The sequence below is a fragment of the Cornus florida genome, unplaced genomic scaffold (assembly GCF_030987335.1).
Source record: "Cornus florida cultivar Cherokee Brave unplaced genomic scaffold, ASM3098733v1 CherokeeBrave_3.0.0_Hap2_Chr11, whole genome shotgun sequence".
Lineage (NCBI taxonomy): Eukaryota > Viridiplantae > Streptophyta > Magnoliopsida > Cornales > Cornaceae > Cornus > Cornus florida.
The window spans coordinates 52012932-52157110 of record NW_026775581.1 but is presented as its reverse complement, the minus strand read 5'-3'; the positions used below and the strand labels follow the sequence as shown (position 1 = coordinate 52157110).

Genomic DNA, 144179 nt, shown 5'->3' with positions numbered 1-144179 from the left:
AGCGTTTACAGGGCTAGGCTTGACGTCCTAAAGGAGAAAGTGCTGAACAACATCCCTTCAGCTACGGACTTGCTTACTTCTGACAATCTTTCTGACATATCCCTCCTAGGATCTACAATGGAGAGTATTCAGATTTCATCCTTCAGCAGGAGGAGGCGCTCTGCTCCCACTCCTTTTGTTGCACCTATCACCACAACAGCTTCCTCAACTGTCCCAGCTCCGGAACAAGTTACGACTATCCTAGTTATAACTCAAGTTGCAGATTATTCTATTGCTAGGCCCTTTGCATTCATCCCTATGAGGTTCAAGTTGCAGATCACTCAACTGAGGCTCAACCCACTGCACCGATCAATGAGTACTTTAACATTCTGACTGACATTTCTTCAGATGACACTCAGGATGTTGGGGGTTCTTCCCAGAACAATGGAGAACCTCTTCCAGTCCAAGTTGGTATGTCACAGAAGAGCCTGGGCAAAAGGCTAATGCCTAAGGGTGGTCGTGATCAGAGTGACGTCCCACCAGCGCAGAGGGCTAAGGTGACCTCTTTCAGGATCACTGATCGTTTACCCCCTCCTCAACTATTCATACCAGAGGGTGAATCTGCCAGAACCTCTGGTTCCACACCCTCCGTTCTCCCATGGCACCCCTTGCTCAGCCGTGAGGATGGCTCGACCATTGGCCCCACACATTCCTTATTCAAGGACCTTCTTACTTCATTTGCTTTTTATAAGGGTTTCTGGACTCCCAAGGATCATGAGATCTAGAACAAGATGATCTTTAGTGAAATGTATCAGTGGTTCCTAGTAGGTGCTGTTGAGGTAACTCTTCCACCCCTTGTAATATATTTCTTTTTCATTTTAATTATTTAATGGTTGAACTGATCAGAACATCATTTCCCTTGTGCAGACTCTATTTGGGATGTTTATCTTCCAGAAGAGCATTAAGGTTCTAAATAAGAAGCTCAAGTCTCTTTCTGCTAGCCTTAAGAGATCTGTTGAATCAGAAAACTTACTCGAGGCCAAAAATACTAAGCTCTTGGTAAAGCTGAACGAGTCAGAGAAAGAAACAACCGCTCTGAAAGCTGAGAGGGATGCTCTGAAGGCCAAACGGGACGCCTTTAAAGTCGAACGGGACTCTCTTCAGGATGAAGTTGATGTCCTGAAGATTGAGAAAAATGTTGCCTTGACTGAAAGGAATGCTCTGAGGGCCGAGAAGGGTGACCTTCAGTGTACAATTATTACTGAACGGTTGACCATGCAAACTCAGAAGAGAAGTTCTCAAACGAACGCTCTTCTTTGTTGAACGTCATTGGCAAAGTTGAGGGTGGCACGAAAGCTTTCCATGCCTGTTTCACCAGAATAAGTGCCCTCAAGTATGCTGAAGGGTACAGAGATGGCTTTATTGACCGTTCTCCACCTGAGGGAGAGTTAAGCTCCTGGCCTGGTCCTGTTGAGCTGGACGCTTCTCTGGATATCAATCCAGCAAGCAACTACCAGGATCCACCCTCTGAACCTACTGAAAACATCTTCATTGAATGCAGAGAGATTGCAGCTTCAGGGATTGCTCCACCCTTTCACCCTCTGAACGTCCCTCCTATTACCACTATCATCCCTTCCACATCAGTTGCCTCTGACAGACTTATACTGACTAAGGGGGTCATCCATCTTGACTCTCCCCCCAGAGATAATGAAGTAACTGACGGTGGAGAGGTCAACAACGAGCCAAAGGGTAATGGTGGGGGGAGACAATGAGTCTGGGCTAGGAGAGGAACCTGCCAACTAAAGTTCTGTGGACCTCTGTAATAGTTTTTTTTTTTTTTTTTTACAAGTGTTCAAGATTTCATGTACCTCCAGAAACATTAACTCATGTACCTCAAGAACTTATTTTTGTGATAAATGAAAAGGGAATGATATACCTATTTTTTGCAAAACTTCCATTTTTTAACCCTGAATGACATGATAACTTGATTTTTCTTTTTAATTTTCATTTCACAAGTGTTCAGCGTTTGGCTATTAATGCCATCTACCACTTGACTTTTACTGTGTGCAAGTGTTTGGCGTTTGGCTAATAGTGTCACTTGCCACTTACTTTGTTAAATGTTTGGCGTTCGGCTAATAGTGCCACTTGCCACTTACTTTGCTAAGTGTTTGGCACTCGGCTAGAATGCCACTTGCCACTTTTCACCTTTCTTTTTTTTTTTTTTTTGTGCAAGTGTTTGGCGTTCGACTAATAGTGTCACTTGCCATTTATTTTGCTAAGTGTTTAGCGCTTGGCTAGAATGCCACTTGCCACTCGACATATATTTATTTTTTTGTGCAAAAGTCTGGCGTTTGGCTCGTAGTGCCAGTTGCCACTCATTTTGCTGAGTGCCTGAAGCTCGGTTAGAATGCCACTTGCCAGTCGACGAATATTTATTTTTTGTGCAGGAGTCTGGCGTTCAGCTCGTAGTGCCAGTTGCCACTCGCTCTGCTAAGTGTCTGGCGCTCGGCTAGAATGCCACTTGTGTGATACCCCTGGATATCCGGATGCGGGTTGGCCAAGCCCACACCCGATTACCCAAGGATATCAAACCAATTAGTAATAATCAAACACAGAAAACAATTAAAACCAAAAGAGATAAATAAAATTTACTGAAATGAAAACTAAAATGACAATCCAATAATTGAAACCTTGGAATAAATATTTCTATTGATAAATAAAACTATTCTGTTACAACTGATCCTCCACGAATACAAATCGTTCTCCAAATTATACAACTCGGGAATCCATTTAGTGGACCCCTAAAATATCTCACTGAACTCAAATGACTGGAAATAAAACCAAAGCCTAAAACATGAAACAAAATCCTACGGCATCGGTGAAGTGAATGACTGTATCTGCTCAGCACGATCCAGCTCTAAGACTAGAACTAACGAACAACCGTAAAAATAAGAGTAGGTCAGGCCCACATGCAAATTCTTCTCCAACTGCAATCCAAACAGTGACCCGATACGCAGATACACCCTAGATATCTCAACAATAGCTATCTAGTCCATACTTATATATATATCCACACTAAAGAACATTCACTGGACTACCATAGGGGTTTCAACCTGAATAGAAGGCAACATGCGAAAACACACCCAAAGGTGGGCATGAGTACCTAGACCAAACAGGGTACACCTCAACCTACTATAGCCAGCTACGCATCCACTGTATATACGCACCTTAACCAACGAGTCTGAGACTCAAGCTCATCTCGTGGTACCATAAAAATATATTTAAAATCCATTCATATCCATCCATAGGAAATCCAATAAATCGTTCAGCTTATTCAACCACACAGACTTATATAAGAGATCTAATAAGTCGTTCAGCTTATTCAACCGCACAGACTTAAATATAAGGAGAATTATATTTTTATAATTCGTACCCTTATTCCAAAATAGGTAGGACTGAGCATTTTGAATCAGTTTGTCCCTAGTATGCCACCATCCCATACCGGTGTATACAATCCACAAAATCCATATAATTGATAGAACAAGTAAAGCTGTTCACCAATTGAAATCCATAAGGTAGGAATTAGCGTTTTGAGCTAAACCATACCTAGTATGTCACTGTCCCATACCGGTGCATACAATCCTCCATATCCATGTAAATTACTACATATAAATAATAAGTAAGTAATTTACAGTCCAAAACCAAATATCCATATCATTGCAGAAAAATGTTTAAAGTTTCAGCAATTTAAACCCAAGCATTTAACCATATAGTTGTAGGAAACGATTTAATAATTCAACAACTAACATCCAGAGCATGCATAGATCAAATCTAATATATCAATGACTCTATCATGCATGTAAAATAAATTCTATAATCATATTATAGTTTTAAGCAATTTAGTTATTTCCATCCGGTAACAGCGTACTAAGTTCTATACTTATGTTATGTTCTATCTTTTAGCACAGAGCCATACACTATGCCACAAGTCTAATTTGTTAATTAAAAGACTCCACTGTGTATCTAAAACTTAATTTAGAATCATGTTATAGCATTTTAAATTGTCAAATTAAAACTAGACAATTAATTTCCTTCCAGTCGTTAACCGTACGCATAGTTGTTAAATAGCGCACTGTTAATTCCATTAACTCAAAGGAGATATTTTATGCAATTCAAGACCTTGATTACATGTTAAAATAATTAATGAAAACCCCATTAAAGTTTTAAAATTGTTCAAGAACCCCAAGTGCCCAAACAGTAGCTAAAAAGGTTACAGTACGCATTAAATTGCATCAAATTGGGAAGAGCCTGCTCTTGGCAAAGTAGAGCAGGCTCAAATCAGCCTAGAGCCACCTCTTTTAGAGGTAGAGCCTGCTCTACTTCCTCTAGAGCAGGCTCTACTCATGGGGGAGCCGGCTCCTCCCTTCATGGAGCCGGCTCTCTCCCCCTATGAGAGCTTCAGTCCGTTCCTGCTGAGCTTCAGCCCGTCTACTCCGTCTCCGGACCATTCCTACCACTCTGTTGGTTTTTAAAACTGACCTTAGGAGTTTAATTAACACCCAATAGCATCCCATTGGTTCATTTACAACAATAGAAATCAATTACAGGAATTAAATTTGTTACTAAACTTAACATGCTTTAAGAACCAAACTGAAACTAATTTGTAACAAAAGTTCCATTCCAACCCCTCTGTTCCTCTTCACCACTAAGGATCTTATATCACCCCAGTAACATCCCCATGGTTTGTTTTCAGTAGTTGAAAGCAAGTACAGTAACTAAAATTACAACAAAATTTACATGCCTTAAGGAATAAAACTGAAAACAAACTTGCACGAATTGTAACAAATTTGATTTCAACACAAACAGATCATCAATAAAGCATATATTAAACATGTAACTTCTAGTTATTGATTGATTAAACCCTAGAGACTATCTAGGTGCACAGAACACAAGCCAAAGAGAAGGAGAAAGAAAAGAACTTGCCTACAGTTTTGATCTCAAAACTTTGTCACTGTCTTCCTAATTTCCGGCAACCACTGACCACCTTCAAGAATCCTATGGTTTTGGTTTAATCCACCACAACTCTCCCTTGGCCCTCTCTGTTCTCCTCCTAAGTCTTGTTCTATTTTCTCTCGCTTAGTTCTCTCACAAGTCTCTGTTATCTCTGTATCTTTGCTACGTGAGTAGGGTTTTTCTATCCCTTGATACAGATTATAACTATGTATATATAGGCACAAATATAACCGAAGTTCAATGGGAATATAAGACGGAAAACCCTCTATTAAACCCTAGCCGGCCCACAGAACCTAAGTCATATACATATTAAATACCTATATGATGTGTCAAAGAAAACCATTATTGAAAAACATACTTAAATCCTCAGTTAACTTATTTACATAATTAACCTATTCAAATTAAACAATTAACAAATAATTCAATTTAACAAAACAATTAATCAAATAGTTCAATATACTAACAGTAATTAAACAAATAACAAAATTAAATTCACTTAAATCAAATAAGTCACATAATGCCAATAATTCAAGCAACAAAACAATTTAAACACTTAAAATACAACAAACTAATTAATCAAAATTCCAAACTATCCTTTTTAAAATTAGGGGTATTACAACTTGTCACTCGGTATATATTTATTTTTTGTGTAGAAGTTTGGCGTTATGCTCGTAGTGCCAGTTGTCACTAGCTTTGCTAAGTGCCTGGTGCTTGGCTAGAATGCCACTTGCCACTTGGCTTTTTTTTATTTTTGAGCAAGTGTTTGGCGTTTGGCTTGTTGTACCAGCTGTCACTTACTTTGCTAAGTGGGAAGAGTGCTAATCAATTTTTTAAGCAAAATAAACTTCTTTCATAAATCTTAGGAATTTCGTACACTTGCGAGTATGCAAGTCAGAATGAGCATTGTTCGGAATAAAATTCTACTTCTACTGGTAGTACCTTTTCAGAGACGTGGCATTCCATGGTTTATTAACCAACCTTCTTACCATGGTCTCCAGAACGTATGCCCCCTTTCCTATGACTTCTGCAACCCTGTATGGACCTTCCCATGGTGAAAATATCTTTTTGACTATCCCCACCTTCTTTTTTAGAACCAGATCGCCAAGGGCAAAGTCTCTATGCTTCACCCTTTTGTTATGGCTATTTACGAGCGTCTGCTGATAAGATGCAAGCCTTATTACAGCTGTGTCTCTTTTCTCCTCCAGCAGATCAAGATTAAACTTTAACATGCTATCATTCTACTCTTGATTCCACGCTCACCTTTTAATAGTTGGAACTAAGTGCTCGATCGGTATTACTGCCTCGGTGCCGTACGCCATAGCAAATAGGCTCTCCCAGGTCGGCCGTCTCGGGGTTGTTCTGTAAGCCCACAAGACGTTCGGAAGCTCATCTAACCATTTTCCTTTTTCATCTTCGAGCTTCTACTTGATGCAGGCAAAGATTGTTATGTCCGTAATCTCAACTTGACCATTTGCCTGTGGATGGCTAACTGCTGCCAACTTCTGATTAATTCCATACTCTTCCAGCAACTTCCTCATTTGCTTGCTATCGAGATTAATCCCATTGTCCATAACAATTGACCTTAGAACACCAAAACAACAAATAATATTGCTCCAGATAAAGCGTCTTACTTAAGTTTGGGTCACACTTGGATACGGCTCTGCCTCCACCCATTTGGTAAAGCAATCTGTGGCTAGCAGAACGTATTTGTTCTGTGACCTCGCAGTCGGCAGAGGGCCAACCACATCCATCCCCCATTGCGCGAAAGGCCATAGTGTGGCCATTACGTGCAAGTCTTTAGGTGGTTGGTGTATCAATGGTCCGAACATTTGGCATTTATCGCATCTTCTAGAGAATTCTTCAGTATACCGTGACATGTTCGGCCAAAAATACCCCTGCGTTACACTTTATGCACCAGAGATCTTCCCCCTGAGTGATTGCCATACGCACCCTCATGAATGGTTCGCAAGATCTGCCCAACTTCTGTGGGGGTAACATATTTTAAGTATGGACCCAAAAAAAACCATCTGTACAGCTGATTTTGCACAATATCATACTTCGCAGCCTTTAACCTGATCTTCCTTGCCTCATCTTTTCACTCGGGCAGCACACCATCCCGTATGAAAGCCAAGATTGGGTCAATCCAACCCGGCTCGTATGGTATAACATTAACTTGCCGAGGGTCCGAACTGGACGGTTCATTAAAGATGGATGGCTGGTTCAACACATCAACTGGGATAACTCTAGCCAACGTTTCTCCAGAACTAGATGCACTACAAGCCAATTGATCGGTATCTTCATTATATTCTCTTGGCAATTAGATGAATTTGATCTGATCGAAGTCTTTCGCTTTGTGTAGAACAGCAAAACGGTAGGCTTCCATTGTCTCATCTTTGGTTCCATATTCTCTAGTTACCTACCGAATTATTAGCTGTGAATCACTAAAAACAACTAAACTTTTGATCTTCAATTCCTTAGCCAACTTCAGTCCAGCCAGCAATGCTTCGTATTCAGCCTCATTATTGGTTGCGCTGAACTTAAGTCTAATCGTTTGGCTCAGCGTGGTACACTCTGGTGTTTGGAGTTTGATCCCAATTCCTGCTCCCATTTGATTTGACGAGCCATCGACGAAAACTTTCCATGAAGAGCCTTCACGATCCTCTTCCAAGTCTTCGATATCACATTCTAGTAGGAAATCGGCCCATGGCTGTTCTGGGTTCATAAGTTATGTCAAATGAGGTCAGTTCTATGGCCCACTTTGTTATTCTTCTTGACAGATCTGGCTTATGCAGGATCGTCTTTCCAGGGAAGGTGGTCAGAACGACAACAGGGTAGGACTCAAAATAATGCCTGAGTTTCCTTTTGGCATTTACCAATGCTAGGATCACTCGTTCAGCCTTTGAATACTTTCTTTCTAGCTCGGCCATTGTTTTGCTGACATAAAACACTAGGAACTGTTTTCCTTCCTTACAGCGAATCAGAACGGCACTTGTAGCAATGCTGGACACACCGAGGTACATAAAAAACTTTTCACCCGACTCAGGAGTGGATAAGACTAGAGGGTTCCGCATATATTCCTTCAAGTTGGTCAGTGCCTATCTTTGCTCATCCCCCCAGGCCTGCCTTCCATGGCCTCGGGTTGTATCAAAAAATGGCTTACAGCGATCTGACAATTTAAAAATGAACCAACTCAGTGCGGCTATTCTTCCTGTGAGTGCTTGCACCTCTCTGACTATTTTTGGTTCTGTATTGCTGATCAGAGCTTCTGCTTGGGCTGGGCTAGCTTCAATTCCTCTATGATTGACCACGTGTCCCAAGAATTGGCCAGAGCTCACGCCAAATGAGCATTTGGTTGGATAAGCTTCATTCCATACCTTCTTAACACGCTGAACACGTCTTGCAGGTGTTCTAGGTGATCTTCCTTCTTCTTACTCTTTACCACAATGTCATCAATGTATGCCTCCACAGTCTTCCCTATTTGATTTTTGAAAATCTTGTTGATCAGCCTCTGATAAGTAGCTCCAGCATTCTTTAGTCCGAATGGAAAGATCTTCTAGCAGTAGGTTCCTCGCTCAGTGACAAAAGAAGTTTTCTCTTCATCAATGAGGTCCATAGGGATTTGATTGTAGCCTGAGTACGCGTCCAGGAATGTTAACCGTTCGTATCCAATAGTGGCATCCACCATCTGGTCAATCTTTGTCAACGGGAAGGTATCCCTCGAGCAAGCTTTGTTCAGATTGGTGAAGTCAATACATACTCTCCATTTCTCATTCTTTTTCTATACAACAACGACATTTGAGAGCCAAACTGGGTATTGGACCTCTCTAATGAACCCTGCATCGAGCAATCAATTGATTTTTTCAGCTATAATTTGATTGCGCTCTGGAGTGAACCTTCTTTGCTTCTACCTTACAAGCTTTGCGTTTGGATCTACATTGAGAGAATGATAAGAAATAGAAGGACTAATTCCTGGCATGTTTAAATGGCTCTACGCGAACACATCTGCATTCTGAGACAAGAAATCAATCGACCCTTGTTTCTCCCCTTCTACAAGCCTTGTTTCCACTCTTGTGGTTCGGTCTAACTTCTCATGGTCAATTTGCACATCAACAAGAGGTTCTTCGGTCAAGACCGAAGGCTCCTCATCCCCACTGCTGTTGGGTGGGACCCTATAATTGCTATCTTAGGCTAGCAAAATGGATGGGTGCTTTTTCTTTTCCAGCAGACTTCAGAGTTAAATAGTAGCACTCCTTGGCCGCGACCTGATCTCCATGAATGTCAATCACTTTACTCCCATCTGGACCCAAACATCTCATCACTTGATGCAGAGTTGATGGAACACCCTGGACTCTGTGGATCCACTGTGATACCCCCCGGATCCGAGACACGGGTTGATCAGGCCAAAGCCCAAACCCGAGGAAATATCAAACAATTAATATTTAAAACAAACACGGAATACAAAATGAAATAAGAAATAAATAAAAAATGGCGGAAACGAATTCTAATTGAAAATCCTCAAAATATAATTATTAAAATCCAAGCTCCAAAATAACTTCATTAAGTTAACAACTCGGGAATCCCTTAAATGGACCCCTAACATAAAACTCAAACTGGAAAGAAAATAACTGTAATCCAAATCCAAAGCTAAATAAGATAGTAGTCCTACGTAGTCGGAGGAATAGAAATCCGTATCTGCTCTGCACGATCAAGCTCTAACCCTGGAACTGACGCATACCTAAAAAATAAAAGAGTGGGTCAGGCCCACATGCAAGTCCTATTCTACTACGATCCAAACAGGAATCCGATACACAGATGCATCCTAGATAGACTCAACAATATCTAGAGTAGTCCATATATGTATAAGTACACACTATACGACACTCACTAGTCCAATAGGTCTATCTCAGCCTGAGTAGAGATACCATGCAAATCGCACATAATGTGGTCATGTGTACCTAGACCTACCAGGGAACAGCAACTACTGTCCAGCTATCCGTCCTAGGCAATATACGCACCCTAACCATGGTCCTGAGACTCAAGCTCATACCATGGTACCAGATCATATATATATATATATATAAAGTCTGTGTCCTCCCAATACAAAATATCACCCATCTAGTATAGTGGTTTGATATATGTATAACAATCCATCCCAGAAACCAAATTATGTCATTCAGTTATTTACTAACCTAACACTAATAGGAGTTGGACTTAACCTTTATGGTTAATCCACACCTTAATCCACTTTAGGTAGGACTTAGTATTTGAACCAATCCATCCCTAGTATGCCACCCTCCCATACCGATGCATACAGTCCTCCAATCCACATAATTGATAAAAATAACATTAATTAATTTATCAATAGTTCTCTGAAATATGCATCAATATAGTTTAATACATATATAATGACATTAGGTATTCACTACAGAACCTAAAAAAAACATGCTCCAATTATTAAAACTGCTAAAATAAATCATAGCGTCCCAATCCTCCAAAACAGCCGATAAATCGATACAATTATAACAATTTAAGTATCAGTTAAATCCAAACAAAGTATAGTTAGATATAATTAATTCACCATACTTATAACACTGTAAAAAAATATGATTATATATAATTAGATTATATATAAAAACCTTGCCAAGTTCCAGTAAGTAAAACTAACCAGACAGTGTGCAAGCTACCAGTTTTCTCTTAGGTTTTTCTTGCTCTATTCTTCAATCCAATTATGAATTTATATTTTTTCATCATAATACCAATCTTATACAGTCCCATACATCACTTAAAACATTTAAACGAAGTGCATACACCCAGTATAGCCCAAACCGCCCCTAAAAATCAATTCTGTAGCATTTTAGGAGAGAGCAGGCTCTTTCAAAATTTAGAGCCTGCTCAAACTCACTTAGAGCCTGCTCTAATTCACTTAGAGCCAGCTCCAACTCTTTGGGAGCCGGCTCTAAGGGTTTTGGGAGCTTGCTCTCCCTCCCTTAGCAGCCGTTGTCCGTTTTCCCTTTGTCTTCTTCGACTCCGATGATTTCCAGTCTCTGAATTCAGTTTTATTACATGTTTTAAGGTTCCATCCTCATCCCAGATTAATCACAAGATAGAATTATACGACTAAGAATTATATTAAACATCAGTTTTTAAAGCAACGGATAGTAAGATTCAACACTGAACTTTTAAACAACTGAAAACCAGATTAATTCAATGATTCTAAACACTGATTAAACATGTATAAAAGATGTAATTAAGACTTAGTTTAATCCCTGGAGTCTATCTAAGCATGCACAGAACACAGATTAAAGGGATAGAATAGAACAGAACTTGCTTTTGAGTTTCAGTCTGAAACTCTAAACCACCGTTCTCTGAATTTTCTGTCCAACTCCCCACTGCTGTTCCACCTTTGTTGCTCTTGGTTTCACCCACGAACAACCACCCCTTCCTCTTCCTTGGTCCAACCTTGTTCCAAACCAAATCCTAGTTCCCTCCTCTGCCATTCTCTCAAAACTCTCTCTGCCTCTTTATATACTCTGTTTCATAGAATTTTGTTTATTTTTTTCTAAAACCCTAAACCACCGTATTGCTTATACTTATAGGTGAAAACAATAACCCTAGTTCACGTGTATTTAGAGACTAAGCCCTAATTCCAATCCTAGTCGACCCATGAAACTATCTATGTTTCCCTATGGTGGCTTACCTATACGTGAAATGTAATCCAAAGTTAATTGTAACTTAAAAATGTTCAATAATTAAATCAAGTAAATAAGTTAAAATCCAATTAAGTAAAAATAACATAATGAAAAACCAATTAAATAATTAAATACACGTAAACAATTAATTCCAAGTAAATAATTAAAAATAACTCAATTAATCTCAAGTTAATCACCATAATAAAACAATTGAGCAATTAATTAAATAAAAATGCAATTAAATCATAAATTAAATACCAGAAATATCCTTTTAAAATTAGGGGTTTTACATCCACCCTCCTCCCATCAAAAGGTTGTAGGAGGGATGGATCTCAACGACTACAAATGTAACACCCCCACATTTTCCACGCATAAGTTGATCAGGCTTATACACGAAAAACGAGGGATATCAAAAACAATTGGCAATATACAAGCATGGAATACAAAATGATGGAAATAAAAGAATTTAGACAGGAAAGAAACATTAAATAATACAACATCCATCCATCCTTTATTTAATACAGTACTTCATTACAACTTGGAAATCCTACGTCAGGAATCCCTAAATATAACCCTGAGAGTTCAACGTCAAAAGTAAATAAAAACTGAAACTGAAGTATTACATAAAACTTCTACCCTGCACTGGATCGTAAGAGTAGATGAGTTCGGATGGTGGTCCCACACTGCTAACCTCAGCTTTGAAACGGGTACTGACCGTATCCTGAAATAACAACAATGGTGGGTCAACCCCACGAGCAAGTCCTCTCTACTATGACCCAAATCAGAGAATCAAATAAATTAATCATTAGGAATCGGTTGAGTACTATAGCTGTATACATCCTAAGGGAACTATCCCATGTATAACATGACCTCAACCAGAATAGACGGTGATCACTTAGACTCACACTAGGTGGTCAAGTGTCGCCTTTCCCTACCCGGGAAATCAGCTATTATACATGGTGCACGATACTGACATCACAGACTATAACGAACTACACAGTGATAACACCTCTCAAAGTACTGATGAATATACTGAGCATACAAATTAGGCAACACATGCCAATAATATTACTAAATAGACTGAGCATGTCCATTAGGCAACACATGCCAATAATATTAAACCACATACCCCGACAGCCACACATCTGTCTATCGCAACGAATGCATAAGGTATAAATGAGTCTAAACTTATTAGCCAGCTCATATGGTTCTATATGGCAACACATCCATATAATATAAATGCGACATAATTAAACAGTCCATTTATTTCCTGAAATGCACACAGCATAATGATCATGGTTTATATATCAATTAACAGTATAAACATCCCATAAGATATCATGGATAATTTATCTGACTACAACCATGGCCTTATTTAATTTATCAGTAATGGTTGATACCATTTAATAAGATAATAACACTATTTATATTTAACAATGTCGTTAAATAAATCACATTAGTATCTGTACTGTGAACGAGCCAATAAATGCTTAGAAAAGATTAATCGGCCATAAGAATAAGTAACGGGTATTAAAATAATAATTTCGTGGCCCGTTAAACCCGTAAATACCAACTCAGTACCTAAAAATCTAAGTTTAAGGTTCTGAAATTTACAAAACAGGCCCTAGGGGTATTCTGGTCTTTTCTAGTAGCTGTAGAGACCCCACACGCGCCCTCACGCGCCTCCCAGAGCCTCCCCACGCACAGCCCAACCTTCCCCACTCTCCCACGCGCCTCCACGCGCGTCTGGCATTAGCCACGCGCTCCCACGCGCGTCTGAAGAGTCCCACGCGCGCGCACGCGCTGCCACGCGCGCATTAAGGGTACCTTGCTGAAGCGGCGTGTGCTAGTTGCTCGGTTGTACCGTTTCTATGTAGGCGCGCTACACTGGATTGATCCACCTACCTTCCCTCCATCCTACGCTCACGGATCCGGGTGTACCGCGGTAACATGGACCGCGGTGCACCGGATCAATCGCTGCTGACTAATGGTCCAGATGCGCACGTATACCCTCCTATGGTGCGCCGCATCACACCGGATCACTCCGGTCATCTCCCCCATTGCCGGCGACCGGAAAACTCGCCGGAAGGTCGCCGAAAATTGCAGAAAAGCCCCGGAAAAATCTAGAAAATTCTAGAAAAATCCCTAAAGCTTTATTTAATTATTTTCAGCTATATTTTAATTACATAGGCTAAATAAATAAATAACTAACCTCTTTAATAATTAAAACACATTATTTTAATAAACTAAAAATAATTTATTGAAACTCCTAGCATGGTTTCTAGTCTCTAAAAAACCCGAAATAAATTAAATGAATAATTTATGGATTCAAAGGGGAAAAGTAGATAATAACTTGCCTTTTTGGATTTAAAATAAATCCGCCGGTCTGCGCGTAGTCGGGTAAAATCGCCTACACCGGTCCAAGCTTCTTTCTCTCTCTCTTTTCCTTTCACTCTTATAAAATAGCTCACTAGAATTTATACTTTGCTTCTAACTCCCTTTCTTTTCTTCTAAGGTAAGCTAGCTAATTTATATACAAAATATATAATATAAATATTACAAATATCTAATTTTTTTCATCTACTAACCATCTTCCCAACCATAAGGCTTCAATTCCACCTATAAACATTGATGCAATCCTATCCTAATCTCTAATTTCATCATGACATTGGTTTAATACTATTATTATTATTATAACTATTATTATTATTAATAAACTTTTATAATTATTATTATTATATTATTATTATTATTATTATATTATTATTATTATTATTACTATTACATAAGAACACATTATATCATCATCATACTTTATAACATAAATATAATTCTTTAATTAACTAATATTGCTTAATTAAACATAATCAATAAATTAATTATGATAATACATGCACAATTAAATGAATAAATTTACTATTTTAATATACACAATTAATTTACATGCACCATTAAATGAACTTAATATAACAATATAATATGCACAATAATAGGTAAAGAAATCCTCACATAAATGAATTTTTTTAAATAAACTAAACTCTGAAATAAAATACGGGGTATTACAACAAATATTTCTGTCAAAACTCTTTCAGCAGCCTGCACAATCAATCCTACCATGCCAATGGGCTCCACTCGTTTCCCATCAAACCCCAGTAACGGATTTCTTATGGGTTTAAGCCTTTCCAGCTTGATCTCAAGCCGGTCAAATGTTACTCTGGGCATGACATTCGCACTGCTTCCTGGATCAATCAGAACTCTTCATACCAGGCATTCTGCTATAGCCAAATTGACAACCAGTGGATCATCATGAGGGGTCTGAACGCGCAACAGGTCCGTTTTGTCAAACTTTATCTGTGCGGATGCGTTCTGCTGATGCAAAGCAAGCGCACTGCTAATCTTCCTCTTCATTTGTGCTTAGCGTAATCGCGTTTTGAGCAGCTCCTCTAGCTCTGTTGTCTGAGCAGCTCTTCTGATATCCTTCTGAAGATGCACGAAATTTTCCCCCAATTTAGAATGAGAAATTATGCACTTCTAACATTTTCCAACCCTTTGTCCTTCTCATTTTCGTCTATTTATAAACGGTTACAACCACTCCTGAAGCTTTCTAAATGATTTTCTTGTGATGGGCTGGCCTTGTCTACTTTCCTTTTGTTTGGGCCTGTAATACCCCTAATTGTGAAAGGATAGTCTCGGCATTTTATTTATTGATTTATTTTATTTTTGGTGTGATTAATTGCATATTTGCTTAATTATTTATTAGTTGGTTTGCTTTACCTGTTTAATCATGTATTTAACTGTTTTATTTTACTGTTTTATTTTATTTAATTGTTTTATTTTATTTGGTGATTTTACTATTGAATTGTTTAGTTTGTTTGGTGAATTAATAGTTTTAATTAATTAATTAATTTTTGTTCTATTAAATTGGTAGCAGACATAGCGTGTATAAGATAGGTTTTGTTTATGGGCTGATTATGTTTAGGTTTAGGGTTTAGTTGGACTTAGGTATTGTTGTCTATAAATATGTACCACACATCTAGTTAGGGTTTTAGAACCCTATTCACGATTGTGGAGGCAGAGAGAGAACAGAGGAGGAGTTCAGTAGGTGGTTGTCGCCGGAGAACTTAGGAAGACGACTGTGCAAGGCTAAAGGCAAGTTTTATTCCTAACTCTCTCCATTTGGCTCGTGTTCTTTACACGACTAATACAACTCCAGTATTATACAAAGATTAAAATTAATCTCGTTTTGCATGTCTATGATGCTTAAAACTGTTCATGTTCACAAGTTATTTATTGATTGTTTTAAATTCTTTCTTGCGTAACATCTGTTTTAATTCATGTATATTGATGTATAAAAAGTTTAATTAGTCTGTAACATACTGGGAAACACTAAAATTAATTTGGTTTGCATGATTTAGTTGCTTAAAACAGTGGGTGTTAGAAACGGCTAATTAATCGGTTTAAATTTTTTTTACACAATACATGTCTAAGTTGATGTCAATGATTGTATAAAGAACTTAAGTGCCTCTTGAACATGCTGGAACCTAGTTAGGATCATTAAAGACTGTAACAGAGAAGGACGGAATCAATGGAATTCACCAGAGACGAAACAGGTGAGGGAACGAGTGAGAGCCGGCTCTCAATTGAAGAGAGCAAGCTCTCTTTCACAAAGAGGCGGCTCCATGGAAGCATAGAGTCGGGTCTAGGGACCATGGAACAGGCTCCCTCAAAAAGGGAGGCGATTCCATGCACTAGGGAGGCAGCTCCCTCTTTGAGGGAGCAGACTCTCTCAATTTTTTTTATTTTTTATTTTTCCGGCTTTTCAGTGACTGTTTGGGCTACAGGGCTTGGATTTTAGGATTTTCAGATTCTAGTAGAAGCTATATTGGGATGTTTAGAGATGTTCTAGGCTAGATTAAAATCTCTGATAGAAGATTTATGTAGAATAAAACAACCTTGTGTTTAGTCCGACAGTAGACATGGTTGAAAGAAATTAGTTGCTGTCTCGGGATAAAAGGACTTTAAGTTGCCTAAATTTTTGAATGGCAATCTAACGTATTCTTTTCTTAGTTGATTCTACCTATGTGTTATAAAAATAAGCTTGTGAATTTATAGATTCTAATATGCTTATTGGGAAGTAAGTTGGTTACTGTTTCTGGGAGGAAAGGATTTGAAGTCGCTGCATTAAAGGATAGCACTTCTCGTGGATGGTTTCTTTTAAAGAATCAAATATGTTCCAGCATTATAAAACTAAGCCTATGAAGTATATATTCTGTTGTGCTTATTTGGAATAAATTGTTTTACGTGTATGTCCCATTGAATCAATTATTGGACTTTACAATGCGGAATTGATTAAGCCTGTTAACTTATATAATTTTACCATGCTTAATATGGAACCATTGATGTTTATATCTAATATTTTATTATCAATTAATGGATATATGAAATAGTTGATAACTACATTTATTACTTGTTTTATCAACTGTTGGATGTTGGATTACATGCACCGGTATGGGACGGTGGCATGTCTAGGTTTGGATTAGATCAAAATACTAAATCCTACCTACACGGAATAAGGAAATGGATTATAAAATAAATCCTACTTATACTTAAGTCAAAGAAGCTGCACAAGTTGAATGACTAACTGGATTACTTGTTATCTATGTTACATCAAAGAAGCTGCACAAGCTGAATGACTAACTAAATTTCTTATGGATGGATAGGATAAGATTTTAAATATATTTTTATGGTACCGCGATATGAACTTGAGTCTCAGAGTCGTCGGTTAGGGAGCGTATATGCAGTAGGATTCGTAACTGGATATGCTAGGTTAAGGTATACCCTGTTAGGCTTAGGTACTCATGGCCACCCAGGTGCGCTTTGCATATTACCTTCTATTCAGGTTGAGACCCCCTGCATAGTCCAGTGAGAGTCCTGTAATGTGAATATATATATATATATACACGGCTTATATAGATATTATTGAGTTGGTTAGAATGTATATGCGTATCGAGTCTCTGCTTGGATTGTAGTAGGATAGAACTTATTCGTGAGCCTGACCCATTTCTATTTTTCAGGTACTCGGCAGTTCTAGACTTAGACCTGATCATGCTGAGCAGAGATTACTACTCACTCTTCCGACGACGTAGGACTTCTCTCCATGGTTTACTCTGGATGTTCTTTGAGTAGTTTCATTTCAGTTTGGATTATTTTTAGGGATCCACTAGAGATGGATTCCCGAGTTGTTTAAACTATTGAAGATTTTGGATTACCGAATTTAAGTATTAATTTTTAAAGGATTTTATTTTAGTTTCTTCCAGCTGTTAATTATTTCTTATTTCATTTTATGTTCCGTGTTCGTTTTAAATATTAATTGTTTGATATTCCCTCGGATTTGGGCCTGGGTCTGATCAACCCGTATCTCGGATCCGAGGGGTATCACAGGGCCCAACCCCTTTCATCCTATTGCGGGCTTCCCTACTGACCTCCAGGACCTGGGCCCACTCAACGAAGACTTGCTTCATTTTAGCTGCCCTTACCCGACCCGTTCTTAGCAATCTAGATCGTATCAAGCCTAGGTCACTTTTGGTATCCTCACATTTAAATCTAAAGTTCTTTTTAGGATGATAGAAGCAAGTCTACCTCTGATACACCTCTTTATCTGGTTAATGATGGAGGGAGAGGATGATGAAACATTCTTGAAAGCTCTACTGTTCCTCAATGTAAACAATCTGGTTGTGACAGCTGATGCCGGGGTGAGCCTCCGAGCACTAATCGATAGGGTGGAGGAGACGGGGCTAAGCTTAGTGGCTGCACCGCATTGGGAGGGTGTCAGCATGGCCGGACTGATCGACTAACACTGGGGGAAAGGATGAGCCGTTCATGACACTGGGGGAAACAATCTGAAGGGTATGTTAAGATTGTTAGATTGGAGGCTCAAGATCCACTTCTCAATACAGCAAAAACTTCTTCAGGATTGTTGGTTGTCATCTCTCTAAGGTCAGTTTATTCATTTAAAATGGTATAATAGTCAAATTATTAAAATAATTTCCTTTCCTTTTTTTCTCTTTCTTTTCCCAAATATGATTATTATCCTTTCATTTCTTTTCCTTCATTAATCAACCAAACACAATAGGAGATTATAATTATCCTTCCCTTCCCTTTCCTTCAAAACTAATGTTATCATTTCCCTTCAAACCCACCATACCAAGTATAGCCTAAGTGTGCTTTCATTATTCATTCTTTTTTTAACAATTGTTTATTCTTTTCCCTTTCTATTTTTATTATTTAGTGATTATTATTTACACAATATATATATATGTGTGTGTGTGCACGTGTGTTCAATGTTCCACTGTTCATGTTCATCTTTGATAGTTGATATTCCGTATTTGATTTTTGAGATTTCGCATTTGATTTTTGACTCTTGTATAGTAGCTGTTACTATTTCTAATTTTTGTACTTCAATTTGTTATTAACCATCGCTTCAACTTTGGTACAACAATAAGGTTCTTACCACGACACACACGAATTCGAGGTATCTATGATGGACCAACCCACAACGTTTTACAGATGACGAAGAAACACAATTCATCCCAATCCAGAAAATACTGGAATGATAATCTAGCCTTACTTGTACGGACAAGATTAAGGCACTACGAGCATCCTAATATAATAAAATATCTTGGTTTGGAATGAAATGACAAACTCCATATCACGAGGTTGATAGAGAAAATTCACACATCATTACCTTCCAAAAAAGAAAAAAAAAATTCACACATCATTTGAAGATTGGCTAGACAATTAAGTGGACAGAGACCTTTGGATAATTGATGCTAGAGATGGCAAAGACTGGAAAGTTGTGGCTTACTCAAAAACTCTTCTGTGTGTGTTATAGTAAATGACCCTAACCTTTTTTTAGGATTTCACAATTATTAAAATACAATTTTGATATAAAATAAATTTCATGCACGTGCATTGCACGTACATATTTCTAATATATATATAAATATATATATATATATTATGTTTGTTTCTAAGTTCTAGGGCTACAAAAACCATTTTCTCAAACCATTTTCTCAAACCATTTTCCCCTACTTTTAAGATTCATTCATGCCCCCACTCGGGTAGGCGACAGAAGCCTCTTTGATGACCCTTTATTAGTCATCAAAAACTTCTTCTTTTGAGCGATGTGGGACAAGAAGTTAACTCAATGCTTAGTTTCATATTCCGGACCATTTTCGCATGCAAATAATTAGTTCATCTTAAATAATCCAACCCCTATCTCAAACTTGATGCCACATGGAATTCGATTTCTCTCGACACTAAAGATGATACATGAAATACATTTTAGATATCCTTCAGATCTGAAGTTCTTTTTAGGATGATAGAAGCAAGTCTACATTTGATATACCTCTTTATCTGGTTAATGATGGAGGCAGAGGATGATGAAACATTCTTGAAAGCTCTACTGTTCCTCAAAGTAAACAATCTGGTTGTGACAACTGATGCCGGGGTAAGCCTCCGAGCACTGATCGATAGCATGGAGGAGTAGTGGCTGAGCTTAGTGGCTGCGGTGTATTGGGAAGGTGTCAGCATGGCCAGACTGATCGATTAACACTAGGGCACACGAGAGCTCATGGAAGGGGAAAGGAGGGCCGTTCATGATCATGTTGTGGAGCTGAACCTAATTGTTCTTGCAAAACAATCTGAAGGGTATGCTAAAATTGTTAGATTGGAGGCTCATGATCCACTTTTCAATGCAGAAAAGTTTCTTTGGGATTGTTGAGTGTCATATCTCTAAGGTTAGTTTATTCATTTAAAAGGGTACAATAGTCAATATATTAAAATAATTCCCTTTCCTTTCTTTCCCTTTCTTTTCTCAAATATGATTATTATCGTTCCCTTTCTTTTTCTTCATTAATCAACCAAACACAATAGTAAGTTAAAATTATCCTTCCCTTCCCTTTCCTTCATAACTAATGCTATCATTTCCTTTCAAACCCACCGTACCAAACATAGCCTAAGTGTGCTTTCATTATTCATTCTTTTTTTAATAATTGTTTATACTTTTCCCTTTCTGTTTTTGTTATTTAGTGATTGTTATTTACAGAATATATATATATATGTGTGTGTGTGTGTGTGTGTGCACGTATGTTCAATGTTCTACTGTTCTTGTTCATCTTTGATATTTGATATTCCGTATTTGATTTTTGACTCTTGTATAATAATTGTTATTATTTCTAATTTTTGTATTTCAATTTATTATTAACCACTGCTTCAACTTTGGTACAATAATAGGGTTCTTACCACGACATACACGAATTCGAGATGTCTATGATGGACCATCCCACAGCGTTTTATAGATGACGAAGAAACATAATTCATCTCAATCTGAAAAATACAGGAATGATAACCAAGCCCTACAAATAAGGGCTAGATTGAGGCGCTACGAGCATCCTAATATAATAAAATATCTTGGTTTGGAACGAAATGACAAACTCCATATCACAAGGTTGTTGACGGAGAAAATTCACAAATCATTACCCTCCGGGAAAAAAAAAAATCACACATTATTTGAAGATTGGCTAGACAATTAAGTGGGCAGAAACCTTTGGATAATTGATGCTAGAGATGGCAAAGACTGGAAACTTGTGGCTTACTCAAAAACTCCTCTGTGTGTGTTATAGTAAATGACCCTAACCTTTTTTTAGGATTTCATACTCATTACAATACAATTTTGATATAAAATAAATTTCATGCACGGGCATATTTCTAGTATATATATATATATATTACGTTTGCTTCTAAGTTCTAGGGCTACAAAAATCGTCTTCTCAAACCGTTTTTCCCTACTTTTAAGACTCATTCATGCCCCCCACTCGGGTGGACGACAAAAGCCTCTTTGATGACCCTTTATTAGTCAGCAAAAATTTCTTTTGTTGAGCGATGTGGGACAAAAAGTTAACTCAATGCTTAGTTTCATATTCCTGACCATTTTCGCATACAGATAATTAGTTGATCTTAAATAATCCAACACCTATCTCAAACTTGATGCCACATGGAATTTGATTTCTCTCGGCACTAAAGATGATACATGAAATACATTTTAGATATCCTTTAGATCTGAAGTTCTTTTTAGGATGATAGAAACAAGTCTACCTTTGATACACCCCTTTATCTGGTTAATGATGGAGGCAGATGATAATGAAACATTCCTAAAAGCTCTACTGTTCCTTAATGAAAACAATTTGGTTATGACAGCTAATGCCGGGGTGAACCTCAGAGCACTGATCGATAGCATGGAGGATATGGGGCTGAGCTTGGTAGTTGCGCCATATTTGGAGGGTGTCAGCGTAGTCGGACTGATCGATTAACACTGGGGCACACAGGAGCTCGTGGTGGGGGAATTGAGGAGTCGTTTATGATCATGTTGTGGGCTAAGCCTAATTGTTCCTGCAAAAATATCTGAAGGGTATACTAAGATTGTTAGATTGGAGGCTCATGATTTACTTCTCAATGCAGCAAAAGTTTTTTTGGGATTATTGGGTGTCATCTCTAAGGTCAGTTTATTCATTTAAAAGGGTATAATAGTCAATTTATTAAAATAATTCCCTTTTCCTTTCTTTCCTTTTCTTTTTCTAAACATAATTATTATCGTTCCCTTTCTTTTCTTTCATTAATCAACCAAACACAATAGTAGGTTAAAATTATCATTCCCTTCTCTTTCTATCATAACTAATGTTATCATTTCCCTTCAAACACACCGTACCAAACATAGCCTAAGTGTGCTTTTATTATTCATTCTTTTTTTAATAATTGTTTATTCTTTTCCCTTTCTGTTTTTATTATTTAGTGATTGTTATTTACACAATATATATATGTGTGTGTGTGTGTGTGTGTGCACCTGTGTTCAATGTTCCCCTATTCATGTTCATCTTTGATATTTGATATTTCGTATTAGATTTTTGACTCTTGTATAGTAATTGTTTTTATTTCTAATTTTTGTATTTCAATTTATTATTAACCATCGCTTCAACTTTGGTACAACAATAGGGTTCTTACCACGACACACACGAATTTGAGATGTCTATGATGGACCATCCCATAGCGTTTTACTGATGACAAAGAAACACAATTCATCTCAATCCGAAAAATGCAGGAATGATAACCTAGCCCTACAAATAAGGGCTAAATTGAGGCGTTACGAGCATCCTAATATAATAAAATATCTTGATTTGGAACGAAATGACAAACTCCATATCACAAGATTGTTGACGGAGAAAATTCACACATCCTTACCTTCCGGGAAAAAAAAAATTCACACATCATTTGAAGATTAGCTTAACAATTAAGTAGGCAGAAACCTTTGGATAATTGATGTTAGAGATGGCAAAGACTGAAAAGTTGTGGCTTACCCAAAAACTCTTATGTGTGTGTGTTCTAGTAAATGACCCTAACCATTTTTTAGGATTTCACAATTATTATAGTCCAATTTTGATATAAAATATATTTCATGCACGTTCATTGCATGTGCATATTTCTAATATATATATATATATATATATATATATATATATATATATATATATATATTATGTTTGTTTCTAAGTTCTTAGGCTACAAAAACCATTTTCTCAAACTGTTTTTCCCTATTTTTAAGATTCATTCATGCTCCCTACTCGGGTGGGCGATAGAAGCCTTTTTTATTACCCTTTATTATTCAGCAAAAACTTCTTATTTTGAGCGATGTGGGACAAGAAGTTACCTCAATGCTTAGTTTCATATTCCTAACCATTTTCGCATACAGACAATTAGTTGATCTTAAATAATCTAACCCCTATCTAAAACTTGATGCCACATAGAATTTGATTTCTCTCGGCACTAAAGATGATACATGAAATACATTTTAGATATCCTTCAGATCTGAAGTTCTTTTTAGGATGATAGAAGCAAGTCTACCTTTGATACACATCTTTATCTGGTTAATGATGGATGCAGAGGATGATGAAACATTCTTGAAAGCTCTATTATTCCTCAATGTAAACAATCTAGTTGTGACAGCTAATGCCGGGGTGAGCCTCAGAGCACTGATCGATAATGCGGAGGAGGTGGGGCTGAGCTTGGTGGCTGCGCAGTATTGGGAGGGTGTCAGCGGGCCGGACTGATCGATTAACACTGGGGCACACGGGAGCTCGTGGTGGGGGAAAGGAAGAGCCGTTCATGATCATGTTGTGGGGCTGAGCCTAATTGTTCCTGTAAAACAATCTGAAGGGTATGCTAAAATTGTTAGATTGGAGGCTCATGATCCACTTCTCAATGCAGCAAAAGTTTCTTTGGGATTGTTGGATGTCATCTCTAAAGTCAGTTTATTCATTTAAAAGGGTATAATAGTCAATTTATTAAAATAATTCTCTTTCCTTTCTTTCCCTTTCTTTTCCCAAACATGATTATTATCATTCCCTTACTTTTCTTTCATTAATTAACCAAACACAATAGTAGGTTAAAATTATCCTTCCTTTCCTTTTCCATCATAACTAATGTTATCATTTCCCTTCAAACCCACCGCACCAAACATAGACTAAGTGTGCTTTCATTATTCATTCTTTTTTAATAATTGTTTATTCTTTTCCCTTTCTGTTTTTGCTATTTAGTGATTGTTATTTATAGAATATATATATATATATATATATATATATATATGTATGTGTGTGTGTGTGCGTGCATGTATGTTCAATGTTCCACTGTTCTTGTTCATCTTTGATATTTGATATTCCGTATTTGATTTTTGGCTCTTGTATAGTAATTGTTATTATTTCTAATTTTCGTATTTCAATTTATTATTAACCACTGCTTCAACTTTGGTACAACAATAGGGTTCTTACCACGATATACACGAATTCGAGGTGTCTATGGTGGACCATCCCACAGCGTTTTACAAATGACGAAGAAACACAATTCATCTCAATCCGAAAAATACAAGAATGATAACCTAGCCCTACAAATAAGGGCTAGATTGAAGCGCTACGACCATCTTAATATAATAAAATATCTTGGTTTGGAACGAAATGACAAACTCCATATCACAAGGTTGTTGACTGAGAAAATTCACGCATCATTACCTTCCGCGAAAAAAAAATTCACACATCATTTGAAGATTGGTTAGATAATTAAGTGGGCAGAGACCTTTAGATAATTGGTGTTAGAGATGGCAAAGACTGGAAAGTTGTGGCTTACTCAAAAACTCTTCTGTATGTGTTCTAGTAAATGACCCTAACCATTTTTTAGGATTTCATACTCATTACAATACAATTTTGATATAAAATAAATTTCATGCACGTGCATATTTCTAATATATATATATTACGTTTGTTTCTAAGTTCTAGGGCTACAAAAACCGTTTTCTCAAATCGGTTTCCCCTATTTTTAAAACTCATTCATGCCCCCCACTCGGGTGGGCGACAGAAACCTCTTTGATGACCCTTTATTAGTCAGCAAAAACTTCTTCTTTTGAGCGATGTGGGACAAGAAGTTAACTCAATGCTTAGTTTCATATTCCTGACCATTTTCGAATACAGATAATTAGTTGATCTTAAATAATCCAACCCTTATCTCAAACTTGATGCCACATGGAATTCGATTTCTCTCGGCACTAAAGATGATACATTAAATACATTTTAGATATCTTTTAGATCTGAAGTTCTTTTTAGGATGATAGAAGCAAGTCTACCTTTGAGACACCTCTTTATCTGGTTAATGATGGAGGCAGAGGATGATGAAACATTCCTGCAAGCTCTACTGTTCCTCAATGTAAACAATCTGGTTGTGACAGTTGATGCTGGGGTGAGCCTCCAAGCACTGATCAATAGCGTGGAGGAGGTGGGGCTGAGGTTAGTGGCTGCGGCGTATTGGGAGGGTGTCAGCATGGCCAGACTGATCGATTAACACTGGGGCACACAGGAGCTCGTGGTGGGGGAAGGAGGAGCCGTTCATGATCATGTTGTGGGGCTGAGCCTAATTGTTCCTGCAAAACAATCTGAAGGGTATGCTAAGATTGTCAGATTGGAGGCTCATGATCCACTTCTCAATGCAGCAAAAGTTTCTTTAGGATTGTTAGGTGTCATCTCTAAGGTCAGTTTATTCATTTAAAATGGTATAATAGTCAATTTATTAAAATAATTCCCTTTCCTTTCTTTCCCTTTCTTTTCCCAAATATGATTATTATCGTTCTCTTTCTTTTCCTTCATTAATCAACTAAACACAATAGTAATTTAAAATTATTCTTCCCTTCTCTTTCCTTCATAACTAATGTTATCTTTTCCCTTCAAACCCACCGTACCAAACATAGCCTAAGTGTGCTTTAATTATTCATTCTTTTTTTAATAATTATTTATTCTTTTCCTTTTCTGTTTTTATTATTTAGTGATTGTTATTTACACAATATATATATATATATATATATATATATATATATATATGTGCACGTGTGTTCAGTGTTCCACTGTTCATGTTCATCTTTGATATTTGATATTCCGTATTTGATTTTTGAGATTCCGTATTTGATTTTTGACTCTTGTATAGTAGTTGTTATTATTTCTAATTTTTGTATTTCAATCTGTTATTAACCACCACTTCAACTTTGGCACAACAATAGGGTTCTTACCACGACATACATGAATTCGAAGTGTCTATGATGGACCAACCCAGAACGTTTTACAGATGACGAAGAAACACAATTCATCTCTATCCGGAAAATACAGGAATGATAATCTAGCCCTACTGGTAAGGACTAGATTGAGGCGCTACGAGCATCCTAATATAATAAAATATCTTGGTTAGACAATTAAGTGGGCAAAGACCTTTGGATAATTGATGTTAGAGATGGCAAAGACTGGAATGTTGTGACTTACTCAAAAACTCTTCTGTGTGTGTTTTAGTAAATCACCCTAACCTTTTTTTTAGGATTTCACACTTATTATAATACAATTTTGAAATAAAATAAATTTCATACACGTGCAATGCACGTGCATATTTTTAGTATATATATATATTTTATGTTTGTTTCTACGTTCTAGGGTTACAAAAACCGTTTTCTCAAACGATAACAAGCAAAAAATGTTGAAGTTTGCTTCGGATATTGAATGAAAAATAGCTGGACAACAAAAATCGATTCAAGATTTCTGTAGAAAAATGGGACTCAAAGAGATTTCGTTCAAAAAAATGGGTTCGGAATCATAAAAAAAGTTATAAAGGTACCTCATATACATATGGTAGTTTTTATTAGCTTGTCCTAATTCCATTTTTGGTTTTAGAATATTGAAATGTGCATGATCTCACATATTAACAAAATGGTCAAAGCTTCACTTTCTTCCGAAGGTAATTTCTATGGAGCACTATTTTTAATGATGCTTTTTAATTGTTTCCTTATTGGGTGCTATAGTTGTATAATACATGATATCTTCTATGCCTCCATCAAGCCAATTAAGATTTCTTTCAATTCCTTCTCACTTCTTTATACAACCTCCAAGGTTCTGTTTGTTCAATTTTTTATTCTGAGAACCAAATAATTGTGAAAGGCTGCATCCTACCAGAAAAGGCTCTGAGAGGTGTCATACATGTAGCCATGTTGTATCTCTCAATATAAAGTTTAGTTTGTAGATGGACATGCGTTGTGATTCATTTACTTATTTGATCAAAAACAGTCTGTTCTGATTATTTTGTACATATCATATGGCTGACTATGAGGATGCTTAAGGTTTTAGTGACTTTTTGTTATTATACTGATTTAAATGTGAGTTTTTTATTCTTGTAGTTCTTGCCCAAACCACCATTATAAACCTAAATCACATTTCATGAAATTGGCACCTCTCAGCTGGTTTAATTATTATCTATTTAATAATGTATATTGCTATTTATGTTCAACAAGCTATGTACTGTATGCCAACTTTTAGGTAATTGGGGGAACTCCCCTCTTTCTCACTCTCATGAATTATAATGGTTCATCTTGTTGTATGTTAACTTTTCACTTTTCAGTAAGAACATAACATGTTGCCATGTTGGTGCTTTAATGTTAGGGTAGACTCCAAACACACCACAAATATATGCCTCCATGTAGGGTAGTCTATGGAAAACTTTCCAATTTCCCTATCACAGATTTAATCCGTTTTGTTTAACATCACAAAGGAGGACTTTATTATGGTTTCAAAGAGCTTCCACTTATTGTCACCAAAAGGAGTGAGCGGTTGGTGGGTTAGGTAGTTCCTTTAAAGTGAATCCCTTGGAATTAAGGGTCAAGCTCCATAGGGGCTCTGCTGGCTCCAAATAAGATGTATTAGGTATAATAGGGAAATATATGTGTAGTGACCCGGGTTTTATTCAACTCGGTACGTCAATGATTAACGGATCCAGATGCGAAAGTAAAAAATAAGACAATGGTCTCCTAAGGCATAACACACCTCTAAGACCCTAAGATGACCTTCCATGAGGCCACGGAACCCAAAGGAATACAGTGTATAGGCAAGAAATAGGAAAAATAACAATTAAGCCCCCAAGGACAAAACAGTTATTTTTAAAAATATGGATTCGGGTGCCACCAAGCACACTGCTGGAGAGAGAGAGCGAAAAACTAATCAAGATGGACTCAAGAATCACATGATTCGGAGTCCGAACGAAGAAGAAACGACAAGATGAAGAAAAATGAGCAAAACTCGTTAATCAATGGCAAAATGGTCAATTTACAAATGAGAAAGGAGATCTGACTCCAAGCAATTCAAATGATGTCCACACAACCTAAACTAATCATTTCAAAACATTCCAAGAGGTTCTAAGAATCCCACAAGACGCACTTTCCCGATTCGAACCAAATCCTGACACTATTTCACTAAAACTTGAATAACTCCTACTGTAATTTGAATCTAAGAATGGCATTGGTACAATTGGAAAGCTGACTCAAAATTCATAAATTTAGGTTCAAAAATCACCCCATTTGGGTTCGAAATGAAGAAGTTATGACCATTTGAAGTCAGAACAACAATGCTGAAACAAAATATAGAAGGCTCGTGTATGAAAGCTATTTCAGTTGACCGAAATGGCATTTCGGTTGACCGAAATGAATAGAAATTTTTCCCAAAAGCTGAATTTGAGGGAAGGTCACTTCGGTAGGCCGAAATGAAGCATTGGTCGACCGAAATGAGTCATCGGTCGACCGAAATGAACCTGAATAGTGAAAATGGCTCCTAGAAAGTGAGATTTTAATGTTCAAATGAATTCCAAAGACTATTTCGGTCGACCGAAATGACTCGAAATGATGCTGAAGGACCTGTTATGAACAAGAAATGTTAAGGTTTCACCCAAGCCTCACACCCCAACATGAATGTGGTCCAAAAACAAGATTTTAAGCTATACAAGCATGCCAACTAATGTATTTTACATATTAAAGTGTGTTACAATGACCCATGACCTTATTACAATTCATTTACAAAATTTGATATATCAAACCTCCATAGTTGATAAAAATACATTTTTAAACAAAATGTGGCGCCAAATGAATACAAGTACAAATATAAACATATTTAGCCCTTGGCCTCAAGTCATACATATCAAATACATTACAAAAAGTGTACTTATGTACACATTACATATTTGAAACAAAATATACGTTTTGACATATAAGCTACAAAATGACATTTCATGCTAACATTTGCATGAAATAGAAATTTAAAAGATACAAGTCATCCAAAGAATAATGAGCATCACGAACCAAGCCTTCGTACCTAAAACAAATCCCAGTAACTTTGGAGTGAGTAACATAAAGCTACTCGTAGAAAATGAGCATGCATCGACCTAGCATTTTACAAAATTATCACATTAAGGTGAAACATGTTAAAGGGGCTAATGCCACCTAACGTCTATGTCAAAATAAAACTCAGGAAACATCCTAAGCTACCATAGAGCATTTCTAGCATAAATCACATCATTCTTGCAATTTAAATAACATAGGAGCACATAGTGTAATGCAACAAGACATAGGTACTCAAAGTTATCAACTTTTAACCTAGAATGCGATAAATACTGTAACAGTCCATGCCACCTAGAATCTAAATCAAGATGTTTATACAGGATCATTCCTAAATCATATCAACGTGAAATAACACAAATCAAGATATTTATGAAATTGAATAAGGTTGGAATAATCCATACAACACGATAAGGATGATGCTTGGATATAAATCAACATGAATTGCATTATCAACACAATTAAGCAATGTTTAGAATAGTCCATACAACACGACAAGAAAGATGATTGAATCCAAGGATCACATTATCAATGCAATTAACATGATTGGAGCATTCCAATTTACACGACAAAAGGAATACATGAAATCAAGGATAATGCATAATATCTATGCAATGAAACAAGATTGGAGCATTTCACATAACACGACAAGTTTTAAATCTTCAAGGAATAGCAACTTGAAATTGAAAAAGTGAAATCAACCAATGTGGAAACTCGGATATCGCCCGGATTAAAACCATACTCTTGGGATCACTTTAGGGCTACTAACCCACGGGTACCTTCCCCTAGTGAGCACTATGATATAGGGAACTCTCTATCTCCCGTACTAGAACCAAGTCCTAGCCATATCAAATCTTGATTGATATCCCAAGTACCAAAATCAACAAGTTGTGCAACTAAGAGTGTATCAAGATACAAGTGATGCATTAAACCACATTCCATGCACAACCAAGATTTTGGAACACACAAGTCATGCCCTAAATTCATCAACTATCATGGCATGTGAAATGTCAAGAAATCATGGTATGCATCTACATAGACTACATACTAGGATTTAAAACACAAGGAATCTATTGATGCAAATATACCACAAGTATAAGATTAATGATTTAATTATTTACTAAACAATACATGAGTAATTAAACCATTCCAAGACAATTGTGCAAGTTCATTAAGTACATTAATGAAACCTAGATACAATAAAAGATAAAAGTCCATGACATACAAGTCCGATTCTTAAGTGTGACAAGAGTTCAATATCAAGGTATGATTAACTCGATGAAAGCATAAAAGGGAGTTTAATCTACTTAAGGGATTAAATTATCAAGATTATAAGGCAAGTCCAATATTTTACGAACAAAATATGTCAAGGATTATGTCAAGGAAATCTTGAATACCAAGTTAGAAACTTAATCAAGTCCATGGAACCATTGAATGGATTTTAATTAATTCATTTAATTAAAATCTCTAGATTTTAAAACTCATCCAAATGCTTTCAAATTAAAGTATGTCGTTAAACATGTCAAGACTTAATTTAATAGCATGATACAAGTGAATTTTATGCAAGCTACAACCATGATAATTAAACCTTCATGCAAGAAAATTAAACCTTCATGCAAGAAAATTAATAAATGAAAAGTTCAAAACCTAACCAAATATTTTCGATTTAATATATGTGAAAGTATATGGCATGCACATCAATCATATCAAGTCGGAAATCCAATGAAGTGAATAGTACACTTGGAATAAATTAATTAATCAAATTAATCAATTATCTCTAGATTTTAAAACATCTTCAAATACTCTCAAATTCACATATGTTGAAGAGCATGCTAGGGCCTAATATAATATGACATCACACATTAATTTCAAGCTAGATAAGGCTACATGAATTAAATTTTTATTTCAGAAAAATATTAAATAAAAACTTCAATACTTGTCCAAATGCTCTCAATTTAATATATGTCAATGAACACATCAAGGTGTAATATACTATCATGCCACATATTTAAACCGAATAATAACCAACCGAGAAAATCAAATCTCATACAAGAAAAATAAATAATAAAATCTCTAGATTTTTTATCAAATCATGTAAATAGATTGTATAAGCATCCATAGCATGCAATACATCAAGAAAATGAAACTATAACACCCTTACCTCCATTTGAGATGAAATCTCAAATCCCCACCGAAAGAAAAATGCTCCGAATCTGACGATACTCCTAGGTTATGTCGGGGACAACGAGAGGAACATTAAACACCAAGGATGTACCATGAAATCCAAACTTGGCTTCAAACCCGAACTCGAAAAATGGCCAGAAATGGGTTCTAATAAGGGGAAAGGTAAAGCACGTCAAGGCGAACATAAAACACTAAGATACTATAGCATTTTACACGAGGGAAGGGGCTCAAAAGAGGAGAGAGAAGGTGGCAGCCATGGCTGCCATAGATTCCGGCCAAGAGAGGGGAAAGAGAAAAAAAAAATTTGATTTTTCATTCTAAGACCCCCTATTTATAGAAAAACCCTAAAGTGTCCCGAAAGGGCCCCGCTGGATCCGAAAAAGTGAAATTTGAGCAGATGCGCTCAAATGACAAAATACTATGAACAAAAAAGAACTAAAATGAGAAAATATGAACAACGGAAGAAATGGTGTCGAAAACCGAGTCCCGAGCAGAGAGATATGTCCCGAACAAGTTCGGTGACAATCGGTGTCAGAAACCCTGAAACTGGAGAAAAACGAGCAGAAGGAAATTCTAAGAGTTCATGACTTGACGAAATGTGAAAATGAATCCTGTACGAGGATTCAAGTTCAAAACGAGGTATTTTGCAATAACTTTCGTTAATTACATAATGGCCCCTACAAAAAGGGTTAACTGCAAAATTGGCCCAGAATGAAAATATCTTCCAAATGATATTTTCTTAAAAACCCCTAAAATAAAATATCTTCAAAAGATATTTAAGAAAAGAAAATGTTTTCAAACAACTGTGCATCCATACCCCTATAGATACCGGGAGCAACTAGAGTACTTTTCTGCAAAAGTAAATATACGTATTTTGTAAAAACCACTTAGAATGAAGGTACGTGAAGTCATAAATCAATTCCAAGCACGAAAAGTGAGGTTGTGCCAAAAAGTGATAAACGGGGAAAAGACAAAATATGGAAAAGGACGAAAAGTGAATAGTGTCCAAAAGTGAAAATGTGGAAATGACTCGGTCCTTAAATGAAGTTGTTAATCCAAATGAAAGAGTCTCGGAAACCATTTCTAAGTACTCGAGGTGACACTAAGTGACGAGAAACAGAACTCGGAAAAGAAAATTAAACAGAAAAAATTTATCCATAAAATTTGAGAAAAAGGAAATGAAAGAAAATGACCGGGTCATTACATATGGGTCTTAACTGTAATGGAATTTGAGCTCTTGTATTGCCCACAAAAGACATTCAAAGTCATGGTGGGTGTGTGTAATTTGCTTATTATTAGCCTATCTTGTGTGTGTGTGTGTGTGTGTGTGTGTGTGTGTATATAACATTACAAATAATATTTAGGGTCAAGTACAATAACACCCTTGAGGTTTGGCGACAACCATATACAAGTTGGTCAATTTTTGGACGATGATCCCCCCTGTCGAAAATTGGATCCAAACAATCCCTTACAAATTGTAAAAAGTCAAGATTACCCTTTAATATTTTATTAATGTAAATTATAAAATATCAAAATCCTTAAATGACGTTTCTACCCTTATACACTCATTACACCTATATATATTTATATGCCGTATTTATATTTATATGCATATGTATATGTATTACTGTAAACCCCAAACCCCATACAGACCCCAAACTTCCACCTCCACACCTTCCAACTGTTGGGATTTGTATGCCTTGGCATAGCGAATTCCTATTTGGATTAAATTGATATATGTGTCCTAACAAATCTGAAATATTTATACTTTTATACAATTAGTGAATTCAATGTATTATATTTTAATTCATTATAAAATTAATAGTGTCCACTTGATTACATGAGATATTTACATGTATGTTATAATTAATTAAGACTTGAACCAGATCTGCGTTAAGTTGAGATATATTTCGACAGTCATCGTATGCAATTGCTCCCTCTCATTATCATGTCATTTAAAACTTAAGCATGAGAGAAATATTGAGTAAGGTTGATCACAAACTAAATTCGAAGGCATTTATGTATTTAGACAAAATAATTTTCTATGTATTTATTTACTAAATTATTATTTTTGTCAAAACAAATTTTTATTGGGATCAAGTTGAAAATAATTAAAAGTACCAAAAATAAATATATTAATTTAGTAGTTTGCCGAAATCAAAATTAGGGTACTAAAAACCTTAATTTAAAGTCAATTTAGATTCAATTCCACGTAAATTCCACCTTTTGGGTAGATAGGGTGTCTTTGAGAGTCCAGGATTGTACGAATTAAAGATCCATTTGAAGCCCTGCTGAACGAAAAATAGGCCGAATAGGAGGTGGGACCAAATGTGGTGTCTAGTAAACCACATAAAGCGGAAGCGAAAGCGAATTTGAAAGAAAGAGAGTGAAAGCGGCAAAATTAAGTCATAAATAGTGAAAATTTAAGTTATAATACGCACGGAGCGTAAGAATGAAAGCGCACTCGAAGTATGAGAGTGACATCTATTAAAAAAGATTATGTGAATTAGGTCTAGTCTATTGAAAAGAAATGGTAATATATTTTTTTTTTTTGGACAAAAAAAATGCATTCACAAATGTACTTTGTTTGGTAAGAAAGTATTTTTAAAATATTAACAAGTATCCGAAATTTATAAAAATTAAAATTCACTTTTTTTCTGGGTTAACAAACTGGTTAACCAGTTTGCGAGAACAATATTCTGGAGTTAGCAAACTGGTTAACAAGTTTCTCTCGCTTTCTCGCAGCAATCTCTCTCTCATCCGTTATAAATCTCTCGCCTCTCCTCTGCAATGAGATGTTTTGAGAAGACGAAAAGACCAAAGGCCTCTGTTTCAGTGCTTGCCGGACCACTCTAACCACATGAAGATAACGCTCACAGTGGGTTTCTGTCCGCAATCGACGAAGTTCTTGTTGTGATTGCAGGTGTCAATGGCAACAATTATCACGTGTGAGCATTGCTAGGCTTCACTATGGGTAATTCTATCACCACATCAATTTTATATCCTAGTTCTAAAATTGCTAATAATATATTTTAGCTGTTATATTTAACGGTTCATTTATTTGATGAATTTGGGGGTTACAGTACAGAGTGTATGTTAGTTTCTACATTTGATGAAAAGGTTTGTTAGTCCACTATCTATTTGTTAATTTGACCTACATTAAGTTTGTTAAAAAAAAAAAAAAAAATTGACCTACATTATTTAGGGCATGTATTATAAAAAAAAAGCTTAAACTTGGTCAGATACATACACAGTAATGGTGAATAGGCATTTTTTTTTTTTTTTTTTTTTTTCTCTAATGACTCCATTTTGATTTGTCGTTTAGATTGCTCTGTAAGAGACAATGCAGGTGTTCAATATGCTTTGTTAATCATTTAGATTTATTTTATTTTGTTTTTTTTTCCTTTTTGTGATTTAGATGTTTTAATGTAGAAGGTTACTCAATTTCTGCTGTTTGTCATTGGCATAAGTCTTGTGTGAGACAAAATTGTACTTACCCCACACAGGTTCTTGCCTCAAGGATTATGGACATAAAGCTATTAACAATTAACAGACAATTAGTGCCAGGGATTAGGCCTTCCATAGTGTGATAACCTTTTTTCTCTTTTACATATATAAACACGTTTTCCTTATTGTTTTGCGGAGTTCTCTGAAATTGGTTGTGTTAGTAAATGCCTTAACTGAAGACCAATCTAATATAATCTGGGTTAATATTTTCCAATTCAAATCCAACCCAGTTTTCAAAAAGTCTACTATGCAAAATATAAACATTTTTTGCATTCTGTTTTGCACGTGTATGTAACTGGTTGTGTTAGCCAATGCGTTAACTCAAAACCAATCTAATATAATTTGGATTAAGTATTTTCAATTCAAGTCCAACCCAATTTTTAAAAAGTCAATGGTTGCCCACCGGTCAGGTTGGCTTGGGCTCAACTCCCAAGTTGCAGTATCGGAGTTGAGAAAACGAAACAAATGTCGGACATAAGAGTTACTCAGTTATATTCTGCTTCGAAGCAAAATCATTTTGGAAATCTCACATCCTTTGCATTACTCATAATTTTTTGTTGTATAGACAATTGGGGTTTAATGATGGGAGTGGGTTTTGGCCAAGATACTAGGTTTATATATGGTGATTTTATCAAATCTAAATGGGGTTAATTCCAACTTTCTTATTACCATTTTCCTTCGATAATTGAAATATGGTTTGTTTTGAAATTACAAAATGCTTCCTTAGTAGTGTGATCAATTGTGTCTAGAACTTTTCTTTCTTCCTTTTCTTTACTTTGCTGGAATGCGTAAGGTAGAATTTGTTTAAGGTGCAATCAGGTAAACCTTTTGGATCTGTTGAAATGTTTTAAATTTATATTTCCTTTTATACGGAAGGAACAATTGTTGTTGTAGGAATAGAGAGAGAAAAGAGGGTGTTTAAGAGGGGCAACTGCTCCTCTAAAAGCTTTTGAATTTTTGAGATTCGTGGACTTTTTATTAAGAACTCATCTCAGTGATGTCTAATAGAGGGTGTTTAGACATGCCTAGGAGGAGAAGCTCTAGATTTGAGCTCCACAAAGCAAGTATATTAAGCTGCTTTTTATTTCAAAATTGGGAAAGCAAAATATAACACGTAAAACAACTATGGCATCAAAAATTGAAAATTACTTCAAAAAGGATAATCTGACTGACACATTTTAGATACATAAAAAAAAAAAAAAAAAAAGTTTAGCCCAGTGCACTAGGCTCCTGCCATTGCGAGGTCTGGGGACTGGAGAGGGTCATATGTACACAGTCTTGCATGCAGAGATGTTGTTTCCATTTCAAATCCATGATTTACAGATCACAATGGAGCAACCCCACCCCCCCTTAAGACAAGAAGCATGGACACTTCTATGAAAGTGTTGTGTCCGTGTCGGACACCATCACTTCATGGATACTCCCAAGCACGTGTCTTACCCTTCATGGCCATGTCCATAATTTATAAATAATTCTTATTATTTCGAACACTTGGCCGGCACATCTTGGACACTTGGCTGACACTTCTCAGACACATGGTCAACACATTCTGGACACTTAGCCAACACATCCCACGCTTTATCTTATAGAAAAATAATAAAACAAACACACGACAGTCCTGGAAACAACATTACAGACTTATATCAAACTGTCCAACCTTTTTTTTTCCTAAAAATTTGACATTAACACATGTCACATTATTTAATGAACAAAAATATAACTATTATGACAAGATATGATTAGTAATATCATATATAATATAAAATATTCTATTTGATATTCAAATAGCTTCATCTTCTAACTTAGGTAATTTTAGTATAGAAATTATAAATTGATAAAGTTCTGTAATTGTCATTTCTCAATAGATATATAACTGAAATTTTACATTTATGGTAACTGTGTTGGTGTATTTGTGTCAAATAGTGTCCAGCTTTTAGATATAAAATACTTTTGTATCTTTTCAAAAACTTGCGTTAAATAAGAATTGAAATGATCGAAATACAATCATGTTTCTAAAATTTTTTCTTGTTTGGAATTTGAAAAATGAAGAAGAGCTTTCTAAGCTTATGCCAAACGTGCCCTCAATACTTTATTTATAAAAGAAAACTAATATGGTAAAAACTTGCAGTGTCTGTCATATATTTTTTTATAAAATTTCTTGTGAGTGCCCTGTCAATACATTATTTTGTGAATTGACTAGGTTAAAAAATATCACGAGGTAGATAAAAATGAGATTTAAATAGAGTTACTTGCAATGTCAGTACATTTGGAAACACTTACAATGTGAAAGCTCAACCATATATATATATAGAGAGAGAGGACTTGCGACACACACAATGAGGTCTGATTTGTCTGAATGGTTACTTCCACTTCATAGTGATCTAAGTTAGAGGCTTAGAGCTAAGCAAAGACACAAGTGAGACATTAGTGTTATACCCACATAAATACATGTAAATAGATGTATGCATGCGTGTACGTGCAAGAATCAGTCTGCTGGATCTTACTAGCTCTTGGAGCTAATATTTCAATAGATCAGGGAAACAATAGTAAGTGAATATGTTAAATATTAATTCTGTCAACTGAAATCCATCAATTCAATCCTAACTGAAATTTTAATTTATATATCTAGCACTCTTGTTTAAAAAACTGTTTTTGTTTATTATTTGTTCTAGGGATAAAAAAAATCTGGGTATTGATCATTACATATACTTTTATATCCAAGGAACAAAGGGATAATTAGAGGGTGTTTAAGAGGGGCAACTTCTCCCCCAAACTTTTAGATTGAAGAACTCGTCTCAATAATGTTGCATATCAAATACTTATCTCATTTAATATCTTGTATAAAAATCTTGTTTAATTAAATGTAACATATTATTTCTATTTTATTCTAAAATTAATTACTACAATGCCCTTCACTGTCCATTATACTTGCTAGAAAATAATTAGGGTATGATGAAACATTTCTTGAATTGATCTTCTCATTGATTGCCACTATGTTGTGAGTCTCAATCTATTTTTTAAGTTGGCACGATGAAGATTTTGGGGTTGATCAATCACTTATTGTATTGGATTTTGGCTAGCCAGGGCGATGTTTGGCATAGCATTGTCTAGTTGAGAAATGCCTAATACTACCACAAAAGCATGTTTGGGTACATTATGTTGTTTTGTTTTGGATTCCAATACAATCCATAACACAGTATAATTTTTATTTTTTCCCGGAACCTGACACGTCGTACAAATCTGAAAGCAAAGAAATGATGCTTTCACTTGTTTTGGCTAAAATGATAAAAACAAAGAGGGGGTAGTGTGCACCTAACTGAGAAAGTTTTTCTCAAATATACCCAGCCTCTCATCTTAGCACAATCCAGCCTTCCCCCCCCCCCCCCACGCTTTCGAGCTTGCTTCGACGAACTTTCGTAGTTGATCGAACGCTTAAAAGAAACCTCTCTTTGAGATTATCTCTACAAGGTTTCTTTTCGATATCCTTGGATCTACAGTTCTCTCACTACAAATCTACATTTATCTCACTAGAGATCTACATTCCTCTCACTAGAGATCTACGCTTCTCATTCTCAGCCCGCGGTTGCTCTCGGACACTTCCTCTGGTAATTTTTTCCATCCTACCCATCTGTGTGTGTGTGTGTGTGTGTGTGTATTTTTATGTAATACGGATTTATATTTTTTCCTTCTTGGGACCTGGAGATCACGTGTTCAAAAGGGGAAGCTGCCTCTCTGTATTGCGAAGGTAAGGCTATGTACATCTAACCCCTCCCCTGATTCCGCAATAGCAGGAGTCTCATGCATTGGGTCAACCTTTATTCTTCCTTCCGGTCTCATTACAAATCTACGCTTTTTAGAGATATATATACATGTGTGTGTGTGTGTGTGTGTGTGTGTGTGTGTGTGTGTGTTTGTGGGTGTGTATGTAGGTGGGTGATGGATTTCAGAGATGCTATTTTATTTGTTGATTGGTGTTTGAAAATTGATGGTGGAGAGAACAGGAAATTAGACCTCCAAGAGTTAAGATAATTTGTTTGTCTCGTTCCTCTCTCAGTTTGTCTAAGATACCTACAAGATGCCCTTGTGAATTTGAAAATTTATGGTGGAGAATGGGATGCCCTTTTTACTCTCTCTGTGGTTGTCTTTTGGTTATGGAATTTGGAGTCATATGCTTCATGGCTTAAAACGTTTTTTTTTTTTTTTTTTTTTATAATTAATGACTAGGTTAGATTGTGCTTTTGGTTATGGAATTTTGAGTCCTTTGCTTCATAGCTAATTGTTTATAATTGATTACTCTGGGTTAGATTGTGCTTCCCTGTTTTGTACATTTACTGAAGAAACATATTAGTAAATTGTACATTATAGTCGGTTACACCTTATATGGGAATCAGGATTGAAGTGAATATTTGATGTGAATGTTCAGCTTTTATGAATGGATGCATATCTAGGTTCATTAATTAACATACACTGTAGAAAGGAAAAACTAATTGAACTTCCAAGTGACAATTGGGATGGCTATTTCCCTGTCCCGTTTAAACCAGTTTTGGGTGACCGTTTAAGGAATTTGGGCAGGGACAAGCTTAGGGTGGAAACCCCGTGCGAGTGTGGGGCAGAACGGGGAAGGTCAACCTGCCCCGTTTATATAGAAAATTTACATTTTTACCCTTATAGTTTGTATTATATTATGAGAATACCTTACATACCCCTATATATTAGTGCATATACCAAAATAGCCTTGCTATATATAAGACACCTAAAACCCTAATTACCACCAAAAACAGAACATTCTCTCTCTCTCTCTCTCATCCCGCATCCCGACGGCGCCAAGTACTCTCTCTCCAGTGCCTCTTTTGCTCATTGTAGTGGCCATCGATGGCCAACCCCTCTCCATAAGGTAAATCAATCAACCTCCTCCTTTTCTCTTGTTTCTCTCTCTACATTTTAAGTGATTTAATCTATGCTGATCTTCGAATCATCTATGTTAAAGATTTTGTGTTCATTGTTGTTAATTTGTTAAAGATTTTGGTTGATGAAGCTTTAGGTAATAAAATAAAATTTTAAGTAGGAAACTACAGATCTGAATTTTTTAAAAATTTGTGACTCTAAATGGGGCGAGTGGGATCGGAGCGGGGCGGGGCGAGAGTGGGGCTTTTGCTAAATGGTTTTGGGTAGGGACGGGGCTGAGAAACTTAAATGGGGGTGGGGACGGGGAAGGGTACCCCTGCCCAAACCCTCTCCCGTTGCCATCCCAATGAGAAATTTTCATTAAAAAGATAATCTTATATAAATTTTATGTATTGAATATGTACAAACTAATATGTGCTAGGCTGCTAGCACACTGGCTTACTGCCACTATTTAACATTTGTAGTGACTTGGTGTACTGAGATGCTGCTTATGGCATCAAATTATCGATTTAGTGCCTTGATTGTCATGGGCCCAGTTTGGTTGACATGTAATTGAGGAAAAACTCTGCTATTTGTGCCTAGCTGCCTGCTAGTTTGACATTGCAAATAATTCAAAATGATCATATTTATGTTTTGTACAGTTTTTAAGTAGTATTATTTTATCTGCTTGAAATTAATGGTAACAAAGACTGGAAATATAATTTCAAAAATGATAATTGCTGTTTATACTTAAAAGGTCAGAGGCCAGAATGGGTAATGCTAACCAGATGAAGCTTTCCCATTATTCATTGCTTGCTTATAAACTGTTATACTAATAGATTGATTGCTTCATCTTTCGTCTATTTTATTTTTCTGTTCATTGATATGATTTGTATTTTTATACCCTTTTTGGTTGTTTCTTTTACATGCTATGATTTTGTTTTTGGGTTAGATGGATCAACCCGGACAAGAATTGGAAGATGAGGACATTTCTGAGGTAGGGCTAGATGGACGACCTATTTGGGATGATGAAAGTGAAGATATTTTTCCGAACGGTCTTTGGATTTTTATTAATGCTTTAAAGTTTGTGTGGTATGGAACTACGTTTGATGTTATTTATGTATGGGAACATTTCTATGTTTAACTATGGATGGGTGTTATATTTAAATGTTATTATATGACTCTGTCCATTGATGTTACATTTAAATGTCGTTATTTTGACTATTTGCATGATTTTCTCTTAGGTTGACAGAATGGATGTGAAAACTTCTCTCACTCACTCACCCTCAGGTGTTGACATTGTTTACAGTGGCTGTAGCAATTAGTGGTCATGCCTATATATATATATATATATATATTTTAAGGTAAGATTATAAAATTCATTTGATTGAAAATCTACTTAAAATTGGAAAATCTTATAACCAAAAAAATATCGGTTGGAAAACTCGAACTTATCATGTTCAAAAAGAGATGCAATTTTTCAAAAGATACAAATCCCAGTAATACTAATCAAGGTGTTTTAAGGAAAATGATTTAAAAACACATCCTATACGGTTAAGTTACTAAAATCTGATGTAAAAGTTAAAATTTGACGTAGTGTTCAAGGAAAATGATTTAAAAATCGAACTTGTCTCTACTCAATTGATTATTGAGGGTTCCGCTACATGCATTAAATAAACCTTTTCGGATTGGGTGTGTAAGTTAGGCCAGTAGTTCGGTATTGTGCTGATTGGACCATCCACTTTTATTAATTATTAGTATTTTTTTGTTTGTTTTTTTCTTCAATTTATTTTTTTGTTATATATTTATTTGTCATTTTTTTTTTTTTTTATTTACTTTTTCAGCATCTTCTATTATGTCTCTTATCACTTTCTCTTTCTAAGATCTGTATGTCGGTCTCGCTATGTTATTTATCCTTCAAACTTACAAATAAGAAACATAAAACGTGAATTTAACGAAGGTTTAAAACGTGACTTTGGGGGGGGGGGGGGGGGGGGGGTTTAAATTTAAAACATGAATTCGTGAGACTTGTCATGTGACAAGCCCCACAACAAAAAATTTGGCTTGTTACGGAACAATCAGCACAAAGTGATACTTAATGTTATAATCCTTATTTTCAGATTTTCAAATTTCAAAATTATTCTCAATCTAGTTTTTAATGATAAAAAGAGATTATGACTCTTTTTAAGATGACAATCTCTTGATAATATTACGATATTTTTCCAGATTTGGTTAGAAGTTATGTCACTTTTTATTAACTATAAAAAAAGCTTTAAAACTTTTCAAATGTGACTTACTTTCCCAAAACAACGTTTTTTACCAATATATATATTAATTACGGTTTATCTAACACTAAATGTTCATTTTGCTCCATTTCTATTGCTTCTTTAAACGGTCATAATTAGTAAAAGAAAAAAGATAAACAAAATTATTTTTTAGAAATTGTGTTACTCTTTGCTAAAGAAGAACTAAATCATGTAAAAGAGTAGTTTACAATGTTATTTTGGTATATCTATATTTTTTGTGGTAAAGTTCAGCAATTAGATTCTTGTTTTTTTTTTAAAGATACAAGGATGACAATTTGTACGGTCCCGCCGGAGCTCCACCCCGTTCATGTTCCTAATAGCACGAGTATGAGAATTGTTTATGTATTGTAAAGACGGGTATGATTTTAGACTTTAATCTCGTCGTGGGTTTCGGGTGTAGAGAAACATCCGCCCCGGCTAGCTCTTTATACTTTATTTTTTAAATATATATATATATATATACTAGATAAGTATATCTTTATTTATATTGTATAGAATTTTTTAACTTTTATAAATTTTATTAATTTATTTATATAAATATAAAAAATAAAAATAAATGTAAACGGGACGAAATAGGCACAGGTATACTAATTTTTTAACGAGGCAAATATAAATTATGAAATTAAAACTCGTCACAAGTATATAATGAGTATATATTTGTTCATAATTAAATTAAGGGTTAATTACAACGACACCTCTTGAAGTTTGCCGTATTAACAAGCATATATAAATTTGCCTTTTTTTGAACAATAAGACCCCCTGTCAATTTTGTAATCCAAACAAGGTCTTATTGGTTGCGAAAAGACAATATTGCCCCTGAATATTTAAATCACTTTTATCCTAAAATATTATGCATAGCAAAATGTCTAATATACCCCTCAGTTAATATCAGCCCCACAAAATGGCACCATTTGGCGCTAGCTACTACCCACCCACCTACCCCATTTATTTCACCTTTGTCTGTCTTGCTAAACTTCTCAATTTCTCTATCACGATCACAGTCTCTCTCAGTACTGTTTATCTGGAAAAAAAACCAAAGGCTTTACCTTTTTTTCCTTTCATTTCTCTATCACGATCTCTCTCACTGTTTATCTGCTCCAAAAATGTAACATTTATTTCTGGAACGCTAAAGTCAGTTGCTTGGTGTGATCAACAGTTCGGATTCTTGGTGGTTTGTGTCATGTTGTTCATTTTTCTGTTCTTCACATTCGATGTAAGTGATCTAATCTTTCCTCTGCGGCATATATGGTGACTTTGTGCTTCTTTGTTATATAACTTTAGATATTGAGGGATTTCTAATGATTTTTTTTTTATTTTTTATTTTTATATAAATTTCTTATTTCATAAACACTGAAGATGGTTGGTGATGTAATCAACTGTTTGGATTTTGAGGGGTTTGTGTTGTGATTGAGCATTTTTTTTTTATTTTTTATTTTTTTATGAACGCCAAGGTTGGTTGGTTGGTGTAATCAATCGTTCGAATTTTGGGGGGTTTGTATTGTGATTGAGGGTTTTCTGATGGGTTTTTTTATTTATTAATTTGTTGTTATTTCATGAAATTAGTTGCATGTATGGTTTTTTTATAAGCATTTTTTTTTTTTTTATATTATTAATTTATTATTTTTTTTAAAAATTTGTTACATTAGGGTTTCTGATTGAGAGTTTTATGTTCAATTTGTTATTAATTTATGTTTGAAGGTTTTATTATAAAATCGTTGTTATTATTTGGGGGTTATGCTGATATACTTGTACAAATTAATAAGATTATGTGGTATAAGTTTGCATGTTAGTGACTTCTGCAACACTAGTGATTGGTTTGTTTGTGTTAATTGTATGACGGACCATGGGTCCCACTCTGGTTAACATGAACAGATTCAATCCTATCTTATGCATATTGCATTACAATTTCTTTACCTATTTTGTATTAATGTTTTTTCTCAGTTGCAGATGGGTAATGACAAAGTCCATGATCTCCTAATTAATTTTGATGGTCACATACATGTGTTGAATGGGATAAATCCAAATGGATATAGTTTCTTGGACTTGTATTCATCTACTTATGCATTTATGCTTAGAAATGTTAATCAAACTGGTATGACAGTGAATATATTTTACAAATTTCCTGGGAATTGTGGTAGACTGCTATTAAATGGGGATGATGATATGATCATTATGTTTGAAATGAACTTAGATGTTAGAGAGATGGATATAATTGTTGAATTTGTTGACAAGGGTGTTCCAATTGATTTAGACAGTCAATGTCCACTACAAAATTCTGAGGGGGAAGATGAAGACAGTGAGGGGGAAGATGAAGACAGTGATGATTCTCAGAAATCTAATTACAGTTTCTCAAACAGTGATGATGATGAGGACTGGAATGAGGGAAATGAGGGAAATGAGGCACATGATTGGGATAATATTGAATTAGAAAGTGAGAGTTCTGATAATAGTTGTGGAGATTTATCAGATTATAATGATAGTGCTGAATTTAGTGGAGAAAGTGGTGATGAAAGGAAAGGTTCTGTGCATCAACACATCAAGGGGATAGTCTTCAAGTATGGTGCTAATGGAGAGATTAAATTTGTGAAGGATCATTTGTTTGATGACATTAATCACTTCAGGACCGTGTTGAAGGAGTATTCAGTTCAAAAGGGTTTCAAATTGGTGATGAAGAAGAATGAAAAAAGGGTTAATTACAATGACACCCCCTGAAGTTTGCCGTATTGACAGGCATATATAAGTTTGCTCTTTTTTGAACAATGAGACCCCTTAAAATTTGATAAAATTGACAAAACACCCCCTGACACCATCTATCACGCCTGACAGACGAAAAATAGACCAATAAAGGTCCACAAACAAGTCAAAGGGCAAATTGGTCTATTTTTCGTCTGTCAGGCGTGATAGATGGTGTCAGGGGGTATTTTGTCAATTTTATCAAATTTTAAGGGGTCTCATTGTTCAAAAAAGGACAAACTTATATATACTTGTCAATACGACAAACTTCAAGGGGTGTTATTATAATTAATCCTTAAATTAAATAGAACGTATACGAATTTATGCAAACTCGGCCAAGTGGTCATCCCTGAGAGGAGATGTGGTTCCACTTATATGTTTGTGGACAAGTGGGCAACGTCCTCTTTTCTGGACCTTTTGGCCATTGCCTACCACCCAATCATACGCATACCTACCTTATATATATATATAATAGATATTTATACTCTGTCTGGGCCCTTTTCAAAAGGAGTGTTCTGTCTTTATTACCTTCCACTAACATCACACGCGCACACACACCAAACCAGTACAAGTCTGAAAAGATTATGAAAATGCAACCAAATTTATAACTGAAAAAATCTATATCTGTGCTACTTATAAAAGTTTATGCATTTTTTATTTATATACATTTTTACTCACTTTTTACTATGTTCAATTTTTATTTTTTATTATAAATATATAAATGAGTCAATAAGTATGTCATTTTGTATTTATTCTAAGACCACTATCGAGGTTTTACATTCATCTTCTACATCATCGCTTACCAGAAAAAAAAAAAAAAAAAAAAAAAAAAATCTGTATTTTTTTACTTCAATTGATTTTGAACCACAAATTTATTTATTTATTTATATTTATTTTTTTGACTTAATTTTTTGAAGCTCTACATTGGGCCATAATTTAATTTGACTGTGGATTCTAAAAAATTTGTTGCCACAAGAAGTTTTTATGATAGTACGACTTTTTTTAATTTGTATAAAGTGAGATTGAGATTGGAGACCCGCACTTGCAAGGCAGCCTCATGATACGGGTGAGATCTAAGTCGCAAACTTGTGTAGAGGAGGGAATTCAAATCCACACTCGGTACACTGAATACGATTCGTGCAGACACCGAAGATCCATCCTACAGTCCAATTACACTACCCCGCGGCTGTAAGTAAAAATATATATTTGTCCATCTAAAAAATTATTAATGGGCCATTTTGATATTTTCACAGTAGTTTTAAGGTTAAATTAGGTCTTTTAAGTAACTAAATGGGCAAAAAGGTCATTTCACAATGTAATGGGAGGGTGTTGTAGTTATCTTCAAATTCTAACTACGTTTGGTGTGCAGGAATGAAATGGAATGGAATGACCATTCCAATGGAATAAAAATCCATTCCATTAGTAAACCTATGGAATGGCCATTCCATTCCATATATTTTTGTAATATTCCCAATAAGCCCTTAATCACATTCCAATAAGATAAAAATATTTCACATTCACCAAAAATCTTTCACATTCCATTTTTCATGTTTATCGGCTTCTTTATTAGACGTGATAAAGGTCTTTCATCTTCCATCTCTTCTGAATATACCCAGAGTTGCCATTAATAAAAAAGTTACAGGACTTTCAACCAAATTATAAGTATTAATTTCTTTGTTTATTTATTTTTTATAAGTAGGCATTAAATCTCTTTTATCTTCTGAGCATATCACTTTTTTATTTTTATTTATTATTTTTATTTATTTATTTTTTGTATCTTTGTATTGAAACATTTGTATAATCATCTGGATCCAAAAGTGGACTAGTTTGACTTTTGGACCCTTAGTCAAGTTCATCGTTGGATGAATGGAGAACCTTGCTTGATTAGAATTTTATCAAAACTAGAATTTTCAAGAAATCTACAATAAAAAAATTACACAAGTACTTGGAAATATTACTAGGTTTTTTTTGTTGGGTTGATGATTTATTTATTTCCTTAACTTTATTTGAGTTGATTTTATGGTGCACAATTTTTTATATATTATTAAGATTGATATATCATTATATATATATATATATATATTTTCTTTTTTAGCCTTTACATCAATTTCTTAGATTAAATATTCAATCATGGTGAGTCGGTTTAGTTATAATTTTTTTATTTTTCTTTCCTCCAATGAAAAGGGCATTTTTGAGAAAAGGCATTCCCTTCTAGATTTAATGATACTTAACCAAACAATAAAATAGGAATAATTATTCTATTCCATAACGATTCACCGTGTCACATCAAACATTAGAATGGTAATACTCATTCCATTCCATTCTCATTCTCATTCTCATTCCATTCCAAATTTTATTTCATTCCATTTATGCACGCCAAACGTAGCATAAGGGTGTTAGTATAGGTTTTCATAAATAAAAATAAAAATAAAAATAAAATGTAATTAGGCCTTACCTTAGAAGTACTTTATCCTTGTATTTATTGTGCCATGACTTTCACCCCTTTCGTGCTAAGCTGCTAACCTTTGAAGTTGGAGAAATACTTTAATTTTCTATTACTGCTGCATTTAGATGGAGAGTCCAATCAAATGTTTTAAATTTTTATCAAAGAAAGTGTGTCCAGAAAAGAAAGTTTATATTCTCGATATTGTTATTCTTGTATAGTCCATATGATTAACGGACTCTATAAAAAAAGCGGTGAGTAGTGACAATGTCGAGAGTTGATTGTTGTAGAATGATTCTTTAGAAAATGTAGAACGTGGAAAAAAAGGGTCGAGTCCTAGAGCCTCATTAAACTTCAAGTCTCAAGTTCGATTCTTCTTAGGTGCGAACAATTTTTCAGGATTATAACTGCAGACATAATCTGAGTTTTATCCGATTTGTGTCGATTTGTGTGGGGTCACCTTGCACGAATCCCGTGAATTAGTCAGAGCAAAGCTCCGGACACTCCGGATATTAAAAAAAAAAAACAAAAATCAATGATGGTTAGGTGTTTTTTTTCATCCCCTTTCAAAAGCACTAATAAATCCTCTCTCTTTTATCAGATATTTGGTCTTAGAAGATTTATGAACAAAAGTGATTTACTAAAAAGATTGGCAATACATGAACTGGATGGCTTCTCAAGTGACTTGTTTGCCACTATTAAAGTAAAATTTAATGTTATCATAAAGTTGCGTAGCCAGTGACGCTCCATGTGATGAAACAAGATAGATTAAAATAAAATTTTTCCAAGAAGATGATTTATTAAAATTGAGTACTGTTAGACACTAAAAGTAATACATGAACAATGTATACTATAAAGATGATAAGGAGGTACTATGAATGACAGTTGATGTAGTTGAAGGGACAATTTTTCTTGATAACCATTATACTCTATTTGGTAGGATGAAAGAAATTTAGATGGAAAGAAGAAAAGAGAAGATAAACAAAACACTCTTATAGAAGAAATTGTGTTATTTTTTCTTTTTGTTTTGTTGGATAAAATAGAAGAGAAGAGAAGAGAATATGACAATATCTTATTTTGTTTGTTACGAAGAGAAGAAAAAAGAAAGTGCTAATTATAAGGGAAGTTTTTGTAATTTAAAAACACCTATAATAGCCTTGTTTTTCTTCTTTCGAATCTTGCACTCATATTTGGAGGGATAAAAATTTGTTAAAGAGGAAGGATGACTCATCCTTGCATTCTCTTTATCAAACGAATAAATTTTCTTTCTTCTTTCTTATTTTTCATCCACCATTCTTCCTTCCTTCCTACCAAACCGAGCACTGATTCGACCTAAAATATTTTTTTTAAAAAAATATCTTTTTATGTAAATTTATGTATTAATTTTTTATTTTGCGGTATTTGGCAAATGTTTAGATCGAGATTAATGTCAAGTCTATTAAGTTTGGCGGTAAAATAACTTACCGAAAGTTGACGTGTAAGTTATTTTCGTTAAGTTTTAATAAAATATTTTATTTAAATTTGTAATAACCAAAAACAAATATATATATATATATATATATATATATATATATATATTTTTTTTTCAATCAAACAAACGAACGAAGCCTTAATGAATTTAATAATATAATTTATACATGGGACATTTTGTATTTGTGCACTATCTTCTTGTAACTTGAAATATTCCGGTAGGTAATCAAGCTTGACACTTCATCTGCAACTCTGTAACACATGTGACTTTTATGCCACAAGGTATTTGAATTGTACCATCACAGAAATTATTGTCCCCATATTTTATGTGATTTTTTAAAATTTAGTAAGTAGAAATAGCTCATAATCCTAATAGGTTAATTTGGTGGACTTAATTTTCAGTATTAGTTGCTTTCACTTGCAAATATTTGAGAGTTACCATCTTGGCTGACTACTAGTTATTAGTCTAAGAGTCATGACTTGTGAGAGCATGAATACTAATTATAGGAAATCCACTTTATGTGGAGAGTGAGGTATACTCATGAATTGAATTAGTATAATGATTTGGATTTGTATTTGGTGGGTTTACGTGAGTGAAAGCTGATTTAACGTCATGATCACATTAGTTTTTACTTATATAAAATTAGTTGAATTTGTTCGGACTCTCAATCATTATTAATTGAAAAAATAAGATGTGACAACTGAAAGGTGCACTGGATTGGTTTTAGTAAAGTGTTTGCTAAAACGGTTTTTTATTACCACGTACATGATTATTTATTTTTGAAATTTCTTCTTCTAAAATTAATTTTATTGAATCATAAAGTTTAATTTGGGGTGCTCAAGAAATATACCATAAAGACATGTCATGGTGGGATATTATTTAATTTTTCATCGTGTACTTATGGATATTCATTAGTAGAAGGCCCTGTTTGATATCTTGGTTCAGTGCTTAACACAAAACATGGTCAGCAATTTCTAAAACTGATCGCCTGCTTGGTATGCATTTTGTTTTTGTCGGGTACTGTAGCAGTGAACAATGAAAAAAACATATTTGATAAAAACTGTTTTGTTTTGCACAGTGTTAAAACGTTTCGTGAATAGTAACAAAAGTCGAAACACCAATTTGGTGCTTTTATGAACAATATATATATTTAAAAAAAACTCTAAAAATGTTATTTTTAAACTAACCATTATATTTTCAAACTTCTAGTTTAAAACCTAGAATGAAAACCTAATTCAAAACCTAGAATGAAATAAATTAAACTAAAAATAATAATAGTGGTGGTGGCAGTGGTGGAGGTGGCGATGTTGGTGGTCGTGGAAGGCAGTGATGGCGACGGTAGTGGTGGAAGGCGACGACGACAATTGTGATGGTGGTGGAGGTGGTTGTGGTGGAAGGCAGCAACGGTGGTGGTCAAGGTGGGGTGTTGGTGGAAGGTGGCATCGACGGTGGTAATGGTAGTAGTGGAGGTGGGTGTGGTGGAAGGCGGCAGCGGTAATGGTGGAAAATGACCATAGCAGTGGTGGTGGAAAGCGACAATGGTGGTGGAGGAAGACGGCAACGACAATAGTGTTGGTGGTGGTGGTGGAAGGCAGCGTTGTTAATGGCGATTGAAGACGACAGTGGCGGTGGTGGTGGAGTGACAATGTTATTTTTGGTGGTGGTGGTTGAAGGTGCCAATGGCGATGGTGGTGGTGGTAGTAGTGGAAAGCAGTAGTGGTGATGGTCGTGGTGGAAGGTGGCGGTGGTAGTGGTGGAATGCAGTAGTGGCGATGGCGGTGGAACAAGGCAATAGTAATGGTGGCGGTGTGCTAGTGGTGGAAGGAAGTGGAGGAAAACGGCGGCGACAAGACATGGAACATGAATGTTTTTTTTGGTCAATGATTTTTTATTTTTACTAAGAATGGAATCCATAGGCTAAGATGTGGAGTGAAATTTCATTATTTTTCTATTTCAAGGGAATGACTTGGATTTGGTTGTTCTTACTTTAATATTCCTATCAAACAGAAGAAATGATTGGAGTAGTGGTCTAGTGGTATATCTTCTTTCAAAGTGAAAGGTAGATGACTCGAATCTCCCCAAGAGTATTGTGGGAGTTATTTGCAAAACTCAATTGGAGTCATTTCAAAAAATTTATAAAAGAAAAAGGAAAAATTTCTAATCATGAGGGCCTTTAATTTTGTGAATACGGACAGCTTAATGAAAAAACTCTCACCTCATATTTAGAAGTTGGGAGTTTGAATCCTCTTAGGCCTCTCCTAGAGTATTTTTTAGTATTTTTCTCTTACTAGGGATGCAATTTGGACAGATTGAAGCGTTAACTAAGAAGGCTCAATTCATATTGTTGTAGAAGCTCGCCTTGAATTCAAGCATGGGTAAAGGTCCCCCCCCCCCCCAAAAAAAAAAAAAAAAAAAAAACTCACCCAGTCTGAGTTTGGCTTGGGATTGGTTTTTCAATGTCAGGGTTAGGTTTAGGCTCAATTTTTCTCAACCTTAGCCCATTTTGGACTTGCTTGGGTGAAAGGTTTGGAATCCGAAGTTAATATGTGTTGTTATATAATTGTATTTATTATTTTTATTATATTAGATTTTTGTGATAAATCCTAGCAATTCATTTTATTCAAGAGCTTAAAAACCAAACCTAGCCTAATGTCACGTTCCGACTCCTAACGATGCTATGAGTATAGAAGACACGCATGCTGGTTGGCTAAGAACATTCATTGACTGGGAATGGTTCCAGGGAAGGGGCGTGCAGGACCACAGGATGGTACCTCTTCAGAGTTCAAGCAGGTCGACTCGGTTCAGTTCGAGGTGCTTGTCGCTAGTCGTGGACTTGACTATGAAGAAGGGAGTTGGCCATCCCTGCACAAACTGGTCGGGAGTTGGAGCCGTTTTCCTGACGAGGCCAAGGCAAGCCGAAACCAATCAGCATGTATCATTTGGAGGGCAGGTCATGGTGGCTGACTAGGGCGCTTGCGCGAGCTGAAGCAACGCCTTGGTGTCGCACGGGCCGTGCCGTTGCGCCAAATCTCTAGGCCCGTGACAAATGGTATTAGAGCAGGACTTGGGGAAAAGCACAAATGTGTGCCCCCTTGTCGATCCGGGGGTCTTGAGAATGAAGTGGGTGCACTAAAGCGTCGATGGGCAATCAATGCTGTTGGAGGAGAGCCTACATCTCCCCATGAAGAGGCGTCATTTGAAGCCGGAGGGCTGCGCGCATCGGATGGCCGGAGGGCCGCGCGCACCAAAGTTCTTGCAAATTCAAGAAGCGTGCAAACTGTTGTGAAGGGCGGGTATCAAGTCAGCCGAAGGGCCCTTATTTGCTCGGGGTGTCGCGGAGGCGGCATAACGTGGGGTTGCGTCCCGAAGAAGTGGGCGTCCTTTTAGCCTGAAACCCTATCATTGGGCGAGTGCAGCCAGGGGTTGTACAAGGAAGTGATGGTGGGCAGGCGAGCATACCACTCGGAGGAGAGAGACTTTGGAATGTTGGACGCAATGGAGTTAGCGCCGCACTGCGACGACGGCGTCGCAGGATTTGGGTGGGGGAGAATGTCACGTTCCGATTCCTAACGACGCCATGAGCATAGAAGACACGCATGCTGGTTAGCTAAGAACATTCATTAATTGGGAATGGTTCCAGGGAAGGGGCGTGTAGGACCTCAAGATGGTACCTTTTCAGAGTTCAGGCAGGTCGACTCGGTTCAGTTCGAGGTGTTTGTCGCTAGTCGTGGACTTGACTTTGAAGAAGGGAGTTGGCCATCCCTACACAAACTGGTCGGGAGCTGGAGCCGTTCCACTGACGAGGTTAAGGCAGGCCAAAACCAGTCAGCATGTATCATTGGGAGGGTAGGTCATGGTGGCTGGTCAGGGCGCTTGCGCGAGTTGAAGCAACGCCTTGGTGCCGCACGGACCGTGCCGCTGCGCCAAATCTCTAGGCCCGTGACACTAAGCTCGTCGCTAACTTAGTATAGGTTAGGTTTGGATCTGATCGATTGGCACCTTACTTGGGGTAAGTGAGACATGTATTTAAATAATATGTCTCATAGTGGACTATGAGATATTCATTTGTTCATAGGAGTGGCAATGGGTGGGTTTGGGGCAAGAAGCTAGGAACCCCAACCCATCCCCTTCCTCATTTGGCATAACTCCTCATTCCCATCCAAGATTGTTTATTAAACAGAGCGGGGAGACAGGTTAAGTTGTATTCTTATAATTGTATTTTGAATCTAACAAATGTAAATAATGAAGTACATATATTTTTTTTTTTTGTGTGAATAAGAACAACATTCAAATTCTGAATTCGAACTTGAGATTTAATATTAATGTAGAAATATCAGAATAATAAATAGAGGTTCTCAAATAAGAATCATACAAAAAGACATAGGATTTGCTTAATATATATCTAATATTTTTCAATATAAAGTATTTATAAGGGCAAAATTATAATTTATTTGTATAAATGGGGCAGGCGAGGCGACCTTTCCCCATCCTCGCCCGTAACCGTGTGGGTTATTAATCCTAACCCCATACTAGGCCCCAAACCATTTAACCACTTTTATAAATCATTCTAAATGGAATGGAGCGAGATGGTTATTCGGGGTGGAATGTCACGAGCGGGCAAACCTTGAGGCAATTAAGGCAGTTGCCTAAGGCCTCCAATAAGAGAAGAGCCAATAAAAATGATCTCACTATATTATTTATATATTTTTTAATGTATTAATTATGCTCATTTATTGTATTAGTACAAAAAATAAAACACCTATGTTCATCTATTGGTTAATACAAGTTGAAAGGTTTTATCGTATAATTACATTATTTTTTCTTTCTCAACAATTTCACTTTTTTTTTCACTTTTCTATTTTTTAAATTCTCTTCCATACGTTGTATATTCCTTTTGGACTTTGTAATTTATTGATTCCCTTACACATCAATTAAATCACTTAATCTAAAAACATAAATAGTATTTTTATATTTCCTTAACCTTACAACAAGTTAGGAACAGAGAATAATTTTTAAATAGAAATTATTATACTGTATTAATATAGTGATGTGAGAAGAAATTAGGCTTCAATAATTCTTAAATAAAATTATTTCGCTTTAAATGACCATATATATATATATGGGTTTTAGAACTCATCATGATAGCGCATGGACACCATACAATACGAATGACACACACAATTTTAAAAAAATAGAACTCGGTATGGTGTAAACACGGCTATACATAAATATGAATTATTTATTTATATATTTATTAAATAAGAGTATTATAGAATTTTAATTAATTTCTAATTTCTATATTAAAGTTTCACTTGCAAGATATAGAAAATGAAGTTATACCATTATTGAATAAGAGTGCTACAAAGTTCTTCTTCTTCTTCTTCTTCTTTTTTTTTTTTTTTTTTTTAACAAATATCAATTTGTACTTCACTTTTAATCATATATATAATAACAATTTTTATTTTCAAAAAACTTTGAACACTTTAGAATGTATTTTTATTCTTTTTCATGTATTTGGGTATATAAAACTTGTGCTAGACATATTGAAAAGTGTTCTCCAAGTGTCTAGGAAGCCTCGAAAAAGTTTTCAGAAGTATAAATAAAGTGTTCGATATGTATTCTAGGAGTGCTGTTGAGGTCAGTTCGACAGTACTAAAAAAATAAAATAAAATAGATAAGTAGACTATAATTTTTATAAAATTATATTCGCATGGCGGCTTTGGCAGGGATTCGAGAGACAAGTTCTTGAGGTCTCGCTTTTAAATCGTACTCCTAACTTGAACAATGTGTGTATTGTGAGACTGATACACGTGTTCTAAAGAAGAAAAAAAAGAAAAAACTTCCTATAAAATTTCAACATGCCATAATAAAATTTCAACATGCCATATATAATAATTTCAACTCTAATTAATTCATTTATCCGCAGTCAGATACCAGCCAAAAAAATTATTTAATTTTAGGTAATTACATAATAACCAAAGTTCGTGTCAATACATTTTGGTTCATGCGCACTTCAAACGACGCCGTTGTTTTCACATGGTGCGTTCTAGCTCGTAATTTTGCCACCGCATTACTTTCCTCCCACGTTTTATCGCTAAAATACGTGTCCACCTCTTGGTCCACACGGAAAATTAGGTTGAAACGAGGGACAAAATGGTAACGCGACGATTATATATTTGGCCGCAGGATTGTAGGTTCTGTTAGAGTCTCTGAAAAAGGGCGAGCGAAACAGAGGAGTTCCCGTTATCCACTCTCTCTCTCTATAACCTATCTATCGCTTTCTCTCTCTAGATTGTCGAGATCTTTCTCCGATTGAATTAGGGTTTTTTCAAATCTCTGTTCTGTGGAATCAATTCGACTCGAAATGGTTTCTGATTCCGTCGCAAACGCTTCGATTCCTATGTCGGCCTCGAATGCCAAGGATTTCGCCAAGAAAAAAAGGGTGAGTTCTTCAATTCCAGTCTTCAATTTCATTTCACGAGTCTCTCTTTCTCTCTCTACAATTTTGTGTTCTATGGCTATTCAATCGTGGTTGATTCTTTTCAATTACTAGTATTTCTCTCATGAATTTCGTTTCATTTATCTCTTCAATCTGTTAAAAATTTTCTGTTTTTTGATTTCGGTTTCAGGCTAACAGGTCGGCGAAATTGAAGCAGTGCAAGCTTGATGCTCGTCGCGAGCAGTGGCTTTCTCAAGGTATGTAGAAGATCCATATTTTCCCCTCTATAATCGAGTGTAGAAGGGTTTATATATACGTATATATGAATATATGTTTATCTGATTTGAGACGGGACTGGGTGTTTTTTATACACAGTTAAGAACAAGGGAGAGAAAGAGGAATCTGACGGTCGTGGAATTAGTGGTCGGCCGATGCATGCACGCAATGAGAGCGACCGATCAATAGAGAATTTGGAGATAAAGCAGAGAGGTGAAGAGAATGATGGATCGATCCATCATTACAGTGATTCAGAGTCGCCTTCGAACAGTCCCACCAGCCACATCAGTAGTATATTGGGCAGTAACGAGTCCGGTACGAATTTTACCGGAAGCAGCAGCAGTAGCACTAGTAGTAGTGGTGGGTGTTATTCCGGAAGCATAACTGAAGAAGATGAAGGAGGAGATGATGGGTGCACGGATGATTGGGAGACTGTTGCCGATGCTATGGCTGCTACTGATGACAAGCAGCAGGAGAAGCATAACCCTAGTTCGGAACTGCCACCAGCGTGCGAAACAAATGCCCAATTGGATTCTCTTCCTGGGTTGACCCAAAGGTCCACTTCAGGGATTGAGATATCAAAGCCAAAGCCGGAGAGTGCGGAAATGGTGCAGAGAGCTCCCATGAATGGACGGGCTTGGAGGCCTGATGATGCCTTTCGTCCCCAGAGTCTGCCCAATTTATCGAAGCAGCATAGCTTCCCCATGCATTCAGACCGGCATTGTGGTCGTGGAGGCTCTGCATGGGGTAGTAAGAATGTTGTACCTGCACCTTCGTCATGTCCTATATGCTTCGAAGATTTGGACTTCACAGACTCAAGTTTTCTCCCTTGTTCATGCGGGTTCCATCTGTGCCTGTTCTGCCACAAGAGGATTATCGAGGAGGATGGGCGCTGTCCCGGATGCCGGAAGCAATATGACTACAATCCCATTGAGGGGGAGGCAACTTTGGATGGAGGGAGCTTGACATTCCGGTTGGCTCGTTCTTGTAGTATGATCACAAGGTCTTAGGAGTATGTTTTCCCTAATATATATGTTGGGTCTCTCCTTTTTTGGCATGTCTAGCCTTTTTTGTTTTACCGTTAAGACTGTTTTCATAGTGTAGATGTGAGTGTAGGGATGTGGTTCTGGGCACCCGGTAATTAAGCTGGTTCTCTTATCAGTTTGGTAGTATCTGTGTGGTGCATGTGCTGATGTAGATGACTCATGTTGGCGTGTGAATAGACGCGGTGGTATAGAAATTGAATACATCATATTTTGTTTCAGTATTATCTACTTTCTTTGATTGATTGATGTGTGATAGTTATCTTTCAAAGATTTAGAATGAGCTCATGAAGGATATTATATTCCATGCATTTGATTTTCTTGGTATGTCCCTATTTGATAGGTTTGTAAATTCCATTTGTTGACATTTCATGCATTCTATCCAATTTTAATTTGGAATTAGTAAATAAGTGTGAGATGAAGATCAATATTGTGTGAAAAAAAGAAATGAAAATTTGTAAAACTAAGATGGAATTATTTTTTGAATTCTGCACCTATAAAAGTATTATGAGGTACAGAAAATCATGACTTGTAATTGTAATGGGTCTTAATACTGTGTAACAACATTACAAATGTGAATTTTTTTCTCTGCGATTTATCAGTGTAGCGTAAGGGGTAAACCGTTTTGTCGTATCAATGTAATGTAAGGGGTAACCATTTTGTTGTATCAGTGTAACGTAATGGCCGAGCATTTGTAAAGGCTTATGTGTAAAGTTTTGGAAATTTAAAGTGCCAACTGGTCTATTGGGTAAAGTCTTAGATATTCATACTAGTGATTGAATCCCGCCTTCACTGGCTTTTTTATTTTTCATTTTTTAAGGTAAGTGGTTTATGGGCAAGAGGAGCGTTACCCCAATTGTTGGACAAAAATAGACAAATCGGATAGCTCTTCTAGACTGTTGGCGTTATCATCTCCTATTACGGATTCACTCAGACTTATTAAAAAATATATGTATTGACTGGTTCTATTTTTCTAATCAAGTTTCTCCATAAAGTTTTAGGTGTAGTAGTTCCCTTGTGTGATTGTATTAGTCCTAGTATCTATTTGGTTTGCAGAAGTGTATTGTTGACTAGCCCTTTGGGGCTTAAATTCTTTGGCAATTAAGTTGTAGCGGAGATTTCCATAACACGTGTGTTAAATCGCTTTAGTACATAATTGCTAGCTTAATTTTGAGTTTTATTTTTCAAACTCCTTTATCTTTAATAAACTTGATTCTTATTGCTTTTGTAATTCTATTTTAGGGGTGGTGCGGAAATTTTTTATTGCTTTGTCATATGTTCTAGTTGGGATCTCAAGCTACAATGTTGTCTTGATATGTGGGACGTCAGGCTAATTGTTTGGAACCCGCTTTCCTCCATAAGCATTTTTATTGTTTCAATAGATGGTCCGTTTACTTTTTTGAAATTTGTCAGTAAATGACTGCTGGGATCTTAAAAATTAGGTATACTTTGCTTTATTAGACTTGGTGTCCTAAAACTTTTTTCTTTTTCAATCATCCCAACATATGGCTAGTGGAAACATTACTTATATTGTCTCACTATAAGCTGCTCCATACATGGTTCACTTGCTCATTGAATTTTGTTACCTACCTATTTGGTTTGTAGAATGTTTCATGTATAGCCATTTCATATATTTTGTTCATAGCTCTTGATATACAATTATGCACTTGCACCTTACTCCACTGTGTGCTTTGTTTGAAGGTTGCATTGATACACTCACCGTATTTGTTGACATCTGATTTGGTTATAGCATACAATTGAATGGTACTTTGATGGTTAATGTCTAGGCTACAAGTCCTAAGTGAAGTGAGGAACTTACATTTTCATGCTACCTTAAGAATTATGATGATTCTACAAAAAATGGTCTTGTAAGAGCTTGATTTATCATGCAACTTGTTTTAACTCGATATATAGTTCAGAAGCGATGCCTGTATATAATTGGAAATGTGGATAACTTAAAAGAGTACTTCGTTATCGATTTTTATGTGATATAAGTAAGAAGCCTGTACCCTTTTTTGTTATTTTGATAGGTAGAAGCCTATACCTTATGTTGAACAATCCTCCTGTCTTTGAATGTGATATGACATGACCGCATTTGCTTTTGGATATGTCAGTTTCATAATATTTGTTGCTAATTTATATTGATGTATGATTCGGTACATGCATTGCTTGGGATCATGTTTGGCTATTGTTGGTGTTGAGTTTTCCTTGGTGTTTGCGAACGAAATGGGCCTTTTGCTGTCTACATCTTTCCCATACCCTATCCAGTGAAGGGAAATAGTATTGAATTATTCTTGGTAGCCTGATTTTGGACGGCTCGGGCAATGATAGGTTTCACTTACCTGGCGATGGGTACTGTTCAAGGCTCATTTCAGTCTCTCTCTGTCACCGGAAAGGCTGCAGCGTAGTTTGTATCATACTTCTATTATAGAACTTACTCTCTATAGTTGGAATGAACTTTGCTGCTTCATTTGGTTTTAGGTATATTGTTATCTTGGCAAATATGTTTTTTAAGACATTAATCCAGGCGTTGATTGGTTGCTAGTGTTGAGGAAGCATCTATCCTAATTTTTGAACATACTTCAGGTATATGGACTAAATGCTTTTGTAATGTTGATTTAACATATATTTGGACTCTCAATATTAAGCTTCCTTTATTTGTGTTTATAGCTTATTTCTGACTTCCAGTTGTTTCACATCCAGCCTTTTCTCAGTATTGGTCAATTGCAGTATTGGTTGTCTGGAATTACTACGATGGTTAGTTAGTTAGTGAGGCTACAATGATCCTGGATTCATTAGGCGATGGGATGCCCTGTAAATATTAATCATATAATTCTCATTCATTAAGTCGGGTAGTTTTTATTTTTTATATTTTTCCTTTTGTTCTTAACTAATTGTGTAGAGTATTTCTCTGATGATCTAATTGTACTATTGCTATTGATGTTGATTGGCCTTTATAAAACCTGATACTGATTTGTTGCTTGAGTTGCTGAAGGCCATTGATTGTTAACCCTTCTTTTGGCTAAAAGATCTTGGACCTAAGAAGGGTTTGTTAGAGACAAGTTCTTTTTATTAACATTGTGTCGCATGTGCATTAAATGCTCTTGTTAATTGTTAACTTAAAATGTTTCTTTTATTTTTTGAAATTGCTTATTTACTCAGTCTCTGTTGGATTTTTGAACCATTTTGATGTTCTATTTTGTTTTTCACTATTTATCTATTCATATTTTAAAAATAACATTTGCTCTATTATATTAAATATGCAGCAAAATTCAATATATGTTGCCAAACTAAACTTAATTAGTAAAATATTGTTGGAATTTGTCAAAGTGTCTTGATGACATCTCTTGAAGACATGGCAGAATAAAGCCTAACCGTGACTCTTTCATCTCTTTTTGCATTCTAGTCCTGTTAGCTTCTTGCGTGAGCATTGCGGCCAAGAATCTCGACTGTCTGCTGACCTGAACTTGCAAGTTGAGGAGCAGTAGTATGGGCGTTAAGAGCGGAGCTTTTTGTAGTGCTAGCAGGAATGCAATCATAGGGTTCTTATCTTGTTTAGTTAGGTAGGTGCACATCTTCACCACCCTCCCTAAATTTTAAATGTACTAAACGGATAAATGACCTTAATAGGAAGGAGAGCATAAAACTCTCTCTCTCTCTAGAGAAATGACTCTAGGAACTATAAAGTTAATTAATACTTCCCCAATTAATAGTCTAGATACAAATAAAAAACAAATCACTTATAATAAAAAGAAAATTTTTATGATAAAAGAAGAGGTCGAATGCTTAGTAATACGCATGGTGCTTTCAAAAGATACCAAATATTGGTATTTCGATAGTTCTAGGCCCATGAAGAGGTCGTAGGCTATGGAACAGTAAAATTTCCTGGAATTCTAGAGTTAGAAGGCAATTGTTATGTAGATGAGCTAAATGATAATTAATTAGTACTAGTCAACTATGTGATAAACAACAAAAAGTCTATTTCACATACGACGAATGTTTAGTAATAGAAAAGGAAGGAAATAGTACCCAAAAAGGGACAAGGTCAATAGGCAACCGTTATATCATATAGTTAGAACCTACATTAGTGTTTTATGGTGTTCAAACTGGTACTATAATGCTATGGTATAGGTGATTTGGTCATGAGAACTATAAAAATGTTGTGAAAATTTTCAAGCATCATCTAATTAGATAATTGCCTAAATTTAACAAATCACTCGCTGGGGCATGTGGTCCATGTAAAAAGGGGTAATCAAATAAAAGTATCACATGAGAATTAGAAAAAGAATTCAAATAATAGATAAGTCAAAACCACTTGAATTTATATACATGAATCTTGTGGGTCCAATTTTTAAGTGGTAAGAGACAGTTTACGGTAGATGATTTTTCTAGGTACACCCATGTAGCCTTCTTAACAGAAAAGTTAGACTCATATCACAACTTAAAAATATTTAGTCACATGCCTCTATTGGTATTATTATGGGGCCCTACTGCTTCATTATTACTCATCTTGTTAAGTGCAAGATTTATATCTCTAGTATTGATCATATTTATCATTCCTATATTATGCTTATTACTCTTAGTTTCTTCTCTAGAATATTCCTCATTTAATAGTGGTTGAAAATATTCCTTCCATCATCTAGAATGTTCGTGCTCTTCTGGGAATGGTTCTAGATGCTGGGACTGGAACTGTAGGATTTCCTTAATCTTTTCTCCCCTTCTTAATGCTTTATCATTGTATTTTATACTTCCTACTCTTTTTTCTTATTACTTTGGCTATGTATTGGAAATGGTCCTTCTCATTTCCATCTTTTGTAAGTGAGGGTATGCCCTCACCTTTCTTTGTACTTCTCTAAGTTTTCTTTCTATAAAATCACCCCATTCAGGAAAAAATATTTTTTGATACATTTTCTTTATGCATCTTATCTGATCCATATCTCTCTGGTCAACCTCTCTCTACCTTTTGCCAAATTGTAAATATCTTTTACACCTTCCTCTGTACCTAATTTTCATACAAACCATTTAATGCATTTCGTTTAGCTTTAGCTACCACTTTCTTAGCTTCATTTTGTAATATATATATATTTTTATTTCTCTAAGTCTTCTTGTTTTTATTTTTTATATAGACAAAATAATATAGATACACCAGTCTACCTTCGTCCTGGTGGCTTTGGGTCTTAAGTCCCAAGCCACAGGTCAAGGTTTCAGGAATGGCAGAGAACAATTGTATACGCGCGTGTGCGCGTGTATATATATATATATATATATAGAGAGAGAGAGAGAGAGAGAGAGAGAGAGAGAGAGAAACCATATAAACTCTCTTTCTGTTACTTTAAAACTGAGAATGCACCTTGGTATCAAGCCATATCTCATTTTGCATCTCTGTCGTTGGTTTTTAGCCTTTGAAGGCATCCTATTGCAATACTTGATGTCAGTTGCATGACCAGAATTTGCAAGAATATTGGCCAGCGAAATAGCTTTCCCATACACATTATAAAGAATGACAGACCTAAAGGAGGTCACTAGAGTCATAATGTATTGAATGAAAGGTCAAATTTTCCAAAAAAAATTTAATGCTATTGTTAACATCTTGAGTAATGACTAAAGCCCTTACATTACTTTTCTAAGTAGTAGCTTCTGAGGAAATTCTTTCTCTAAGCTATATGTGGGACTGTGGCATCCTATTTCAGTGAAATAATATAGCAGAAATTTTATAGTTTCTTCTGTGTTTTGATGAGATAGCATCAAATTTTAGTGATATTTAACAAAACCCTAAATAAAAAATGTGCTTCTCATGCTATTCCTATTAATATACCTTCAGTATTTATATTTATATACGTATATACATGCTATTTTCTTATTGCTTGTGTTAGCCTATAATTGTTTGGGCTTTACATAGACAAGTTTTCAGTCATCAGGATGGTTTTTCTTTCCTTCGTAACTATATTCCTTAAATGATTTTAAATTATTATCGTTATTGTATAGACTTTTAGTGGCATTGTCCAAAGATGGTTGACAAAAAGATGTTTTGCAGAATGTGCTCAATCTAATGGAACCATTTGGTCAGATTAGCAATGGAATAGAACTGCTAAATACTCCTGTTGATGTAAGTAAACTTACCGATAAATGGGATGCTCTGATTCTTCCATTTTCAGTTAGACTATTTCTTTTGTAAATATAGCATTATTTACTATATTTATTTATTTTTTTTTCTGTGCTTTCTCTTACCATAATCTTTTACTCCTAGATCCTTGTTTATCATTTTTCCTGATTTATTTATAAGTAGTACTTTGGTTGGTTATTTTTTCATTCTTCTTTAGGATATAATCCTGTTAATTTCAAGGAAGAAAGAGGAAAAGTAAGGTTATAAGGCCTATTTGGTTAATTTTCTGAGGACGGTTTTCTCTTTTCAGATTATTTTTTCCCCTTGTCGTTTATGGAGAATCGAAAATCAGAAACTGTATAGAAACTTGTTTAGTTGAGAAGGTATGTTTTCAGCGGACTATAGAATGGACTTTTATAGTTCTGAAAACAGTTATGTTTTTCCAATTATTGAGAACAGGTTTCCAGAAAACTGAAACAAATAGGCCCATAATTTCTACTTTTCTTATTCAAAACCCTTTTGGTCGTTATATAGCATGTTCTGAAGGATAATGATTGGAATCCCGAATCCCTAAATTCAGATTGTTGTAGTGGATGTGAATATCCCAATCTATACCTTTGGGTGGGTGGGTGTTTTGGGTTTTGGGGGGGGGGGGGGGCGGGGGCGCTGAAATAGGTCTTGCTAATCTATTGATGAACTCTTAACAGAAATTCAAAACGTAAACTACAAATTTAAAATATTTTGAAAATCATCATTTTTGCAGATATAAAGCATGTACATAAAAAATTCATTGCACATGATTTTTATGTGAAAACCCCCATATGAAAAAAATAAAAAAATACTATGGGACCTAGTCCCGGTGGATCAATTCATAATTTTACAATATGTTAAACAGACTCTAATCCAATAATTCTCTAGTTACCTCTGATGCTGACTCTTGCTACACTCCTCTCGAGCTCTTGTTGCTGTCAGTGGATGAATCCGCTTCTCACGCAATCTGCTCCTCCGTGACCTGTGACCAGTATCGTCTATTACGTGTAGTGTGAGGATGCTTCCATTGTTGAAAATTCTTTTAGTTGTTTGAAATTCTACACAAAAAAATATACTCACCATCTAGTTTTATGATGATGAATGCAAAAAAGAAGCAAAGTGTGGAAATCTAATTGCTAGGATCATAGGCTGCACTAAGTATGCTTGTGTATGCTTATGTATGCTCTCAATCTTTTTGCTTCTAGTTTTCTGAAACTGTAAGTTGTTTATACAGAGTTCTTAACTCAACTCAACAAACCCTTCTTTCTTACTACTTGGAGTCGGCAACATGAATCCTGTTTTTTCATTTCACTCTATCCGAGGCCATGGCCTCAGTAAACTACATGTTATCCTATTCTTCCTTACTAATTCTACCATGCCAGCTTATTCTTTCCTTTCCTGTAGCATTACTCTCAGGTTGTCTCTTGTAATCTCCTGAGGTTCAAAATAAGGTTCTTTGGTGAGTGATGGTGTTGATTAATTAACACTAGGTGCTGTAGAACCTTGTTGTAGAATATAAGTAGACAGGTGTGTGGATGGATGTAATACCGCATGAATGTGATAGGTGTGCAAACACTAAGATTACGTGCACTCATGTTAGAACTTACATGCACACACATTAGACCCATGCATTCATTTGGGCTAAATAAACTCATGGGGAGGGTTTTGGCATGTGACAATTGGATTCATGTGTGTGTATAATATAATGTAGTACAATTAGGTTAGCAAAGGTTTTTCAAAAGAGGCCTCTGGAACCATTTAACTTGATGTGGTAACTAAGTAGGGATAGAAACATTTGAATGAAAGAGAGAACAAAACAGAACAAGAGTGACTAGTGTTGGTGCATTCGAGTGCATGTATGTACAGGTGTCTCAAGGTCATTATCTTGTATAATATATATATTATACTTATCCAAGACACTAGTTGCACATGCTGACTTAGTCAAAGACACGTGTATAAGTGCATGTGATAGCCAAGACATATGGCATGGTCTACATCAAAAATAAATGGAGCTGGTCTCTAAGATTAGTGAACAGCAGACTATCCGGCCAGAACAGGGGAAAGAGAGAGAGAGAGAGGAGAGGAAGAAGAAGAAGAAATAGAGAGATACCAGAGCTGTTTGGAAGAGAGAGAGAAGAAGAATAAACAAGAAAATTGGAAGACGGAGATTGGGGAAAAGAGCTTCGAAGAAATATAGGTTTCCATACTCTAAATCTTTCTAAAACTATTGCTCTAAATTTCCAAAAAATTGTAATTCTTTGATGGTTGATGCTTTATGAAAACATGAATTTGGCTCTAAAAATAAAATTTCTTTGTCGAGAATATGGAGAATGTTGAAAAGGTTTGCTAAACTCTGAACATAGCCTTGTGAGGGAAAAAAAGGGCTGAACACTATGGTTTAAGATTGATATTTACATAATTTTTAATTGTTATTGGCCTCTGAAATTTTGAGATTGAAATACGCTTATTGAGGATGGCGTGGAATTTTGTTTGGCTTAATTTCGTTAAATTTTGAATGATTTATGAATTTTTGCAGTTGTATAAAACTAGCTGTGGTACTGTTTTTATACAGCAAAAGTTTCTTCTCTTGTTTGGCTGTAAAGAAACAGTTTGTGAAACTTTTTCTGGGATGTTCATTGCTGATATTACACTACAATAAGTTGGGTTTCATTTGGTTTTGATTTCAGTCAATTTGAGTTAGTATTTTATTTTATATGAATTTTTGAATAAGTACTGTTTTTGCTGAAAGTTTTGGGGACAGCAGTACCTTTGCTTAATTTTGGCACATGTTTGTTGTTGGATTTTGAGGATGAAAACTTGTGATATGACATTAGACTTATAAATGTTTCCCTAGAATTTTATTTCACCATTTAACTCAAATTATATGCTCTGTTGTGAGTTTTCAAATTCAAATTGTGGCTGTGAGAAAAAGAGTAATTTAGTTCATGATAATTTAGTACATATTCTACACAGGAATGGTAGTACCTTCTGGAAGTTTTCTTTTATATTTGCAGAATTGTGCTACAGATAGATAACGTTTTGAGTATTTATAATATACTAGTATAGATTTTCTCTATAAGTTTATCATGCTGATTGATTTGAAATATTTTATTTATGGAGCACTTTCTAAATGCGAGCTTGTGACTACGGAAGGAAGACGAAATGTTCGTGAAAATTGTGTATAGCTAGCTGCCCATTGTGGTATTTGATGGTGTTCTCCACTGTTTATGTGCCTGGAATCAAGTAGGTAGGGTGAGAGTTCTCCTTGGGATGAGAGTCCCTAAACATCCCGGGTTTTAATGAGTGGCTAATCATGGTGCGATCCCCTTAAGCGAGAGGACGGGGGCGGTGGTCCCGGGGAAGGTCCCTAAAGATGCATAAGGTACACAGTGCTTGACAGGATATGGTTATTATCGTCTTTCGGAGTTTCCTATACTTGATGAGTTATTTGGCATCTGGTTTTATACAATTCGATAAATGAATTTGATATGAGTTAAACTTGGAAAATGATGATGGATCTTTGGTAGATTAAAATACTATCGTTGAAAGATATAAAAATTGAAGGGAGAAGTTAAACATGAACAACACAAGTGTATGACGCGGTTCGGCCACTACGGCCTACATTCACGACGCGCAAAGCCCACACGGCGACATCACTTTCATTATATTTTCTCTTGATTTTTGTATACACTGATCACCTCTATTTATAGGTGAATGAATACGAACATGTGATAAATATGATATAGGAAAGATTCCTAAAATCACTCCATGATTCACTTGTATCAATATTCTGTCAATGTTGGATAATGATATTATCCAACACCCTCTCAAGTTGGTATACGGAGATTTTAACTCTAGTGTCCAACTTGAAACTAAATACAAAGTTGTCGAGAGTCCGAGACGAGTTACTCTGAAGATCCAAAAACTAGTTGATTTGAAGATCAGAGACGAGTAAAGAATAGAGTAAGGTCTGATAAACCTGCTATGATACCATATTGAAAGATATAAAAATTGAAGAGAGAACTTAAACATGAACAACACAAGTGTATGATGTGGTTCGGCCACTACAACCTACATCCACGACGCACAAAGACCACAGGGCTACATCACTTTCATTATATTCTCTCTTGATTTTTGTATATAATGATCACCTCTACTTATTGGTGAAAGAATACAAACATTTGATAAATATGAGGAAAGATTCCTAAAATCACTCCACGATTCACTCGTATCAATATTCTGTCAATGAGTGATTTTAAGAGCTTTTATCACTCCTATAATGATATTCTCCAACACTATTGTTTATTTGGTTATATATATTTGATAGCCTAGTCCAAGATGTTCAGTTCATTTATCTAAAATCGTTGAAAATATTCTTTTCCTGGTATTGTTCAAAGAATTTATTTTTCAATAAAAAGGTTATCTGTTTTTCAGAAAACACCGGAGTAAGGTTGTCTCTAGGGATAAGGTATGGGAACATGGCATTCAGATGGAAGCTACATATTCTACTAGTCGTTACGGATTGTTTCTAGAATCGGGTTATTTAAGTGTTGGAGTAGCATACTTTGAAGATTAACGTATCTTCTATTTTGAAGACGAGTATATTGGGTTTTTGGTGTTATATATAAATTCAGGACTGTGTAAGCACTTACTAATAAAGTTACTTTTGATTTTGAGTTAGGAGTAGTTGGATATTTGGTTTAGCAATTGGACCAAGCAGATGGTATCAGAGCCTAGGTTTGACTGCCTTAGGACAGTGGGTAGAGGTTTGTATAAGAGGTATGATTTGAAGTTTATTCAAAGGTTTAAAGGGGTGATCTATTTAAGACCAATGAATCTGACAGGTGTTGGACTGTATTTTGAAAGCTGAAACTCATTTTGTAAACTAAGAATGCAATAGAAATTGCATCTTCATCAGAGTGTAGACCCAAACTTTCTGTGAGATTGAGGTTTGTAAGATCATTTGATTTGGGACTAGGTGCTGCTGTATTATAGCATGTCATTCTCAAAAAAATTTCACAATAATAATATATTTAATGACAGTGGTACTAGGGAAGGGATTGAAATATGTGTTTTGGATGAAAGAGGAATTAACAAATATATATATATATCTTTAAAATTACCTGGAGTGGAGTGTTGCTAATACTTCTATTTTCATTATGGAAAACGTAAGTGTGTTTCACAACATAAATACACTTGAAAGGTTATCATAATGCTGCTTGTAGTGTAGCTGACTATTATCTCTGAAATTCTATGTGATTTTCAACATTTGGTTTTCTGAATCCTATTTCTGGCAGTTGCATATTTGGATTAAGAGATCGTTTTTATTTGGGAGACATAAGTTTTCATCAGATTTGTATAGTGTTAAAACTTCTATATAGCAGGTTTCTGTTGCTTATTTGGCTACTTACCTGAAGTCGCTTTTCTGAGTTTTAGCTATTTCATGTAAAATCACAATGTGAGCTGTTATGTCTTTACTACAAATTGTTATAATGAACTATGGTGTAATGGGCACACTGTTAAGGATTTTGATTGATCTCTGAGAGAAAAAAATTCCCCTCTAAGCATGGTTCTTTTATTGGCAGTGAGTGTCTTAGAGGAAGTCGCGAGAAGAATCCTATATACGACTTATGGTCACAATCATGAGGTTTAAGCTATGGACCAGTAATGTAGACCATTAAGATAGATGGAGCATTTTAATAAGGAAAGTAATGCTTGGTTATTTCAAGGTAGACAATATGTTTGAGGAACCGAATTTTGAAGAAGTGATGATGCTATGTTTGTGAGATTGCTGATTGTATTATTTGACTAGAGTAATTGTGGATCTGCTTTGTGCCGCATATTATGGGCTATATGTCAGATGTAGGGTTTTAATTTTGCTGAGGTTGCTCTTTATCATTTTGGTTGGAACTTGAAAATGTTATCCAACATTCACAGTAGTCTTCATTTTTATCATACTCTTCTGTGGTTTTTAGATTTTTATTCTCATATTGATGTCTCCTAGATATATGGTTGAACTTACTAATCCAGTTTGTTATTCTACATGAATTGGAAGGTTTACTACATTTATTGATCTAGATTCAAGTTAAGTATTTTCTCTCTAGTTTGCAACTTGGATCAGTTAATGTGTTGAGCTGAGCAGGAGTAGAAGATTGTGGTATTTTGTTGAGGCCGGCAGTCATGTAGTTTGGATAACAAATTTCTTTCTTGTGTTCGTATCTTCTTTGTATTTTCTCCAATTTTGAGCATAAAAAGGTAAGATCAGTTTTCTCAAGCTTAATCTTTTGTCATGATAGGTAAGGTGTGTTTTGGTGTGTTTCATTTTAACGTGGTGAATAAGAGCCCGAGGCTATACTCGGAACTCCCGATCTTATTGGTCAAGGTACCCAATGACTTTTATTTGGAGTTAAGTATATTTGGGCAGAAGTACAGCGTTGGTGTGTTTGAAAGATTTTGACAAGGCAAATTATATTAATTAGGACTTTTTTGAGAGATTTCTTTAAAATGCCAATTTTGAGGACAGATCACTAGAATAGAAAGGCAGAAGCCATGACAAAGTTTTAAACAAAGAAAATGATGATTATGCTACTGCATCCGGTGCATTTGATGATGTTTCGACAAAGCCTGAGGAGGCATAGTCTCTATGCTTGTATTTCTGATGCTGTATTTTCTGAGGTGCTGTACAACCTTTATTGATTCAGTTAGTTATTTATTACTTTAGTTTCAGATATTGTGAAATGTTCTATCTTGCTGCGCTTATGGCCATAATTATGACCTTGGTAGGTCTTAGTTATCTGTTTTAGTCTTCTATGGACTGCCACTATGATCATATGATGTAACCACTGGATTTGTGGAAGGCAGGCTCATGGTGTAGCTTCAGTATAGGATCTGTAATTTGAATTGGATTTCTGTGGTGGTTATAGCTAGCACTCGAGGAAAGAAATTTCAAAACTATTCTGTCCAAACATGGAATTTAAATGGAAATTGGGACAAATTGATAACTTAAGCGTAATGAAAGTTAATTTTTTTAGGAGATCCTCGACTGATTTGATTCTAATTGTGATTGTATTATGAAGATGGAGTGATTATTTTTATATTTTTTATTTCTTTCAAAGTATTTTTATATCTACTTTTGATAAACCCATTTCTCATCTCTTTAAGGCCTCATAATGTCAAAACCTCATCAAAGTAAAAACCACTTCAAAATAGGCCCACCCTTAATTCATTTTTCTCCATCTTAGGTCATCATAATGTCCAAATTTCCTCTAAATAAAAACATGTTTAAAAAATCCCTGATTTTCTTGTTTTTGTAGGCACGATAATATTAATTTCCAAAAGTTTTAGATATGATTTAGAACATTTTTTAAAGTGTTTTATAACAGGTTTTCATAAATTGTGCTGTTGAGCATTGGTGGTCAAGTTATTTAGCTTTGGGACTCGATACTCCAGTGAAATGAGTAACTGGTTACAAATTGAGTACCGATATTCAATGTCACAAAGGAGTGAGTATCTGGTTACTCAAAAATTGAGCATTGGTTACTCAAATTGGGATTCAAAAGCTTTGGGTTTTTAATTTAAAAAACATCTCCTACTTTGATCAAAACTTTCTTATATCGTTCTAAATCAGTTTCTAAGTGACAAGGATCAGGACGGAGCCACATTGGGAGTGGGGGGCGCTCGGCCAATATGGCTCCTAAATATATATACTTATTTTTATTTTAATGTATGTAATTTTAAAAAAATCAATAAAATGTCATCCCCATAAAAAATTTCACTTCCTAATATGTTCCTTGGGCCCAATGTGGCTCTTCAAAACACACACACACACACACATATATATTATTCACTTTGGTGCATGTAATTTTTTAAAATTTTACTAAATGTCCCTATAAAATTTTCCTTTTTCTATAAATCTCTCTTACTCTTTCTTGCTTTTCTCTTTTACTTTTTTGTCTTATCAAGTTTCTTGGATCCCTTCAAAAAAAAATTGCATTTACTTTCTTCAATCAAACCCTAATTTTCCTCTCCAAAATTCTTCCATTTTTATTTTCTTCTTCGTCTTCTTTTATATATATATATATATATATATTTTCTTCTCTTATTATTATTATTTTTTTCTTCTTATTCTCTCTCTCTCTTTTCCATTTGTTCTTTAAATTTCACTGCAATTTTATGAACTTAATGCTCTAATTTTATATTTTTGAATTTTTTTACTATATATTCTAAAGAATAATGACATAAAATTTGAATTTAGATTACTGAAGTTTTATATTTTGGTTTGTTGTTTTGCTGCACTATTAGTTGGGAAAACATATTTGCCCCATGCCGCCCCCCCCCCCCCCCCAGCCCACACACATCTCTCCTCTTCCCCCCCACTCCTCTCTCCTCTTCCTGAAATAAATTCTTCGCTCCATCCTTAGTCAGGATGAGGAGGAAGATTTTTATAGAGATCTTATTTTCTTGAGTTTCAAAAAGTTCTTCTGCAGCAAGGTTTTTGTTCACCTTGCACCCAAAGCTAATGAGAAAATAGAGTGCCTTAATTGTGTGATAACATTGTGACTTCTTTAGTTTAATAAGACAAAGTTTCAAGCAGTGAAGTTGTGATCATATGTAAATGTTTGGATGACTGAGTTCGGAAAAGCAATCACTGAAGAAGACGAGAATGGATCGCAGGAAAAGTAGTTTGTTAGATGACTACAATGGAGAGTGGGAGGACTTTATGGAGTAAGTCTAGTTCGAAGGTATTAGAAGGCTAACTTGTTAGATGAGCTTTTTTAACTTTTTAAGGATTGTTTGCCTTTGTACTAGGTCCTGTGTTTTTTCTGCTATGTTCAAGATCTTGTATTTCATGGTTGTTTGATTACTTAATTATTTTATTTCACTTTGTTGCTTTGATTGATGGATAAAAATAAGTTAAAACATGGGCATAATTTGAAAGAGACCTATTCAACTCCCTTACAGGCCTAATCACACATTTACATGTGTGCCCCAAGTTTCGTAAATATGCTCCATTGATGTTGCGATAGAAATCTTATATGCTCTGACTTCGAGGGAAAGCTGGGAATGGATTTTCAACTTCCAACAAACCAATCCCCCCCCCCCACCCCACCCCACCACCCAAAAACCCCAATTTGCCTTTATGGGACTTTCTAGATAGAAAATGCCAAGTATGGGACTGCCATATGTCTTTTATTTTTTTTGGGTAGTGTACTGTTGACATAAATATATAGCCAGAGGCCCATACCTCGATACCATGTGAACTAGTGTAAATCGATAAGTGATATATTGACTATATCCTTAAAGGTTGAAGCCTATAAAGGGAAGTCTTTAGACCAACTTGTGGTCGAGAAGCAAGATGATCGAGAGGGTGGTGTGATGGATGATTAGGAATCACAAAAGCTGCTTGATCAACCCATGATCAAGAGAAGCAGTCGAGCCTCTCAAATTACCTCATGGTCGTGAGATACTTGACCATAGAGAGTTAGAAGCATTGATGTGGGTAGTAATCAAATCAAGAGGATTTTGGTGAAAGCTCAAAATAGTTGAGTATTTGGTTTGAGTATTAATGAGAATCAGAGGTATGCCAAAAAAGGAAAAAGGGCACTAGCCACAACCCACAAGTTAGGATAGCTCAGATAGTGACAAGTCACACTTCCGGTCAGCATGGTTGGTGGAGAAAGCTCAAAATGGGCAAACAGTTGAAATCTACAATTAGGAGAAGTTCAAAAGCCCATAGCTAGAATTAGTTATGAGAAACATGAAGTTTGCGTGACACATGTATGAAGGTTCAATGCTGTCAAAGGCTAAGATCAACAAGAATGGTCATGAATAGTCACTTTCACTCTGAATTCAACCGCCACCTAGGGGAATGTGGGCTTAATATAGGCCACACCAAGCGAAGACTTATATAAATAGAGATCTAGTTTCACAAGCAAGAGGACCCTGAGGCCTTTATCTTCCATAGCTTGTAGCTTTATCTCCCATTTAGCTTTAGTTATCAGTCACTTTAGTTTCTTAGCTTCTAGCCAATAGCTTAGCATAACTTAGCTATATGGTTTTTATCTCTTACATTCAATCTTTTAACTTAGTTCCAGTAGGTATTGGTTTTAATCACTTATGCATTATCAATGGCGTTCATCTTTTAGTTATTTTATCTCTCCATGTATTTGCTCAGCTTCTTCTAGTCACTATGATCCCTACAGCACTTACCATTATCCATCTCAATCTCACCATCAACCACCGGGGAACTTCTAAGTCCTTATTATCAAGGTAGTGTTAACCACACTCCTTGGTACCAAGGGAATGACAACCCACAGGAGTGGCTCCCTTGTCTCTTTACAGTGACCATACCATCATTTCTACAGACCATTCTCAGTCATGGTCAACACAAGGAAGTATGGTTCAGATCAAGTTGTCTGAGATGCCCGCACATCACCAGTTCAAGAAGAACCAAAAGATGAGCGAACAATAATTGGAATAGGATGCAACACGAGGTAAGTGTGTTTATTTTATTCATGATACGATACTTCAATCATCATGCACAAGGGAAGAAAGTACGCCTGTCATTTCTTCTTTATACATGTACAGTGTTTTTCACCATTGCACAAAGTATGAACACACAAAGCTAATAACATGAACATGGAATTTCAGTAACCTGAAATTTTCTAGATTCATGTACTTAGGAATGCATCAACCTTGATGTTTGTTGCCCTTGATAAAAACTTCATGCAGATTGGTGGCTTTACCTTAGCTATAGCTAGTATTGAACTAGGCAATGTCCATATTCCATCACCACAAATTAATCCCGAAGCTACTGCGGGGCCAAATGCATCTGCTTGTGCCCTGTTCGTCTTCTCCCAAATAAAAAGTATCAAGCTCCCAACACACATATCAATGGCAAAATAAGATCCAACATAGAATGGTATAGCCATTGCCATTGGAAGAGGGATAAATTTTGCCCATTTCTTTGGTATAGCATCTTTGATCGCGTTGATAATCATTGCTGCAGCGAAGAACACATAGCAAAGGAGGAGGCAATTCTTTGGCAAAGACGAGAACCCTTCCACACCCAATATTGATATGTTCCTGTAAATGACTGCGTAAGGTGCAGGGTATTCTGAGCCCTTGGTCCCAAGATCATGGAAAGCTTGGTGGAAGAGCCAAAAGACACAAGGAGATATTACACAACCCATTGCAGTCCCAATCACTTGACTCGCAAACATTGATCTTGGTGAAGCCAGTGTCATGTACCCGGTCTTAAAATCCTGCATTAGGTCGGAAGCTGTAGATACAATGTTCATCATGACGCCACAAGCAGCAAGACCTGCTAGGACCCCTCCATGAGATTTTCCAGCCCATGCTCCAATGGTGAAAATGGCAAGCTTCCCATAAGTTGAGGCGAGTGACCAGTCAGTCAGTCCAGACCCATATGCATTACAGAAAGCTAGGACTGGTGCAAAGATGTAAATGACCAAGACATGGTACCATTCGAGCTGTGGAAAAATGTGGGGAAGAGATATTATGGATATAGTAGCAATTGAAACATAACCGCCGATTGCTAGCCATGTTGGTATTTGGTCTTTGAGAAAGAGTTGGGTCCTGCACTGGTCATCGAAGGAGGAAGATGGTACTTCAGGACAGGGGTGATCGGCCAGTGGAAGGATGGTGCCCATGTCTTTCTTCTTTAGCTGTTTAGACAAACCAACAATTGTTCGGCTTATCACTTTGAAGAAGTTGTAGAGTCCATCTCCAAGGATCATGGCAATTGCAATGAAAACCTGCAATACAATCACATTATAGCTGCTTCATTAGATTAGATAAGAAGCTTCAAAGATGATGGAACTGCAATAAAAATGAGATCATTGGATGTATGAAAATTTTCATTCTATAGAAAGATGGAACCAAAACCAGACCATGAAAAATTGTGAGTGGACATTAATTACCTGGTAACCTTGGATGCCATGGAGGCTCCTAGGGTTGAGGTCGTGATACCAATCGCCCTTTCTGTTTTCGATGAGAGGCCACATTATACCCCATGACAGTATTGCTCCAATCAATAAAGAGATGTTTATTATGTATGGACAGATCATCCCCACTCCGATGAATGTTGCAGAGAAATCGAAGTAGAACCTGTTTTTTTTTTTTTTTTTGGCCACAACGCTGACTGAATTCAGACATATTAAGTAAAGCTCTGTATATCTTTGAAGCAATTGACTGATACTTGTCTTTTAAGCAATGGATAAGTATACCAATACAAGTAACTGATTCTTGTCTAATCAAAATATCGTTTTCAATTGTGATCAAATAAATTGAAAATTCTGTCCTTCTATATTGCCAGGAATCAAACACGTAAAAATAATCTGTTTATGTGCAGATATTTTAGAGATAATATCCACAATAATAGAGAGTGTTGTTGGGTACCTGTTTTTATAGGCTTCAAGGCCAAATGTTGGGAATTGTGCAAAACCACAGTCAGGTGCTGCAGTGAAGAACCATTGGAAGAAGGCCCACACAAAGCTGAAGGAGAAGAACTTGCCCAGAGTTCTTACTTGTTTGCTAAAATTTCTCAGAAGTAAAATAATTATAATTTAGAACTTTGAATTACTTAATGTGTTCTCATGATACAGACTGCAACATGGTATTTAATTAGTGATAAAGTCATCATACTCAGCCAGTTTGGCTCCTTGAGGAGTGTGGAAGCTGTTGATAAGATGAGCAGTTGCTGTGCCACTTGGATATGTCAGTTTGAAGTCTATGATCATGATCTGAAAATGCATTTACAGATTTGAAATCTTTAAAAGAAAAAAATATGAAGATAAGAACAAAAAACTGTGGGTGGGGGTGAATAAGAGCATTGATGCATCAAGAATTTGATGGAAGGTAATGATGTGTGAAGTGAATCATATACAAAATAAGGCACAAGGTCTTCGTTATGTTTAAAGGCTATTTCAGTTGCATGCTGAATTTAGCAGTACTTTTCCTGAGATGTGTTGACATCTTATGCTAAAAGAGGGGTGGCATATTTGTTTCTTTTTGATCATTCGAGTACCATGTGTTTTGATATTCAACTGTCTTTTTTGTAGGATTTTTCATTAGGGCTAAATAGTTGTGTGTGTAGGAGACAAGTTCGTGGGAAGTACCTTCCGAAGAGGCACCACAGAGAAGAGGCCGAGGAAACTAACAACGAAGAGAAAGGGAATCATCCATCTCAAACTTGGGTTCTTAATATTTTGGGGATTGTTGCCTTCTGTTGACTGATCGGCAGTTACTTGGCTCATTCCAAGGAGATAGCTTCCAAAACCCCCTGTTTGTTCAAAGTGTCATAATATGGTAATACCAACAATCCAAAATGCGAAGTTGGCCTGCTAAAAAATTGAATCTAGATACAGGGGCTAGATATAACTCAGAAATGAATCATATGATAGTAATTTAGCACAAACTACAAGCTCATCTAAATCATATTCAGTTGGAAGTTGGAACATAGAAGCACCATCTACGTTCTCTCGTCCAACACTGCCTAAAAAATCAATTCCCATATACAGAGAGAGGACATACCGCTAAAGGCAATACCACAGGTGGCAACAACGCATGTCTGAATAACAGTATTCTCTTGCCTGGTAAAAGGTCGCTTCAACAAACCAGATTTCTCCAAGAACTTTGTCCAAGTTTTAATGAAGAAAAAACCCAACAACCCAGCTGATACATTCAGAGAGGGAATGATAACACCTGTGAGGCTGAGCTTCATCACTATGAAGCTGAACAGGACACCCAACACAAAGCTCACGACGAAAGCTCTCAAGGTCAGCTGCCTATGCCATGGAGGTACCTTCTTGTCCTTGAATATCATCTCTATGGACTGCACTTCTTCCTCACCAGCTGTGTTGTCCTCTTGCTTCTTTTCTTCAGTTAACTCCCTCTTACGCAATGAATTATCGTGGGTAGGTGTAATGTCTGGCTTCCCAGCCTTCTCATCGTTGCAGTTGCTCTCCATGTGAGGATCTGTGGAGGAAATTTTTTGGCTGTGGAGGCTTTGAGGGAATTAAATGGGTTGTTTATACATTGTTGTGCATGCATATATAGCAAATTTGATATGTGTTTATGATGTGAAAATTTTTGCTATTGTTGTTTTCTGACTTTGTATGCATGAATGGACAAAGTGCATGCCAATGTTTTTATCGCTAAGAAACATTTTGGTGCTGGTGACATGGCAAAGTTGTTTCCATAAGGATTTACACCCTTCAATTGGGAAAGTGTAACTAAGAAAAATTACCATCTGGAGTTGATTTCAAATGCAATTAATTATTCACATGGATCTCCTTCACTGTCTTGTATTTATAAGCTACAAAATATTAGGAGATTATTCAATGTACATAACATACTCAATGTTCAAACAATTTGATCACTTGGACATTTTGAAGTAGGAATTTACATTAAAATTATAACATGTTAGTTTCCTACTACGTAGTTTTGATTTTTTTTTTCCCCCTTCTTGAAAGTGGCTATTTACAAATTTGCTTTGCGTTGTTTTGTGTTAATCACATTATAATTTGTGCTTTTTTTGTTTTTAAAATAAATTTGCTTCAGATTCTTTTTCTATTACTTATTTGTTTATGTATTTTCTTTGTTAGGGGTGCAGTGGGGGGAAGCTGTAAGGGCGGTGAAATGGAATTGAACTAACACCATGTGCTTCCATTACACCCCATCTTCCACTGTAATCGCAGAGAAACAAGTGAGCCAATTTAAATAAGTTTTATTTTTATTTCATTTTCATGATTGTGTTGAACTAAACTTATATTAGTTGCAATATAATAATCTCAATTTACCAGTACGCAATTGCTAAACCAAGACAATTATAGTATAGTTTCATCATATTATAAAAAGAGTTGAACAATTGTAAAGGTAAACTAATGTTTCAGTTAATTTACTCACCAAGTATAACATGTATCTGTTTGTGTCTATTTGTGTGTATTATATGTATATATATATATATATATTTGATAGGTTAGCTATTTTCGGATAGACTTTCAGTATGAACTTTCAAGAAGTGGTTTCTGTATTCTGATATGCCATATTTGGTCGGCTATTAGGAAAATAGTCTCATTCATAATCTTATTATCATCCTATTTTAAAGATTATTGTAATGCCATTGATAATAATTGAAAAAGATCCATGAATTCTTTATTGTTACTTTTATAGATATATTCAGGTGTCATTGCCTAATACAACTGTAATTGTGTGTGTGTGTTTTCTGTCTTTATATATTAGCACCTAGCGTGAGTTAGAGAAATATAACACACAAGCATATATATATATATATATATATATATTCGGTAATTGACATACATATACTGATAGATGCTTGATATAATTTATAAACAAAAACAAAAAGCGATCCTAATATAATATAAGAAAAAGCGATCCTGCAATTATTTGTTCATGATTACATATACTGTTTCTGGTTTGACCTGTTTCCTTAATGTTTGTGTTGGTGAATCTGAGTAACTTTTGGAGTGTTTATTTGTACATGGTATATTGATAAGCGCCGAATATTGCATATTCAAGCGCCCTTATTTGCATTAGTTAAGTCCGTTAGTTGGTTATACTGCATATATTAGTTTTATTTGCATGCTTTTGTCTATTTTCAAGTTAGTTCCCCAAAGGAAGTTAAAAGTGATGCTTTGATAAGTTTTTGAAGATCAAAGTACGTCATTGCCAGGACCGTCATTTTGGCCAGGTCAAGTGATCCATGGAATTCATGATACTCTTCGCACAATGTTTGAGGAGGAAGAGTTTCACCATCAGTCCGCGCAAAGAGGGTTCAAAAGCAAGAATTTCATAGCAGAAGCCCAGGACTCGCAGGCGCCCGCCCAAGACCCGCGGGCACCCGTCCATTCGGGCAGAATCTTCAGGACTCGCGAGCGCCCACCTAGAAGCCGCGGGCACCAGCCAATCAAGCCAGTACCCTCATGCACCCGCGGGTGCCCGCCGTTTTGGGTAGAATTTTCGAACTTCCGCGGGCGCCTGCCGATCTGCAGACAAGTGGGTATAGGTCTGCATTGTTTCCTTCAAGGCTGTCCCCTTGACCCATTGTGTGGTCCTGATTTCTCCTAGGGTTGTTGAGCCACGAAAATGAAGGGAAAATGAGGATGTTTTTGGCTAGATAAGGACTTGGAGGCTTGTATTGTCTAATATCTCACTTTTGGAAGGTTTTTTTAGAGTGAGAAATATTGTGAGCTTGAGTTTTGTGAGTCTTGGAGACCATAGGTGCGAAAATGGAGTTGAAGATGATCTCTTCTCCTTCCTTCCTTGCTCCTATGGGTAACTAACTCCCTATCTAGGGAGGTGATGAAGCCCTCTCTAGTAAGCATGTCTTAGTTTTATTTAATTTGGGGAATGATTCATGTACATGGTAGTTCATGATCTAGAGCACTTTACATTTTTGTAAAGTCCCAGTGGTTCGACTTACTCGTCCAATAGCCCTATTTTACAATGATTTGTGTTATTGCAAATGGTTGATTGTTATTGATAGTTGACGAGATCCCATCATATATACTAGTGTGTGTGTGTGTGTGAATTTGCATGTTTAACAACAAACAGCCACTTGGCATTGTCAAGAATCCAATGGTGGACCTTGAATCTTCATATATTGTTATTGAATAATGGGATTTATACATTCAGTTTCATAATTAACAAATAGAGTCAGAAAAGCGTAGTTTGCGAAAAACGACATCATTTGGTACGTATAAATCAACGAGATACTTTTGACATTTGCATACAAGAAGAATAGTCTTGTGTGTATGCATCCAAATTATGAAATAATATTTTAGGGGGAGGAATATTTTATATATATATATATATATATATATATATATATATATATATATAATAGGAAGGTTGGAGGATGAAATATGGGATGCTTTGATAAGGACTTAGAATATATATTAGGAAGGTTGGAGGATGAATATTCCAAGTCCTTATCAAAGCAACCCATAATTCCCATTGATTAGGACCATTTCTTGTTAAAAAAAGTCAATTATATACTAATTATATTTGTTGGAATATGATTGACAGCTACATATATTCATGTATGAGTTTTATATTATGTGTTTAGTCAACTTTTCACATCTGTCTAGCTCTGCCAAAATCCTGCAGGTTGTATAGACGATTCAATTGAAGCAGGAGCTTTTTCAAACACATCTTGGAGTGCTTACATCTTTTGTATCAATGCAGTTTAAATTCTTGTATTTAACGTATATACGCGCAAAATCCTGTCTTGAAGTAATGTTATCATGCTTGATCGGTTTTTTGTGCAACTCCAACAGATGGAGTCAAACAAGGACGCTTTGTCAATAATAGATACACGCTCTTTCACTCCTCTTAAAGTCTTTCTATCAATGTAATAACGGTTTAAAAAAACCGATCTTCAACGCCAAAATTGTTGTCCGTACTTACTGCATGGTTGTTTAGCCACAGAAAGTGCATGAACTTGCTCAAATCCAACTGCATTATCTTTGCAGTGGAGTTAGGTAAAGAGATTGTGAGATTGCTATTTATGGAGTTGGAAGACTAGAATAAAATATTTTATTCATATGTTTGGCAAATTTGGGAGTCGAAATTTTATGGAGTTGTAACTCTTTTTCACTTTTAAGTGGTGTGTTTAGTGTCTTAAGTTTCAAATTAGATGAGACCCAGTGGCAGCATTAGAAATTTACTATAATGGGGTGGCATTTTATTAGTATTATTTATTTATTTATTTTTCTGTTAGGTAGAGAACTCTTAGAAGTTTGAACAATAATAAGATAAAATTATCATTTAAATTTTAAACATTATTATTCAAATGGCCTTTATGTTTGACTAGTTTGAATTTGAAATCGGAAGAAATTTAATTAAAATTTTGAACTAAATCTGTTTTAATTTTAAATTTAAGGTGTTGATTTTTATATTATTATTATTTTTCCCGATTTAAGGTGTCAATTCGGTGTTATCAAATGCAACATAAAGATTTACGAGTCTTATTTGTTCTGAAAACGTTATATTTTATGATAGACTTCTTAAACTCAGAGTCCAACCCTAATTGTAAAGCTTTTTCCTAGATAAATACAAATATTGTCGTGTTGATTTTGCCCTATGCATTGTTTGCTGCAAATTTTTTATCATGGTAAATATAATCTTTAAAAATGTTCTTTTTCTACCACAATTTTCTCCATATTCTTCATATATTTTAAGCCTTCCAAATTATAGAAGATAATCGCATGCACATAAAGAAAATAGATAAAAATCATAGACAAACCTATTATTTAATGGTAATTAAAGAGTAGAGAATGGTGGTGGTGTAAGAAAGATCAAAGCCAGGAAAGAAAGAAAAGAAAAGAAAAAAAAAGAAAAGAAAAGAAAAAAAGAAAGAAGATCAAAGATCTATGTCATTAGCATGATGCTCTCTTTGGTAATGATGGATGGATGGATGTCCACCCCTCATTTGTTTGTTGAATGGAAGAGAAGGAAATGGATAAAATTATGAGATAACAATTTGATATGTAAATTAATACAATTAAATAGGTTAATAATGTCATTTCCATTTTATTTAACAAACATCATACTTTCTCTCTCCTTTTCCACCACTTTTGAATGATAGCAAAAGAGTGGGTCTGGAGGGATGATATTGCTTAAGGTGCACAATAGAAACCTGTCATTTCCCTCCTCCCTCATACCAAACACACTATTACAGATGTGCCATGAAAGATGTTACTGATCCTCTCTTTTTGCTATTTTTATTTTATTTATTTATTTATTTATTTTTCCGATTTACCAACTAATCAAAAAATAAGTTAAAGGATCTGAACAGCCCACAAATTAACAGACAAGCTCACAATTTAAGTTATGATACGCCCACTAGGGAAAGAGTCCCTTTGAAATGATTTTTGGGAGGACATTTGAAATATAGACTTATATTTGTATGCATATAATTAGCGACTAGGCAAACCTCTTTATGCCTCATTCCATAATCTTAATAAGTGAAGTAACCCAAAAAAAAAAAAAAACACAAAAACTCTAAAATGATGGAGAATTATTATTCCAACACAAATGACGTCTATAGTCTGTACCAATCTTATTTCGGTACACTCAAATTGTATACTGATACAGATATGCAACCTCATTCTACAGCAGCTGCAAAATTCTCATAGAAGCAATTGTCGTCTCATTCATAACTCAGTCAAAACCTAAGCCTCACAGAATAGGAGCGAGAGCGGAAGCAGAGCACGAAAGTGGCAAAATCGCACGCGGAGCATTAAAGCGGCACCCGTTAAGAAGAATTGTGCGACTTAGGGCAAAACCACTCCTGTGTAATAAAAAAAGTTAACATAAACCAAGAAAATTGTAGAATACAATTACTTCCATCTAATTCAAACACAGAAAAAGTACAACAGTGATTTACACAACTGTAGTCGAACCAGCCCAATACATTTCTCTCCCAATGAAAAAATTAGCATACAACAAAATTGAGAATAATGATCTCAACAAAACTGCACCTAACTGCAAGCCAAATTACTCTATAGATACTGAACCTCCAAATTGAACAGAATTGACTTCCAATATCAAACAAAAAATGACATTTAGTTTTGTCCCAAAGCGCATTGCCATGTCCCAATTATTTGCTGTAACAACATAAATCAAATCCGGCAATTCAGGTCCTCCTGCTGAATTAAGCAGACACCTGAAATTAAAGAATTTAAACTTGTTAAGTCCCATTTTATATCTAACAAAACAGAAAATTCACACATATGGATAACATCACTCAGTCAACAGAAACAACAATGATGATAATTTTCATTACCGCTATTGTTTCTCAATAGCTCATTTCCTTGTTTGGAATCTCCACCTATAACATAAATAATATTTAAAATAAATAAAAAACCAGAAATACGATATTTAAAAACAAGTTTTTCTCTTTTTTTTCTACAAAAAAAAAAAAAAAAAAAAAAAAAAAAAAAAGAGGAAGAAATAAGGAAAGGAAAAAGAAAGAATACATAGCTTTCCTTTAAGATGTGTGTGTGTGTGTGTGTTGGTGGTGGGGGGGTTGTATTGCCTTTGCAAACCCTAACTCAAGATCTCACGCGTGTCTCACTCTTCCTGAAATAAAGCCCTAACTTTGCACAAAATAATCAAGAGGAAAGAAACCCTAGAATTTGCACACTGATTTGGCTGAATTAAATTACAAAAAGAATTATTCTATCTCACGCACAGACACAAATAAAATGGCCCTTTATTCTGTTACAACTATGATGATAATCGAAAGAGATGAAGTTGTACAAATATATATATATATATATATATATATATATATATATACTTATAGAGAGAGAGAGAGTGTGTGTGTGTGTGTGTGGAGAAATTGATTTTACCAGATCTGATTGGATCTTTGATTGTTCATATGTTAAGATCTGAAGTTGTACAAACATGTACGAATGTATTTTTTTTTTTTTTTTAAAAGGAAAAAAATATGTACTTACATATAGATAGAGATAGAGAGAGGAGTTGAGAGATTGATTTTACTATATATGTGGAATACTTATGTATAAAAATTGGTGGGAATGCCCCCGGGGGCGTAGTAGTGATGGTTAGAGCTTGGGCTTCCACATCCGAGGCCCGGGTTCGACTCCTAGCCTCTGCGTTCCCGGACTCACCCGGAGGTGTCCTTGGGCAGGGCTCCACCCTCCCAGGTTTGTACCCCACGGTGGGTCCCTAAGGGGCCCTGCGTGGGGGAGTTCCTGAGTCATCAAAAAAAAAAAAAAGATTGGTGGGAATGGCATTGATAATGGTAATTGATGAATGAGGTTCTGATTTTCATAGAAGGTGGACGTTGGGCAGCCATCTCGCTGGAAGGTCTCTATAAGATGCAAGGTATAATAGTGAAGGAGGGGAAGATGTTCCCAAAACCCCCCCCCCCCCCCCCCCCCCCCCAAAAAAAAAAAAAAAACTACAATGTATTTCGACACGCAGCACCTCTCCAACTAACGGAAAATCTGGATAAAGATTCTTCAATAAAGTATTTATAGATTCCCCAAAGTAAAAAAGATAAGAAGTTGCATAATCACAATATAAAGTATCTAACTTACTAAAACCCTCCTGCTATTCATCTGATTTTGCATCCTTCTTTCCCTGCAAATTGAACATGCAATCCTCAATAAAGCATCTAAGCTTCAGCAAGCCAAAATATATCACATTATGACAAGTACAATAATAGTCAAGAGTACCCCAAGAGTCGAAACTAAAATGCAGATAGAGTTTACAAGAATCTCTCTTTCAAAAAGTAACCATACCGCTACGATGATAGTCTTCCAAGTAGAATACCGCTAAATATAATAGCACCAAACCACTTATTGGACACAAATCTAGCACAAGAAAGAGAAAAGGGACAAGCAAGTCAGTACTTATCATATTCAGAAAGGGGCAAAAGCAAAAAAATAGTTGGTATTCAATGCATAAAACATAAATTCTTTATAGTGTTCACAGAAAATCAAAAGTAAAGAATAATGCACAAGACCAATCATAACACCATCTTATAACCCTTTATTTTGTTGGAATAACAGCCCATTGATCCTTGATGGCAGTGGTGGTGTATAAAGGCCAACAATGGAAAAACACACACACAGCACTGCTCCTACTTATCAATGAAAAAGAAGACACCCCCTCTCAATTTATTAGATTTTTCATCATTTGGAAGCCCATTGAACCTTGGTGGGGTACAAGGACAGGAGGCTGAATCTCAAGGGCAGCTGTTGCAATTGCATCCTCGTGAAATATGGAAATATTGAAGGAATCAAGAAACTTATGCTCTCTCTCTCATAAATAAAGTCCATCAATTACATTGAAAAGCAACTTTATAGGGCAATCAAGGAAAAAGAAACGAAACAAGGAAATACGAACCAGAATTGAAATAATAGAGCTGTGGACATGGTAACATGCCCATTAAGACTGTTAAGTATATTCTAGTAATCCAAAGTTCTATTTTCGAAATTTATCTGGTGGCAAGTTTCTGAACAAAATCTAAAGCACATTGATTCCAAATTATGCTCAGGCATAATTACTCCATATTGAGTTCAAGGCTTTCAATAATTTTTCTTTTTATGGTTATCACATCAAAATTAATATCTACATGCTAGAAATAGCAGAGCAATTGGAAAAACATAAGATCTACAGGATGACCAAAAAAACAGCCACAGAATCAGATATATATAGTTAACACGACTCAGACACAACCATTTGAAGAACAAAGTGAAGGGAACCAAAAAAAAAATACAAAGGGTATGTGTACGCAGTACACGTGCATGGGTAGACACATATATACATTTATATATATCTTAGATGGTGAGTAGTAAAATGAAGATAATCAGAACAAATATTGAGTAGAGTTGGGGGTAATCCCTCAATGAGAATCTAAAAGTTATGATCTTATTTTTAGGTAACTTTCTAGGTCACAATTCCACTAAATGGATAAAAAACAATGGTGCATCAATTTAAATAATAAAATCCAAGAAATCCTGCTTTCTTTGCATATGTGTACTAGACATCATATATGAGTTAGATTTATAACAGTTTTCAGAACTGTAATTCCATATAAAAGTTAATATTGTATGCCAGGGACCCCACAACAATATTTTGAACCAAATGTATAATTACCAAAATAATAATAATAAAAACAAACATATTCAACTTCAACTGAACTCAACAAGGCTTTACACAATTTTCTCTAAAAATACGCACTTTCTATTGCAATCAGCCCGACATGATAAATCAACAGTCCAAATCTGCCATGCTAATTGACCAGATGCAGCTGCCAAAAATGTATAATATGGCCACCCTACACCAGGGAAAAAAATGGGAAAGAGAAAGAGAGAGAAGAGTTGTTATTGTACGCATAATATAGTTAAAAAAAATAAGCAAACAAGAAAAGAAAATGCTAATAATACCAATATCAGCGTTGAATCCACTAAGGGCAAGGCTACTGATGCACGCTATTCCAAACCCTGTAACCCACTCCTTTGTTGAATCCCCAAACCTCAAGGCTGTAGACTTGACACCCACTTTCAGGTCATCTTCTTTATCCTGGATAAATGGTAATCAACCTCTTTAACAACAAGAAAGCTCTTTCTACCAGTTGTCAATTGGGTATTGAGTGTTTTTTCACCTACCCAACACCAAAAAAAAACAAAAAAACAAAAAAAAAAAAAAAGGAAAAAAAATCCTAGACTTTCACCCGAGCCTATATCACATATTTTTTTGTGCACCACACAAGGGGGGGGGGGGGGGGGGGGGGGGGTGGTGGTTTGAAATCAACTCAGATACATATAATAATATATACATATATATTGCATAAGCATAAACATCAAATTCAAAAACTTAAGTATTAGACAACATGACATATTGCAGTATTATCAATTAAGAGGCATTAAAAAATAAAAATAAAAAAAGATTTTTTTATTTTTTTTGATAAGTAAGATTTCATTAAAGGCACTCAAGAGGGGAGCGCTCTCAAGGAATACAAAGAAGCCTAAGACGGTTTATAAAAAATAAAAAAGATGTAAATATATGTAACTGAATAATTAAGAAAAGACAAACTTGTGCTAAACCAGTAACTACTAAAATTGCATGCCTTGGGATTTTATGTTTGCCTGATTTAAAAGGGTTTTGCCTATAGTAGGTTGAGGCAGTGCCAGAAGAGTCATGAACTTTTCAGAACCTAGGCATGTAACTGGCGATGATGGACTTTAGTGAGAACAACTATAAGATAAACAAATGAATTTTCAATCACTGCAGAGTCAATATTTAGCCCATAGTCGGTTTTTATTTATTTATTTATAAGTAATAATAAAATAAAAAGGAGTTCAAGAGGGGAACGCGTCCCTTAAACAAGCGTGGAACTAGGGCTAAGGCCCCAAAGAATCCAAGAAAATAATTAAATCATCAGAAGAGGAGCAAGAACTCCTCTTCACGTAATTGAAAAGAGAACGAAGAATGTAAAGTTTCAGCGTAGCCGTAGACGCCTCCTTCCCTTCGAACATTCTACTATTTCTCTCCTTCCAGATGCATCACCATACACAATGTGAGACAATTCTCCAAAAATCGCGTACATCCCTTCTAACACGACAACCTCTCCAAGCATGAATCAAATCCTCTCCAAGTATTTAGCCCATAGTCGTTAAAAGCACGCTTAGGCACCAAAGAGGCGCTAGGCACATCAATGCGCAAGTCTCGCACCAAGCAACTGCCTAGGCAAGCCATTTTTGGTAAGGCGCTCACCCTATTCCATATGCAAAAAGGGGCACTTCTGACTTAAGTAGAAACTTGTTAATGTTTTCTTTGCTTGTACTTTTTATTACCATCAGATTATTGTTTCACACCAATTACAATGATCTTGTATGATGCAGCGATCTCGTTCAATACTCTTAGTTATGATAGCTCTTCTATCGTGGTTGAACTATTAGACAATATGGTCCTGGCACAAAACCACCTAGTTTACATGAGGTAACCTAGTTATCACGATGTGAGAGTTCCTTTGCTCAAAGAGTTGGATGATACCAACAGTTTGATGAAGGAAAATAGAGAGGATTGGGTAAAAAGTGGATGATCGATAAAGGTAAACAGTTGGAAGGACAAGAGGGAAGAGACTTCCATTAGGATTTTTTTAGTATATTGCTAAGGGAACCATATTTCTTGAATATGTGAATGCTTCTTGTGGACCTAAAGGTTTTAACCAAGGGCAATCGAAACATTTTGATGATAATAAATCATTGGAAGTGTTGGATTAGTCTATTTGAGTTGTGCTAACAGGTTATACTTGCATAAAACTCAGGAGTGCTATGGCAAAGCCAAAAAGGGATCCAAAACTAAAAGATCATACATTAAAGCTCAAAGACATCAAAATTAAAGAATGGACATCAACCCAAAAGTTGAAAGATGAAATCATTGAAGATTTGGGGTAGATAGTATCGGTGAGAGCTAGACTTTATTGTAAAGTTATTTTAGAATAACTTTAGTTGGAGCTCAAATCTAGGACCATGCATTAAAATTCATATCCATCACGAGTCCTTTGATCATAAGCAAATTGGCCATGAATTTCATTCTTATACTTCATAAGGCCTTTGCTCAGATTGAGTTAGTTCAAGCTTTTGTAAGCTTTGGAAGAACTCAAATGTTGGAAACATAAACCAGGACCACACACTCAATACATATCATTTGATTTGGTCTCTTGGTTTAAAATAAGGCTTTGAACTCATTTGTTTCAGATCTTGAAAAGCCTTAATTGACTATGGGACAATCTCCAACCTGGAATACCCTTCAAATATCATCAGTCACCTTGAAAGTTGACATAGCGGAAGTTAGATAAATAAAATTCTCACACTGAGATTATAATAAAAACAGAGCAATGCTCTTAAGAGATACACAACTGGTTTTTCTTTAATTCATTTGACTTAAGATGCCCCAACAATACAAAGGTGAGTACCTATTTATAGCCTCAATTGAATTTGCTCACCAAGTTAGAGAATGCAACTTACATTCATATTCATAATGGTGCGGACCCCACAATAATAATGGCAATGCATGAAATGGCCATTAAGCATTAATAAGTGAGCTCCGTAAATATTCTCACACATGTCACCTTGCTCACCAAGTTAGAAAATGCAACTTACATTCATATTCATAATGATGCGGACCCCACAATAATAATGGCAATGCATGCGGTGGCTGTTAAGCATTTAATAAGTGGGCCCCGTTATTCTCACTTATTCTCTCACATGTCATCATTGCACATTTTTTTTTTACCTATTTATATATTATATATATTAAATCATGGATGTCCTACAGATTGAATTTGCTTTCAATAGCATGTATAATTGATCCACTAGAAAAATGTTGTTTGAGATTTGTCTATACTAAAGCCCCAAGGCATGCCTTAGATTTGGTACTGCTACCCAAAATTCCAGGATTGAGCATTGCAGCAGAGAATATGGTTGAAAGAATCCAGACTATTCAAGCCAAAGTCAAGAAGAATTAACTGACGTAGGGGAAGCTAGATAAATAAAATTCTCACGTAACAACAAAGCAAAGCTCTAAAGATAAACCAGCTTTGTATCTCTTTAGAGATAAACCAGTTGTATATCTCTTTAGAGCTTTGCTATGTTGTTATTATATTCTCACTATGAAAATTTCATTTATCTAGCTTCCGCTACCTGAGTTGGTATCAGAGCCTTGATTTACCCTTATCTGATGGCAAATGATGATAATGGTAGCAACCACTTTTGTGACGAAGAGCGCGGAGTGTAGGCCCTTTGGGTAGCCATACATGCTCAAGAACATATGCTGTAGGAGATCCAACTTGCAATTGTTGGGCTTAGGGTTGGAGACAACCAGGATCGTGATCTTGCTCGGGTTCATGTCGGAGATGTTCCTCGCGGCCAACCGAATAGGGGTAACCTTCCTGTACTCCACTTGGGCCTCTAGTCCATGCGGAGTATTTGAGTGATAAGGAGTATAGAGGACTCGAGACGGATCGGCATGATCGAGCTATGCCTGATAGGAAAAATAGAGATCCGGAAACTCGTGATTTTTGGATGAAAATTGATCTACGCAGTGTCAATGGACATCTTCATATTGAAGGTTTCCTTGATTGGATCATTAATGTTGAGCACTTTTTCGAGTATATGGATATACCCGAAGAGAAGCAAGCTAGCTTAAGGGAGGTACTTCTCCCAGGTGGGAGCAAACATAGTGCAACCGCATAAGACATGGAAAGCAGCTTGTCCGAATGTGGAACAAGATGAAGCAATTGCTGAGATCCAAATTCCTACCACCATACTATAAACAAATGTTGTACCACCAGTACCAGAATTGCGAGCAAGGGAATCGATTTGTTAATGACTTTCAAAGGAATTTTACACATTAAATGCACGCAATAATCTGTCACAAGCAGAGAGTCAACAGGTGGCGAGAGATATTGGGGGATTGCGGGTAATATATATTTGGGTAAAAAAAAAAGGTGCAATAATGACATGTGAGAGAATATGTGAGAATATTTATTGCGCCCGCTTATTAAATGCTTAATGGCCACCTCATGCATTGCCATTATTATTGTAGGGTCTGCATCATTATGAATATGAATGCAAGTTGCATTCTCTAGCTTGGTGAGCAACGTGACATGTGAGAATATTTACGGGGTCCACTTATTAAATACTTAATGGCCACCTCATGCATTGTCGTTACTATTGTGGGGTCCGCATAATTATAAATATGAATGCAAGTTGCATTCTCTAACTTGGTGAGCAAGTTCGGTTGAGGCTATAAATAGGGACTCACCTTTGTATTGTTGGGGCATCTTGAATCAAATGAATTAAAGAAAATTTATTTATGTATCTCTTTAGAGCTTTGCTCTGTTATTATATTATTCTCAGTGTGAGAATTTTATTTATCTAGCTTCCGCTACCCAAAAGTACTCAATACTTGAAATTCTATTGATTCAATCTGTCAAAGTCCTAACTCCTAAGTTTGTTGGAATTGAGCCTATATACTTACAATGTCAAAATTTCAGAAACAGGTTGATTCGGTTGATTGCCTTGAAAGCTAGAGTCGACTCATGCTATCCTTTGAACTCTCCTTGTGAAATTGATCTACTCAGTCAACTTATTCACTCTAGAGAGTTGGGCCTTACTGATGATTCAAATGTCAGTAAACTGATTTCCTTGGATCAATCAACCTGGACAGTCCAAAGAGTTTTAACACTCTAAAGGACATACGACTAAATTGACCCATCTATTTGAATCAACTGAGCTATCTAGCCTAGTCATCTGCTTCACAAGCAAGTCAACTGGTTGTATTCAAACTCTAAATTCAAACGGCTAGTTCAGTTATCTCTTCAAGCATTAAATGCTTTCAACAGCTCTATTTTTTAAAGAAGACTATATATATGTGGCCTTGGATGAGCATAGATGTATGAAAATACAGAGGCAACACTCTTGAGCTTCTTGATCATCATTCACCGTTTATCATAGACATTCATCTTAGATTGAGCTATCAACTGAGTATTCAATCTTAAATCTAGGATTTTGGGCATAAACTTGTACAAATCTATCTTGTGAGAGATACTCCATTGTACACCCAAGGCTTACTCTTGGCTTTTGTGTGAGAGAGATTACAGGCTTACTTCCAGCATTTATGTGAAGGAGATAGGCTAACTCTCAGCCTTGGTGTGAGAGGAGATAGGCTTACTTGCAGCCTTTGTGTGAAAGGAGATAGGCTCAGTTTCAGCCTTTGTGTGAAAGGAGATAGGCTAACTCTCAGCCTTTGTCTGAGAGGCGTAACAATTTTGCTCTTCACCACAAAGATAGGCCCAAACTTCTGGACATAGAGAAGGAAAGCAGAGCACTGTCCACCCCAGTGATTTGGGATATCCTTAGGCGAAAGCTTGAGACGAGGACGTAGGACAGAGATCCAAACCTCGTAACATATTGTAGTGTGAAGTTCTTTATCCTTTAACTCCATTACTGTTATTATTATTGTTTATGCCTGTGGTCCCTTGTATTCAACAATAATCGAAAAAACTACTAACACTGTTTGCCATAAGAACCACCCCCTACCTCTCTCTTCCTAGGGTCATTACTTGGGCTACACTTCTTGTGCTAAAAGTAGGGATAAGATGTTTGAGCACAAGAAAAGATAATTTAATTTCTTCGTTTTAGTGAGTCATTTTAATAATAATAAATAGATATGATTTTGCACTTCCCTTTATATATATATATATATATATATATCACTTCTGTAATTTTACACTTATTTTGGGACGGAGGAGCAATTAACATAAAAGCTACGAATATAGAACAGGTAAATCCAGTATGCTGGTTTCATAAAAGGAAAATGACCAATAGGTTACAAGGAGAACCTCCTAAACTCTCTGAATATCTGAGATAAAATGACGGGAAAAGAAAAAGAAAGCATATGCATCCCTGCATATGTATATTTTACCCAAATTTGTCATTGTATATGTGCTTGTGATATAAAGTTTTAAAGCTGCTTAAAATTTGTTTCTGACAAAAAAGGAAATAAGAGGAAAAAAAATCTCTATAAGCTTTCTTGGAAGAGAAGAGTGTGTGGGTGTGCGTATGAGAGAGTTTAAATCATGGATTTTTGACATTGCTAAGTGTTTAGGAGTGAGGTACTTGGTCGTAAGAAGTTATAGAGTATGAAGTTATACAGCAGCTGGCCAACAATGCAAATGTTTATACATTTTGGACATAAATATTTCTACCTGATGTGCATATATTGTATCATACACAAGCGTCCAAAACACTCCAGAAAGATACAATGGGAGCACAACAACAGGATCAAGACTTCCTTTTACCGCAGCCCATCCCAGTAAAGCTCCCCAGTTAAATGTTAAACCTAAGTAGGCTTGAGGCTGCACCAACACAGAATCAGTTAACAAATATATTAATCAGTTTTCATAGAACTTTTATCAAGATACAGAATAATACAATATTAGCCGAGATCAGTACAAAAATCATTACCCAAAATGTCACCCTCTTCATCAGGGGATAAGAAAAAACCAGCAGCAAGGATGAAGCCCCTAAAATGCGACTGTTGGAAAGTACTTATGGTTAGAGCCATGATATAAAATCGAAGAACTCAACCGAATGGGGGAGCCGAACGGCTCACCCATTCGATTAAGTTTTTCATTGTGTTAATCGTTATTCTTATGGTTAATTAAACATTTTACTAATCACCTAGAAAGCATGATATACATCGTCAAAGTTGATTACGCCATAACTACAAACTAAAAGTGACATGCCATCATGGTTGTCTCTGCACACATTATTGTTATTGTTATAAAGGAAACTGCAAACAGAAAAATTAAAGTTTTTAATGGCCATCAGGAAAAATTTGTGAGCTTTTGTGAAAGTCAATGGATTTCTTGCAAAATTAAACTATATGAGGGGTAATAAGTAAAAAGATGATAGTTTAAGGGTTTTTTTTTGCAGTTTACCCTTATATCATCATTGTTGTTATTAACTAAAATGCATTCACTCATATTATTAGCGGTATCATTTTTCTTGTTTTCTTTGTTAATTGTATTCAAGTCATTTCAAAAGAAAGAGGAAGAAATACTCAATCCCACCTCAAAGACTCCCCAAAGAGAAATATACTCAGCCAGGAACAGTTGGTGAATTTCTTCTGCCCCTTCCCCCCCCAAAAAAAAAAACACACACACACACACGCACAAAGAAAACAAAACAAAATTGGCCTCTTTATTCCCCCAATTGAGGATCTAATAGAAAATCATGACAAAAGAGGTTACCCAGAGTCTCAGACACTAATTTTCCAAATGAAATGTGCACATTTTAGTAGCCTCCATCTTTATCTCTCGCCCACCACATAATAACTTCAAAAATCATCTTGCACCAGAAGTTGCCAGCCACCAAAATATTTGCTTCATCGAGTCCTTCAATTCATTGTAATAATCTTGTCAACCACAGGCTTAGTGTAAGGTGAAAAAGTATTTCCTTTATGGTCTCTAAAAAAAGCCTCCCATGTCACCCAGACTAAACCCATTGAAATCAAGCTTGACAGCACAAAAGTTCAGGATGGCTGACTTATGAGTCCTCAAAGAAGAGACCACCATCCAATCATTTTGGATTGACAAACAAGGGATACAAACTTCTTCAGAAAACTAAGACCTAAAGACAAAACAAGAACCTAACTTTCTCCTGCAAATCCTTAACATCAACATTCTTGCGTTCCTCTTGTCCTCATCACCCATAAAACCCCAGCAAAAAAGACACTTCCATATCCTTTTTCATTCTTGCCAAGGAATTGAATCGATCTAAGCCCCCATTTTGGATTGAGGAAGTTGGAAGGAAAAGAAAGGAAAGGAAATGGAGGGCAGCTCTATGTCGTGTTGGGTTTAAATTTGTGGAAGGAAAAGGAAGGATTTTGATGGATAGCTTAAACCCAGTAAACAGATTTTATATCCCAAAAGTGTGAGGAAATGGAAGGAGAGGAGAAAAATGTCAAATGAAACTTTTATAATACCGACGTTACACTTTTACTGATGAAGAACAAAAATCAAATTACATCTCAATCCTAAAGCATTCTTGTATGTTCCTCCTCCCTAATTTCGTTCAAACCCTAGCTACCTAAAAAAAAGGTATTATCGAAAATTCACTCTTATGGTTTACAACACTAAAAAATATATACTTTTTAATATGTTAATTGAATATTATCCATATAAATATAATGGATGCTTTTCCGGTGAAAATATTAGTTTGTAAACATATATAGCTTTATAGGATATTTTTTTTTTTTTTTTTTTGATAAGTAAAAATATATTAGAAAAACGTTCAAAAGGCGAACGCGTCCCTAATACAAGGAGAAAAAAGATCTAAGGACCAAAAGAATCCAAGAGATCAAAGAAATCATCAATCGAGGAACATGCATTTCCTATTATATAGCTTTACAGGATATAACGGTGGTGGGAAAATAATAACCTACCTTAATATTATACTTTAAATACAGAAGAGCATGATGGTAAATTTGTTGAGATAATTTACTTTCTTTTCTCTCCTCAAACATGAGCATCAGTTAACTTTTTTTTTTTTCCCTATATTTTCCCTCCTTACTTATCCAAACACATAAAGGGATTATACTATGATTTCCTTTCGTTTGTTTTCCGCCCATATTTAATGTTATCTTATCTTTTCTTTTCCCTCCAACTTATTCAAACGGACCCTTAAAATAAACTGAGAGAAACTGCCCAACTCAAGGCAACCATACCAAAGATTCTTCTCAACAGAGAAAAAAGAACTCCAGGGAAAATAGTTGATCAGCCGTTTCCCACTTTTACAAATGATGATAATATTTGGGAACATTAAGCATTAGGTCTTCTATTTTGAAAGGAGTTTATTGACATTAATATTCCAACACAACAATCCAAGCAAAAATTCACCTTTGGGAACACTTTTAGATTCCAAATTCTACTCTTTATCATTGCATGTTCCAAAACTCTAAAGGCCTCAAGTTACTCGGAAAACTAGAGCATTTCATCAGATATTCATAATTGGAGCAAAATAAAATAATAATAATTAAAAAAACACACTGACGTTATGTAAAAGCTTTTATTCGAGATGTAGACTTATGCCAACACTTGTTGAAAGCACTCTACCAAATGGACAAAATTATAGAAATTCTCTCTAGTGGTAAAAAAGATAGTATTGTCAAAAATCGTGATATAGGAAAAACAAATTTATCTTTTTTTTTTTTCTAGTTGGTACTCATATACACATGTCTCTTCTGAGACTTGAACCCCTGACCTCCCTTTGGGAAGTAAGAGGCTAAGAAGAGCAACGCCTCTGACATTAAGGACTTTCGGGCCAATCAGTTTAGTGGGGTGTATGTATAAGCTTATTGCCAAGGTCCTTGTTCTTAGAATGCGGAATGTTTTGGATGGAATCATCTCAGAGTCACAAAATGCTTTTGTTGGTGGTAGACAGATTTTAGATTCTGTTCTTATTGCAGGAGAATGTGTCGATTCCAGGTTGAAGAGTGAAGGTCCTGGTGTTTTATGCAAACTGGATATCGAGAAAGCTTATGATCACGTGAATTGGAAATTTCTTCTTTATTTGCTTCAGAGAATGGGGTTCGGAGATCGATGGATAAAATGGATTGAATCTTGCATCTCATCTGTTATGTTCTCTGTGCTTGTGAACGGCTCACCAACTGGTTTTTTTCCGAGTTCGCGTGGTTTGAGACAAGGAGATCCTTTGTCGTCTTTTCTTTTTCTTATTGTCATGGAGGGATTGAGTAAATTAATGAAAAAGGCAGAGAATCTGGGTTACATAAGGGGGTTCATTGTTGGCAGAGATGTTGCTAACCAGATTGAGATATCCCATTTGTTGTTTACAGATGATACCTGGTTTTCTGTGATGCTGATGTTTCCCAACTCAGGTATTTGAAGTGCATTCTTACATGCTTCCAAACAGTGTCTGGTCTTAAGATTAATGTTGGAAAAAGTGTGCTTGTCCCAGTGGGGGAGGTCTCTAATATTTCCACTTTAACTGCTGTTCTTGGATGCGGAGTGGGTGCCTTTCCACTCCCTTATCTAGGCTTACCTTTGGGAATCTCCTCCAGGATAGTGGGGACTTGGGATCCGGTGATTAACAGGTATGAAAAAAGATTGGCGGGGTGGAAAAAACAGTATCTTTTGAAAGGGGGGAAGGTCACTCTTATTAAGAGCACCCTCTCGTCCCTTCCCACATATTTCTTATCTCTATTTCAGATCCCGTGTTCTGTTGCTGAACGAATTGAAAAAATTCAGAGAGACTTTCTTTGGGGTGGAAAAGGAGAGGAGTTTAAGTATCATCTTGTTAATTGGGAGCAGGTTTGCAAACCGTTGAAGTTTGGCGGTTTAGGTATCCGGAAGTTAGTCCCTTTCAATAGAGCCTTATTAGGGAAGTGGTTATGGAGATTCGGTAAAGAACGTCATCGACAATGGAGAAGAGTTATCTCGTGTCGTTTTGGGGAAGAGAGTGGAGGTTGGTCCTCTCGTTCTGTTTCTATTACCGGGGGCGTTGGCGTTTGGAAGTTCATTAGGAAAGGTTGGGATGTGTTTTCCACCCATATTCGGTTCAAGGTTCGTAATGGTATGTATGTTAGATTTTGGGAAGACTTATGGTGTGGTGATCAGTTGTTGTCTCTTTCTTTTCCTCGTCTCTTTAGCATCGCCGAGAATAAGCATGCTTATGTAATTGACTGTTATCATCTTGATAACAGTGGAGTTACGTGGGATGTGCGTTTTAGGCGTTCCTTTCAGGATTGGGAGATAGCTGAAGTTTGCGTCTTTTTGGACCTCTTGTATAGACAGAAGGATGTTGACAGAGGTTGTGATGATATTTTGTGGACTCCCTCTTTTCATGGTAGATTCGAAGTTCGATCCATGTTCTTGTGTTTGTCTAATTTTATTGGATATGATTTCCCTTGGAAGTGAATTTGGTGCTCTAAAGCTCCTCTTAGAGTTGCCTTCTTTGTTTGGACTGCTACTTGGGGAAAAATTCTAACATTGGATAATCTGCGTAAGAGAGGTAATACCATTGTTAATTGGTGTTGTCTTTGTAAAAATGATGGTGAGTCTGTGGACCATCTTCTTATGCATTGTCTTGTTGCATTTGATTGCTGGAATCTCATATTCAGTATTTTTGGCGTTCAGTGGGTAATGCCTAAGCACTCTTTCCAATTAATTAATGCTTGGAGAAGATGCCCTGTTTCTGGTCATGCTCGTGATTTTTGGAGGGTCGCCCCACATTGTGTTTGGTGATGTATTTGGAGAGAGAGAAATAACAGAAACTTTGAAGGGAAGGAATCGTCTTTTGCAAACCTTAAGTCTTTTATCCTACACTCTCTTTTCTATTATGTCAGAGGCAGCGCTTGCTCCTCGATCGATGACTTTTTTGTTCTATTGGACTCTGTTGGTCCTTAGGTTTGGCTTTTGCTCTTTCGTTTTTGTGTATTAGGGACGCGTTCCCTTTTTGAACGTTTTTTTAATATATTTTTACTTATCAAAAAAAAAAAAAAAAGAGGCTGATACTGCTAGGCCACTCTCCCCAATCCCAAACTGCCAATAGTGTCCAACTTGTACTGCATACTAACTAACAACAATTACATCAAAATCTACCATTATTTCCAGTAAATACCTTATGCTAGTCTTTCTTTTGTTTAGTTCTTGATAACTATTTTATGCCACTGCTTATATATGGAGCGGAAAAAACCTTACACTAACAATTATCTAGAAAAATATAAATAGAGATCCTATAAAACTATGATATCATATTTAATTTAAATTTGATGTTCTAATGCTAGTAAATAGCAATCAATGATTTTATTAGGGGTTGTTTGTTGTTGCTACATTTTGTGTCGTTTTGTTGTGAAACGCCTAATACAGCAACGATTACATAGGAAACAATCATTGGGTAAAGTGCACGACCAAGATAATAGAGCATCCATAGTGTGTACAGCCAATGGACACAAGTGTGGTCACGCAGATGCACCTTTAATGTTTGCAAGCACTCTGAGATGATAATTCCACCAAAATCAAGCATAATGTCTTAAGGGTTATGTTTATCCTATAACAAAGCTTATTAAATAAAAAGTTTCAGTATGTAGATAAAAACACATGCACTGCATTCTAAAACTTAAAACATATCCTAATGCCTTAATGTCTCGTGAATTTACTGTAATTCTCATAAGTTGCTCATTGTAGAATTCCCACGAGCACTGGGAAAAGGAAAAGTAGAAAAACGACACAAACCTATAGTTATTCAGTTGAAGAAGAATCCCAAGGCCCAAAAGTAATTGAAATCCAAGAAAACAAAGCCCTTGAAATGTTGTCAGATCACCACTAGCAACTGGTCTCATCCTGGTACGTTCTACCTGCACTATGAAAAAAAAAATTCAAAAATAATAACACAGGAAATAAGACAAAAAAGCATCCAGTAAAAAAGATCATATTTAAAATGGTGCTAATATGAACATGTGGTGATATTCCATATAAGTTTATCATAGTCATGCACCTTATTAGCAGTTGTGTGCGCATTGATTGTGGTAGTGTAGTGAAGTAGTGGACAAGTGGGCTTTGAAGACCAGGCAATCATAAGGCATTGATGGGTAGACGAGCAAGAATGGGCACACATGGTGTGAGAAGCAAGTTAACTACTGAAAACAAAGTACTAAGGGAGGGCTTGAGGCTAACAAGTAATGACACCTGTGCATACTCACACTGTGAACCAAACCAACGCCATGTGGGCCGCAATTACATGAAGATGTTGAGCAGGAAAGTCTTGGTTGATATTGAGCAATGGGTTGTGAATCAATAGTTGACGTGGAGCCATTTCATAGAACTAAGAATTCAAGACACGGTTGTCATGCTCCATGTCATGAAAGAATATGATAGACCCACTAAGCGTACAAGGGGGTAAACAAGAGGCACTTCAATTCCACAACCATTATACAAGAACAAAGAACAGTCTTTGATGAGATATCCAAGGAAAAGGTCACATCCATGAATAGTCATGGACTTATGCTGCATATTACCACTCTGTGGTCTGAGAAATTGAAACAATTATCACCATCGCCTGACATTCTTTAGACATGTTAGCATGTAAACAGAACTTTACTTTATATTTGCCATTCATTTGAAATAAGCTGACAGAATCTGTACATGAATATGCCATTTTTAACGAAAGGTGCCACTTAATACTATAATGAGAATTTAACCTAAAGTGAGCAGGATCTACTATCCACAATTTCAGTGTTATAAAAACCAAAATTTGTTCTCCCTTTTGCCTTAATGTCACCTTGGTCTTCCTAAACTCACAATTCACGAAAGACAAAGTTATACTGCATCTATTTATAAAAAATAAATAAATAAATAAAAATTATACCGCATCCATTTTTTACTCGAATCCTGGTCATGGAATGTGATTTGAGTAGGGAATCTAACAAACAAAATGGTGAAAAGAAAATGTCACTATCAAATCCTCTCTAGTAAATTTGCCAAAATGTATTTAGGTTCGTCCACGTCACGTCAGGATAACCCAATGAAAGCGGTCAGAGGAAGATGAGAAAAGGAGAGGAGAACCGAGAGAGTGAATAAACTTTGCCTGTAGAGTAAGGCGAGTGGTCTCGTTGTTCATAAGATGGGTGGGGTTTATGGATTAGGCCATATATATAATGTAAACACATTAAAAATATAACAAAAAAGATGGGGACGTGTAAAATGGATTGTCATTCTAAAAAAGAGACGTGTTCTTTAACCCCTGTCCAACTCTGTCCACAGGTATGAACCCACGAGTTAATGTTTGGCTCTCCCATGGTACAAGGGAGATAGACCACCTGTGGTTGCCCTAATATACCTGCTTCAATGCAAGATTAGCGGCAGTATCCCATGGCCTCCCATCAAAACCCAACCCCTTTGTAATTCTTAAAGTGACAAGTCAAGTCATGACATGGTGAATGGCTGACCATATGGTACCCATGTGGCAAGCAATTGGAGTCAAACCAACAATCAGAAGACTCAATCAATTTAAATTTACTGATTATACTTATTTCCCTTGTCATTCGCTCCCCTCATGTGTAGAACAACAAAATGGTTTGATGAGACCAGTTTTTTATTTATTTATTCTTTTCCCTTTTTTCCATAATTTATTTTTTTCACTTTTGGTTGACCAAGGGGGAGGGGGAGGGGCAGGGGCAGGGGCAGGGGCAGGGGAGGGAACAGTCACAAGGACGAAACAAATGTCAAGTTTTTAATAAAAGCAACGTGCCCTAGCGGTACCAGACCCTACTTCCCAAAGGGAGGTTAGGGGTTCGAGCCTCAATGGAGGCATGTGTGTGAGAGTACCAACTAAGAAAAAAAAATTGTTGGTTAACATAGATAAGTAAAATGATGATACTCTCATGAGCAACAACAGTAGGATCTCTTGTCTTCAAAATGATTACATTTTTCTTCAGCCTTTCAAAAGAACAAAATTAAAACTAAACCTAGTCAAAACCTAGCAAAAATTTCCATAAACGTGCATTTTATACACGTGGAGAAATCTACAAGCTGAAGTTATAGAGAGAGTTATAGAAGACATAAGGTCATTCACTACATGATTAAGGCATACAAATCTGTACCTAGATAAACAACAAAACAAATGCTCAACACAAATGCATATATATATATATATGCATTTGTGTTGAGCATTTGTTTTGTTGTTTATCTAGGTACAGATTTGTATGCCTTAATCATGTATATATATATATATATAGAAGAAAAGGTTATCTTAAAGCTCTTTTTTTTAATTCTACATATGAGCTGGCTTATATTTTCGGAGTCTAGTTCACCTTGTTGAGGATATATGAAAATTAGTGGCACTAGTGCATTTTTGAGGTGGCTGATGAGGTATGAGGTCATAGATCAAATATATATGGAAGCCAATAGTGTGACACAGTAACTGGTAAAATAAGATGAAGAATGTCAGCAAATAAGCAGAAATCAAGATACAGATGCATTTCGCATTGAGACGCATAAAATTCTAGGTTAGTGATACTCTCAGTTCTCAATGATTTCTTCCTTTACAGTTTTGTCCAGTGGGAAAACGCAACAAGAACTAGTTATAGACAGAAGATTTAAGCAATACGCAGAAGATGTCCCACCTATACGGAGTGTTTCAATATTATTTTTGCACAAAGTGGCTACTCTGAAGGCTCAATCTTACATTCTCATATTTTGTAATTCCCAGAAAATTTTAATACTATCTAAATTCGCTATACTATCAAACAGAATATGTTTGATACAAGCAGATTGAGAGCGTGAGTCAGTTACCCCAAAAAATATCGCCTAATTATTGGAAAAAAGAAATAAAATTAAAAATAATAAAATTCATATTAACAGAGCAACAATGTCGTCCAATGCCAATAGCCACATATAAGCCAAAGCCCTCTGCACATTGTTAGTTCTTCAATCCAAGGGTATTATAAGGACTTGACCAAGACCAAACCAAACCACCCATTTTTTTTTTCTTTCTTTTTTTTTTTTTTTTTTTTTTTGTTTCAATAAATAATTTTCATTAATGCTATGTTTGGTAGGAAAGAAAAAAATTGGATGGAAGGGAGAGAAGAAGTGATGGATGAGACATCCCTACGGAAGAGATTGGGTATTTCCTTCTTTTTGTTTGGTTGGATAGAAGAGAAGAGATTAATCTCATAATTTACTATGTTCGTTAAGAGAGAAAGAAAGAGAAAGTTTTAATTGTTTTTACCATTATATCCAATAATATTTATAATATTGTAATATATAGAGGATAGTACTATAATTTAAAACTTATATAATTTAGGATAGTATTTAATTTAAAACTTCAATAATAGTCAACTTGTCTTCCCTCCTTTCTTCTGCCAATTTTTGGGCGGATGAAAATGTAACGTCCCGGATTTTTCCGGATTTTTCGATATATATATTTTTTATTTCTTTTATTTAGTTTCCATATCTCGTTTTGTATGCCACGTAGGTCCCGAGGGTCGATCAGGACATTTTCATGAGTTTGGGAGTTTTGGGAATGCATTTTAAATTATTTTGAGCATACTAGAATTTACGGGATCAATCTTAGAAATTTTGGAGTCGGGACCGACTTTGTGCTCGAGAATCTTTCCCGGTTTTTCTTAAAGATTTATTTTAGGAATTGTCACGTGGTTTTATATACATGTGTGTGTGTGTGTGTGTGTATTTTTTTTTTTTTGGGGGGGGGGGGGGGGGGGGGGAAGGTGGGGAGACTAATGGCTCCTAATGGACAAAATTGTAACTTTGGCTTCAAGGGGTGGGGACCACACGATTGGTTTGGACCACAAATGAGGCCTTACATTTGCAAGAGTGCAAGACTCCATCTTCCCCCTCTCATTTTTCGGCCACCCCTTTTCTCTCTCTAACTTTCTCTTTCTCTCTATATATCTATATACTTGAATGTTTCAAGCCCATATTTGAGACCTTTAGAGTGAGATTTGATTGAGGTGGGAATGTTTAATGTATTAAACTTTGCCTTTTCATGACTTCTCTTGCCTTGATTTCTTGTTAAGCATGTTCTAAATGGAAATCTTTGAGTAGAAATGTTAGTTGTGCACTTAGATGAGTAAACTATGCTTAAATATGATGATGGTTTGTGTAATGGTGTGCCAACTTGCCTATTTGTGTGTAGAGATTTCCACTTTATAATTACTTGTGTAGCTATGATGGCTAGTGTTGATTAAATGTATGTTGAATTGATTTCCTAAGTTGCCAAGTATGCCAATGTTGAGTAGATAACATATACTTCCAATTTGTTTACCATAGTTATGTTGGAATGCATATGATAAATGCATGAGTTAGCTAGATGAAATAACATGTTTAAATGATTCATGAAAGGGTGGTTTAAATTGTAGACTTCACTTCTATACTCATTGCACGGCATGATATTGGAGTGGTTGTGGGGAATAAATTTCAAGAATTGTGAAATGATTTTAGAAAGGAACCGGATTTCACGAATCCGGTGCTAATTTGACCTAGAGGGAGTGTGTGCCGGATTTGGAAGTGTAATATTGCATTAACTAGACCCCAGATGGTTGTCAGATTTGAAGCCAAGGATAGTTAAGCAATATCGCCTCGGTAAAGTCAATTAGCGGTTTTCGGTGTGAGTTGTGTCGGTTTAAGGCCGGGATTGGAGAGAGGAATGCATCTCATTGCTTTGTTCATGCTTTTAAATCTTGGCATTGTGAAATGGACGCTATTATGGTTAGGCATGTGGTTGTATCCCCAAGCATGATCCCAGTTATCTTTTATTCCCGTTCTTTGGTTGTTGACTCAAGAGAGTCCAAAGTTGATGCCTTAAGCATCTCCTATTGAGCTTTCGTGCTCACCCCTTTCCTTAATATTTTTCAAGTAACGGCAAAGAAGTAATGGATAATGTACCTCCACAAACTAAGACGTAGGAGAAGACCTTACTATTTTTGTAAATTTCATAGCAATGCTTACTTTAAAGAAGATTGTTTTGTAATGTGACACGATTCATTATTTTTGTAGAAAAGCATTGTAACTAAGGTCTCAAAAGGCCTAGAATTGTAATCTTATTTTTTTGAATCACTTTAGAATATTTTGGGTATGTAAATGATGAAGACGATAATTACATTTACACTTGGGCAATAGTACAAGTTTTGGAATGATATGAAGTTTAATGATGTAATCATACATGATAAGACGGCGTTGGTCACTTAATTATTCTTTTAGGACAACAACTTATACAATGATTCTAGCATGGTTGTAATAGGATGTTTAATCACTATTTCGTGTATAATGATGTGTTGACGATGTATAATTGAATTCTACGTGAGTTGGGACAGGTGCTTAGCGATCACAATGATCACAATCACTATTTCTAGGAATGTTATTATGGTGGTATTAAATGACTAATGAGAATTTGATGGTGTAATAGACCTAGTAGATAACTAATGAGAATTTGATGGTGTAATAGACCTAGTAAGGAACTAATGAGAATCTAATGGAGTGAAATAGACCTATTAAAGAACCTAATGTCAATGAATGACCGTTTTGCCCTCGGATGACCTCGGGTTCGGTTAGTGATTCGGACTCCCGGGTTCGGTCGTTACAGAAAATTTGTAAAGGAGGAAGGATGGGTCATCGTTCCTATTCTCCTTTCTTTCCTTGTATCATCTCTATCGAACAAAGAAAGTTCGTTCGTTCCTATTTTCTCTCCACACCTCTTCCTTCCTTCCTACCAAACACAACATAAGGGATGCTCAAAAGGGGAGCGCCAAACCTCCCAATTTATTTGCAACAAAGAACTACTCTCAAAATCGAACCTCCATTTTTCATACTTGACAAAGAACATATAATGTAAACGTTTTGTTATTTTTTTATTTTTTTATTTTTATAAGTAAAAATATATTAGAAAAACGTTCAAAAGGGGAACGCATCCCTAATACAAGAGAAAAGATCTAAGAACCAATAGAATCCAAGAGATCAAAGAAATCATCAATCGAGGAGCATGTACTTCCTTTAACATAAAAGAATAAAGAACGAAGAATATGAATTTTTAAATTAGCTAAGGACGATTCTTTTCCTTCAAAGGATCTGTTATTTCTCTCACGCCACAAACACCACCAGACACAATGAGGAACAATCTTCCAATAAGCACGAGCTTGTTTCTTAACAGGACAACTTTTCCAAGCGTTAATCAATTGAGAGGAGTGCTTAGGCATTACCCAAAAAATGCCGAAAATGCTGAAAATAAAACTCTAACAACCAAACGCCACAGGACAATGCAAAAGAATGTGATCCACGGATTCACTATCATCTTTGCATAAACAACACCAATTAACAATGATGTTGCCTCTCTTTCTCAAATTGTCCAAAGTCAAAATCTTCCCCAATGTAGCTGTCCAAACGAAGAACGCGATTCGAAGAGGGGCTTTAGAGCACCACACAGACTTCCAAGGAAACTCGGAACCAACGAAATTGGATAAATGAATAAACATAGAGCGGACATTATACCGACCATGAGCCAAAGGAACCCACAAAATATCATCACACCCTCTGCCAATATCCTTCTGCCTATACAAAATATCCAAAAAAGCAGAGACTTCCTCCATTTCCCAATCCTGAAAAGACCGCCTAAACCGCACATCCCACGTAACTCCATTGTTATCAAGATGATAACAATCAATCACGAAACATGCTTATTAGTTGCAATGCTATAAAGCCTAGGAAATGAGTGTGAAAGCAACTGGTCGCCACACCAAAGATCCTCCCAAAAACGAACATACCTGCCATTACGAACTTTGAATCTAATAAGAGTAGAGAAAACATCCCATCCTTTCCGAATAAATTTCCACAAACCAACGCCTCCCGTAATAGTGACTGGAAGAGATGACCAACCCCCACTCCCCTCATCAAAACGACACGAGACAACTCTTCTCCACTGACGATGTCGTTCCCTTCCAAATCGCCATAACCACTTTCCTAAGAGAGCACGATTAAAAGGAACAATTTTTCGAATGCCTAACCCTCCGAATCTCAATGGTTGGCAAACTTGATCCCAATTAACAAGATGATACTTAAACTCCTCTCTCCTTCCACCCCACAGAAAATCCCTCTGAATTTTTTCAATTCTATTAGCAACAGAACATGGAATTTGAAACAAAGATAAAAAATAGGTAGGAAGGGATGAAAGAGTACTCTTTATAAGTGTGACTTTCCCACCCTTAGATAGATACTGCTTTTTCCATCCTGCTAATCTTTTCTCATATCTATTAATCGCTGAATCCCAATTCCCAACCAGAGTAGAAGAAACTCACAAAGGCAACCCTAAATAAGGAAGAGGAAAAGAACCAACTCCGCACCCTAAAACAACAGCTAAGGAGGAAATATCTGGAACATCCCCCACTGGAACAAGCACACTCTTTCCGACATTAATCTTAAGCCCAGAAACTGCTTGGAAGCAAGCAAGAGTGCACCTCAGATATCTGAGTTGAGAAATATCAGCATCACAAAATACCAAAGTATCATCAGCAAATAAAAGATGAGAAATCTGGATCTGATGATCAACATCTCTGCCAACTCTGAACCCCCTAATGTAACCCAAATCTTCCGCTTTTCTCATTAATCTAGTCAGACCTTCCATAACGATGAGAAAAAGAACAAATGCTCTTAATTCTTTTTGTCAAGAATACATCTTTATTTTTTCCATACTTCAAAGTTATCAATCAAGAATTGAGGATTATTACAATTATACCTTAACAACCACTCACAAGAGCATTATACTAAATACAACCAAATAAACAATGCATTTCCCTAGTAGAAAGAAAAGTAACTTGTATTTCCCAACAAAGCAAGAAGCTTAAAAATACCTTTGTATCAATATCCTGGTCAAGGAGATCATTAACAGTACATCCAGCACCTCTTAAGAGCACAGCCCCACAACCGAACAACATCAACATCTTAATATCAGGAAGGCTCCCAGGGGATGCTGCCAAAGTAATCGACCTAAGGCAATAAATATGCATCTCAGGCAAGTAAAACTGAAAAGTATATCATCCTACACGCCATCTCTAAACTTTTCAAGCAGTTAGACATCAAAATCCCCACTATGAATTCAATTTAGAATATTGAACATAAAATGTTACAGAACCAGTCACCATATTAAACCAAATATGCATATACATATATATAGCAGGTAATTTCTTCATTTTATATGACATAGGACAATTTCAACTCACTGATTAATATTAACCCAATTTGAATTCTTCTCAAAGTACACATGCATTTACATATGTGTGTTTGAAAATATTTGAACAACAGAAAAACATAACAAACCATAATTTTAAAAAAGAACTTGGAAAGAGGAAATGATAAAGGAAAATTGAAAATCTTACCACATACAGGGCCAGACAAGTAGCCATGTACCGATCGGCTTATCCAACCGAGCAAGGCGTGCATAGGGCTGAGCTTGCTTGGGCAGATACAACTCAATCCAGGACAATTCACTCTTCGGACCTCTGCGATCGCCCTCATGGTCCCCATTCTTCTTCTCCTCCTCCTCCGCTATACCATGCGACGTTGAAATGCCGGCGCTCTGAACCAGTCTGATTGAATTGAAGTCCCTGAATCTGAACGCTTCAACAAGATTGGAAATGCATCGTCGGTCTGATTGTTTGAGTGGATTGGTTGGAGAGTTATGAAACAAGCTTAAACATTGATTAGGGCTGGGGTTAGGGTTGGAGTGGAAGAGGGATTGAGTGAGAGAAACAGAGAGATGAGAGGTTTGAAACCTACGACAAGCGCGAGAGATGCGTAACAGCGCCATAAATTTGAAAAAAATAATTCTATTTTGAAAAATAGGTTAGAAAAAATTTATTGTACCAAGTGTTTTGAAAATAAAAAAAATTTAAATTTCCATATTAGACTATATATATAGACAAATAATACTTCCCTCCCAAACAGAGATGGTTGAGGGATGAATTGTGCAAGCAGCTTGAAGGAGACGAGAGATCACAGATGTTGACCGGTGAATCTGGCTGGGATTATGGAGCGAGCCGACCAGGCTTTACTTCCGGGAGTTTATAAAGGGAGTTGGGGAGCCTTACACACCGGCCCAACGGGCCTGGGTTCACTCACTCTGTCCGGATCCATTGTTCGGTCATAGATTCTTCCCCCCACACCAAATCTGGATAGAAAGGTTTTGCACATATAAGATTGAGTAGGAGTGCTAATTGCAGCCGCACATGCGTCTTGCACAGCCACACCCCCTAATTAATTAATGTATTATATATATATATATACACACACACCCAAAAAGGACAGTCCTGTGTTCACTCACTCTGTTCGAATCTATTGTTTGGTCATAGATTCTTGTCCCATAATAGAGAGGGCTTTGTGCATATAAGATTAAGGAAGAGTGCTAATTGGAGTCGCACCTCTAATTAATTAATTCATTATATATATATATATATATATATATATATATATATATATGTGGACAGGTTAACGAGAAATTATTACATGGTCCTAAGATTTATAAGCTTAGTCAATATTACATGGTCCTAAGATTTATGAGCTTAGTCAAGATTTATGAGCTTAGTCAAGTTATAGATTAAATACTCACACACCTGTACTCCTATCCCATGTGAGTTCGAACTTTCAACTTTTTACTTTAAAAGATAAATAAATATTACTACGCTACAATACTTAATAGTAGCTTTTAGATTTATGAAACACCTCTTCTTCTTTTTTTTCTTCTTTGTTTTATTTTGTTGTTATACTTGAGCAAGATGCATCAGTGCAAGTGATAGTGGTAAATGCCTCATCATCCTTATTTGAATCTTACATAAATTGGGTGGACCAACTTTTATAAATTAATATGAACTAAAAATCTGAATTTATCATTATGAGTTATTATTTAAAAAATAAATAAAAAATCAAATAATAGAGAGAACCAATTACAAAATATTTCCTTTTATGATAAAAAAGAAATAAATTTACTGGAATATAACAGAAGTAATAGGAGTTAAGAATTCATGGGGGATCTGGAGGTGGGTTATAAATACCAAAAGGGCTGGTCTGAAGAACCGAACAAACAAAGTTTTCCAGTTCCAAATTATCTGAAATAACCCAAACTTACGAATTTTTTTTTTTGAACAACAAAGCCCCCTCAGCTATGAGTGGGGCTTTTGGCACAAAACGGCGTCGTCACCCTTTTGTTGCGTCATATTAAAGGGATTCGATTTCCTTCCCCTTTCCCCACCATTTCCCTCGAAAGTTGCTTGTATGTGCAGCTACACTTTGAACACGTAGTAGAGAGAGAAAAGCTTTGAACAAGAAAGAGAGAGAGGGACCAGATGACATTTAACGACAACTATCTCGAAAAACCCTAGAAATAGTCGATTAATACCATCTCAAAGTTTTAGAGCCATCTCTGAAATTGACACGCTATGGAGGCAACGGCGAGATCTGCTGTTCTTCCCCATGTAAATCTTTCCGGTTCAACTCTCCGTTCGAATCGTAAAACCGCCATGTAAGCCTCTGACAAATATACGCAATTGTGATATTGAGATGATTATTAGTTGGTCATGTGTCTTGATTGAAAACTACATTTTTCCCTGACAATAATCAATATATATATATATATATATATATATATATATATTGGGTTTGTAGTTGTTAACTTGTCTGGATTTATTGAATATTGTAGTAAAATAAAAATAACCATTCTATGATATTTCTCCATTCTCCAAAATCAATCAAAAAAACGCCCAATTGTTTATTTATTGGTTGATTTTCCACAACCCTTTTGCATTTAATAGCAAAATCATACATTGAAAGGTGAAACAAGGAGGAAAGGTGATATTTTGACATTGATCTTGAATTTTTTAGATAGTTTGTGTTTTCTTTCTCAAGTGATGTTTGACCCAAACCCCCAGTGACTCAAAGACCTTCCATTTTGACTCATGACAAAATCAGCCTAGAATTTGGTCTGGTAGTAAGAGGAAACAGGACTGGAAATCAATTGAGGCTGATTATAGTTACAAGATAGTTTCAAAAAAAGTCTGACATGTAAAGAGAGTGGAGGAAATGAGAAGAAGCGTGAATGACGGGTTTCGAATTAAACATGTGGAAATTGAGTTGTAAATGTAATAACAAATATATGCGCAATACCATTATGAAAAATACATGGCAGAAAGAAAAACGGGCAGTTTGACTGTCCAAGAACCAGAAACCACCCTTGAATCAAGTGAAAAGCAGGTTATTCCACATTAGACAATTTGGCTTTAAACCCATCAACACAAGTTCTTTAACTTTAGTTTCAGTTCCAAGTATTTTACTTCCCTTGCGTTGCATTTCCACTTCCAGTTGTGTAATCTTTCATTTACATTTATATTCAGTTCTAGTACTTTAGTTTGTTCAGTTGGCTTTTGCACTAAGCAAAGATTAATTTGTTGCAATGAAGTTAAGATTTGAGAATTTGTGCAATGAATTGCACTTCAGTTTGGTACAGTTTGTTTATTGATCTCTTGTTAGTTTTATTTCAATTTGCAGTTGATTAAGTTATTTTCCAAGAGAAGTCATTTGGCAATACCAACTTGAGGGGAAGGGTCATCCCTACATTCCATAGCATTTTATCATTTTTATGTAGTATTCCTCCATTAGAAGTGTCTGTAAGGGATCAACTGACTGAATTAGTGCAGGAGCAATATGGTTTGGCCTTAAGAAGATAAGCCTACTTTTTTGCATTGAAACTTCTCTCTCTCTTCCCAGTAGGTAAATATCATCACACACATGCTCTCATTGGGGCTTGAACCCTCAACCTCCCCTTTGGGAAGTTGGAGGACATACCACACAAGTCAAGAAGACTTTGGTGGTTTGTATAGGAAATCTTACCTAGAATGGGTCAACTGAATTAAGTTTCCTAGGGGATTCATAGTCAATTTATGCAAAAATCAAAAGTGAGCTATGAGACGCCACAGTGGAAGGTTCCCAACAATGCTTGCCTATTTACATGTATGTATTAATGTACACAAGTATGTGATTTTTGTATATATGCATTCATTTAGTTTGTTAGTGTGTTATATGATAATGTTTTTTAGTGCATTCTTGAAATTAAGTTTGCCCTTTGTCTTTTTATTGATAGATCATGCCTTCGAAGTAGACGTGTTATGCTTGCCTATAGCTGTTCATCCAAAGGATCACGAGTTTTTGATTCACGTACCTGTCGAGCATCTATGCTTTTATCTTCTGACTCAAGTAATGAAAGGAATAGCAGTCTAGGGGGATCGTACGCAGGTGACCCAAAGAAGAGGAACCTAATTGGGCAAACATTTTCCTCTATGGGAGTGTGCACATATCCTGGAAGTGGTGTTGCATCTCCTTCACATGCTGCAGAAGAAAAAATAGGAGTGCTGCTTCTGAATCTTGGAGGACCGGATACGCTGCATGACGTTCAACCATTTTTGTTCAATTTATTTGCAGACCCAGTATGTTAGTCAACCTATTTATGCCCAAATATTAATGTATAGATGGTAGATACAAAGTGAAGTTGGTTGTATGTTTTTTTTGGTTGCGTTAATGATTATAATGATTTAAGACAGGATATTATACGTCTCCCCAGGCTGTTCCGATTTCTTCAGCGACCACTGGCACAACTGATTTCTGTTTTCCGGGCGCCCAAAAGTAAAGAAGGGTATGCTGCCATAGGTGGTGGCTCACCTTTGCGAAAAATAACAGATGAGCAGGTAAAACTTATTTTGACCTGACAAAATGCATGATTTTGTCCAAGTTTTGATTTTTTATAGCATTTTTTTATTTTTATAGCATCATCTTGTTCTTGTTCTTAAATGCTAGTTTTGTGTTTTTGTCCTCTCTGTCTTCCCTCTTTACCTCTACTCTACTCTCATCTCATCATCTCCTCTTCTGTTCTTTGTTGGTGCTACTCTTGTTTGTTTGTATGTAGTTTCTCATGACATTAACAATTGAGCTGTTTGTTGCAGGCAACTGCACTTAAGATGGCATTGGAAGCAAAGGAAACGCCTGTGAATGTCTATGTCGCAATGCGGTACTGGCACCCGTACACCGAGGAAGCTGTTCAACAGGTTAGTCTTTAAAAGATCTCATGATGGCTTGCCAAAAAAAAAAAAATGGAAGATCCCATGATGATTCCCATTAATTTATTATTCTGTTTTTCGTTTTATGCTAGCAAGTTCCCTATTGTATTGAACCGTGTTGTGTGTGTTTCCCCCTTTGTGCCTGCATCTCTATCTTGTTTATGTGTCTGTAGATGACTGCAATGTCAGGTCTTCTGAATACATTCTTATACAAGCCAATCAATATGCTGAAGTAATGAAAATTTTTCCATTGGGTCGCTGCTGCCTGATTTAGAATTCTCCAGGGTGGTGGTAAAATAAGGAGAATGTGAAAGGACCAAGTGTCCTGATATATATATTAGACTCAAACTAGGATATCCAGTATAAGGTTGCATTTACCTGTTTTAATGTGTCGGTGTAAACGGATGCCTTAAAAGATGGAATGGAACTTCTGAACGCTTTCTAATACCTATTTACTTATAAAAAAAATAAAAATAGATGGCATGGAACAGTATGCTGAGTAAGGCATTTGTGTGTGTGTGCGTGTGTGTGTGGGTGGGTGTAGTCCTGATGTTTATATGTACCTCTTCCTATCTGTAAACACACTGCCTCTGTCTTTTTGCATTTATCTTAAACTAACGGCGTCTAGTAGTTTCTTAGGCATTCCATTTGAAGAACTCAAATCCATTTTGCTTGCTGATTTGTCAGCTTCATTTCCCCTAATTCTTTTTGTTCCATTGGTAGAGTGGAGTAAACCTTTGTTATTGTTTTCTAGTCTGCTCTGATTACCCATTTTTGGCCAAGCATTTCTTGTCATATGTATAAATCAGTTAAATCAACGTGTTTGACATTTCCTTATTCTCTGACAGATGAAGAGGGACGGGATTACAAGGCTTGTTGTGCTGCCACTTTATCCTCAATTTTCCATCTCTACAACAGGGTCAAGCATCCGTGTCCTGCAAAGTATATTCAGGTTGAAATCTTGGTTCACTGTGTGAACTCCATAACAGCATGGATAGGGATTTTATTTATTCTACTTTTTCCACCTTGACAAACATACCTAAATTTGTATTTCTATCAGGGATGATGCATATTTGTCAAGACTGCCCACTTCTATAATACAGTCCTGGTATCAACGAGAAGGTTATATCAAATCAATGGCAGACTTGATTGAGAAGGAGTTACAGATTTTCTCCAAGCTTGAGGAGGTGGGCTTCATAATTTTGGTTGCCTTATTTGGCATGATTCTGTCGATGCACAAGATTTATAAACTTATGTTGTAGTGTCTATCATTTGAGACTTGCTGCTTCTGCAAAGCATTACTTAGTGTTTTTATGGTATTCTAGGTCATGATATTCTTCAGTGCCCATGGGGTACCAGTCAGTTATGTTGAGCGAGCGGGAGATCCATATAGAGATCAGATGGAGGAGTGCATTCTCTTGATTATGCAAGAACTGAAAGCAAGAGGAATCAACAATGGTCATACTCTTGCTTACCAGGTAGTTACACAATCCAAGTCATTATGTTCTAGCTCCTGTTTCAAGCTTTACTTTTATCTCTGTCAAACTATCTATTTTCCATGACACACCCCTAACGAAATCCTATGACATGTCTAATTTTTGTGGTATTAGTGTTTTGATTTTCACTCTGTTTATGTCAGAGTCGAGTTGGGCCTGTACAATGGTTGAAGCCCTATACGGATGAAGTTCTTGTTGAGCTTGGCCAAAAAGGCGTGAAGAGTCTCTTGGCTGTTCCAGTTAGGTATGTTATAAATAGTTAAGTGGCATTTGCCTTTGCTGGAAATATGACATAAGGACCTTTTTCTCATAGTCCTCTTGGTGCATGATTATTTGGTTTAAGTCTCCAAAAAATAGTTTATTATAGGAGAATCCTCTTCAATATATTTGTTTTTTTGTCTTAGAAAGGTGCATCACCTAAAGTTACAGTTTTATTGCTGTCAACTTTTATAACAATTCTGATACAGTATATGTTTCAGTCCTTATTAGCTGGATCTTAAATCGATTATTGACCATATTGGCACCTTAAGTGAGCAGTTTAACGGTTCTAGATGTATTTAACTGCCTTAAGCTATTTCTTACAAGTATTATTATGGAACACATTTTTAGGTGCAGTGCTACGTATTATTTTTCTACCATAGTCCATAATGAATTCCGATACAATATATGTTTCAGTCCTTGTTATCTGGATCTTAAATCAATAATTGACCATATTGGGGCCATAAATGAGCAGTTTAACAGTTTAAATGTATTTAACTACCTTTAACTATTTCTTACGAGACCAACGGGCCAGTGGCTTAGCGGTACCAGGCTCCTACTTCCCAAAGGGAGGTTAGGGGTTCGAGCCTCGATGGAGGCAAGTGTGTGTGAGTACCAACTAGGGAAAAAAAAAACTATTTCTTTCGAGTATTATGTAACACACATGTTTAGGTGCAGTGCTACATATTATTTTTCAGCATTTTATGTTTTCCCGAGAACATAGTCCAGAATGAATATGTGCCTGGTTGTTGCGGCTTATTTTCAGCTTATATAATCACTTGTGAGAAAGATACTCTGTAACTCAGAGTAAGAATATTTAGCCATTTTGCACAATTATTTTAATTATTATGGGAATATGCTTCCAATATGCTGTTCGGATAAGCAACCTCAGACCTCTTCCACAAGTTAGTTTTCTGTAAGTTGCGATAAAAAGGTGGTATTAGAATAGGCATGGATGTGTGGGTTTGATCTTGATTTTCACGACATAATGCTCATGAACTTTCTACTAATAAATTGGATACTACCATACTGGCTCCGTATTGTTATATTAAAAAATCGTAATTCGCTGGTATGATTGGTACATATTCTAAAGGGCCCGGAATTACGTGATTCTTGTTGTTATGCTAACATGCAAGTGGTATTTTCTTGAATGTTATAACATGCTGTGGAAGTATTAGAGGGCTTCACATCATGGTTGTATTTAATTGAGTTGTGTCCTACGTCCATTGAATTGACTTCTCCTATGAGGTATCTCATACATTTGAGATGTCAGATAGGAAGTTTAGATCATGAGAATTTGGGGTTCCCATGCTAACAAGTCCCTTTCTGCCTTCACTGCTTATTAGAGATTTTGATGGGGTAATTCCATTCATGAATATCTCGAGTCTGGACTAGTGGTCATGTATGTTTGCGATACTAGAGGAACTCGACAACTTGGTAATGTAAAGAATGAGTTTGAGAAAAGAAGTGAGGAAGGCAAAGGTTGAATCAGTGGCGGTTCGGGGCGGGGGGGGGAGGGGGGGGGGGGGGGGGGGGGCGCGCTCAAGTTGAGCCCCCCCCACCAAAAAATTTTTTTTTTTTTTTTAGTATAGGTATATTTAGCCCAATATTTTAAAAAAGAAAAAATTAATAGTAGTATTAGCCCCTCCAATTTTAATCCATCCAAATAAGCCCAATATCTAGGCCACAATTTTAAAACAAAGGCCCAACTAAATAGGCCCAAGCCAAACAAGACTTAAACAATCATTAAGCCAAAGTGCAGAGTACTCATAAATTCTTGCACAAATCAGAGAGCTCACTCCTTCTCTCCCTCTAAAGTCTAACCCTATTTCTTCTAAAATTTTCTTAACTCTTTAATTTTTCGATCCCCAATTTCCCCTTGTTTAATATTAGCCCCCCGTATTAACAATTCCTGGATTCATCCTTGGGTTGAATGAATAGCAGTGGATGAATGTAACTACTGCTAATTAGCTTAGGTGGTATTTTTCTTTCCTAAACGATGGAACATCAATTGAAGTATTTTTCCTTTTGTTAATGAACTAATTAGCAACTTAAGTCCATGAAGGTGACATCTATTTCATCTTCATGTCTTAGCTCATATTGGAGGACTGAGCTTGCTAGATCTTAACGTGATATATGTCATGCATAATTATTGTTTTTCATTTTTTATCTTAAAACTTTTAGTTAATCTATAATGTGATGGTAACTATGAAGTTTTTGTATGCTTGAAATTCCAGCTTTGTAAGCGAGCACATAGAAACTCTTGAAGAGATTGACATGGAGTACAAGGAATTGGCTCTAGAATCTGGCATAGAGAATTGGGGTCGTGTCCCTGCACTGGGTTGCACTCCCTCCTTCATAACGGATCTGGCAGATGCAGTGATCGAAGCCCTTCCTTCAGCAGTTGCCATGTCAACTTCAAGTGATATGTCTGACGAAGTTGATCATGATCCAATGGGTTACTTTATCAAATTGTTTTTTGGTTCAATCTTAGCATTTGTTTTGCTCTTTTCACCCAAAGTGATATTAGCATTCAAGAATCAACTCTACTAAAGGAATCTGTGAGATTCTTACACTGCTGAATGCATGCTATATTTCTGGAGAATAAGAAGAATGAAAGTTGAACATGGTGGCAGAGTCATTTGAAATTTTGTAGGCCTTTCTTCTATCCCTTTCTACCTTTTTGTTTAAGGGTAAAAATATGATGATATAAGATACAAGATTTCTGAGAGATTATTTTTGTAAGCAGGTAAAAGTTTTGATTAGTGCTAATCAATTTCGAATATACATGTTATTTTTGTTATAAAGGCATTGGATTGGACAACATTTGTGCAACAATTAGATTATACATGTGCTTGTATAATTTTAGTTAGTGAAATACTCTTTTTAAGTAGTGTATGAGTTATAATTAAATAATTTGACTTGTCGTTGATCTGCAGTATAAAATAAAGTTTTAATGTTGGTTTGTACTTTTGAGTACTAATGGTTGAATGATATTGCATCATTGGTAAAACAACCAAAGGATTGTGTATTTTAAAGAAATTTCAGCCCAATACTCTCTTCTAAAAGCATTATATCATAATCAAGGATCTTGTGATCCAGTGCTATTTTTTCTGTATTCTAAAAAGGATGGTGAAGATTTGAGTTTTTAAAGGGATAAAAGTGAGTGAGTGCTTTTTTTTTTGTCAATGGCAATAAAAACACGGTCCTTGTGTGTATCACAGCTTTGATTAATTTGGAATTCCTCAACTTTGATTAATTTTGGATTCCCTTACACTCACGTGCATATCAAATTAATTGTGATTTATTTTGAGTTACAAATCCATCTCTTAGTTTCTCTTTGCTAATTCTATTCTTATCACATATTTTTATTTTTAAAATTAAATTAGAAAGACTGCAATGTGATGAGAGTGAGAAACCACCTCGGGAATTTATAAGACAGCCAGGAAGACCAAGGGAGAATAGGAGGAGAGAGCCAGTGAGAAAGGAGTGAGCCTCACATGTTTTTTTTTTTATTAACCCGGGCTGTTCGGGATGGCAAGAACCCTTAGGGCCCCTCAACAACCCGATTAAAGCGCCTCCCCACTCGAGCCAAGTAAGTCACTGCAGAAGCAGCGGCGGCTAACTATAGAGAACATCCAGCAGGACTCGAACCCCAGACCTTGGGCTTGCTAAGCTCCAAAGTCTAGCAAGTAAACCGCTGACCATATCTGAAGTGGATATGAGCCTCACATGTTGGAAACAAGAAAATTGTTGAAAATATAATGCTTATATGTTACTATTTGTCAATGTTTATAGCGGATCTCGATCATGTAAATAAAATAGTTACAATAATGTTTCTATACTAATAGTTAAATTAAGAATGAACAAAAACTATGCATGAAAGAATCCGTTAAGAATTTTATTTTATCTTCATAAGATAAATTTTGTCTTGATAGGTGATAAACAATTTTCCTAAGATACAATGATTTTCTTCCACGAGTAAATTTAGTAACAACACTTTACAATAATAAAATGTGCAAACCAACTCTGGACTCAAATAAAATGGCATTAGACTCGAACCCGTACCTGCAAATTATGAAATCAAGAATGCAGAGAAGAAAGGAGAGAAAATTTTATTTCTGATAAGTATATTAATGAAATGCAGTCTTGGGGGTATTTATAGGTAAATTTGAAGCTTCCCAGTCCACTGAGGTTGGACTCCTCCTTCAATATGATAGAGGCAAAGTCAATTTCTGCAGCTCCTAATTAACTTGACGCTATTTTGAGGGGATGAAATCTTGTTCCTGAATGCTAGCTGTTGAGTTTCTCTCCAATCATATGAAAAGATAGCACCATGGAGTAATGGTCATTAAAATTGAGTATTTTTTTAGAGGTAAATGATGATTTTGACATGAAAGTTGGTTATTTGAAAAAATATTTATATAGATTGAAAGTTCATGGATGATTCCAAAAAAACACAAAAGCATGTCTAAGCACGAAATAGCATTAGAAGCGCATATGCAAAACCCTAGCTTATTCAAGAAACCAAATCCTCTTTACTACATGTTCGTGTGCTGTACTTTTGCTTCACAACTAAATAATAAGAGGAAAAGAGGTAAGATATATTGATGCACAACTAGAGACCCTCCCCCTGATCAATGAGATAATCGCACAGCCTTTCAACAATCATGTTGCACTGACCCAATGATTAAAGCTGGAATTGTGTTCCTGACAGAAACACCACCAGCGCCTTGAAATAAGGGTAACCCAAAGTCGACAACAACACATCAAAGTAAGGGACCGATGTGGCGATGTGCTTCAAATCTAGAATAAATTAAAAGAGATGACTAACATGAGGCCCTAAAGGAAATGAGTTCAACAATCCATTGAACATGCGAGCGCTAAGATGACCCCAATCGCCCATTTCTTCGACTTCTCCGATTTTGGTCCATCACTCCACTTTTATTTTACTATTGCTACTCGTGCATGACCAGTAACCTTATAGTTGACTCGTTAACCATTATTTGGTTGAGAAATGATCAATTTACCCTTGTGACATTTGGACTTCCGCAGTAAACTTTAAACATGGCAATTGCTCTAACTCATTCGAATGTCATCGTAACTGGCAAGTATGGTACTAATGTTGCTCCCGCTGCTTCGATTAACGCAGAATGATAGCTTTACCCTTAGTTAACCCCGGGTCCGGGTGAGGACGCGTGACGATTCGGACCCCCAGGTTTAGGTCGCTATAGAATTGAACAGAAAATTAACAAACCCAAAAACCCCAAATCGATTTGAATTGAACAAATAACACTTCTACACTGATAGATACGTACAAACCCTAAACCCCCATCAAATAAACCCCTAATCGATCGACCACTTACTTCCAAATCGCTCATTCTTCTCAAAGACTTCAACACAGCAACGATCTTTCACCTTCGAACCTTCAAGTATATTCGATCTTTGAAAGGAATGGAAAATTATGGTTCATAACGAACAATTCATAAAGATTTACAATAAGGTTGTGCTCTCAGCCTCTATCCTATCCTGCCTTTTCTATAGGATTACTCAAAAAACACTTAGAGATAAAAAATCACTTATATTGCGTCTGAGATTTGAATAGAATTATCATTCTCATTCTATTATTTGGTTACAAATATGAAATATGTAGGAATGGACTAATGTAAAATTTAGAAAAGAATGAATTTTAAATTGAATTATCCAAAATACCTTTATAAGTGACAAATAATTTAAATTAACAAAATAATTTTTTTAAAAGAAATGGCAACGGTGATTGATGGTGGTGGAGGTGGAAAGCGGTAATGGTGTAGGTGGTGGCAATGGTGGAAGACATCAGTGGCGTAGATGATTATGGTGGAAAGCAGTGGTAGTGGCGGTGGAAGACAACAGTGTTGTAGGTGGTGGTGGAAGGTGGCGTTGGCAATGGTGGAAGTCAGTGGCAGTTGAGGTAAAGGTGGCGACGACGGTGGTGGAAGGTGGTGGTGGTGGTGATGGAAGTCAGTGGCAGTGGTTGTGGAGGTGGCGGTAGTGGTGGAGGTGTTGGCAGCGATTCTGAAAGGTGGTGGTGGTGATGGAAGTCAATGGTGGAAGTCAGTGGCGGTGAAGGGGGAAGTGGCGGCAGCAGTGGTGGTGGTGATAGAAGTCGGTGGTGGTGGAGGTGGAGGTTGTGGTGGTGATGGAAGTCTATGGAAGTGGAGGGTAGTGGAGGCGGCGGCGTTGCGATGGTAGTGGAAGGCAGCTATGGTGATGACGGTGGTGGAAGGCGGCGACAATAGTGGTGGCAATGGTGAAGGCGGCGACAGTGGTGGTGGCAATGGTGATTGTGGTAGTGGTGGCAATGACGGTGGTGGAAGGCAGTAGAGGTGGCGATGGTGGAAGGCGGTGGCATTGGTGGAAGTTGGTGGTGGCGGTGGCCATAGTGGAGGTGGCTAAAGGCAGTGGAGGTGGGGGTGGTGTGGTGGTTGAAGATGGCAACAATGCTGGCAGTGATGGTGATGGAAGGCAATGGAGGTGGTGGTGATGGTGAAAGTCGGAAGTAGTTTTGGTGGTGGTTAGCCTGAGGATGTTTTGGGTATTTGATTTTTTTTCTTTTTAAATTACTTAAGAATTGAATGGTCATTCCATAGATTTAATTATGGAATAGATTTTCATTCTAATGGAATGTCCATTCCCACCCTAAATTGCATAACAAACAAAGAAATGATTAAAATAGGTATTTCATTCTATTTTATTCCCACACACCAAATATAACATTAAAGAAATGTGTAGTTTTGTATGAAAAGAGCGTGTGGTTTTTGGTCAAGGGTGAATAATCAATTGATGTGAATAAATGGCTTTGTTTGGTTGCTAAATGAGTAGTGTTTGGTTAACGAGGGAGGAGTGTTGGTTAAATGGGGGGTGTTTGTTTAGGGGAGAGGTTCCAAAGCCTTCAGTTTAAGCAAAACGACAAAAAGGGTAGAACTATCATTTTAGTTCCTTACAAAATATCTTTACCTGACAAGGTTTCACAGGGCTTTTGAATGATGTTATGCAGACTTTGGGGGTGTCCTCGATGTATAGACATACCTTAGGAGGTCTAAATGAAGATTACCCAACTAAATAATAGAAATGTTACGCGCACAAAATATAAAATATAGGGTTTTAAAATAAAACATAATAAAATAAAATAATGATTATTGCATGTTACTCATTGGAAATATTTTTTCCAGAATTTGTTTACAATTTTGTATACATGTACATTCAATTTTTTTTTGAATTTTTAACACATAGTTGTAACCAAAGTTTCAAACCCAAGACTAATGCAAGATCAGTCTTAAATTTTAAACACAGGTCCGGCTAAGATTGAAAGTGTATACTGAAAATCAGAATTGCATTGGACTTGAGTTTGAAAATTTTATTCCTTGAGTTAAATGGATTGATCCCTCAATCGGTCCAACTCGTCCGACTTACACTCCCACTGCCAAGGACCGAAATGAGCAGCCAAAGGAACCCATGCATTTAGTTGGAATCCATGTGAGTCCCACCTGAAAGGCTGGGCTTTGTTCGGTGGTCCCTCACTCGATTCTTAGTTTCTGTTCTTAAATCATTTTCCTTCTTTAATTAGAAGTAAAAAAGGTCAACTTATTTTTTATTTTTATTCTGGTAAATTAAAGGAGGACTGGAACACATACACACACTCGAAAAGTTGGACTCTATCAACTAGGCCCCTAGGTAATGCTTGCTTGAAGCTTAAAAACTACGAAGTTCATCACCTGCAAATTCAACTACTTGAATGATGATTACTTCAATTTGAATAAGGAAATTCCGGACTCCATAATTTCAAAATTTAAAACTTGCAGAATGTTAGAATGGTATCTTTAAGGAGCTCATACCTTGCGGTGAACCGACCTGATTTTATTTTCTTCTTTTTCTTAATGCCGCCATACTTACCGGATGGGACCACGATCGTGCAACTATGATGGCCATGTCGCATTGCAGCTAGAGGATGATTATAGAGAAATTCGCAAGCAAGCTGCACTTCTGTGCTCAAAACTCTTATTTTACATATTCATTCAAAGACAAAATATATTGCACACATAATACACACACAGCTAGAGTAATCTAGCTTATTGCTTTTCACATGAATTACATGGTTCTGTGAAAAGATAATTAAGGTTTGGAGCTCAACTGTTTGAAATGATGTAAACCTTTCTTGACCAAATACATCTACCCTGCATTCTTCCTGAACTGCTCATATGGAATGGCAAGGCGAGACTGTTGTATAATACGGGGATCAAGTGTCTTCCACCACTTGACGACAAAGGTGGATCCATCCAAGAAGATATCCTCACCTGCTTTCTTCTCAACTTCTAACCATTTTAGTGCTGCTGTTGCGATCTCACCCTCGTCCTGAGTCGATTTTTTGTTATTAGCTATTTTTTCCTCCAACACAGCCCAAAAAAAGGATTCCGAGAAGGCATTGGGCGGCTTCCTCAGGGCATGTTCAAGCCACCTTTGGGTGAATTTATAACGTTTTGGCCTACCCAATTTCATGTAAGGTCCAGTGTCATCATTCTTGGCGTGCCTGTAGTAGTTGGCAATGTCCAGAGGCTCCACCAATCTCCGGAACTTGGTTCCTAGCTCTATCCACTCTTTCCTGCCCTCGAATTCATCTGGAAGTTCATACCTTTTTAACATTTCGATAACCTCATCCCACATGCCTGCTAGCTCCAGCCTCGTCACATTAGCGTTGAAGTCATTGATGTCTTTCGAAAGCTTGAAGGCATCATAATAACCAATCTTCCGAACTCTACATCCAGTTTGGTAATCCGTTATGCTATTCAGTTTCTCTTCAATAATTCTTGTGTTCGAATTAACCTTTTCCTGGTTTCTCTCTTTTTGCTTCTCTAATTCTCCGGCAGCGCGAAGACACAACCTGGCTGTTGTGCTCTGTCATCCAACAAGCACTCGAAATTAGTTAGGGCCGTGAACAATAATTATGTTAGGATAAACCACAGGAAAGAACTAAAACAATCAAGATATAATGGAAATGAAAACTCACACACCACACATATTATAGAGATTTATTGTGGTTCGTCCGGTGAAATATTTCACTATACGGAAATAAATAAATAAATAAATAAGGAGATGAAGTCTCTAAAATGCCCCAAATACACCCTTTCTGTGTGCCTCTTTCTATTTCGGAATTCTCTATACAACCCCTAGCACCCTTATATATCCAGGTTACAGTAGAGACTAGAAACGGGATCCAAAACCAGCCAAAGACAAAAACTCATGTTTTGGATCAAAACCTGATAATCATGGCTAACAACTCAACAAATTATTTGATTATTGTTAGGATAATCAAGATTTAAAGTTCAAATTTCAAATTTTACTGCATATCATTTTTTTCTGCACATTCCAAAAAATATATAAAGCTTCAATTTACAGTAAAGAAGAGAGAGGATTTGAACTAACCAGGCCAAGGTCATTCAGGGTCCTGTTGATTGTTGCAGCCTCAGGAAGTGCATTGTCATCTGAAGTCAAAGGGAGCTTTTCAGTGGGATCTAAGTAAACCACATCCTGCATTTCTAAGCTTTCTTTCAATTCACTTTCATAGCCCAAATGTTCCTTTAAGCTTCTACTGGCAATCTCTAGAGCTTCTGCTTCATTGTTCAACTGACAACAGTAGAACAACAATTGCAGAACAGCATCGGGGTTCTTCACAACAGCCAGTTTTCCATTCCCTGAGCAGAATATATAGGTGCCAAAAGGTCTATAAGGACTAAGTTGTATAAAGTTGGTTAGAGTTTCCAACAACAAATTGGTGCTCCCCTTGAGACTGCATGCAGCATGGCTTGCAACTGCCGACGCATTTCTCATCACTGTCATAAAGAAAACTAAAGTGTCTGCGGCTCCCTCAATAGATTCACGCTGGGAATTTGTGGATTTTGGATTGAAGAAAGCGAGAATTGTCCCTAATTGTTGTTCAATGGATGCGCAAGGGGAGAGCATTATACGAGGGACAATGTCATACTTCATCACAAAATGTGTGAAGCAATCAGCCCAGTTCTCTCGCCGAAGAGCATGTGGGAAAATACGATCACCAGTAAGAGGAGACCCAAATGTTATGCAGCGAAACGGCTTTTGGCTGCTGTCTGTTCTTGGGTACTTTTCTAAAAAGTAGATGGTTGCAAGAATGGCCACTGGACCACCTGAAGAGTGCCCTGCAAATACTACTCGCTTCTTCTCTTTGACTGCTTTTTCTACCTGAAAATCACATTTGTTAAATTTTATTGAATTTTCAATTTTCAGTGAAGGGGATTAGCAACAAAAAAAAAAAAAAAACTAAATTAACTTTGAAACATTGCTATGAAAGTTGAGAATGAATTGGTTCCATTCTAAAAATGTTTGGGGTTTTCCATATTCTTAAATATCCAAATATTTGAATTGCAACAAATTGGATATTTAAATTTTTTTCAAACTGAACTGATTATGATATATTTTGGGCATGATTCAATAAAGAGGAATATTTGACATAGTTATTCAGTATCCTGACATAGAAGTGATCAAATACCCCTCATTTTTCACAAGTAGAATTGCAACTTACTATTAGTATAATTTAACTAAGCACCATATGGTTAAAAGAGATGTTCATGATAAATATCTCAAAAGTTCACTCATTTGGTGAAATATATTAGAATAAATGATCTCAAAAGTTTACTCATTTGGTAGAATCAAATGTGCTGATCAATATATGCTGGAAGCTAGTTTCAAGTTTCAACACAGTAGTGAACATGTCTGTCTTTCATAAAGCAAATCATTCAATTTTATACTACCAGTACAGGAGGTAGAAGCTGAAGGGTTTTTGGTTAACAAAACCATGGAAGTTATGCACTCATATATATATATATATATATATATATATATATACAAGGTTAAATGCACTTGTAAAAATCTGGAAACATGTACAGTAAGATAATTCCACATGCCCAAATCACAGAAACAATTTGTCAATTAAGTAAACAACTTCAGTCTATCCATATAATCCACTACTGAGGTCAAAATGTGGTGGATCATCAAAGGCCTTCAACAAGCAAATCCTCAAACAATACAAGAAAAATAAAAAATAAAAATTGGGGCAACAATGAACCACTACAAATCCCACAACAATGAAATGAAAATTTTAACCAAGTGATCGGTCACTAATATATATATATATATATATATATATAGGTTATATATTTTAACTAATGGGTATTAGCCAGATATATATATATATATAGGTTATATATTTTAACTAATGGGTATTAGCCAGATAGTATGATGAATATTCTGAAAATAAAAAATATATATTTTTGTTATCGGTAAGGGAAGGTAGCAAATATATTCGTAGTCAACTATAAATCACTAATAGCTAGTTAATTCTATAAACCATTTTCTAACAAAGAGTTGGTAAACATGATAGTAACCTCTCACACACACAAGTTTAGAAGTGTGATAAACTGAAATCTGTACCTCATCTTGGAGCGATGATGTTCTTAGAATCGATGCAAATCTCCCAATGAATGCCTCATTCGCCTTCGCGTCTTCGTCGGTGCCGACGCTCCTGAGAGGTGGGAACATCTTAAGATCAACCTTAATTTCCCCGAAGGCATTATTTCCAGCGAACCAATCAGACACAGACCAAGATCCAGAAAACGCAAAAACAGTCTCCGATGAGCTGCGAATTTTGTCGGACAGGTATGGATTTTTAGACGAAGAAGCGTGAGCTTTCCTGGAGAGTTTACAAGCTGTCTTGATCAGCTCTTCACTCGCGCCAATTCTATCTCTGAGACTACCACCAGCCATCTGTGATTGATAACAACGATGCCGGAGAGCTGCTTGATGCTTCTGCTCTCGCTCCTTTGCTTGATTTGTAGGAAATGGGGGTGGAAGATTTACCAGGACTGCCCCCTGCTTTTGGCTGGTAGTTTATGGGGGTGGATGGAGGACATTTTTGTCTTTAGACAATCGCTGACTTGGAGTCTTGTTGACTGACTCGGCATGGAATGCGATTGGATAGTAGGAAATATATAGGAAAAATTACTTCCACCTCCAATTATTTTACTTTTGCTGTAATTGTGGTGGTGATGTCTGAATGATAAAAAAAATTGAACTAATTTTAAGTTCAAACTTCACTCCAATCTAATTACTAATTATCGTCAGATAAAATAAATAAATAAATAAAATGGTCAATTTATTCTCAAGTTTGTTCGCAATCTGCTTAAAGCTTTTGTTTCTCTCTTTGCTTGATTTGCAGGGAAAAGGAGTGGAAGATTTACCAGGACTGCCCCCGCTTTTCGGTTCGATTTCACGGGAATGATGGGGATGATGGATGGAGGACATTTAAGTCTTTAGACAATCATTGACTTGGAGTCTGCTTTTTATTTTATTTTATTTTTTTATCTTACTTCGAGTCCTGGTAAAATGTGATGGTTAGGGGGAAATTTCCAAGGAATTTCGAGGTAAAATGCCTCCACTTCCAATTATTTTGCCTTTGCCTGATTTTTAGGAAAAAGGAGTGGAAGATTTACCAGGACTACCCCTACTTTTGGCTTGTAGTTTATGGGAATCGTGGGGTGGATGGAGGACATTTTTGTCTTTAGACAATCATCGACTTGGGAGTCTTCCTGACCGACTCAGCATGGAATGTGATAGGATGGTAGGAAATATATAGGAAAAATTACTACGACCTCCAATTATTTTATTTTAGCTCGACTCCATTCACATCCTACCTCCGATTACAGTATTTGATATTCTGGTACTAATTGGGATGGCAAATTATGATAACACCCATCATCACGACTCGAACACGATATACGATAAGCGAGTTTAAATTGATCTTAAACAAGTTCCGGACATAAATGAGTTGACACGATTAATCCATTTGCTTAACTGTGTCGAGTTAGGATTAAGTGTGTAACCCGTTTAACTAAACATGTTATAATCGTAAATATAACTTATGTAATATGTTACCTGTTTAAACTCAATTATTATGAATAGTCAAGCCTTTTCAGTATAAACTTTGTCTACACCTTATGAATTTTCTTCTTATTTTGAATTTTTGGGTAAATTGTGACAATTTTTTATTATTATTTAATTAAATATTAAATGTTTGGTTTTAATAAACATGTCATTAAATAGGTTAACACGTTTACCTGTTTAATAAATAGGTCGGGTTAGTGTTAAAGGTTCTTGACACGATTATGATACGCACAATTATGACCCATAAACACAAATTATCATCCCTAGCACTAATCATGTTTTACTTGTTTCCAATAATATGCTCAATTAATATCAAGTTTGTTTGCAATATGCTTAAAGCTTTTGTTCTCTCATTGCTTGATTTGTAGGGAAAAGGACTGGAAGATTACTCGGAGTCTAGGACTGCCCCTGCTTTTGGGTTCTAGTTCATGGAGGGCATTTTAGTCTTTAGACAATTATTTTATTTTATTTTATTTTTTATCTTACTTGGAGTCTCCTTGACTTGGCCTGGAATGTGATTGGCTAGTGGGAAATTTCTAGAGAATTTCGAGGAAAAATGCTTCCACTCCCAATTATTTTGCCTGTGCTTGACTCATTCCGGTCAAGCAGATTCTAACTCCAATTACATGCGTATGAAATTGCTAGGGGTGGGTGGTAGCCATTGGGCTAGCTGGAGGGTATTATGGCTTCTTATGACTAAACTAAAGTTCTTGAGTTTTAAAATATAAGGTGGAGGGTTTTACGAGACAAAAATGAGTTTATGAGAATATATTCCTTGTCATATATTCCTTGTCAGTTGTCACTGGCAACAAAAAAAAAATATATATATATATATGTATATATAAATAATTCTTTATAAATAAAAAAAAAATATATATATATATATATATATATATATATATCTGTATATATAAATAATTCTTTATTCCCTGCATCAAAATATTACCATGTATTCAACAGTAAACGAGTAGAGACTTCAGGACCGGTGGGTGGGAATAAAGTGAAGTTAGTTTGCGATGACACTCGGAATTTTAGCCTGTAATAGGAAGAAAACCAACCAGGAAGGAAAATCACACTCAGCAGTGAAACGATTCACTGTCTCAAAACAAAAAACAACAAATTATGCTTCGGGCTCATACCCACACCACTCTATTAAAAATTAACTATTGAATATTGCTGGCTTTACGGCTCCCATCCAAACACTCTTAACTTTAAACTTACTACTCAATCCTTGTAGAAGGGATATGTAATACCCCTAATTTTAAAATAACAGTTTCGGTATTTATTTATTTATTTTTATTGTATTTTTAATTTTTAATTGATTATTTGACTAATTATTTATGTGTTTAATTCAATTAAGTGTTACTTGATTAATTGGCTATTTGTCTAGGTGTTATTTGTATTATTTGTTTGTTAGATTGTGCGCTTAAATGATATGTTTGATTAATTATAATTAATTATAGATTAAATGATTAAATGTTTTATTTTATTTTATTTTATGGTTATGGTTAGTAGTAATGGGCCAACCAATTAGGTCCCATGATTTACTTGAATAGGAGGTTTAATGGGTATGGATAATTACCCATAGATAGTTGTATATGTATATATATATATATATAAAAGGAAAGTAATTAATTAATTAATATTATAGTAACTTTAGTATTAATAAATAATTTGATATATATATATATATATATATATATATATATATATATATATATATTATATAATAAGGATATATATAGACTTTATACGTATCATGTTTTAAGCTACCTTTTAATATTATTGTAACTTTAGTATTAATAAATAATTTGATATATATATTTTATTTATTTAATAAGGATATAAATAAATTATATATGTAACATATTTTAAGTTACCTTTTTAATATTTTATTTTTATTATTTTCTTTATTAAGTTGACTTGGAATGGGAAAAGGAGTATGGTTATTATTTAGCCTATAAATATATAACTATAGGTTTGTAAAAGGGGGTTAAAAATATATCACGTAATATATTTTAGAGAGAGAGAGTTGGAGAGAGAAAGAGGAAGAAGAAGGAAAAAGGAGAAGAACCTTTAGAAAAGAAGATCAAGGAAGAAGAAGTTTAACTTTCGACCCGAAGGTTTAAGACAAGTTTTTCTTCTATATCTTTCCCTTTGATTTGTGTTTCTATATATGCCTAGGAAATTCCAGGATGCTTAAACATTAAAATTGAATAATTTTTGCATGCTTGAATTGGTTTAGAACAAAGGGTTTTATGTGTTTACATATATATTCTTGAGTTAAATAATTCTTGAATTTTGATGCGTGATTTGGTATTTAAGTTGGATCTTTACATGTTAAAATATCTAAAACAAATTAATATGGACTTATGGAATTAGATTGATGCCTTAGAACCTTTAACAATGAAGAACATGTGTACAGATGGATTTCTTGGCAGATTTGCGTAATAGTGCTCGATCTGCTGTTACAGTGCTCGACCATTGGAAGCAAAGATCGAGCCTTGAAAGAAAAGCTCGCGCGCATAAGTGAAAAGCTCGAACCTTGGATGTAAAGCTCGAGCCATGGACAAGAAGTTCAAGCCATAGACAGAAAGCTCGAGCCATGGAGACAAAGCTCGAGCAATTAGGACAAAAGCTCGAGCCTTACCTGGGAGTTTTTGGAAACATCGTGTAAATTGTTTTATTTGATTTTGAGGAGTCATGAACATTAAATAAGGACTAGGTATGAATTTAAATAAATTCTAAACAGACTTAAATGTAACAATGCATGCTATTTGGATTCTTTGAGGAATGAATGGATTTTTTTTTTTTTTTTTAATTATTCTAACAATTGAGATTAAATGTGTAGCATAAATTGTATATGGAGAATGCTTACTTGACTGTATAATAAAATATCAGCATGTTTAAGATTCAGTTTGTGTAGGATATATGATGTAGGAAGTTTAAATAAATTATAAGTCATTCCTATTCTGTGATAGCATGATATTATATTATTATGTTAATTTTTGGATTTTTTGATGTATTATTTTATTTGTTATATCAATTATTGGATTGTGTGGATGTAGTGCATCAGTATGGGATGGTGACAGTATGGGATGGTGACACTCTAAGGACGGATTAATTTATCAGTTAAGTCCTACCTATTTTGTATAAGGAAATGGATTAACTAAAATGTATAAGTCCTACTTATATTCGTGTCAGGTCAATTGAACAAGTTGGATGATATATAGTGGATTACTTTATATTGGATAGGATGGATGATATATATACATACATATATACGCACATATAGTGGGCATAAGTACCTAGACCTACTATGGCACATAACTACATTATACCTAGCTACACATCCCTGGCAATATACACACCCTAACCACTGATCCTGAGGCTCAAACTCATACCATAGCATATATATACATACATATATATATATATATGTATATATATATGTATGTATTTATATATATATATATATGGACTACTAGTTATTGTTGAGTTGACTAGGATGTATACATGTATCGAATCTCTGTTTGGACTGTAATAGAGTAGAACTTGTTTCTGGGCCAGACCCACCATTATTTTTCAGGTGTTCTTCAGGTGTAGAGATTGTTCGTACTGAGCAGGGATCAGTTTACTTCACTCTTCCGAATTATCTACATAGGATTTTCCTTTATGATTTAGTTTTTAGATTTGGTCATTATTTCAGTTACTTATTCAGTTTGGATTTTTCTAGGGGTCCACATAGTATGGATTCCCGAGTTGTATTATTTTTAGAGGATTAATTGTATCAGAAGGATTTATTAATTAATGAAAATTTATTATGAGGATTTATTGGATTATCATTTTAATGTTCATTTCAACATTTTTATTTATTTTTTATTTATCCTCTTGTATTCTGTGTTAGATTATTACCGATTTAATTTTGATATTCCCGGGTATTCGGGCATGGGCCTAGCCAACTTGCATTCGGAAATCCGGGGGTATCACAGTTGGTGTCAGAACACTCCAGGTTCAAGTGTCCTCAGGAGTGTCTTTCGTTATGTGACTTCCGTGTTGTGTTTCTTAAAACTTAGAGCCTATATTAGGATTCGTTGTACTCTATTTACGGTTCGTTAAGAGAAGCTGATATCAATTATATTCTGTAGTCACAGAATGGTTGGCACTCGGAAGAGGATGGGGTCCAATGAGAAAGCGATAAAGACCCAAAGAAGTAAAGGAGTGCGTAATCGATTTCTTTGATCAGATGGCAGAATTAGGGATTGAAGGTTTAGTTTCGGTTGACACTATTTTAAAATATAAGCTAAGGAAGGATTTAAGTGTGTGTGATAGGTTACCGCGTCTTGGGGCCTACACGACTTCGGTTATTCTCAAAAAGGAGAAAAACGAAAAGGAAGAGCCCGAAGAGGATCCTAATGGAGGTGATTGTAGAGTATTCAAGAAAGAGGGTGCTAAATCTTGAAGATGAGAGATTGAGTAAGGGTGATCTTATTTGCTATTATTATAGTGAATGATATTAGTAAAATTAATGTTGATTAATCTAACATATAGTTAAAATTTCTTGTCATCTCTAAAAGAGGTATACAAGAAGTACTCTTCAGGAGTTTGGAGATCTGATGGAGTTCTTATCAGAACAAAACATATGATTTTATATCACATTCAGGAGAACATTGGTATTACGTTGTGACGTTCTAATTTGCTTTATAAAGCCACGTTAGACAGTTTACATTCGCGTATAAGGAGGATAAGGGTTAAGCCCTTGGCAGATGCTTAGGCAAACGTTTATTACTTATAAGCTATGTTTTAAAGGATATGTTTGGAGGTTAGACGATTACTTACAAAACTATAAAAGGAAATTGTGTGAAACAATTTTGTAAGTTGATTTTAGAGGAGATTTTCCCTGGAAAGAACGATGTCTTGAGTAAGAGTATATTTTGTGGTACTATGTTTGTCTTACGTGTTTATTTTTCGTTAACTATTCAGGATATGGTATGTAGTTTAGTTGGGGATACAAGTATGTGATCAGCCAACTACTGTTTTTACACCTTGGGGTAATAGCGCCATTTTACGCTAGGATTGTGAGCATGTGGTCATAAGATTTGGTATATATACAAAATTTTAGCCAATCTATTGGACCTGGACATGCGTCATTATGGTATGTTATTAGGATGAGATAGTTAAACCATCACTACAAGTTAAATAATCTAGTACGATTATTTTGATGTATTTTACACTAGGTCTGGATTCGTATCATATTATAATGCCATGATAAAAGGGTTGATAATGTTTCTGTATTCGTGAGGTTATGTTAAATAAAGATCACTGTAACACCACGATAATTTATCAAAGGTGTCAGATTCGCTGAACATCTTCTTAGAAATTCCAGAAGTTGTTACCAAATAAGTTTGAAGGAGGATTTTGTGCTGGTTTAGGTACCTAGTAGAATGACGCCAAGTGAGGACAGTAGATGTAATACCCCTAATTTTCAAAAGGATATAATTGAAATTTAATTATTTTATTTCATGTGCGTGTTGTTTTTTTTATTGATTATTTGGCTTTTTTGTTAGATGGTTAATTGAATTACTTGTTTACCTTTAATTATGGGGTTAAATGCATTTGGTTGGCGTATTTGAATTTATATTTTTAATTGAGTTATTGGTAACTGCTTATGTGTGTTTTTGTGTAAATTATTTGTTAGGAAATAAATGATTTAAATGTTTATTTTATTTTATTAAGGATGGACTTGGACAGTAAAAATGGACCAATGGTTCGGGTTACATGGATTATTTGGATAAGGGAGTAAATGGGTACGGTTAATACCCATGGATGTTTATACATGTATATATGGGTATATATGTATATGTGGATTAGTTTAATTATTAGTAAATATTAATAATTGAATTATATTTTTATTCATTATATAATGTGTAATAATTCTAGGGTTTCGTTTATTCTTACGGGTTAGCCGACTTAGTGTAGTTTTATTTTATTTTCTTTTTCATCTCCTCTTAGAATTAAAAATTAGGTTTTCCTTAAGCCTTTATAAATATAACATTAGACGTCGGCTTAGGGTTTAGAAATCAACAAAACCTTATTCACAAACAGAGAATAACTTGAGAGAAAAACTGAGGGTACCAGTTAGGATTTCGGCCGTGGACTAAAGGTCGGACCAAGGAGGAAGGAATGGATAGCTTGTGGGATTGAACCCGAGCAGTAGGAGGTTTAACTGTAGCCGGCACTCGTCGGAGAATTCAGAGAAGACGTTGAAAGGTTTCAAATCGAAACTTAAAGGCAAGTTTTATTCTAACTCTTTCCCTTAAACCTGTGTTTTGTGCATGCTATATAGTCTCTAGGAAATTAATTAAACCTTTAAAATGGATGTTTATGCATAATGAATCGGGCTGTTTTACGTTTTTGTGTAACTGAGATAGTTTTTTTTTGCATAAACTGTTTCGATTTTGTTATAAATTTTTGTTAAGCAATTCGTATGGGAATTTGAGGAGTTTCTAGAACTAGTGGGTTTTAGATTGAACCCTAAGTGCTTTAAAAAAAATTGGAACAGAGGATTTGACCTTTGCTGGAAGTGGAGAAGACAAACAGATGAAGGAGAGAATCGGTTCGCTAATGGAGGGAGCCGGCTCCCTAGGTTAGAGAGCCGGCTCTCCATGAGGGTGAGAGCCGACTCCCATGAAGGGGGAGCCAACTCCCTTGCTAGTAACACCCGTACGGGGTGCTTCTCTGATATTTTTTTATTCCAGGGGCTAAAATGAAATTCTGTAATTCAATTGGAGGGTTTTTAAAAGATGTTTTGAACCTATTAAAGACTCAGAAATGTTGGTTTAGGCTGTGGTAAGGGAAATCATGAAATATAAATATTAATATGTATGCTGTCAAGGAGGGAGGAAGATTTAATTGCTAGTTTGTTTTAGCAAATTAAATGGACTGGAATGAAAGTTAGTTTTGGGATTTTATATTAATGATTTATATAATATAATTAAGGCCAGGAATGTTGGTTTATGGTATGATTATATACATCATGAAATTTAAATACTAAATTGTATGTTATCAGAAGTTATGAAAGTTTTAACTGCTAGTTTTGTTTTAGCGAATTACATGGACTAGTATGGAAGTATTTTTGGCATTCTAGTATAATGTGCTCAGTTCATAATTCTGATTATCATTATATCATGTTACGGATGTTAATTGATGAACTAATATAATTTCTGCTCTGTCAATTATATGGATATGGAGGATTTAAATTGTTTATTTTGTTCTAGCAATTTAAACGGAGGATATATGATTATAAACATATACTGGATACGTAATGGGATCTTGCATATACCTGATTTCTATTATGATTATTCCTGGGTGCATTTGATGTTCAAATGAGTATTGCATCATTTATGGATCATATGCATTATATGCACCGGTATAGGACGGTGGCATATTAGGGATGGATTAGATCAAAACGTTAATTCCTACCTATTCATACATACGGAATAAATTAACTAAAACAGTTAAATCCTACATGGATTCATGTCCTGTCAACTAAAACAGTTGAACGATATACTGGATGTTTGTTTTCTGTTCTGTATTAGGATGAAGTATATTTTAAATATATAATTATGTTACCACGATATGAGCTTGAGTCTCGGGATTGATGGTTAGGGAGCGTATATGCATTGGGATGCATAGCTAGCTATGATGGTTTGATGTGTACCCTGCTAGGTCTAGGTACTTATGCCCACTCCAGGTGCGTTTTGCATGATGCCTACTAGTCAGGTTGAAACTGGACTGTAGTTCAGTGAGAGTCCTTTAGTGTGGATATATATATATATATATATATATATTTACGGACTATTTAGTTATTGTTGAACTATCTAGGATGTATCTACGTATCGGGTTTCTGTATAGATTGTAGTAGGATGGAACTTGTTAGTGGGCCTGACCCACTCTTATTTTTCAAGTGATCGTCGGTTCCAGGCTTAGAGCTTAATTGTGCAGAGTAGATACAGTCACCCACTCCTCCTACTACGTAGGACTTCCGTTCTTATTTTAGTTTTGGATTATGGTTCTGTATATTACTTTTCATTTAGGATTATTAGGGGTCCACTAGATGGATTCCCGAGTTGTATGGATTGAAAATTTTAAATTTTATTAATTTATAATATTTGGAGGATTTTCGTATTTAGAATTCTTTTCAGCCTATTATTTTATTCTTAATTTTTTTGTATTCCTGTGTTCAGTTACATATTAATTGTTTGGTATCCCTCGGATCTGTGCTCGGACTTGATCACCCGTGGCTCTAGAATCGAGGGGTATCACAGTTGGTATCAGAGCACTCAAGGTTGTAGTGTCCTTTAGAGTGTCTTTCGTTATATGACTTCCGCGTTGCGTCTCTTAAAATTTAAAAGCCATAGTAGGATTCATTGTACTCTATTTACGGTTCGTTAGGAGGAGCAGATGTCAATTATATTCCATAGTTATGGAATGGTTGACACTATGAGGAGGATGGGGTCCAAGGCGAAAGCGATACAGACCCAAATGAGTAAAGGAGTACGTTATTGAGTTCTTTGCCAGAAGCAGAACTTGGGATCGAAGGGTTAGTTCGGGTTGGCGCTACTTTTAAAAGTATAAGCCAATAAAGGATTTAGGTGTATGTGATAAGTCACCGTATCTTGGGTCTACATGATTTCAGTTTTCTCAAGAAGGAGAAAATCGAAGAGAATAAGGCCGAAAGAAATTCTAATGGAGGAGATTTCAACGTATCCAAGAAAGAGAATACTGAATCTTGAAGATGAATGATCGCACGAGGGTGATCTTATTCATTAGTAATATAATGAATGATACTAATAGAGTTGGTGTGGATCGAGCTACATATAGTTAAACTTTCGTATTACCTTTAAAAGAGGTAGATAAAAAGTACTCTTCAGGAGTTTAGGAATCGGATGGAGTTCTTATCAAAACGAAGCAATGATTTTATGTCACGTTCCAGAGGGTATGGGGATTAGGTTGTGACATTCTAAGTTGCTTTATAAAGCTACGTTAGACGGTTTGCATTCCGCGTATAAGGAGGATGAGGGTTAAGCCGTTGGTATTTGCTTAGGCAAATGGATTTTGTTCTTAAGTTATGTTTAAATGATATGTTTTGAGGTTGGATGATTACTTACGAAATTATAAAAAGAAATAGTGAACCAATTGAGTAAGGTTGACTCCAAAAGAGACTTTCTTTTCTAGAAAGAACGATGTTTTACGTAGGATTATATTATATTTTATTGTATATATCTTATTCGTTTCCTTTTTGTCAATTAATCAGGATTGGGAATGTGGTTTAGTTGGGGACACAAGTGTGTGGTCAACCAACTACTGTTTTGGAGGAATAACATTATTTATGCTAGGATTGTGAGCATGTGGTCATAGGATTTGGTAGATATACATAATTCTAGCCAATTTATTGAACTTAGACATGCGTAATTATGGTATGTTTTCAGGATGGGATAATTAAAACCAGCAGTTCGAGTCAAATAATCTAGTACGATGGGTTTGATATACTTTAACGCCACGATGATTTATCGGAGGTACTGACTTTGCTGAACATCTTTTTGGAAATTTCAAAAGTTGCTCCCAAGTCGGCAGGAGGATTTTGTATTGGTTTAAGTACTTATTGGAATGACACCGACTAAGGATAATAGATGGACTAACTAGTCACTAGTCTATTCTTAATCAAGAATTTTATTCATGAGGGTGTGTCATTAGGAGGAGTTGCCGGGATTGCATATCGAGGATGAAGCAAAGTCTCTTCGTTTACACAAATAATATGGAATTTTTTTTTTCTTAGGTTCCAGTTCGCAACAAATAGTTGTTGCTAGGAAATTGCTGATTATTTGGAGGATGGAAAGATTCCATATTCTTTTGAACTTAGACAGGAAGTCTAATAGACACTTACTTGTGTTAGAGAAGTAGGATGTCAAAGACATGAAGGTGAGACCGAATACCTAAATGAAGAAGAAATACACGATGTGTGTGAAAAAGTTGTAGTTGTTGACTTTTGATAAACAGAATTACCAATTGACTTTCTATATCTGTAAGTTTATCATGGATCAGAATGTATGGATTTAGATGCAGAGTTAGTTTTTAACGATCCTCCAAATTAAACAATGGGTGCAGATGAAAGCTGATAGTACCAGACTACTGGTAATTTCTGTAGATAAATTGGAAGGAGGATGTAAGGACTGAGGGTCACAACTCTTAGTTTGTTATTTATTCTGGTGGACACATGATGCTTCACGGAATGAAGCAGATGTTTGGAGGACAGGCAGGAGGAGGGACACAGTGATTTTGTCTCAAAGTCTGATATCTAGTAGATAATCCAGATGGACCATCAGAGATCGTTAGATCCTTGCATTCATTTCTCATATTAGAGTGGGAATGACAAAGTAGTTTTCATGGATTTAGTTGAGAGATTGCTGATTATACACAAGGGTCAGGATTCTAGTCAGGATATTGCTTGACTGATAAAATTATTGCGCAATCAATTCATACGAATAACACGGATCACGAGCCGGCTTAGATGGATAGATGTGGTGATTCACACTTTGCATTAAGTTTCGTTTGGTGGAAGTAATAGGGAGGAGGATGATCTTATCAACCGCTATGGTAATTGAACCTTCGGCGGTTACTGCGAAATCAGTTGAGTTTTAGCATGTGTAAAAATAACACTTGCTATTACCAAGGTAATTGAAGAGGTTAACTTAAAATATTGGAGCTGACCCTGGAGGAGGTAGTACCTTACTCAGATGAGCTTAGGGTACTGAAGGAAGATTAGTAGTTTGTCTTAATGATGCTAGGAAGGTTAGAGTGACTGAGATGTAAAATTCATAAATTTTACGGTGCAGTCACATGGTTATGAGTTGCATCACGACATACAATGTTAGTTTTAGTGAGCCGGCACAGCTAGGGACATGTACATAACTGTCTCTAAGTGTATCACTTGTTAGCAAGGTGGAAAATTGATACTTAGATATCATTGGAGGTTTTAGCCACTTCCGATATCAAAATAGGAGTAAGACTACTCAGGAGTGGGTGGTTGGTAGAAATTACCAACATTGGTTGGAATTTTAATTTCATATGGATTAAGAGTGGTGGATATAGCAAGTTTGCTTGTGGTGGATATAGCAAGTTTGCTTGTGGACATTAATTCTAGTAGTGGTTACTTTGGAGTTTCATATCAGTTCTACATTGCACTGATAACGGAGTTATAGCATGTGGTTATTCATTGTAGTAGATAAAATGTGCTATGTCAAAGGAATTTTCTGAAGATGTTGGAGCAACAACTTTGCTTCGCGTCCTTAGATAGGAGATTTAATCGAGACATTATATTTGATCATAGAGGATATGCTTAGGACATATATCCTAAGTTTGCATGGGTAATTGAAAGTGTTACTTCACTTTTTAGTTATTATCTGTGCTATTGTTGGCACAAGGAGATTAGTGTGACAACGTTTGAGGTTTTGGATATTATGTAGTGTAGATTTCTCACTTGTTGGTCTGACATGGAAGCGAGGGTTATATAATAAGATCTTGACTTTAGTTAAGGATACATCGAAGAGAAATCCTCTCTTTTGTAGAGGATTGTACGCGGTTTGGAGGTGACAGTCGGATTTGGTAAATAGTTGAACTCGTACATTAGAGTTTTCTATCAGGAAATGGTTCATTGGGATGTCTTCCGTATAGGAAGCAATGCGCTTTTTGGAGGAAGGTCAGTTTTACATATTAAATTGACTTTGCACGGATTTTTGTTTATCAGTTTAGGCAGTAGCATATAATTTAGCGTTACTAACTTGTTAAGCGCTGCATGCATAAGAATTTTGTGCGTATATTCTATGGCACTTGGAGGACTATGGATTTGTACCATGTGATAGATATTGGGTAAGGAAGAATTAATTGTTGTGCAATACAACCTATGTGTAATTTTTTGTGTTTCTTAAATATCGGAACCATAAATTTTCTATAAGGATTTGAAATTCAGTGGAGCCCATACACAGAGGCAAAGTCCATAACGGAATGGAAATGAATTTAAAAAAAAAAAGAATTTAGAGATTCGTGAATTCAGATGACGGAATTCTTTTTGTTAGGGGGGAAGAATGTAATACCCCTAATTTTTAAAAGGATATAATTGAAATTTAAGTATTTTATTTCATGTGCATGTTGTTTTTTTAATTGATTATTTGACTTTTTGTTATGTGGTTAATTGAATTACTTGTTTACCTTTAATTATGGGGTTAAATGTATTTGGTTGGCTTATTTGAATTTACATTTTTAATTGAGTTATTGGTAACTGCTTATGTGTGTTTTTGTGTAACTTATTTGTTAGGAAATAAATGATTTAAATGTTTATTTTATTTTATTAAGGATAGACTTGGACAGTAAAAATGGAACAATGATTTTGGTTACATGGATTACTTGGATAAGGGAGTAAATGGGTACGGTTAATACCCATGGATGTTTATACATGCATATATGGGTATATATGTATATGTGGATTAGTTTAATTAGTAGTAAATATTAATAATTGAATTATATTTTTATTCATTATATAATGTGTAATAATTCTAGGGTTTCGTTTATTCTTACAGGTTAGCCGACTTAGTGTAGTTTTACTTTATTTTCTTTTCCGTTTTCTCTTAGAATTAAAAATTAGGTTTTCCTTAAGCCTTTATAAATATAACATTAGACGTCGGCTTAGGGTTTAGAAATCAACAAAACCTTATTCACAAACAAAGAGCAACTTGAGAGAAAAACTGAGAGTACCAGTTAGGATTTCGGTCGTGGACTAAAGGTCTGACCAAGAAGGAAGGAATGGATGGCTTGTGAGATTGAACTCGAGTAGTAGGAGGTTTAACGGTAGTCGGCAGTTGTCGAAGAATTCAGAGACAACGTTGAAAGGTTTCAAACCGAAACTTAAAGGTAAGTTTTATTCTAACTCCTTCCCTTAAACATGTGTTCTGTGCATGCTATATAGTCTTCAGGAAATTAATTAAACCTTTAAAACGGATGTTTATGCATAATGAATCGGGCTGTTTTACGTTTTTATGTAACTGAGATTGTTTTTTTTTGGCGTAAACTGTTTTGATTCTGTTATAAATTTTTGTCAAGCAATTCGTGTGGGAATTTAAGGAGTTTATGGAACTAGTGGGTCTTAGATTGAACCCTAAGTGCTTTAAAAAAAAAATTGGAACAGAGGACTTGACCTTCGCCGGAAGTGAAGAAGACAAACAGATGAAGCGGAGAAGGGCTCAGGGAGAGAGCCGGCTCTCCATGAGGGAGTGTCGGCTCCAAGAGGGTAAGAGCCGGCTCCCATGAAGGGGGAGCCGGCTCCCTTGTTAGAAACACCCGTACGGGGTGTTTTTCTCATATTTTTTGATTCCAGGGGCTAAAATTAAATTATGTAATTCAATTGGGGGGTTTTTAAAAGATATTTTGAACCTGTTAAAGGCCCAGAAATGTTAGTTTAGGCTGTGGTAAGGGACATCATGAAATATTAATATTAATATGCATACTGTCAAGGAGGGAGGAAGATTTAATTGTTAGTTTGTTTAAATGGACTGGAATGAAAGTTAGTTTTGGGATTTTATATTAATGATATATATAATATAATTAAGGCCAGGAATGTTGGTTTATGGTATGATTATAGACATCATGAAATTTAAACACTAAATTGTAGGCTGTCAGGAGTTGTGAAAGTTTTAACTACTAGTTTTGTTTTAGCAAATTACATGGACTAGTATGGAAGTATTTTTGGCATTCTAGTATAATGTGCTCAGTTCATAATTCTGATTATCATTATATCATGCTATGGATGTTAATTGATGAACTAATATAATTTTTGTTCTATCAATTATATGGATAAGGAGGATTTAAATTATTTATTTTATTCTAGCAATTTAAACGGAGGATATATGATTATAAACATATACTGGATACATAATGGGATCTTGCATATACCTGATTTCTATTATGATTGATGTTCAAATGAGTATTGCATCATTTATGGATTATATGCATTATATGCACCGGTATAGGACGATGGCATATTAGGGAAAAATTAGATCAAAACGTTAATTCCTATTTATTCATACATACGGAATAGACTAACTAAAACAGTTAAATCCTACATGGATTCATGTCCTGTCAACTAAAACAGTTGAACGACATACTGAATGTTTATTTTATGTTCTGTATTAGGATGAAGTATATTTTAAATATATAATTATGTTACCACGATATGAGTTTGAGTCTTAGGATTGATGGTTAGGGAGCATATATGCATTGGGATGCATAACTGGCTATGATGGTTTGATGTGTACCCTGCTAGGTCTAGGTACTCATGCCCATTCCAGGTGCGTTTTACATGATGCCTACTAGTCAGGTTAAGACTGGCCTGTAATTCAATGAGAGTCCTTTAGTGTGGATATATGTATATATATATATGGACTATTTAGTTATTGTTGAGCTATCTATGATGTATCTGCGTAACGGGTTTCTGTATGGATTATAGTAGGATGAAACTTCCTAGTGGGCCTGACCCACTTTTATTTTTCAGGCGATCGTCGGTTCCAGGCTTAGAGCTTAATCGTGTTGAGCAGATACAACCACCCACTCCTTCGACTACGTAAGACTTCCGTTCTTATTTTAGTTTTGGATTTTGGTTCTGTATATTACTTTTCATTTGGGATTATTAGGGGTCCACTAGATGGATTCCTGAGTTGTATGGATTGAAAAGTTTAAATTATATTAATCTATAATATTTGGAGGATTTTCGTATTTAGAATTCTTTTCAGCCTATTAGTTTATTCTTAATTCTTTTGTATTCCTGTGTCAGTTACATATTAATTGTCTGGTATCCCTCGGATTTGTGCTCGGACTTGATCACACGTGACTCTAGAATCAAGGGGTATCACAGTAGACTGAATAAATCTTCATCAGTTAATTTTTAATCAAGAATTAATTCACGAGGGTGTGACATTGGAAGGGGTTGCCAGTGTTGCATATGGAGGAGGAAACCAAGTCTCTTCACTTACATAAATAATATGAATTTTTTTTTTAAAAGGTCACATTTCGCAACAATTAGTTGTTGCTAGGAAATTGACGACTTCTTGGATGGATGGAAATGCTCCATATTCTTTTGGAAGTTAGATGAGAAATTCGATTGATACCTACTTTTGTTAAAGAAATAGGGTGTGTCAAAGATAAGATGGTGAGACTAATCACCTATAAATAAAGAAGAAGTGCACGGTATGTATGGAAATGTCGTAGCTAGTTGAATTTTGTTGTGTTAACTTTATTTATCGGTAAGTCTATCACAGATCAGTGGTGCATGGTTTCAGTTGCAGAGTTTGCTTTTGATGATGCTCCAATTTAAACAATGGTTGCAAACGAAGGCTGATGGTACCAGATTAACGGTACTTTTTGTAAACGAATTGGAGGGGGGATGCAAGGATCGAGAGTTACAACTCTTAGTTCTCTATTCCTCTAAGTGAAGACAGGATGCAACACGATATGTAGCAAAAGTTTGGGAGGACAGGTAGAAAGAGGGACATAGTTATTTTGTCTCTATGTCTAATATTTATTTGCTAGTTGGGATTGAGCATCAGAGATCACTAGACCCTTTGCAGCTATTTCCTATACTAAAGTGGAAATGAGAGAGCATTTTACGGATTTAGTTGAGGGATTGCTGATTTTACACAAGGGTCAGATTCTGGATTGGATATTAGTTGACTGACAAATTAGGTCAGTTTAATTCTTGTCTATTTCAAACTAGTAGGACTTCAGTTCATACGAATAGAACGTATCACGAGACAGTTAAATGAATAGAAGCGGTGATTCACACTTTAGATTAAGTTTTCATTTGGTGGAAGCAATTATGGAAGTGGATGCTCTCAACAACCAATAAGATATTTGAATCTTTCGGTTAGTTGATGAGTTATCAGTTAAATTTATAGCAGGTGTAATAATAACACTTGTTATTACCATGGTAATTCAGGAGGTCAATTTTGAATATCGGAGCTGCCCCTGGAGAAGGTGTTACCTTACTCAGATGGAGTTTACGGTACTGGAGGAGAATTTAGTAGTTTCTGTAAATAGTGATATAATGGTTGGGCGACTAAGATGGAAAACTTATAATTTTTCTCGGTGCACTCAGACTGTTAGAAGGTGCATCACAACATCAAATGTCAGTTTTGGTGAACAGGTACGGATAGGGACATGTATATAATTGACCTAAGTGTAACATCTGCTAAAAAGGTGGACAGTTAATCATCATATATCATAAAATCTTTAGCCACTTCCTATAACAAATATGGAAGTAAGACTAAACAGGAGTGAACGGTCGGTAGGGATTATCGACATTGATTTGGAATTTTAATTTCCATATGGCATAAGAGTGGTGGATTGAGAAAGTTCGCTTGGGGACATTAATGGAGTAATGTTCATTTTAGAGCTTCATAGTAGTTTTATCGTACAGTGATAGTGGTATTATAGCATGGGGATGTTCATTATAGTGGATGACAGATGCTATTTCGAAGGAACTTTTTGAAGATTTTGGAGCAGCAACTTTGCTTCATATCTTTAAACAGAGGAATTGATTAAGAGATTTAATTAGATCATGGAGGATATGTCTGAGACATATGTCCTGGGTTTTCTTGGACAATTGGAGCTAGTAATTGCTTCGATTTTCAATTTTGTCTATGGTAATGTTGGTACAAGGAGGTTGGAGTGACAACGTTTGAGGAATTTATATATATATATATATATATATATATATTACATAGTGCAGACCTCTCATTTGTTGGTTTGACATGGATGCAAGAGTTGTACATTCAGACCTTGACTTTATTTAAAAATACGTCGGAGAGAAATACTCTCATTTATAATGGACTGCGCATGGTTTGGAGGCGGCAATGGGATGTTGTAAATAGTCGAACTCGTATACTAGAGTTGTCTATCAGGAAGTAGTTTGCTCTTTATGTCTTCCATATAGGAAGCAAGGCATTTTTTTTTTAGACAAAGGTCAATTTTACTTATTACATTTACTTTTAGAGGATTGTGTTTATAAATTGAGGTAGTCACCTCTAGATTCACATTATCAAATCATTAGCGCTGGGTGTATAAGAATTTTGTGCATTTATTTTATGGAACTTGGAGGAATATAGATCATTACCTTGTCAAATTGCGTGGATTACGTTGTTGTTCGATACAACCTATGAATCATATGATTATTGTGTTTCTTAAATATAGGAACTATGTATACTACTTGATACATTAAAGTTAAGTGGAGCCATCATAGTGAGGCTGCGTCGACTTGGGAACATGATGATGTAATTCGCTCACAGTTTCCAGAAATAATAAAAGAAAGTAAAGACGAATTCCGAGAACGGAATTCCTTTTGTTAGGGGGGAAGAATGTAATACCCATAATTTTAAAAGGATAGTCTCGGTGTTTATTTATTTGTTTTTATTACATTTTTAATTGTTTAATTGATTATTTGACTAATTGTTTATGTGCTTAATTGAATTAAGTGTTACTTGATTAATTGGTTATTTGTCTATATGTTATTTGTATTATTTGTTTATTACAGTGTGTGCTTAAATGATGTGTTTGATTAATTATAATTAATTGTAGATTAAATGATTAAATATTATATTATATTTTATGGTTATGATTAGTAGTAATGGGCCAACCAATTAGGTCCCATAGACTACTTGGATAGGAGATTTAATGGGTATTGATAATTACCCATGGATAGTTGTATATGTGT

At 35.8% G+C, this 144179-nt stretch overlaps 5 protein-coding genes and 2 long non-coding RNA genes across 11 annotated transcripts; 5 read left to right on the top strand and 2 right to left on the bottom strand.

The window, feature by feature from the left end:
• The first annotated feature begins 34200 nt into the window (after nt 1–34200).
• Nucleotides 34201–41243, top strand: LOC132284813 (uncharacterized). The gene is made up of 2 exons (XR_009472370.1): nt 34201–34627; nt 40997–41243. It is a non-coding gene; the product is annotated as an uncharacterized LOC132284813 (long non-coding RNA).
• Nucleotides 41244–44193: 2950 nt separating this feature from the next.
• LOC132281068 (uncharacterized) lies at nt 44194–45062 on the top strand. The gene is made up of 2 exons (XM_059782807.1): nt 44194–44208; nt 44292–45062. The coding sequence occupies exons 1-2, from the start codon at nt 44194–44196 to the stop codon at nt 45060–45062; spliced, it is 786 nt and encodes a 261-aa protein (XP_059638790.1).
• A 10142-nt stretch (nt 45063–55204) lies between these two features.
• Nucleotides 55205–56982, top strand: LOC132282832 (uncharacterized). The gene is made up of 3 exons (XM_059784638.1): nt 55205–55439; nt 55627–55693; nt 55812–56982. Exons 1-3 carry the CDS (start codon nt 55362–55364, stop codon nt 56720–56722), a joined length of 1056 nt encoding a protein of 351 aa, XP_059640621.1. The 5' UTR covers nt 55205–55361; the 3' UTR covers nt 56723–56982.
• Nucleotides 56983–61294: 4312 nt separating this feature from the next.
• Nucleotides 61295–80704, top strand: LOC132282833 (uncharacterized). Of its 3 annotated transcripts, none has more exons than XR_009471895.1 (3): nt 61295–62861; nt 77516–77616; nt 78604–80021. It is a non-coding gene; the product is annotated as an uncharacterized LOC132282833 (long non-coding RNA). The 3 variants fall into 3 exon arrangements; XR_009471894.1 differs by lacking the exons at nt 61295–62861; nt 78604–80021 and adding exons at nt 73852–76709; nt 80040–80704; XR_009471893.1 differs by lacking the exon at nt 61295–62861 and adding an exon at nt 73852–76709.
• A 1098-nt stretch (nt 80705–81802) lies between these two features.
• LOC132282793 (4-hydroxybenzoate polyprenyltransferase, mitochondrial) lies at nt 81803–107751 on the bottom strand. Of its 3 annotated transcripts, XR_009471855.1 has the most exons (11): nt 106881–107751; nt 106356–106491; nt 98233–98354; nt 92444–92513; nt 92185–92334; nt 85856–85991; nt 85650–85746; nt 84206–84277; nt 84002–84044; nt 82720–82764; nt 82228–82599 (listed from the first exon to the last, which is right to left on the bottom strand). XR_009471855.1 is itself a non-coding variant. In XM_059784582.1 (10 exons), the coding sequence occupies exons 1-8, from the start codon at nt 107309–107311 to the stop codon at nt 84208–84210; spliced, it is 1212 nt and encodes a 403-aa protein (XP_059640565.1). In that variant the 5' UTR covers nt 107312–107751; the 3' UTR covers nt 81803–82224; nt 84002–84044; nt 84206–84207. The 3 variants fall into 3 exon arrangements, 2 of the variants coding, with proteins under 2 accessions (XP_059640565.1, XP_059640564.1); XM_059784582.1 differs by lacking the exons at nt 82228–82599; nt 82720–82764 and adding an exon at nt 81803–82224; XM_059784581.1 differs by lacking the exon at nt 82720–82764.
• A 986-nt stretch (nt 107752–108737) lies between these two features.
• On the top strand, nt 108738–116249 carry LOC132283436 (ferrochelatase-2, chloroplastic-like). Its single transcript, XM_059785380.1, has 9 exons — nt 108738–109018; nt 110633–110975; nt 111090–111233; nt 111489–111590; nt 112451–112554; nt 112663–112789; nt 112928–113080; nt 113242–113342; nt 115594–116249. The coding sequence occupies exons 1-9, from the start codon at nt 108936–108938 to the stop codon at nt 115907–115909; spliced, it is 1473 nt and encodes a 490-aa protein (XP_059641363.1). The 5' UTR covers nt 108738–108935; the 3' UTR covers nt 115910–116249.
• Nucleotides 116250–121347: 5098 nt separating this feature from the next.
• LOC132282551 (protein EDS1L-like) lies at nt 121348–125283 on the bottom strand. Its single transcript, XM_059784271.1, has 3 exons — nt 124856–125283; nt 122816–123607; nt 121348–122287 (listed from the first exon to the last, which is right to left on the bottom strand). The coding sequence occupies exons 1-3, from the start codon at nt 125186–125188 to the stop codon at nt 121565–121567; spliced, it is 1848 nt and encodes a 615-aa protein (XP_059640254.1). The 5' UTR covers nt 125189–125283; the 3' UTR covers nt 121348–121564.
• Nucleotides 125284–144179: the final 18896 nt, after the last annotated feature.

Coding starts and splice junctions, on each gene's coding strand:
- LOC132282832 (XM_059784638.1), top strand. CDS start 55,362: ATGGTTTCTGATTCCGTCGCAAACGCTTCGATTCCTATGTCGGCCTCG. Junction 55,440..55,626: donor ATTTCGCCAAGAAAAAAAGG/GTGAGTTCTTCA, acceptor TTTCGGTTTCAG/GCTAACAGGTCGGCGAAATT. Junction 55,694..55,811: donor CGAGCAGTGGCTTTCTCAAG/GTATGTAGAAGA, acceptor TTTTATACACAG/TTAAGAACAAGGGAGAGAAA.
- LOC132282551 (XM_059784271.1), bottom strand. CDS start 125,188: ATGGCTGGTGGTAGTCTCAGAGATAGAATTGGCGCGAGTGAAGAGCTG. Junction 123,608..124,855: donor CATCATCGCTCCAAGATGAG/GTACAGATTTCA, acceptor TGTGATTTTCAG/GTAGAAAAAGCAGTCAAAGA. Junction 122,288..122,815: donor CCCTGAATGACCTTGGCCTG/GTTAGTTCAAAT, acceptor GTTGGATGACAG/AGCACAACAGCCAGGTTGTG.
- LOC132282793 (XM_059784582.1), bottom strand. CDS start 107,311: ATGGCGCTGTTACGCATCTCTCGCGCTTGTCGTAGGTTTCAAACCTCT. Junction 98,355..106,355: donor ACCAGGATATTGATACAAAG/GTATTTTTAAGC, acceptor TTCATAGTGCAG/GTAGAACGTACCAGGATGAG. Junction 85,747..85,855: donor TGGATTCAACGCTGATATTG/GTATTATTAGCA, acceptor TCCCTGGTGTAG/GGTGGCCATATTATACATTT.
- LOC132283436 (XM_059785380.1), top strand. CDS start 108,936: ATGGAGGCAACGGCGAGATCTGCTGTTCTTCCCCATGTAAATCTTTCC. Junction 112,555..112,662: donor GTCCTGCAAAGTATATTCAG/GTTGAAATCTTG, acceptor TATTTCTATCAG/GGATGATGCATATTTGTCAA. Junction 112,790..112,927: donor TTTTCTCCAAGCTTGAGGAG/GTGGGCTTCATA, acceptor ATGGTATTCTAG/GTCATGATATTCTTCAGTGC.